The 141,420-nt window shown below is 47.7% G+C and overlaps 4 protein-coding genes and 1 long non-coding RNA gene across 10 annotated transcripts; 1 reads left to right on the top strand and 4 right to left on the bottom strand.

Annotated features, from left to right (window-relative positions):
- Positions 1 to 5,579: 5,579 nt before the first annotated feature.
- LOC123927755 (SLAM family member 9-like) lies at positions 5,580 to 21,843 on the bottom strand. Of its 5 annotated transcripts, XM_045982573.1 has the most exons (9): positions 21,714 to 21,843; positions 20,815 to 21,029; positions 20,051 to 20,150; positions 13,054 to 13,179; positions 11,988 to 12,338; positions 9,380 to 9,652; positions 8,766 to 9,107; positions 8,395 to 8,661; positions 5,580 to 6,022 (listed from the first exon to the last, which is right to left on the bottom strand). In XM_045982573.1, exons 5-9 carry the CDS (start codon positions 12,220 to 12,222, stop codon positions 5,949 to 5,951), a joined length of 1,191 nt encoding a protein of 396 aa, XP_045838529.1. In that variant the 5' UTR covers positions 12,223 to 12,338; positions 13,054 to 13,179; positions 20,051 to 20,150; positions 20,815 to 21,029; positions 21,714 to 21,843; the 3' UTR covers positions 5,580 to 5,948. The 5 variants fall into 5 exon arrangements, with proteins under 5 accessions (XP_045838529.1, XP_045838530.1, XP_045838528.1 ...); XM_045982574.1 differs by having other exon boundaries at positions 11,988 to 12,284; positions 20,815 to 21,722; XM_045982572.1 differs by lacking the exons at positions 13,054 to 13,179; positions 20,051 to 20,150; positions 20,815 to 21,029; positions 21,714 to 21,843 and adding an exon at positions 16,128 to 16,277 and having other exon boundaries at positions 8,395 to 8,572.
- Positions 21,844 to 22,730: 887 nt separating this feature from the next.
- LOC123927754 (T-lymphocyte surface antigen Ly-9-like) lies at positions 22,731 to 44,936 on the top strand. The gene is made up of 10 exons (XM_045982570.1): positions 22,731 to 22,902; positions 26,771 to 27,100; positions 32,356 to 32,631; positions 33,135 to 33,464; positions 34,674 to 34,943; positions 36,376 to 36,477; positions 37,410 to 37,463; positions 40,693 to 40,973; positions 41,344 to 41,415; positions 44,308 to 44,936. Exons 1-10 carry the CDS (start codon positions 22,782 to 22,784, stop codon positions 44,374 to 44,376), a joined length of 1,905 nt encoding a protein of 634 aa, XP_045838526.1. The 5' UTR covers positions 22,731 to 22,781; the 3' UTR covers positions 44,377 to 44,936.
- Positions 44,937 to 46,416: 1,480 nt separating this feature from the next.
- Positions 46,417 to 75,082, bottom strand: CD244 (CD244 molecule). 2 transcript variants are annotated; one of them, XM_045982577.1, is made up of 9 exons: positions 74,823 to 75,082; positions 56,752 to 57,066; positions 56,394 to 56,657; positions 54,903 to 55,010; positions 54,403 to 54,470; positions 52,166 to 52,225; positions 50,281 to 50,343; positions 48,940 to 48,996; positions 46,417 to 47,737 (listed from the first exon to the last, which is right to left on the bottom strand). In XM_045982577.1, exons 1-9 carry the CDS (start codon positions 74,881 to 74,883, stop codon positions 47,657 to 47,659), a joined length of 1,077 nt encoding a protein of 358 aa, XP_045838533.1. In that variant the 5' UTR covers positions 74,884 to 75,082; the 3' UTR covers positions 46,417 to 47,656. The 2 variants fall into 2 exon arrangements, with proteins under 2 accessions (XP_045838533.1, XP_045838532.1); XM_045982576.1 differs by lacking the exon at positions 74,823 to 75,082 and adding an exon at positions 74,094 to 74,771.
- Positions 75,083 to 80,278: 5,196 nt separating this feature from the next.
- Positions 80,279 to 91,370, bottom strand: LOC123928359. Its single transcript, XR_006815675.1, has 3 exons — positions 91,313 to 91,370; positions 88,754 to 88,855; positions 80,279 to 80,664 (listed from the first exon to the last, which is right to left on the bottom strand). It is a non-coding gene; the product is annotated as an uncharacterized LOC123928359 (long non-coding RNA).
- A 28,689-nt stretch (positions 91,371 to 120,059) lies between these two features.
- Positions 120,060 to 140,818, bottom strand: F11R (F11 receptor). Its single transcript, XM_045982742.1, has 10 exons — positions 140,662 to 140,818; positions 124,765 to 124,833; positions 124,490 to 124,597; positions 124,160 to 124,306; positions 123,684 to 123,886; positions 123,167 to 123,269; positions 122,919 to 123,026; positions 122,688 to 122,700; positions 122,336 to 122,384; positions 120,060 to 122,227 (listed from the first exon to the last, which is right to left on the bottom strand). Exons 1-10 carry the CDS (start codon positions 140,720 to 140,722, stop codon positions 122,192 to 122,194), a joined length of 897 nt encoding a protein of 298 aa, XP_045838698.1. The 5' UTR covers positions 140,723 to 140,818; the 3' UTR covers positions 120,060 to 122,191.
- Positions 140,819 to 141,420: the final 602 nt, after the last annotated feature.

Raw genomic sequence — 141,420 nt, forward strand, 5'->3', positions numbered from 1 at the left:
CAGGCTTTTATACCATCTTGAACTAAGGAAAGGGGTAGGGGTCTGAGGTTTCAAAGGAGAGGAAGGCGATTCACAGGAGAATGAGAAGCGCAAGTGTATTATATATGGTGTTTGCCCTGCCATGCAGGTAAGTCTCTCAGATGAAAACATTACCCCTGGTAGTGGCTCTCTTTCTGGTACAGGCTCCCTTTCTAAATTTTATTAGATAATAATGGAGAGGCAAAAAGCTTTTCCTAAGTCTGCTGGGTTTTGATTGACTTCACTTCAAAATAATCCACATGCCGAAGCATGGGTGATATATTTTGGGCTGGTATATTCTGCTCCCCTTCAATGGTGTTAAAAAATGATTAACAAAATGCAGATAATACAAACAAGCTTTATTAAACGCTTTGTGAAGTGGGCAGTCTCCATTTGGAGATGTGCAAAATGGGGCAGAAGGCTGGAAGACTTTGTAAGATAAAAAATAAAGAATGAGAGGCGCCTGGGTGCCTTCAGCTCAGGTCATGATCCCAGGGTTCTGGGATGGAGACTCGCATCAGGCTGTCTGCTCCACGGGGAGCCTGCTTCCCCACCCACTCTCTGCCTCCCTCTCTGCCTACTTGTGATCGCTCTCTCTCTCTCTCTCTGTCAAATAAATAAATCTTTTAAAAAAAAAGACGTGGTTAAAAAAAATAAATAATGAGGAAGAGAAAAATAGAAAATATCTGAATGACTAGAGCCACAAAATCAGATGCATTTGGAATGAAAAGGTTCCAGGTTGGCTTGGCATTTGGAGATTAATGGGCTGGAAATACCACTGGATTTCTGATCAAACAGAGTATTTGCAGGAACATAAAAGTTATCCAACTTTTGGTTTGCTTATATGGCACCTTGGACAGAAGTGGTCCGTCCTGGACCTAGAAATTTGTCTCAGCACTGGCTTATAGCAAAGGGGGCAGGAGGAGAGAGAGAAATTGGGAATTTATTTTTCTCCGTGTTGAAAGAACTTAAAAACAATGCTTCCTGGGCAAGAATGGGATTGAAAATCATCTTGTCTCAAAAAGGCACCATGAGATTTACATACAAAAATATTTATTACTTTGCCATTTGCTATAGAGATGTTATAGTGATGTTCTATGAAACGACCTAAGACTCTAACCACAGGGAAAGGTGACGTGACACGGATGTTAGGAATTATGGGTTGTAAAGCTAGAAAGAGGAATGACTCTGAAGGGTAGTTGAGTGTGCCACCCCAAAATATGCCTCTTGATCATAAGGATTATGTTCAGTTGATTATTTTAAAGAAACAACAGATGCAGGAGAAGATCTTTTGTCTCCTTTGTGAGGGACAATTACATTTACAAAGGAAACCTCCAAATGTACAGGTGTCTCTCTCCTATACCAGAAAGAGAAGGATGACTCTGAATTACAAAAGAATCTTCCTACGTGACAACAACACCCTTTGCTGTCCTTTTCCTGATAACTTCCCATAAAAAGCTTCCCCCTCAAAACACCTTCCTTTTGCCTTTAGCTGAAGATGATATTTAAGATGGTAGCTTGGGGCATTTCAGGGAGTTTTACTCAGTTTCCTGGGTATCTATACGTGGTATACAGGAGGCATACATGTTATTAAACTTCTGGGTTTTTTTTTTCCCTCTCTTGTTAATCTTTTGTTACGGGAGGTGGAAGGTCTCAGCCTCAGAATCTAGGAAGGTACAGAGAAGATTACTTTCCCTGCCCTACAATATCACAAGTGAAGGAAAGCACAAAGTGAAATTTAATGTGCTGTATGAGTACAACTGTGTTTTTAAAACACCAATGCAAAGAAAAACTTAGGAGAAAAAAACATCAAAATATGAAAGCTGGGTTTTGTGAGGCAGGTGATATCTTCAGTGGCTTGGTTTTCTTCTGCTTGTCTTAATTTTCCAAAAGTTCCTTAATGAGAAAGGATGTATTACATAATGGAGCAGAGGAAATTTTAAGTAAGTGTTCAGTGAGTATAAAGAGGTGTGACCCACTGTGAGGAGTTGAGGGGAAATTCTGAGACCCCCCATCTTGGGGGTGGGAGGCGTGCAGTGGGAGAGGACGGAAAGTGACTCCTCCGGGTGAGAATGAGGTGCCAAGAAGAGTGAAGCCCCTAAAACGTGATGATCAGAGGAAAAGATTACTCTGCCTCAGAGTGGGTGGTTTGAGGTTGGGGGAGCTTCAGAGCAGGCAAAGATCGGGAGGGGAGACTAACGACTGCCTGCCTGCCGGGGTTTAGAATGCCTCTGTGCCCCACCTCCTCTCCTCTAAGCCAGTCCGAATGGTGAAATAGGTAGAACCAGCCCTCACTCCCTCTTTTTAAACCAGTGACAAAACCAAGCCCAGGGATACCCCCAAGAGATCTGAAGCCTGGACTCTCAGGAGGAGCCTTTCCAAATCCATGTGCGGAAAAAGCATTCACCTCATGAGCTCAGTCAGCAGGTAAAGGAAACCACCCGCGTGTTGGGGCAGGAAGCCACTTTTCACGCCAAGGTCCATCAAATGCAGCACCCAAAGCTGTGTGGTTTGGGGTGTAGGAGCTGCTAATACAGCTCATAAATACAGAAACTCTGGTGGGGGAGGAAAGAAGGTGTCTGTACCCTGTCAGGCAGACATTCACTCAACCACGCACGCATTCCTTACTGGGCACCACCAAGTACCAGATACTGTGCTGAACACAGAAAATAGAGCAGTGACCAAACAGAGGTCTCTATCCTTCGGGTGCTTAATTCTCAGGGAGGCTGTGAAGTTGAAAGATAATAGTACAGATTTGGTCTTCCTCCCAGTTTCCTCCCAAACAACTCCTAAAATCCCTGAAATCTTCAAAGAGATAAGTGTCTTTTTGTATGCTAATGTGGTGACTGGAGGCTGGAGGCCCCTGGATAGCCTCAGGGCTGGTTGCCTGGAGAATCAACAAAATGGTTAGAGGGTTGGAACTTCAGCCCTATTTTCCCCAAATTCCCTACCTCCTACCGTCAACATCCAGGGATGGGAGAGAGGCTGGAGATAAAATTCTGTCACCAATATTCGGTGATTAATCAATCATGCCTACATAATGATGCCTCCATAAAAAGACCCCAGACAGAGGGGTTCAGAGGACTTCCAGATTGGTGAGCACATGGGGGTGCTGGGGAGTGGGACGCCTAGAGGGAGCACAGACACTCCACACACACCCCTGCATACTTTGCCCTGTCCATTTCTTCCATTTCACTATTCCTGAGATGTTTCCTTTTGTAATAAACCAGTAATGTAGTAAGTAAACTGTTTTACCTTAGTTCTGTGAGCCATTCTAGCAAATTCTTGACCCCCAGAGGGAGTTGTGGAAGCCTTAGACTATACCTCATAAACCTCGGTCAGAAGTATGGCGGGCCCAGACTTGTAATTGGCCTCTGAAGTGGGAGCAGTCTTTTGGGACTGAGTCCTTCACTTGTGGAATCTGACACTAACTCTAAGTGAATAGTGTCAAATCTTCATTGAATTGTAGGACGCCCTAGCGGGTGTTGGAGAATTGGTTGGTGTAGGGGGGAAAGCCACACATTTAGTGTCAAATGTGTTCACTTTGAGTCGAAAAGAACAGAGAAGTTTTCCTGTAGTTGGTGCATTAGAGAAAAGAGTTTCCTTTTTAGATGCCAAGAATCAAATTATCTCCAAATACCACCACAGCAACAATGACTTGTATAAACAAAAAGATGCATGGTATAAAGATAAACTGTAATGGGGGCTGTTGCCAGGATCAGGGAAGGCCTCTCCCACACAATGATGATTGAGCTGAAGTCTACCGGTAAGTAGGGTAGGACCTCCTTACAGGAAAGGATAGCTTGATCTGAGGGCAGAGCCCATGCAAAGACTCTGGACACAGTGAGACCTGCAAGGAAGAAAGTCATGTGTCTGGGACAGAGGAGTTGTGCTTCTAAAATTTCAGTGACCGCAGTGGGAGAAACCCATTACAGAGGGTCAAGCAAACTACTCAGAAGCAAGCAAACTCCTTCGAATATGTTGGGAAGGAAGAATTTCCTCTGCTCTTCAAGATCCTTCTAGCTAAACAAAGAATCAAATTGTCACAGACGTATTGACAGAGGAAAATCAGACTGAGTTTTGTACAAATTAAATCCACATATACATGGAAATTCCAAAGACAGTCAAAATGGGGAATATATGTCGTCCTGATATAAGGAGAAAGGGATAGGGGTCTGGGACTTCAAAGGGAAGGAAGTCAATTCACAGGGAGATGAAAAAGAATAAATGATAAAAAAACAAATGTCTGCGGGGCCACACAGAAACAATGGGACTTAGAGAGGAATTTTAACAGAATTTGCTAAATTCCTCCCTGTCTGCCCTCCTTAGTTCCTCTTCTACTGTAGTTATCTATAGTGAAGTTTATCTTCTTGGAGCTGGTCCTCTGTCTAAATTCTTGGGACTGGGGGTTGTCAAAGCTTCTTCCCTCAGTCTTTTGGGCCTTGACTGTTTTCAGCTCAGCATAATCTGAATTTCAAAGTGGCTGCCTGAGATGGCCTGACAACAGAAATTTCAGGATAAGGATTCCATTGCCTTCCTCCTCTGTCAAAAGCAGAAAGAAAACACACACACTGGTACAGATACCAAATGATTATGAAATCTGATAGTCCTTGGATCTTAAGAAAAAGGGTTCTCAACTCTCATCCATTAGTTATTCATTCATTCAAAAAGTATTGAAATATCTGCCATAAGCTAAGCACTCTATTGCCATCTGCATTTATGTTGTGAACTAAACAGATACAGCTCTTGGAGCTAAACATCTTGTGGGGGAGACAGAAAGTGAGCAAAAAAAAAATCCAACAAATAAATATGTATTTACAAATTGTCATAATTTTGACAAAATTGAGCTAGGTACAATGATTATGAATAAGAGGAAAGATTGTTATGCCCGAGTTTTCGCATCCGAGAGACCACCAAGGAGCCAACACCGATGCAATCACACCAGGGTTTATTTGAGAAGCTTAAGCTTGGGCCCAAGTATACCCCACACAGCGGAGTAGGGACTTGGACCCCGAACAAGATTACAGTCAGAGCTTTTAAAGGCAGAGTAGGGGTGGACTCGGTGGTGGGTGAGGACAAAGGGGATTAGGGATGATGTAATTCTCTAAGGAAGCAAGGTCTCCAGGACCTTGAGGGGCTAGCTATTGTTGGGAGAAATGTTATTTATTACCAGTAGTAAAAATCTTCTCGGGAGGCCCTTTAGATGTATATCAGTGGGCCACATGCTTGGGAATGATTCTCGACACTATCTTGGAGGTTTAGAGATAAAGTTTCCTGAAGGAATTGTTAGAATAGACTTACAGGATCCTGGTCGGACCGGTCGGGGTAGGGAGTCGGTCAGGCTACGATTGTCCTTAGCAAACTCTCAAGGTGAGGGCAGTTGAGTTCCCAGGGGGGAGCCACTCTGTCTGTTTCAAGGGCTTGTCAGTAGGAAGGAATTTTTTTTTTAAAGATTTTATTTATTTATTTGACAGAAAGAGAGAGCACAAGAAGGGGAGCAGCAGGCAGAGGGAGAGGGAGAAGCAGGCTTCCTGCAGAGCAGGGAGCCCAACAGGGTTCATTCCCAGAACCCTGGGAACATGACCTCAGCTGAAGGCAGAGGCTTAACCAACTGAGCCACCCAGGCGCCCCACAAACATGCAACTTTTCTTAAATGAATAAATGAATAAGCCCTCTTTTCTGTCTGAACACTCTAAAAGCCGATTAAATAAAACATAAACAGGTTATTTTAAACAGAAGATATGTAGCAGTTTCTTGGCAATTTTGAACTGTATGAAAATGAAATAGGTTTTATGTATTAACAGGGACTGATGTCCTCTCACCAGGAGATGCTGGCAGGTGGCGCTTCAGGGACAGAATTCTTTATCTCTGTGTCTCACAGGGTGACACCTTCTCACAGTCCTTTGGCTTCTCCACTTGTCAGAGTCAATCTACTCAATCTGCAAAGCTCCCAGGATCAAAATGAGAAGAAATTCCTTCTTCCAGGAACAGGGTAGGAAGGAGGCTGAATGAAGCAATGACCACAGGTTAGCTACTGGGGTAAAAGGAAAGGAAGACAAGAGACAGAAGACAGGCAGGCAGGAGAAGAGATTCCAAGAAGAGGATTCAGGGGGTTGGAGGCCCTTAAGGAAGCTGAGTCTGGGGGACAGAGATGAACTGCCCTCTGGGTCCCACGGAGAGGCAGGGAGAACATTAGTGTCCACAGCCAGCTACCACGTTTCCTTGCGCCCCGTTACACCCAGCACTGACTGCTCCCCGAATCACTGTCGGATTCACATTTTCCAGGCCTGTTCCATGCTGCATATTGGAGATATAGAGAAGATGAAAATGGGCTTTGGTCTCATTCAAAGGAGAAGACAGACACAGGTGAAGGCCCTAATACATGCTCAGTACCCAATCAAATCATTTAGTAGGGTTAACGGCACCTTGTGGCAATTATGACCGTTCCCTGAGAAGTGGCCATTCGTCCAGACCTCGTCTTCCCTCTACCCTCAATGCCCAGAATGACACAAGGCACCTTAAAAATGCTCTGGGGGTGCCTGGCTGGCTCAATTGGTGGAACATGCAACTCTTGATCTCAAGGTTGGGGGTCCAGGCACCACATTGGGCACAGAGTTCACTTACAAATAAAATCTTTTTGAAAAATGTTCTGGGGGACCTTGGGTGGCTCAGTCAATTAAGTATCTGCCCTTGGATTGGGGCATGATCTCAGGGTCCTGGGATCGAGTCCTGCATTGGGTTCCCTGCTCAGTGAGGAGTCTGCTTCTCCCTCTCTTCCTCTCCCTCCCCCCTCGTTCTCATTCTCTCTCTCTTTGACAAACAAAATCTTTTTAAAAATGCTCTGTAAGGGGCACCTGGGTGGTTCAGTCAGTTAAACATCTGACTCTTTTTTTTAAGATTTTATTTATTTGACAGACAGAGATCACAAATAGGCAGAGAGGCAGGCAGAGAGAGGGGGAGAAGCAGGCTCCCTGCCAAGCAGAGAGCCCGATGCTGGGCTCGATCCCAGGACCCTGGGACCATGACCTGAGCCGAAAGCAGAGGCTTTAACCCACTGAACCACCCAGGCGCCCCAAGCATCTGAGTCTTGATTTTGGCTCAGGTCATGATCTCAGGGTCAGAGGATCGAACCCCATACTGGGGTCCACACTGATCGTGGAACCTGCTTTAGATTTTCTCTCCCTCTCTCTCTCTGCTCCTCCTCCCACCCCCCACTTGCACACAGACACGTGCTCTCTCTCTCTCTCAAAAAAATTTAAAAATGCTCTGTAAGGTTGTAAAATGCTCCTTCAAGGAATAATTCATGAGGGTGAAAAGTACAACGTAGGAAATACAGTCAATGATACTGTAATAACTTTGCGTGGGACACATCTTGGTGAGCATTTCATGATGATATAAATGTTGACTCATGGTGTTATACACCTGGAATTGATATTATACATTCACTATATCTCAATTAAAATAACAATAATAATAATAATAAATGCTCTGTAAACATGACTTGCTTAAATGAATGTAGAGGGGATATATTTTTATACCTTGATGGTGGGCAGACACAAGGTTTAAAGCAGAAAGGTAACCGGAGCGTCTCTGTTTCAGAATTCATCCCGGAGCAGCGTGACCAGCAGGGGATCCAGAGGGGAGAGGGTGGTGTAATTGGGAGCGTGAGCACAGGCAGGCAGCAGTGGGAAACGGGGGTTCTTAATGACAACCAGCTTTCTGCCCCGGGGCAACAGAGAGGCCTGGACAGGACCCTAAAGGACTGCGATGCAAGAGAAGACCCCCCCGGGAGCCAGCGGCCCAGGGCCCCTAGGAGAGCGGGCTGAGGAGTGGCCCTGGACTTAGCAACGAGGAGGCCGCTGGGGGCAGACCAGCCACAAAGGGTGAAGAGCAAGTGGTTGGTAAAAGGAGCCAGAGACGGGCGCGGAGAGATGCTCAGAAGGCGGCCGAGAACAGGCAAGGGACACCATGAGTTTGTGTCACCGGGGCAGTGTCCTGCCACGGACTATGGAAACCGGGAGAGGCCGCCCTTGATGCTGGAGGGGCACAGCCTGGAATTTCCATCTTACGGCAGCTCCTGGCTTCGGTGAGGACATGGCCAGGGACGTCTGAGATGCCTCCTCAGTGGGCTGGGCAGGACTGCGTGGACTGGGGGAAGCTCTTTCCTTCGGGGAGTCCCAAGAGTGAGGTGAGTGCCCAGGTACGGAGGCGGGACATCCTGGCAGGGTGGCCCCAGAGCCCGCATTTCCCGCCACCCCAGAGACACTCCCTGCTGCCGAAAATCCTGCCCTCCTTTCCTTCCACCAGGAGGACGGCAGGCGGAGGTGCTGAGCCCCGGCCCCACAGGGAGGAGGGCTCAGCCCTGGGAGGGGTTACCTGAGCAGAGCGGCCCAACTGGGATGGAGCTGTATCTCTGGCTGACCGGGTTGCTGGCTGTGCAGCGATAGCTGTCGCTGGCCCCCGGTCTCCAGGAGACGTGGAGAGTGGTTCCTCCATGGGACATCACTGCCCCCTGGCCGAGGGGCGCCCATCTGTACTGAACGTCGTCTGCAGCCTGTTGCAGGGAGCAGATCAGAGTGATGTAGCAGGCCCCATCCTTCATGATGTGGGAGCTCACAGTGATATTGGGCTCCTGCAGCGTCTCTGTGCGAGGAAGGAAAGTTCGAGCTCTGAGCAGACTCTGGTCTGGCCAAGCAGGGGAGAGAGGAAAGGTCAAAGTTCAAACGTGAGCCCTCCACGCCCCTCACCATAGACACGCAGGGTGAAATCCTTGGTGATGTTGATTGGGGAACTCTGCAGGGTGATCCAGGCTCTGTAGAGGCCGGAGTCCTGCAGCTTCAGGGGCCTGATCTGAAGAGAGTAGCTGTGGGGGAGGGCATGCCACCGTCTGCTGCTCAGTCCCTGAGTCACCGCAGCCAGGACGGGCTGGCCTCCTGGCCCTCGTTGCATCACGGCAGCAAGCCCTCCAGAGCTCCAGGTGACCCTTTCCACTTCCTGCCCAACCGGGAGCTCCAGGGGCAAAATGGCCAAGTCCCCGAGGAGACCGGTCACTGTCTCCCCCACGGTCTCCCCTCCCAGGATTCCTGGCCCTGCAGACAGACAGAAAATCACAGCTTCAATGCCAGGTTCTCCCCTATGTGCTCAGGACCACCCGGGCCCGGTGGGTCTCCTCCTGCCCAAACCCCTGCAGCGTCCACACGGGCTCTGGTGGGCCTTCCCTGCCCTCCCCTGACCACACTGCCCCAACCCACCCACCCCACTCCCTCGAGAGGGTTCTCCCCAGGGCCTGAAGAGGACTCTGCGCCCCACCTCTGTCCACTGCAGAGCCCCAGGGCACAGAGCGTGCTCAGGTCCCAGGTACCTGGACACGAGGACGGCACTGAGACGGGGAGCGAGCTGCTGTTACTGACTGGGTTCTTGACCACACAGGTGAAGGTCAGAGCCCTGTCCCCGGGCCCTGAGGAAACACTGAGGACAGACCCTCCATGGGACACAACCGTCCGGGGTCCCAGAGGTAGCCAGCTGTAGGTCACAGAGCCTCTTCTGCGGTCAGCCACACACGTCAGGATGAAGATACAGTGTCCATTCTCGCCGACCCTGGAGCTCAGTGTGACACGGGGCTGGGCCAGCTGCTCTGTGGGCACAAAATGAACCAACCGAGGACTGTGGGCCCTCCCTTCACAGGGCAGAAGGCACGACACATTGAGGCCAAGACTCTGCCTCCTCCTGAGTATGCACAAGGAGAAACGGAGGCAGAATCTGCCCACAGCTTTTGGAGAGATTCGGGCTTCATGAGGCCCGGCCACCGAGCATCACTGATTCCCAGAACTACTGTGTGAAATAGGGAGCAGAGGTTGGGCACCTACTCTGTGTAACGGGCTCAGAGAGCTTCAGGTAACTTGCCCAGAGTCCCGGCTATTAAATGAGGATTCCCAGACCCAAACCCATTGGATCTGACCCCCAAGCCTGGGTTCCCACCCCCGCACTAACTACACGAAGGTGGTGTGTACACACCTCACAGAACCGTGTTGTAATTACATCTCTTCCTAGGAGGGATCTCGGCAGGACACTTCCAGCCCCCCGACGCCCGGTCTCCTGGAGGCCCAAGGAGGCTCCCAGGAGACCTGGCCCTTGGCTTTCGAGGGCTCTCCCACTCCCGTGTACTCCCTTCAACCTGCACCCCACCCCTCTTCCCCCAGGACCAGGAGGTTTCCACGTTCTGGCTGTGTCCCCAGGCCAGAGCCAGTGAGTTTGACAGTGACAGGAAGAGTCGCTGAGAGAGTGAGTGGACGGGACAGGCTCAGCAGAGCCACCAGCTGCGGGAGAAGGCTGCACTGTTATCCTGTCACCGATGGCAGCCCCGGGGGCAGCTCAGCTGGGCAAAAATAGGGCCCACCACCCAGAATGTCCCCCAGGGAGAAGGCAGGCTGGGTGACTTTGGGCTGCCTCCCCTCCGCGTGGTCCTCTGGAACCCAGATCCTCCCTCCGTGACTCCCCTGCAGGCCCCTTTCCCCTCAGCATCCTCGCTGGCCCATGAACACGGGACAAACTGGACACTCAGGGTGCGGCATCAGAGGCCTGAGTTCTATTCCTGGCTCTGCCACTTTCTACCTCTGGGCCACTTTTCTCTGAGACTGGGTTCCGCAGCCCAGAAGAAAACCTGTCTCCTGCTGCTGGCTGCAGGGCTGTCGTGAGGTTGCAGTGACTTGGAGAGCTCCCTGAGAAGGACGAACGGCTGCCTGTTACCTTCGCTGTTTCCGCTTCGCTGGAGCCGGCGAGAGGGGCTCTCCCACCAGCCCTAGACCACCCTAGTCCCACCAAGGTCCCCGAAGCCCCGGTGTGCCCGTGAGCTGTCTGAGAACAAGGCCATGACCTACCCAGGCCTGATTTGTGGCAGAAACGCTTTCTCCCGAGGAAGCAAGTCCATTTTCTCACACTAAAAAAGTTGCCTCGTCAAATAGGAGTATTTCCTAGCGCATGACTCAAGGCTGAAAAGCTTCTCTGCCTTCCCTCCATCAGTGAGCTTCCCCATGTTCGTCCGCACTCACACCTGCGCCTTCTTGCTTCCCAGTGTGCGGGGGAGCGGGCAGCTCAGCCACTGCCCCTCGCGACCTCGGCCATGTCCCTCGGCAAAGACTGGAACCACAGCTGATCTGAGTCTTGGCAAAATGCCCCGGGATCCTCCCAGAACAGGAGAGGACAGTGGCCCTGACATGCCGAAACCCTCTCCGCCAACCCCCCGGTCTCCTTGGGATGCACTCCTGAGGAAGGGGCTTCCTGCTCCCCTGCTCCGAACAGAGCTGCAGACCAACCCCCAGAGCTGGTTCCTGGCAGTGGGGTGTTCTGGCCCCTGCATTGTGGTCAACCGGCACCTTTTGTCATTCTTTGTGGTGTAAGGGACCCAGGTGACTCTTTCACACTCTGTATGAGTAATAAGCGGTCTGAATCTAAAACTGGCTTGTTGTATCTTTACCAGCTGAATCAGCTCGCCCTCCTTGCTGCTGGGGCGCCTGCCCCCACCTCTGGTGTCTCTGCTGCAGCTTTCCCTCCCAAAACAACCCTTAAGTACCTTTAAGCAGTGTGACCCCCACACTCCCACACGTCTGCAGAGCTAGCTCCCGGGAGTTTGCCCCCACCCGATGGGACTGCTCCTACTTCAGCGTCGAGCAAGCTCCAGAAGGCTGTGGCATGACCGAGCTCACGGGGCTGAGGTCCCTTCTCTGCCCACTACAGACCCGGGGCTATGCGGCCACAGCCTGGGCCACATCCTGGGCCTTAACGTTGTTCGGGAGATGCTCCCGGGCAACTCTACTTCACGTGGTTTCTCATGTTTTTTACAGTGAGCGTGCATTGTTAGCTTTGCAATCAGGAAAACCGTAAATGTTACTGAAACAGATGTGGGAAAGGCCGTGAGAAAGCCTGAAAGACGGGCGCCGCCCCACATCCATGGCCACGGGCGGGACACTCACCGTGCACTTGCAGTCGGTACTCCTGGGTGCGGGTGATGCGGGAGCCCCTCAGGTTCACGTGGGCTCGGTAGGGCCCCGCGTCGTTCCAGCTCAGGTTGCCGATCTGAAGGGAGTAGCCTGGCCTCACCACACTCATACGACCCCGGTACCGGGTGTCTGCCTGGTGGAAGGTGTCTGGCCCTCCTGCTTCTGCCAAGGTTACGGTGGCTATGGCCATGGAGGAGGAACGGGACATCCAAGAGATGCTCTCCACCAGCTCTCCAGCCTGTAGCTGCAGAGGCAGAGTGACAGACCCCCCTAGGGTCCCAGTTACCGTCACAAGGTCTGGGTCCTGTCCGGAAACCCCTGTCCCTGCAGAGACACAGATCAGAAGCTTCAAGGGCAGCCCGACTAAGCCAGAGGCTCACAACAGGCCTGAAAGAGAGTTAGGGAAGTGTTGATTATTCCCATTTTATAGATGAGACCACAGAGACCCAAAGAAATGACGCGGCTTGCCCCAGGCGACATAGCTGGTTGCTGGTAGAACAGAAGCACAAGTCAGCCCCTTCCCTTCGTGGCGAAGTGGCCTTCTTTAGCATTTACAGTAACTAATTCACATGTAATAAAATAATTCATAGTGGCTGGGCTAGGGTTGCAGATGCTGAGCGGAACGGAGAGAAAAGAAAGTTCCTGGGAGATGCCTGGAGGGACGAGCTCTGCGGTTACCCTGAGCCACCCTCTTGCTGATCCGGGCAGTCAGACCAGATCTCAGCTAGCCCAGCCCCACGGGAGCAGACGCCACCCTGCAGCATCCCACATCATGCCATGTTCAGTCTGTGTTGAGCAAAAGCGAGCCCTGAGGCCCTGCCTGGGTTCTGCGAACATCTTCCTGGAAGGAAGGCTAGTGCTGGGCTGGCCAAGCAAGTTGGAGGGGAGTCAGGAGACAGTCACTCAAGACCAAGCTACCCGGGAGAAGAGCAGAAGCACCACAGCACTAGTCAGACTGCCCGAGTTCAAGCCCTTGCAAGGTACTAGCTGTATGGTCTTGGGAGGTGACTTGCGCCTCTCTGAGTCCTGGCTTTCTCACCTGTGAAGCAGGGAGTGCCATCTTCCAGGACCTTGTGGGCTTAAATGTTATTCAAGATTCCTGATGTCACTGGAAGAAGTTGGTGACTGCACCTTGTTCGCTCTCTGACCGAAACTCACCAGCGCCCTCATCGAGAAATGCAAAAAACCAGTACTCAGTCGTGACCGTTGGAATATTTTTGCAACACTGCCACGCTGTCCCCGGAAACAGAAAATCTGAAACTGACCCAGGTGTGCAGCTCAGTGGTTTGGAGTGGCTCAGGAAGGATCTGGGTCCTGATTCAGAGTGGGACACAGGACCGCCCGCCGCATCGCTGTTCCTGGGCCAGGTGGTGAGTCACTTTGCCAAGCTGACCCAAGAAGTCCTGGGAGCGTAGGTGTGGGTCCAAGGGGTGGGAGGGGGCTGCTGTCCTAGGGGACTGGCCACCCCAAGCTGGGAGCAGGTCTGCATTCTGTGCCCCCAACCAGAGTCCACTCAACAGCCTGGTGTCCTCGTCTTCTGTGGGGCTACCTTGGCTGCACTCAGAGAATCGTGCACGCCAACGGGAAGCATAGCAGGGCGGCAGGTGTGGGCATCAGCGGCACCCTCCTCGCCCCACGTGGGGCCCAGGGCCTGAAATCCGGCTGGGGAACCCCCACGGCGACTGAACAGTGTGGCTCCTCCTTGCACCCTCAGACGTAGTAACGCATCAGGCCTCATTCAAGGGCTGCTCCCATACTTCCGGTCCAGCCCTGCCCACCCCGGTTTCCTTTAGCCTGTGCGCTTTTGTTGGCTTCTTTGGTTTTAAGCATTTCCTTCACCCGGACTCGTACAGATGCTGTGTGCATGTCTTTCCGCATAGTTCACAAGCTCTCCAAGGAGAGAGATGGATGGGAATGAGTATCTGGGTGCGTTAGCCTCAGGTTTTGCTGCCGTGCGTGTGTGTGGAACCTCTTGGTCTGAATCCTGTTTCTGGATCCAAGTGAGGGGAGACACAGAGGGATCAGATCAGGACATGAATCCCAATGCCAGACACCGCGCCCGGTAGGGTAAACACGTTCTCTTATCTGACGTCCCAAGAAATTTGTAAGGTGGGGGTTCTTCTTCCCATTTGAAAGATTAACATCTTGACACACAAAGAGCTTAAGACACTTGCCCCAAGACCCCAGCTCGGAAGTAGCAGAGTCTGCATGATGATCCAAGTTCACCCGACCCCAAAGACGGTGCTCCATCAACCACGCTGTGTGGCCAGCAATGGGCTCCCATCGAACCTAATTCCTCCCAGGGACCTGCTGACTCCCATTCCCACCCCACAGCCAGCACAGGACCTGACACACAAGAGCCCCAACGGATGTTTCCAGAACTGAACTGAACTGTGAACATTTTTTAAGGCAAGACCTGTCTTACCCATTATTTGGCCATGTGCCCAGGGGATGCCCCTGTGGGCGGGGACCACAGAGCACCTGGCCTGGACGCCATGGAGAGACGCAAGCTCGCAGATGAGCTTGCTCTGTGTGGGGATAGGAAAGTGGGGATGAGAGGGACCTCGCAGGAATCTCCACGCCAGTTCTGCCGCCATGGCCGAGGACACTGCTCTCCGAGTTTCCACGGCACCGCTGTATTCCCACAGCCGGCCATGCTGCCTTCCAGACCGTGCGCCAGAAGACGTCACCTAATCTCCCTGAGCCTCCGTCTGTCATCATAAAATATGTGTAATCCTGTGTGCCTTATCACAAATCTGTTGTGATATAGATAATCAGGAATCAGAATATAGGAACCAGAGTTGTTCTTGTCGTTGTTGTTTCATTTAGGTAAAGGTTCTTTGCAAACTGTGATAGGTGACAAGGGCAGGCCACCCCAAGATGGGCCACTGGGGCCTATTGATTACTTAAATAAGTGACTTAAGAGCCAGTCCGCACAAGGACACTCAGACCCTCCGCTGTCCCCTGAAAGCAGGAAACAGATCTCCCGTGTGAAAGGCAGCCTGCCTGGACCAGGAGGTAAGGAGAAGCCTGATCACCAGAGGTGGGAAATTGAGCGCCAAGAACGCTCACAAACAACCCTTGTTACTTTTTTACTAATTCACTCCCCCAGCCCAAAGTCTGTTTAGAATTCCTTACCAATCGAAGTGCCCAGAATTAAGCTTTCTTTGTCCTGTCAATTCCTCACAGATTTATTGTCTCTTTATCTAAAAAGTACAAAAACTGCCTCTTCAATCATTTCTTTTCGGTCTCAATTTCATTATTGGGCCCCCATGCACGTGTCATAAAACCTTGGGTTTTTTTTTTCTCCTGTTAATCTGTCTCACATAAATTTAGTTCTTAGTTCAGGTAGGAGACCTCAAGGGTAAAGAAAAATTTTTCCTTCCCTTCACTGTCAAGTTTTAAATGTCTCAAGGGATTCGCCAGAGGCTTACAGGAGAACCCCCTAAAGACTAGGGTGGGGACAACCCCGAGGCGGGAAACTTTAGTAATGACACATACTGGTTTTCCCCTGAAGGAGGATGAAAGCAAAAGCAAGACCAGAGCCTAGCCCCTCACGCAGACTTCTCAAATGCTTCGTTCCCCAACTCTGGTTCCCAAGCCTATTTCTTGCCACCACTCAGGTCCTCGGGGAACAGGAGCAAGCAGTAAGAATCTAAAGGGACAGAAACAGCCGCTAAGTGCTAGGCTGAGATCCCCTACTGAAGTCATTTATGGGACGCAGTAAGCCCAATTCATGATGAAGGGTCACTCCCGGGGCTGGTGGGAGAAGGAGGAGAGGCAAAGAGACGTAAGAGGGTCATGACTGAAATGGGAAGATGAAGATGGGGGCAGGTCCTCGAGCTCACGCCCCCACCATCCGCCTGTGTGGGGATGCCCAGGGCTCCCTGTGACTCACTCGCAGAGGAAACGTGACCATGACAAGGACACAGTGTGGGCCTTCACGGTCTGAGGTGGTGCACGTGCAACACACACAGAGACACACACACACACGCACACACACACACAGAGGCTGGCTCCGAGGGAGGCAGCACCTTCAGTGAAACTCACCCTTGGCAAGAGAAATGTGCAGCAGGGAGAGTGCCTGGGAGGCAATGACAGGAACAGACTTACCCGTGAAAAGACCAAGCAGGAGCAGGAACCCTGATAGAGAAAGACCCATAGTCGTCTTGAATGGCATAGCAGGCAGAATGGCCTGCCTCAGGACAGCTGACCAGCTGTGAATGTCTAAATGTCAGCCCACAAATATTTCCTCTTTTTAGAGCTCACCGCAACAATCACATGTAGTTTTGAAGTCACAGGATGTAGACATGAGGTGACATATGAGAAAGGCCAGGGGAGCTATGACGTAAAAGTCAAAGCTACAATGTCTCAGCTGTGCTTCAAACCCTTCAGAAGCACCCCCATCCCCTACAAGGTAAAGTGAGACTCACAGCCCCGGGAGAAGAGGCTTTTTCTGTTCTCTTGCTTCTAGTCAAGCTTGACCTCATGCCACGTCGCCACATCTCCCATCTTGGGCTCCAGTCATCACAGACTCTTTCTAGAGTGTCCCCCAAAACCCCTTAGGATTTCTCAGCCCTATACATTGGTTCCCACAAATCTGCTTCCTGGGTCACCCTAGTCTCTGCCCCCTGCCTCACCCACCACGCCCTAGGCTTCCTTTCTCATCCTTCCATTCCCAGTTGTTAGCTCAGTGTCGGCGCATAGTAGGGATTTCTCGCCTACACGCTTGCTGAGCACATGGGCAGACAGAGTCACCGGGCAGAGAAGAGCAAGCCCGGAACGGCTCAGAGCTGGGTACAGTGGAGTGGATATGATGCTTTCTGATTTGAATCATGCCTCTGCTGCTTAGTTATGATCTTAGCAAACTACTTCCCAGACAATAAGACTTCCCCATTATCATTTATTTCCTTGAAGATGGTTCATGTGCATAAAAAAAATTACCCATAAACTATTTTAGTCTTTAAGACTTCATACTCAAGCTACCCTACGACCCAGCAATCTCACTACTCAGTATTTACCCCAAAGATAAAAATGTAGTGATCCAAAGGGGCACATGCACCCGAATGTTTATAGCAGCAATGTCCACAATAGCCAAACTATGGAAAGAACCTAGATGTCCATCAACAGATGAATGGATAAAGAAGATGTGGTATATATACACAATGGAATACTATGCAGCCATCAAAAGAAATGGCATTTGCGACGACGTGGATGGAACTAGAGGGTATTGTGCTTAGCGAAATAAGTCAGTCGGAGAAAGACAACTATCATATGATCTCCCTGATATGAGGAAATGGAGATGTAACGTGGGGGGTTAGCAGGGGAGGAGAAGAATAAATGAAACAAGATGGGATCAGGAGGGAGACAAACCATAAGAGACTCTTAATCTCACAAAACAAACTGAGGGTTGCCGGGGGAAGGAGGGTAGGGAGAGGGAGGTGGGGTTATGGACATTGGGGAGGGTGTGTGCTATGGTGAGTGCTGTGAAGTGTGTAAATCTGGCGATTCACAGACCTGTACCTCTAGGGATAAAAATACATTATATGTTAATTTAAAAATTTAAAAATTTAAAAAAAAAAGACTTCATACTCAACTTACCAAAAAAAAAAATACAAACAAACAAATTTACAACCTGGCCAGCCTTAAGGGCAGTTCAGCTTATGAATCACATTCCGTTTACAAATCTGGCTGCCTTTAACCTCCTTTGGGTGACTACTGATCATATTCGACTCACTTTACAAGTTTATGAATTGATTTCTTTAAGGACTTTAAATCTCACTATTGAATGTAATGTACTTAGTTTCCTTTTAAAGTACTTTCTTTTTTCAGAGTTGAAAACAGATTTTATGCTATATTTCTTTTGCTTGTTCTTCTTCTTTTAATATATAAGATATAAATATATATTTTTATTTTATTTATTTATTTGACAGACAGAGTTCACAAGTAGGCAGAGAGGCAGGCAGATAGAGAGGAGAAAGCAGGCTCCCCGCTAAGTGGAGAGCCCGATACGGGGCTCGATCCCAGGACCCCGGGATCATGACCCGAGCCAAAGGAAGAGGCTTTAACCCACTGAGCCACCCAGGCGCCCCTAAGATATAAATATATTTTTAATACTATTATTTTTACTCCCAGAGAGTTAACACACAGGAGAGTTATGTCGGTTTCAGGTACACAATATAGGCATTCAGCGCTTCCACGCATCTCCTGGCTCATCCCCAACACCTCTTTCCCCCATCCCCCAACCACCTTGGATAAAGTATTTGAATCAATAAATAAGATTCCCCCAAATATTTTAAAAAGGCTTATAAATCTAGTACACCAAACTTATAAGTAGGGTCATTTTTTTTTTTATTGTATTTTTCTATTTGACAGAGAGAGAGCGAGCAAACACATAAGCAGGGTGAGCAGCAGTGGAGAGGGAGAAACAGGCTCTCCACTGAGCAGGGAGCCCGACACAGGGCTCCATCCCAGAACTCCAGGTTCATGAGGCAGATGCTTAGCCAATTGAGCTACCCAGGCACCCCATAAACAGGGTAATTCTTAAGTAGTCTTCAAATATTCAATATTTGAAATAGACTTAGGTTCACCTGTAATAGCGTTGCGTGGTAACAGAAGGCCACTGCGCATGCAGTGAGCATGATGTATAGACGTGTCCATCATGATGTACCCTCAAAACTCATGTAATATTGCCTGATAACTCTACTTCAACAGAAATTTATTAATTAAAATAAAATAAAATCACAAATGCAAATCAATTACTCAAATACATAGTTCAAATTGGAACCATGAATGACAACTTTAATAAGCTGGATGTCTCAAATAATACATATATGTAAACAAAAAGTACTGATACCTTGAACATGCCTACTCTGAATTCCTTCTCTTTTCAGCACTGAAAGATTCATAAAGGACACAGTTACGTCATCTCCACTCTTGCTGTTTTCGCCTCATCCACAAAGGTTGCTTCAACACCAGAAACATTACTGAGATTTCAACTGTTAGTACCTACCCAGGTCCCTTTGTTTATGTCCTCTAAAAGGCTGGTCTCAGGTGCCTGGGTGGCTCACTTGGTTAAGCATCTGACCCTTGGTTTCGGCTCAGGTCATCATCTCATGGTTGTGGGATGGAGCCCTGTATCAGGCTGTGCACTCAGCAGGGAGTCTGCTTGAAGATTCTCTCCCTCTGCCCTCCCTGCTCCCAGAGAGAGAGTGTGTGTGTGTGTGTGTGTGTGTGTGTGTATGCACGCACACATATACCCACACTCTCTCTCTCTCCCTCTCTCAAATAAATAAATAAACAAATCTAAAAAAAGAAGAAGGCTGGTCTCAAAGCCTGTGTCCCTCAATTCAACTTGCCACACTGTGATTTCACCTAATTCTTTCTTCACTTTACTCTAACTGTAGCCCTTGATTTGATGTTACATTTCTTTCAGCCCTTAAGATATTTAACTATCCATTGAGGTGTAAGAAGTTTTAAACTTGTTGTAATTCTGTATTCTTTTCATATTGTTCCAATCTGCAGGAGTATAAACATGTAAAAGCCCCCCACATAATACTAAAAGTGAAGTCAAAAAAATACAGTTATGTAAAAGGCAGGGTCATCGTAATTGCAAAGTTAATGAAGGGCCTGTTAGGGGCTAGTGGTGACTGTAAGCAGCAGAACTTGGGACAGTGGCTGCAGAATCCAAATCACAGCCCAGGCTGAGATTTGATGACACCTGGGGGCAATGCCCAGTAGGTGGGTGATTCTGGTACCTGTGCCTGTGCCTGGCTGGGCTCCTGGGACAGCAGAAAGAATTCCAGAAATTTCCCGTTATTGGCGCACATTTCCTGACCTAGACCAAGGACACAGAGAAGCTGAAAATAACCAACACCACTTGCCTCCTCCCTGAATCCCAGCACAAGATGCCTTTTTGTCCACAGCTCACTGAGAATATTAGCCCTCGCTGTGTGAGGTCAGGGACTGGGTGAGCCCAGGACACATTTGCCAACTGCATTATATCGAAATTCATATTCTTTTAGGTTTTTACTTACTTCAATGCTTATACTTCAATTCTATGTATCACAGACTGCCCATCCGGGTTCACCACTACCATGGTTATTCGGGGGATGTATACCTTCAGTTTCTTCGTCTCTAAAATGAGGATAGCAAGAGTACCAACCAAATAAGGTTGGCTTGAGGATTAGAAGAAAACTTACATAAAGCACAAAGCATCACTCGTAGTCATTACTCAATAAATGTTAGCAATGATTTTTATTATAATTGGTGTCTTCGAACCACCTCCCACTCAGAGCTCTTACCTGGGCTCCTTCACAAGTCCCTACTTGTGCTCTTATCACAGTCCCATCCCTTCTATCCCCTCCCCACGGCTGCTGGAGCAAGCTTCCAAATGGGTCCTTGAACAACACTGCACCCCTGTTTAAAAACACCTGCTAGGGGCGCCTGAGTGGCTCAGTGGGTTAAAGTCCCTGCCTTCAGCTCAGGTCATGATCCCGGGGTCCTCAGATCAAGTCCCATGTCAGGCTCTCTGCTCAGCGGGGAGCCTGCTTCCTCCTCTCTCTCTGCCTGCCTCTCTGCCTACTTGTGATCTCTCTCTCTGTGTCAAATAAATAAATAAAATCTTTTTTTAAAAAACCCTGCTAGATGGGGGATGGGCACTAAGGAGGGTACATGAGACAATAAACACTCTGTGTCATACACAACTGATAAAATATGGAACACTACATCGGAAACTAATGATAGCTAATTGAATATGTTGGCTAGTTGAATTTTAATTAAAAAAAAAAAAACTGCCTACCAGATGCTCTTTGCCTCTAGTCTGATGTCTTGGTGAGTCTGTGCTGCCCTAACAGCACAGCTTGAATTCTGACAGTTCTGACGGAGGCGGGGAGGTCGAGGGATGGAGGCATCAGTAATTCAGCATCCGGAGAGGCCGCACCTCCTGCGTCATAGACGGTGTCTTCGCACTCTCACCTCACGTGGCAGGAGGGACGAGGGAGCACTCTGGGGTCGCTGGCACGCAGACAGTAATTCTGTACATGAGGGCTCTATGCTCACGACCTAATCACCTCTCAAGAGCCCCACCTCCTAGTGCCACCCCTTTGGAAATTAGACTTCAACGTATGAATCTGGGGGGAGGACAGGACACAAACTTTGAGTCCATGGTATCGGGTTATAAGACCCTTCATCTGGGCTCCAGAGACCACTCATGGCCATGTGTCCTGCAATTCTCTCTAGAGAGCCACACTCCAGCCCCAGGGCCAGGACTAGCGGGATGCAAGAGAGGCACCTGATACACCAAATTTAAGGCGGCCCTCGCTCTCAGGCTTGCACGTGCCCTCTGATGGGAGATGCCTGCCATCCTCACAGTCCCCTCTCTCCCTCCTTCCTTCCTCCCAGACTTCCTGGGCTCGAATTCTTATTTTTAAAAAAGTCAGAATAAGCCACTTAGCCTCTCTGTACCATGGCTTCCTCATCTATAAAACGGGGGTGATAAAAATACCAATCTCCTCAAGCTGTCATATGGACTAAATGAGTCCGTGCGTGTCCGCTGTCGGGGGTCCAGCACGTGACATGCACTCACTGAACGTCACCTGAAACCCCCCACTCTGCTCTCCTGCAGTTTTCCTTCCAAGTCCTCTCCTGCTACAACCTCAGCAAACATGCACTATGAATCTCAAGACCCCAACTAGTTACCGTTTAGCCAGACCCTGTACATCCACCATTTAAAAAGTCAGTTTCCCGGGGCACGTGGGTGGCTCAGTCAGTTCGCGTGTGACGCTTGATCTCAGCTCAGGGCTTGATCTCTGGGTTGTGAGTTCGAGCCCCGCCCTGAGCTCTACACTGGGTGTGGAGCCTATTAAAAAAAAAGAATAAGTCCGTTTCCCACACCCGGATGAAGGGAATGATGCCGTCCCCCAGCCTGCCGACCGCACACCCCAGCCTGCCAACTGCACAGTTGCCCCTGGAAGCTTCCATCCTCAAGGCAGCTTTGACGGCCCTTCCTTCCTACCAGCGAAAAGCCTCTCGGTTGTATGTGACGAGAAGGCAATGCAAACTAGCTTTGCGAAGCAAAACAGTGAATTCATTGGGCCATGCTCTTTGTTATCCATTGCTGCGTAACAAATTACAGAAACTTTGCAGCTTAAAATAAGCATTTATTACCTCACGGTCTCTCTGGACCAACAATCCAGGCACAGCCTAGCTGGTGCCTCTGGGTCCCGGTCTCTCACCAAGTAGCCGTCAAGGCATAGGCAGGATTGCTGACCTCCCCGGGCAGGCACGGCCTCCCGGTGGCTCTCAAGTCCTCCTGAATTGTTGGCAGAGACGTGCGCTCCTTGCTGGGTTTGGGCTGGCGCTCTCCCTGTCTCCTCGCCTTGAGGCCTCCAGCTCACAACACGATACCTGGCTCGGGCAAAGGGACCTGGGGGTAGGAAAGAGGGAGGGAGACACGGAGACGGAAGACAAAACCTTTTGTCACCTAATCTCAGAAGGGACAGCTTATCACCACGGCCACGTTCTCCTCAGTAGCAGCAAGCCTGGACACCAGCCCCACACGGAGAAGAGGCCGTTTGGGGGGCACCTGGCTGGCTCAGTCGGTAGAGCGCGCTACTCTTGGTCTTGGGTTGGCTGCCCAGCCCCAGCAAGTGGGAGGAGTCGGCCGTGCCAGTTACAAACAACGCACGCCCAGCCAGAGGCGCTGCGTGCACAGGAGTCTGTGGTAAGTGCTTCCTCTTTCCGCCGGAGATCCAAAAACAAATCATCATGGCAGGCCCAAAGCGACATCCGGATGACTCGGCTGTACAGTCCTTCTCCAGTAAACCACAGAAGACCACGACACACATGTTCTTCTTTCTCTGGACCCATCTCCTCCTCCTGCCAGTGGGTAAGTCCCCGTTATGGCCACTGTCCCTCACTGGTGGTGTCCTTCTGGACCTGGTCACATTGTTCGCTGGAGTTTTTATTGGTAAAATCTGGAAACCCCTCTCCTTGTGATAATTTGTCTGTGGGCTCCACGTTATTCCTGTGTGTGTGTGTATGCGTGCGTGTGAGCATGTGCGAACGTTTACATGTGTTAGCGTGTACATGTGTGAGCATGTGCGAACGTATACATGTGTTAGCGTGTACATGTGTGAGCGTGTACGTGTGTGCGCGTGTGCGTGTGCGAGCGTGTGTACGTGCTAGTGTGGGCGTGTGAGTGTGTGAGTGTGTCAGCCTGTGCATAGTCACTTACCGTGAGTAGGTGACGTTCTAGCCCCGTCTCAAATAACTCTCAAATAACTCTGTTCCTCTCACTCTGACATTTTCCCGTAAGGAATGCTGAGTGATGAGTTTGCTCCCTGTACAATGTGGATAGAATCCACAGAGAGATACATGAAAATTCTGGTGACAAGCCACCCCCTTTTCTAGGGACAACTGAACTGCTGGAACTTCTTTCTACATCTGCCATGTTTGTCATATATCCCAAACTGGGGGCTTCCCTTGCGGTCTGGAGATGGTCTGGTAGCCCTGAGCTGGGTGGTTTCTCTCCGAATGTCCTTTTCTCCCCACATCCTACCTCCCCGTCAAGGCCCAAGTCCTGCTATTTTCTGAAAACATCTCTGAGCAGCATGGCCAGCGGGCAGAGCTGACTCAGTACTCCAGGGAGGGCCTCAGCCACCTGGGACAGTGACCTTTACTGTCCCTCTGGGAATACTATTTTCCTCAGGACCTTGGAGGATAGCACAGATAGCCTAGGGATCTGAGCGCAGAAGGAGTGGAGGGGTGGGCAGTGAGGGGAGCTCTAGAAAAACTCCCAGATACATGCTCGGGGACACGGCCTAGACTCTGGGCCTGGGTTCCGATCTAATCTCTTTTCACTTTGCATCTCATCTTTGCTCACCATAAAAACATTACAAGTATCATGGTTCCTTACAGTCACACCCAACTCTTGGGGTGCCACCTGGCTGTGTTGGATAAACCGGAAGTTCACCATCTAATGTCACTCAAGCCTGATGACCCACAAGTAAATTTCAAGGTAAAGAGGCATCTCCATCTGTCTAGCTCCACTGATTGGGGGTGACCTCAAACTTCACTGTCTTGGTCTAGCAGGGAGTTTCTCTGACGCTTTTGTGTCTCCAGGGAATGGTTTCAGGAACTTGGAAGGCAGTAGGGTGAAAAGTTCTTCCACTTTGGTATGTCAAGGAATAAGAACGTCCTGTCCCCTTTTTCCTTTCTCTCCAACATTTTCTACTTACTTTCAAAGCAGATTCCTGGAGGGATCTGGGTCCTGAACCCATCTGATTTGACCTGGAATTTTCAGAGGGCTCTCCAGAGCCTCAGAAGCTCTTGAATCTGGGAATACTCACTGGGGTCCCCCAGCAGACACTCAGAGGGCCCCTGCCAGGAAATGAGCCACCTTGGACCGATGCTGGGCCTATGGAAGCCATGGTAACAATGTATAGCAGGGATCTGGGTCTTTCCCGAGATGAGGAAATCAGGAGCAGAATAGATACCACTTAACTATTCCCAACCCCAAACCTTGTTCCTAAGGACAGACCAGATTTCCCCGGCCAAGACAAAGCCAGTCTGAGATCCCCTGAACAATGAGGGAAAGGAAGAGTCAGATAGAGATGAGAAATGCTCCTTTGTGGCCGACGTTTTATTATGAACATTCTTGAACACAGAGAAAACTTGAAAGAATTTTGCACTAATGCTTCCCACCCTGGTTCTACCATCACTTTCATTTCGGTTCACTTGCCTTCTCCACACCTGTACACCTGTCCACCCGGCTAGCCATCCATCGACCCATCTCATTTTTTTTTAAAGATTTTATTTATTTATTTGACAGACAGAGATCACAAGTAGGCAGAGAGGCAGACAGAGAGAGAGGAGGAAGCAGGCTCCCCACTGAGCAGAGAGCCCGATGCGGGGCTCGATCCCAGGACCCTGAGATCATGACCTGAGCTGAAGGCAGAGGCTTAACCTTAACTCACTGAGCCACCCAGGTACCCCCATTATCTGCTTTAAAAAAATGATTTTATTTATTTATTTGACAGAGAGAATCACAAGTAGGCAGAGAGGCAGGCAGAAAGAGAGGAAGAAACAGGCTCCCCGCAGAGCAGAGAGCCCGATGCAGGGCTCGATCCCAGGACCCTGGGATCATGACCTGAGCCGAAGGCAGAGGCTTTAATCCACTGAGCCACCCAGGCGCCCCAACCCATCTCATTTTTTAAAATATGCTCCCTTTTTACTTGTTTTGTTCTTTACGATTTACAGCAACCTATTTTTATTCCATCTCTACCATATCCCTAAAGGAAGATAGTATAGGTGTGAACATTTCTGTCTTATAGATGAGTAAACTGATTCTCGGAGAAATTCAAAAACTCACCCAAAGTCACCAGGCTAATTTCCACATTGGGATAGAAAACTAGAAAGTCTGTTTTGCTGATTTTGTAGATGCATTAATAAGACACAGTGTTTTTTTTGTTGTTGTTTTTTTTTTGTTTTTTTCCATTTCTTTTTTTTTCCATTTTATTTATTTTTTCAGCGTAACAGTATTCATTCTTTTTGCACAACACCCAGTGCTCCATGCAAAACGTGCCCTCCCCATTACCCACCACCTGTTCCCCCAACCTCCCACCCCTGACCCTTCAAAACCCTCAGGTTGTTTTTCAGAGTCCATAGTCTCTTATGGTTCGCCTCCCCTTCCAAATTTTTTTTTTTAATAAACATATAATGTATTTTTATCCCCAGGGGTACAGGTCTGTGAATCGCCAGGTTTACACACTTCATAGCACTCACGATAGCACTTACCCTCCCCAATGTCCATAGCCCCCTCCCCCTCTCCCAATCCCACCTCCCCCCAGCAACCCCCAGTTTGTTTTGTGAGATTAAGAGTCATTTATGGTTTGTCTCCCTCCCAATCCCATCTTGTTTCATTTATTCTTCTCCTATCCCCCTAACCCCCCATGTTGCTTCTCCATGTCCTCATATCAGGGAGATCATATGATAGTTGTCTTTCTCTGATTGACTTATTTCACTAAGCATGATACGCTCTAGTTCCATCCACGTCGTCGCAAATGGCATGATTTCATTTCTTTTGATGGCTGCATAGTATTCCATTGTGTATATATACCACATCTTCTTTATCCATTCATCTGTTGATGGACATCTAGGTTCTTTCCATAGTTTGGCTATTGTAGACATTGCTGCTATAAACATTCGGGTACACGTGCCCCTTCGGATCACTATGTTTGTGTCTTTAGGGTAAATACCCAGTAGTGCAATTGCTGGGTCATAGGGTAGTTCTATTTTCAACATTTTGAGGAACCTCCATGCTGTTTTCCAGAGTGGTTGCACCAGCTTGCATTCCCACCAACAGTGGAGGAGGGTTCCCCTTTCTCCGCATCCTCGCCAGCATCTGTCATTTCCTGATTTGTTAATTTTAGCCATTCTGACTGGTGTGAGGTGATATCTCATTGTGGTTTTGATTTGTATTTCCCTGATGCCGAGTGACGTGGAGCACTTTTTCATGTGTCTGTTGGCCATCTGGATGTCTTCTTTGCAGAAATGTCTGACACAGTGTTTTTTAAGTGAGGGAATGAAGGAATGATTCTGCTGGGCAAGGAGCCTAGAGGAAGGAGGGCAGGAATTTCATTTCATTTCTCAACATCTGTCATTTATTCCCAGTATGTTTTTATAGAATGAATGAATGAAGGCTGACCTGAGGAGTCCAGCTGCTTCTTCTACAAGTCCCTCCTCTGTCTCTGCAGGGCTCGGAGCCTCTGAAAAGGACTCAACCCCAACAGTGGTACCCGGGATTCTAGGGGGTTTGGTGATTTTCCCCTTGAACATTTCAGTAGACACAGAGTTTGAGAATGTCGCGTGGAGTGGTCCCCAAGGCACTCTTGCTTTGGCAACTGCAGAAAAACGGGTTTTCATCACGGCCAAAAGCTACCAGGACCGACTAAACATCAGCTGGGACAGTTACTCCTTGCGTCTCAGCAGCCTGACTTTGGAAGATGCTGGACCCTACAAAGCCCAGATAAACCGGAAGACTTCTGCGGTCACCGCTGACAAGGCGTTTATACTGCACGTCTATGGTGAGTTCCAGAGAGTTTCCATGGGTTTTAGTATTTTTTGTTTGTTTGTTTATTTATTTATTTAAGATTTTATGCATATATTTTGAGAAGGAGGCGGGCAGAGGGAGAGAGAGACTCTGAGTGGACTCCATGCAGGGCTCACTTTTATGAACCCAGTCATGACCTGAGCTGGACTCAAGAGCCAGATGCTCAACTGGCTAAGCCACCCAGGCACCCCGATTTTTTTTAAAGATTTATTTGTTTGTTTGTTTGAGAAAGCGAGAGAGAGAAGGAGTGAGAGAGAGAGAGAGAGAGAGGCAGAGAGAAAGCAAACATGGGGGGAGGGGCAGAGGGAGAGGAACAAGCAGGCTCCCCGCTGAGCACAGAGCTGGACTTGGGCTCCATCCCAGGACCCTGAGATCATGACCTAAGGCAAAGGCAGTGGCTTAATCCACTGAGCCACCCAGGTGCCCCTAATCTTTTATTTTATTTATTTTTTTTAATCTTTTATTTTTAAAAGCAGATTTTTTTCTTCCTAGATGTTTATCTCTCTAGGACAAATAGGATCACCATGTTGGTCCTTTTCGTGCCATTCCATAAATACAGATGTCAGAGTGAAAACACAGCCAAAATATGTTTAAGACCACTTGTGTTCTCTTTTCTGCAACTTTGTTTAATACCCTTTACCCACCTGTACTAGCTAGCTTGCTGGGTTTGACATAATAATATACCACCGAATGGGTGCTCAAACCACGGAAGCTTATTTTCACAGTTTTGGAGAGTGGAAGCCTGAGATCAAGGTGTCAGCAGGCTGGGTTTCTTCTGAGACCTTGCTACTAGGCTTGCAGATAGCTTCCTGTTTTGATATGTCCTTGTATGGTCATCCCTCTGTTTGTGTCCTCTGTGTCCTAATCTCCTTTTCTTATAAGGACACCAGTCATTTTGGATTAGGGACCATTCTCATGACTTCATTTTAACTTAATGCCTCTATCTCCAAATACAGTCCTATATCCAGATAAAATCATGTTCTGAGTTACTGGGAATTAGGGCTTGAAGATATGAACTCTGGGAAGACACAGTTTAGCCTATGGTACCATTTTTCTATCAGGTGGTTTGACCTTTTTTATTGATTTGTTGAGTGCTCTGCATATGTTAAAGACATGGGATACTTTGCAGGGAATAGAAATAGAGTGAATGAGTGTATGTACACTCATTGGTACATAGGTGTATGTACCAACCTACAGCAATTTCTAAGTTATGTTGTTAACTTGTTTTAATTCCAGCACCGTGAACGCACAGTGCTATGTTGTCTCACAGGCGCGACATGGTGATTCTGCACTTCTGTACGTCACCCGCTGCTCGTCATGATAATTGTGCTCTTAATCCCCTTCCCTTAGTTCCCCCATCCCCCACCCACCCTCTGGCAACCGTCAGTGTGTTCTCTGTTGTTAAGAATCTTGTTTTTTGGTTTGTCTTTTTTTATTTTGTTCATTTTATTTCTTAAATCCCACATATGAGTGAAATCATATGGTTTTTGTCTTTCTCTGACTGATTTCACTTAGCAAAATACTCTCTAGAACCATTCATGTTGTTACAAGTGACAAGACTCCATTCCTTTCATGGGGAGCCTGGGTGGCTCCGTTGTTCAGCATCTGCCCAGGTCATGATCCCACGGTCCTGGGATTGAGCCCCACCCTGGGCTCCCTGCTCAGTGGGAAGCCTGCTTCTCCCTCTCCCACTCCCCCTGCTTGTGTTCCTTCTCTCGTTGTCTCTCTCTCTCTGTCAAATAAATAAACAAAATCTTTAAAAATATGATTTCATTCCTTTTTATGGCTGACTAATATTCATATATACATATATGGTATATGTATGTATGTGTGTGTGTGCATATATATGTATATATATCTTCTTTATCCTTTCATCTATCTATAGACACTTGGGCTGCTTCCGTAATTTGGCTATTGCAAATAATGCTGTTATAAACACTAGGGTGCATATATCTTTTCAAATTAGTGTTTTCATATTCTTTGCATAAATACCCAGTACTGGAATTTTCTGTTTCTTTATGATTCAGTTTAGGGAGGGTATATGTTTCTAAGAATTTATCCATTTCCTCTAGATCCTCCAATTTGTGGGCATATAATTTTTCATAATATTCTTTATAATCCTTTGTATTTCTGTGGTGTGAGTTATTGTTTCTCCTCTTTCATTTCTGGTTTTGTTTATGTGAGTCTTCTCTCTTTCTCTCCTCCTCTTTTCTCCCCCCATAGACTCGCTAAAGGCTTATCAATATTGTTGATATTTTCTTTCTTTAAAAAACATTTATTTATTTATTTATTTATTTATTTATTTATTTATCTATTGGAGAGAGCGAGAGAGACAGCACAAGCAGGGGGAACAGCAGAAGGAGAGGGAGAAGCAGACCCCCTGCTAAGCAGGGAGCCTGATGTGGGCCTCAATCCCAAGACCCTGGGCCCAAGGCAGACCCTTAACTGGCTGAGCATTGGACCAGATGAATCTAACAGATATATTCAGAACATTTCATCCTAAAACAGCAGAATACACATTCTTTTCAAGTGCATGTAGAACATTCTTCAGAGTAGGTCACATATTAGGCCACTAAACAAGTTCAAAAAGTTCAAAATGATCAAAGTCATACCATGCATCGTTTCTGACAACAACACTAGGAAACTAGAAATCAATCACAAGAAAACATTTGCGAAGAACACAGATACGTGGAGGTTACGTAACATGCTACTAAACAATGAACGGGTCAACCAAGAAGTCAAAGAGGATATAAAAAATACATGGAGACAAATGAAAACGGAACAGTCCAAAACCTTTGGGATGCGGCAAAAGCTGTTCTAAGAAGGAAGTTTATAGCAATATAGGCCTACCTCAAGAAGCCAGAAAACTCAAATAAAGAACCTAACTTCACACCTAAAGGAGCTAGAAAAAGAAGGACAAACAAAACACAAACCCAGTAGAAGGAAGGAATTGTCGCTATTAGAGCAGAAATCAATGAAACAGAAGCTTAAAAACCAACAGAACAGATCCATGGAACCAGGATCTGGTTCTTTGAAAAGATCAACGGGGTGCCTGGGTGGCTCCTTCAGTTAAGGGCTATTTGTGCTTGTGTTGTTAAGTGGGCCAGGCTAGGGCTGCCTGGGCTTGAGATGAATCAGAGCAGGCATTTGCCTGAGATGCAATAGCACTGAATTACAGGGCGATTTCCTTGTTTTGTTCCCTGAGACACTTTCATTGGTGGGCAGGGCCGACCCTCAGACCAGATGTCCGCCCTAAACCCATTGCTGGGGCCACTGTTGGAGTGTGTGTGTGTGTGTGTGTGTGTGTGTGTGTGTGTGGTCATCTTCCCGTCCCCCTGGGACAGGAGTCACTTTGGAGAGGTGCTGGCCCCTGCTGGTACTGCTTGCGCACTGTCGGGTTTGAGGCACGACTTTGGATGGGCTCTGGCCGGGAGCACACTGGACAGGTCAGGACCACAGGACAACTCAGGGGCAAGCTGGGCAGCGTTATCAAGCTTTGCTTCTCCCCCTCCAAGCGGGCTGCAGGAGGGGACCTGTAGCAAATGAGACCCAGGCAAGCTGGGTTGCTGGGGGCAAATCTGCAGAAGCGGAGGCTGGGTGGAGGGCAGGGTGTCTGGTGTTAGCAAGGTGTGTGCAAGTCTGCGGTGGGGCGGGCCAGCCGTGGAGGCATGACAGGGAGGGGCATGTCCACAGGAGAATGCAGGGGTCGGGTGAGCTGTTAGCAAGTTAGGTATTGCATGTTGGCACTGTACTGGTTCGACAGGTGGCCATGTGTCTAGGCGAGGCGGCGGGGTGGCGGGGGTGGGGGGGTGCAGGGGAAGGAAATGATGTCCTCTAGCTCCTTTGTTCCTGGAGAAGTCTGCCCGTGATCTCTGCCCCTCCAGAACATGCTCTGAGATTAGTAAACAAGTTTCCTTCCCACATATTCCTGGTGATTTTCAAACTGCTGCTACTGTGCTGGGGGCGTGGAGGGGGGCGCTGTTTGTTGCGCTGCCTCTTTACAGCCGGGGATGCAGTTTCCTCTCGCCCGCCCAGAGCCCAGCCGGCCCATTTTTAAAGTTCCAGGTGTTAAGCCACCGCTGGTTGTAAGAACTCACGAAATCAGGCCCCTCTGGTTTTCCAAACCACATGGTATGAGGATTCCTCTTCCTTGTGTGAGAGTGTTTCTGTCCCTCCTCAGCACCCACACTATCCCTCCGTCCTGTGGACAGTCCCGTGGGTCCATTAGTTCCCAACTGCGTCTCTGCCTTTCTTACCCTCTTAGCGGGACCTCGTCTCTACATTTAGCTGTGGAGCCTTAGTTCTGCCAGTCTTCTGGGCATTTTCTGGATTATTCACATTGATGCGGGTGTTATCTAGTTGTATCCATGGGACAAGTGAGCTTAGGGTCCTTCTACTCTGCCATCTTCCCCAGAAAGCCAACATATAATTAAATTTTTAAAGGCTTCAGGACAGTGTGTGTGTATATAACAGTAATATATAGCATATATAATAGTAATAGATAGTACACACATACTACATATAGTATACTATCATGTATGTGTCTATATCTAGAATATTTCTAGAAAAATCAACAGTAAGTTCATAACATAATTCCTGGGGAGAGGAAACAAGTAGCTGGGAACAAGAAAGCTTGCTTTTTAAATTACGTACACTTTTTTGTATCCTTTCAATTTTATGTATTATCAATTCCCCCAAGAAAGCACACTTACACACACTGTGGACAGAGGAAACGGAACCAAAGGGAAAGAAAGGACCAGGAAGAAGTTCTGAAAGCACAATGGTCATAAATTCCGACCAAAAGACAAACGCAACTCAAATTCTAGAGGCAGAGCTCCCTGCTGCACAGCGTTTGGGGCTGATTCATTTATGCATTTCTTCGCGAAACATTCAAGAGAGGCTTTCACAGAAGGGCCAGTCAGGTGTTAGATATTCAAGCGCAGGCATTGGCCCTGTCCTGAAGGAGTTCATACACTGATGGGGAGAGAGAGGAGTAATCAGACTGCTGTCACGCTGAGTCATGGAGGCAACACTCTTTGGGGACTCACGGAAGTGTAGAAGAGGGGCGCTCAGTCCAGGCTGCAGGGAAACCAAGAGAAACCTCCCCTGGAACAGGTACTCTGGCTTCTTCCTTCTGTCCTGGGTCTTCTATCATCACCACTCTGCTCTCAGCTGGGTCCTGCTGCTGAAGGGATCTGAGTACTCTCCTTGCTGCTGTTGTCCCTACAGAGCAGGTGCCGGAGCCTCAAGTCGTCGTGACGTCTGTGAACATGTCCGACAGCGGCTCCTGTAACATTACCTTGACGTGCTCTGTGGAGAGGGCATGGACAAGTGTTCTGTACAGCTGGGCCCTGCAGGACACCCAGGCTTCTGAGTCGCATGAGGGTTCCAATGTCATCATCCGCCGGACGCTGTGTGACCCAGACCTGCCATACACCTGCACAGCCAGGAACCCGGTCAGCCAGAGCACCTCCGGCCCCGTCCATACCCGGCAGTTCTGTATAGGTACAGGCTCCCCTTGGGCCCTCCAGGGGATTTCAGAAACGGTCTGAGCAGCCACGGAGTCTAAACCGCCAGGGTTCTGGCAGGATGCAGGTGGAGTTGGGACGAAGACGGGTTTGAAGAACTCTTGTTCTCCACCCTCCGGGCTCTGAGAGAGACTGGCAGGGTGCTTGGGAACTCCCAGGGAACTCTGAAACTCTAAAGATAGAGCAAGGGAAGGAATGGGAATATGGATGAAGAGATCTAATTTATTCTTTATGTGGTTGGAGGTATCCCCTGAGGCCTCCTCAGAAGGACAGGGAGGGCAAGGGAGGCCTGAGTATGCAAAAGGCAGAACCAGGTGCGTATCTGTCCATGACAAGTGTTCGGCAGGGTTGGCTTGTCAGAGGAAGGGAAAGGGGGTGTTGGGCAGGAGAGCTTAGGGGGCTTCAATCTCCTTCAGGCAGGCTGAGGGTTTAGGGAAGAGAGATATGACTGAAGCCATAATGTCTCATCTCTGACTGCAGCTCCAGGAGCCTCCGGAGGAGAGTCAATGGGGGAGACAGTGGTGGGGATCCTGGGGGAGTCAGTCACCCTGCCCCTAACACTCTCGGCCAGTAACTCCGGAGAGAACGTCATCTGGATGTTTAACACGTCTATTATCAGCAAAGAGCGGAAAGCAGCAGCAACAGCTGATCCATTCATGAAGTTCAAGGATGCCAGTATGAACTCTAGCCAAGACTACTCCCTGATGATTAGCCGGCTAAAGATGGAGAACGCTGGCCACTACCATGCCTATGTGTGCTCCCAGGCCTCCGGAGTCATCAGCACAAAACACATCACGCTGCTCATCTATGGTGAGTTTCTGGGCAGAGTACTCATCATTACAATCCTCCCCTGGGATGTTTCTCCGCTTTGCTCCTTTCCCTGCTTCCCCAAATACCTCAGATCACTAGGACAGCTTTTGAGTCCAAACCAGTCAACTCACAGGAGTGAAAATTTCCAGCCAACAGCTGGGCAAGAACTACCTGCCAAGTCCCCCTTCTGCTAAGCTTCCAGTTGGCCTCCGCCACTCAACCTGCAGTGCTTGTTGTCCTTGTCCTCCTGCATTGCTTGTCAGGTGACTCTCAGAGCTCTTCGACCCGCATTTTTATAGAAGAGTATCTTTTTGGATAAGGGCACAGCAGGCTGGAGTGCACTCAGAGAAGACTGAGGAGAAAAGCTTTAGTATCCAAAGACCCTCCGACCTCCAAGAGGGATGGCTGCTTGGCTCTCCCAAGTGTGAGGGACAGAACTTGCAGTCTTTCTCCTCAGGCTTGGGCCTTGCAGGAGCTTGGCTTGACGGCTGGGTTTACATTTGCCACCTGCTTCCGCTGTACCCCCCAGACGTGGTCATCGCATCCCCTGCCTGGGTTTGTTGGTGTTTAAATATCTGTGAAGACTCATGGGGCATGGTCCTGTTAGAATATGCTGGAAGTCAGCTAGTCCGCATCTATAGCATGCTATGACCCAACTAGTAAAAAAAGAGCAAGAAGATTAAGTGAAAATAATAATAAATTAGGAATAACTACTGCCAGCGTTCTAGTTCTTTCAAAATCGCTAACGTTTATTGAGCACTAACTCTATGTCAGAGCGGCGCTCAGCTCTTTACACTTTATCCCCGGAGTAAAGAACGTCGATGATGGAACCTCAACAGGTGAGCCTTCAAGTCTTCAAAGTGCATGAGACGTCGTACCTACCCGTGTTGACAGGTTTGCTGGTTCTTCACAGGGTGCTCTATGGAGTGATGTAATGTCTTTCTTTTTCCAGTTTTCATTTTAACTCCTTTGTTTAACCTCTGAGCATCAAAGGCCCATAGAGGTGGAGGGGTATGTCTGAGATTTCCTGGCTCCCGAGAGAAAGTCCAGCTGCATTCCAAAATGCCTGTGACTCCTGGAGGCACGTTCTCAGCCCTAACGTGGTCCCAACACCCAACTTCAGGAGCGTGTTCTGAATGAGTGCAGACGTGGTGACTGCCCAGCAGGCAGGCCTGACTCTACATTAGGTCTGTCTTTCTCCTCACACAGAGAGATTGAAGAAGCCAAAAATTACCTGGCATCCTGGGCTTGCTGAGGATGGTATCTGCAGGGTCAACCTGACATGCTCAGTAGAGGACAGTGGACACAACGTGACATACAGATGGGCCCCCCTACCGAAAGGAACCTTCGAGTCCCAAGAGGGACCTCACCTCAATGTCTCTTGGACACATGGTGAAAATCACCCCGACGTCACATGCATCGCCAGCAACCCTGTCAGCAGCAGCTCCCAGCAGTTTCTTTCCAGCAACATCTGTCCAGGTTACCCTTTATCTCTGCTCAGCCAGACTTCAGGGACTGGGACGCTGGTATCCAAGTGTTCGCAGTCTGAGTGGTTCTTTATGAAATGCAGTGAGAGAGTGTGGACGACAGTGATGAGAGTAGGACATTCCAGCAGAAACATAATGGGAGACCCTCATGTCATTCACACTTTCTAATAGGCACATTAGATAAGGTCAAAAGAAGCGAGTAAAATTAACCTTAATAACATGTTTTATTTAACCCACTAAATCCAAAATGTCACCGTTTTGGATTATATTCAATACAATTACCGTTGAGATAACTTACATTTCGTGTAGTACTAAGCTTCTGAAATCCAGTATGGATTTTGCACGAACAGCGCATCTCAGTTCAGATGCCAAATTTCCATGGGAAGTACTCGATCTGTATTCAGATTTCATAAAAGTGACAGTTGAAAAAAAAATAGCTTTACAGATCCAAGTTGTTCCAAACCTACTTATTATTTTTCAATAAGAAATTAAATCACCATGTTTCTATTTCAATTTCAATTTTTTTAAAATGAAATAAAATAAACAATTTAGTTCTTCAGTCATACTGGCCATATTCCAAGGGCTTATAGCCTGGGTTGTGGCTACCATACATGGACAGCACAGTGTCAGAAGTCAGTGGAAATGAGTTGATTGAAATTGATGGGTGAAGGAAGGCAGACCACGAAGGAACACGGACTGTGAGTGGAAGCTAGAAAGGAAGCCCTAGGGTCTCTCCCTAGATGCCAGTCACTATTCTAGGACCATGCTCATTTTAACACAATTAACTTCACAATAATCCTACACAGCAAATACTCTTACTATCCTCCATTACATGAAGACACTGAGACTCAGAAAGGATTAGGGACTTGCTCAATGTCACACAACAAAAGCATGATTGGAACCCTGAGTTCTGTGCTCTGTTCTGTTCTAGAAGGAAGTAGAAAAAGAAAGGTCTACCTGGGATGTGATAATGCTAGGTCAGGCTGGCAGATGGATTTAGAGCCCTATGAAGTAGAAATCTTGACTCTGTCTCAAGCCTAGAACTGCCCTTACACCATTTACAGAGAGGAGCAGTGTAGTGTGATGGATAAGGGCATCTTAGGTAGAACCAGGCAGCCTACATTCAAATCCTGTTTAAGTATTTAAAATTCTGTGACACTGGGCAAGGCATATCTCTCTCTACCTAGGACAGTGTCTACCTTAAGGACTGCTATAATTTCTAGCCCAGAACAATGCCTACTCAATAAATAGTTGAATGAATGAATGAAAAGGAATGTTTCCGGCAATAGCATGAGATTTTAAGAGGCCATTTTGCTTTTTTTTTTAATTTTTTTGATTTAAAGATGGCCATTATGCTTTGTCCATTGCTTGTTCCAATCTCCTTGTCATTCTTTGTATTAATGTCATTCATTTCCTCTTCAAAGGGCCTAAGAGGAACACAGAACTTTACACTGGACTCTCCTTGACAGCCAGCATCCTGTTCTTTGCGATCTTCATCTGGTACATTTGGAAGCGAAAAATACCATGTGGGTTTCTGAGACCATTGGCACGTGCCAGCACCAGACCACTTCCCTGGGACCTTCGGAGGCTCACCTGCCCTCTCCTGGTCCCCTCCTACCCCCACTCTCCCAAAACTCCATTTCTTCTCCTCCTGATGTGGGAAAGGGCTATTAGCTGGGACTCTACCTTTAGTTACAAATCGCTGAAGCCTGACTCAAACTACCTTTAAAGGGGGGGAAGGGTGCAGGAGGTGTGATTTATTATTTTGGGACTCACATAATCAGTCTTTGGGGAAGATAGGGAAGGAGTTAGCCTTAGGGACAAATGTTACCAGAGACTTAAAAATCAGGGCCCTCCATCTCTCACCCTTACTTTACTTTTTGAGCTGAGGGGCAGGGACGGGGGTCGACTGTGCCACAACACAGCAGTTGGTAGCTCCAGACTCGTATCTACTAAGAAATATGCCACCAGGAAGAGAAAGATGTTTCCCTCCAAGTCCGACTTGAAAGATCTCTGATTGGTGCAGCCTTGGCTCATGTGACCATTGATTGGACCAACCACTGTGGCCAGCGGGATTAGCTATTACGATTGGCAGCTCCCTTGGAATTTCATATTGCAGGGGAAATGGAATAGTTCCCCAAAAGAGCATATTGGGTAGAACACATAAGATCACTTCAGCAATTCCTGCAAGACGGCAAACCAACCTGAGAAGTGGCCACCACAGAGGGGACAGAGGGATGGCAGGAGGCTCCAGGGCCCTCTCTTCATTTGAAAATGAGCTTGGGACTCTGATCACCCTGTCCTGTGGGTTCCTACTCATGTCAGGGTTCACCCCCTCCCTAGAGCATTTTTTTTGTCTTTGTCCCTGGAAATCTCTCCCCATCTCCTTTGTCACTTAGAATCATATGCCTCTCTCCAAACAGACCTATTGATAATCTTCTCTACCTTGGTTTGTCAGGTTCAGACCCAGCCTCCAGCTCCAGCTCCAATGAAACCCCGGCAGAGGCACCAGGTAATATCACCAGTGACACGGGCTGTGGGGTCCCTGGGCCAGATGGAAGCTCCAAAGCCTGACAATTTATTCATTGTGATCTGCCGATCTGCAACACGGGGCATCACCCAGGAGCTTGTTAGAAATTCGAATTTGGGGCACCACCCCAGATACTGAACTCTAGTCTGCATCTCAAGGTGAATCATATGCTTGTTTTAAAGCTTGAGAAGTTACGTGGCTTGGAGAAGGAAGGTTTGGGGAACAGAAATCACAGCCAGGATGGACTCCGGAAAGATGATAACCAGAGATAGGGGAGGCAGCCTGGCCTCTGGGATCTGTAAGGTTCCTCCGGCATTATCCTCATTTAAATGTGGGCTCCGATGAGGATGGAGTTATTTTCCTCACTCCAAGAATGGAGGAACAAAGGCCAGATAGAATGGTAAGATTTGTGGTAGGCGCAGAACTAAAACCTATTTAAAATTAAAACCCATGAGATTGCATAGGACACCTATTGCCCAAGAACATCCCTGAGGCAGTGGTTTTCCAATTTTAAAAAAGCTAAGGAATGCTTTCTTCCAACAAAATACTGTGCAACACCCCAATGGCACAAAGTGTGCAAAAGTGGAATTGTCCTGATGGGTGTTGGAGCAGTGAGCTGAGATGCCTGCGTCTCACCACCCCTGCTTCCCACAGCTCAGTATCCCCCATTACCACCCTGAACTCTAAGCTCTGGAATTCTAAGGAATTCCCAAACTCCCCCCAGTGGGACAAACCCTGCTATGAAAAAAACCCCCCGTAACCTCTCATGGAGGAGATCCCTCGAAGAGATGGAATAGAAAGAGGGTTGGGTGGGATGCTGGCAGCTCAAGTAATCCGACAGTGTGGGCTTTTAGGATGGGAAAACGTTACCAAGAGAAAGGCACCAAGAAGTGGGAATGAGGGTGAGGGTGGAGGTTCTCACCAGCTCCTTCCTCACAACCAGGGGGAAGATCCTGGTCTCCCCCAGCCTGTGCCTTTGTACCTTGGTGCTCTGGGCACAGGAGAAGGAGTAAGGAAGTGTTTGGGACACCGCGGCCATCCCTGATCTTCCTCCCTCCTCAGCACCTTTCCTCAGCTCCCAAGGTCTGCTTTTCTAACCTCCCTAGCATCTCTTCAAAGTCTCCTCTTCTTGGGGCACCTGGGTGGCTCAGTTGTTAGGCATCTGCCTTCAGGCCCGGCCCTGATTCCGGGTCCTGGGATCAAGCCCCATGCTGGGCTCCCTGCTCCGTGAGGAGCCTGCTTCTCTCTCTCCCACTCTCCGTGCTTATGTTCCCTCTCTGGCTGTCTCACTGTCTGTCAAGTAAATAAAATCTATTTTAAAAAAGGGAGGGAGGGAGGAAGGAATCAAAGTCTCCTCTTCTCTAGATCTTTTGTCACTACCAAGGTTCATTGTGTCACAATTTTTCTGTTTACTGAATAGGGGTTTTTTTTTAACTGAAAAATCATATATTCGCATGGTATACAATTAAATCTCCTTCCCAGTGCCAATCTCCTGGTCTCTCCCCCCAGAGACTTCCATCGTTAAGATGCATTTCTAAATCCTTTTGGGGTCTTTAATGCATTTATGGGCATTAAATATATTTGTGCATATGTGTTTGTGTATATGTGTGAGTAGGTGCCTTTCTTTTAATTACACGTACGGGAGTAATCTATAGCATTTTCCTGAACCTGGCTTTTTTTAACTCAACAGAATATCCTAGTAATATTGACATATGTAAGACTGATTACTATTTATTCCATCCTACAGATGTACCTTAATTTATTTAACTAGTCCTCATTAACGGACATGGCCATTCCTTCCCCAGGGTTTCTCTTTTCTGTCCCTTCTGCTCACTACCTTGCAAAGCTCAACTCTGACTGCTCCAAAGCCATCAATGGCTCCTCATGGCCTTTGTTTGTTATTCAAAAGTCCATAAAACCTAGGGGCCTAGTGTGTGTGTTCTGAGGTCAGGCAGTCCTGTGTTTGTTTGAATCTTGATTCTGCTCATTAGTGATGTTGAGCAATTCAATCTCTACGCATCGGTTTCCTTACTTTGCAAAATAAGTGCACCCAGTTCTTAGAGTTGCTGTGAGTACTGAGTAGGTCAGTGCCAACACTGGGCACTCAAGAGGTGGTAACTACTCTTATATTCTCATTCACTCTTTAGCCAGACCACCCTTTACCTACTTTTTTCCTATGCAAATTTTGAGTATTAGTGTTGAGTATTAGTTAAGAACATCAGGGACAAGGTTTCCAGCATTCAGATCCTGACCCTACCACTTACTCAGCCAAATATTTAGCCCTTATGTGCTACAGTTTCCTCATCTGCAAAAAATAAATGTAGTTTTTGTTTTACGGGATTTCATGCAGACTAAATACATGTAGGATGGAGAAGTATTTAGGATGGCGTCTGATACACATGAGGGACTTGGTACGTGTGAACCATTATTATTCTACACTCAGACCAAATGGCCCACTTGATGTGTCCCCAAAGGCAGCTAAACCTGCACCTGGTATACCAACGAATTGTTCAATACGGGGGCCCACTCTGACTGTCTTAAACCTGGTCCATTGCTCCTGTTAAATATTTTGAATGTCATCTTCTCCCAAAAGAGAGAGTTTCATGCCCGCCCTTAATCATACGGCTTCTTCAACCGACAACAGCCGGTCACTCATCAAAATCCCAGCCCTCCGTCAAGGCCCACCTCAATCCCACCAACTTCCTGAGTCCTTCTCTGCTTCCTAACCCGAGATCAAGTCCTCACATTTTCCTGACACTTGTCACGTCACCCTTGCCAGAGCTGGGCTTGCGTTCATTGATCTCTGTATGGATCTGACCCCCCTGCTGGACAGTGTCCTCCTTCAAGAGCAGGTCTAATGGCCTCTTTGTGTTTTCCCAGACCACACATCGTGACACTCAGGGTGGCTTAGCCAGAAGAGCCAGTTCAGCTCACGGAGGGTTGCTAAGTCCATCCCGTGTCACCCTCCATGAATATTTACCCAATAGAAATGGGTGAATACCTGAAAGGAGGAAGGAAGGGAGAGTAGAACAGAGTCCCCTGTGGGGACACAGGACAATCTCTCTTCCAGTTCTTTTGGCCTCACCTGGAGTAGAAATCAGAGCAGGTCGGATCCTTGCACAAAACAAGAAAGAGATAGGGGCTGGCACACTTTCTAACCAAGCCACACAATGTGTTCAAAACTCACTACTGTGCGATATGCTCTCCCAAGGGTGCCAGAAGCTGGACACTTTCTCTGAGCCTGCCAAGCAACAGCACAGGTCCACCTCCAAGAGCAGCTCTGACAGCAGTGAAACAATGGAGAAGGACCAGGAGAGGACTGGCATACCCAAGGCTGGAAGGCACCATGAGTATGACTTGCTCACTCCGGAGGACACTGGATCCGACTCATCATCTGAGGGGCAAGCAGAGTATGATCTTGTCACCCCGGAAAGCACAGTGCCTGCATCTGGGGACAACACAGTGTATATGCAAGTAGTCCTCAACTTGCAGGTGAGCTCTTGGGATCAGTACACCTTCCCTCCTCCTCCACTTCTAGAACCATCCAATAACTGGGATGACTAGTCCCTCCAAACAGGGGCCAGAACCAGCAGCACATGGACAGATAGCTGTGGCTCTATCTATGTTTACCAAACCTTGGGGTCCCTTGGAGTGAAGGTGCTCATCCTCAGCTCCCAATCGTGGGCCATTGATAAGGGAGGAGTGAGCACCCAGAGCACTTCCCCACTGCACGAAGGCAGCCATCACCCTCTGTATGAAACCTAAACCTGGTGGGGTATCCCCTCTCCTTAAGGACTGAATGTGAAACTCTGGAAAGCTCTTATCTGGTGATTAGGGATACTCTGATGTTGGTCTATTACAGGGAAATACCCCAGTTCCTGAGGAGAAAGAGAGTTCAGCCACAGTCTACAGCTGCGTACAGATACCTCAGAAGGTGAGAACAATTTTCTCTGTACTCCAAGGTTCCTAAAGCAAGGAACTATTGCCAGACCATTTTAACTGAAAGTCCTAGATCCGCATGGCAAAGGAGCTTAAGTTCTCTCCACTACACATCCCCCTGACACACTCCATGCTCAACAGAAATGCTTAAACAAATGTTTCTGATTCACATCTGCTTGGCCAAAGGCTGAATGTTTCTTATTGATTTAATAATGTTTTGTATTGATTATTCTTAACACTGACCAGAATGAGAAGCTGTAAACACAAATACTGTATGATCTATGTATATTTCCAAATTTACTTCTAACCCTTTCTTAATCCACCAATATGGCAATTTCCCAAAACAACTGGAAATTAGCCAATAGTCCAGTGTCAAGATTTTTTGGAAAATGTGCTATTAACTCTAACACATTTTATTGTGATGTTGAAAGGTCCCTTAATGGTAGAATTTACCATTAAATAATAACTAACTTTCACATCAAGTTTATAAAACATGGACAAACATATTCTCATGTGATCCCTAGGACACCTCTACAAATGTGTTACCATCCACATTCTAGCAAAAGAAGCTGAAATTTGCAGAAGCTAAGTTTGCCTAAGGTCACACAGACAGTAGTTGGACTTTCAGTATTAAAAACCGGAAAGAAGGGTGCCTGGGTGCCTCAGTCAATTAAATGTCTGCCTCCAGCTCAGGTCATGATCCCAGGGTCCTGGGATTGAGCCCCACATCGGGATCCCTTCTCAGTGGGGAGTCTGCTCCTGCCTCTCCCTCTGCTGCTCCCTCTGCTGTGCGTGCGCGCGCTCTCTCTCTCTCTGTCAAATAAGTAAATAAAATCTTTTTTAAAAATATAAAAATACAGGATGCCTGGGTGGCTCAGTAAGTTGAGCATCTGCCTTCAGCTCAGGTCATGCTCTCAGGGTCCTGGGATTGAGCCACACATTGGGGTCCCTGCTCAGCTGGGGAGTCTGCTTCTCCCTCACTCTCTCTCTCTGCCCCCTGACCCAGCTCATGCTTTCTCTCTCTCTCAAATAAATAAAATATTTTTAAAACAATACATTTTATAAGTAAAAAATAAAACCACAAAGAGTTTTAAAATAATCCTGAATAACCTTAACCAATTAACCTTGACCTGAATCCAGCTCCCTGCTCCGCTTTCACTTCCCTGAAACGATTGGGTTCGTATATACTTTTTGTTTTCAAATCTCCCCCAGAATTCTCTCCCTGTTTTTCCTCCTTGTTTTAACATGCTCAAACAAAAATTTTTTAAAGATTTATTTGCTTATTTTGTGGGAGAAGGGTGCAGAGGGAGAGAGAGAATCTTGAGCAGACTCCCTGCTGAGCACAGAGCCAGACACAGAGCCCTTTCGCACCACCCTGAGATCATAACCTGAGCCGAAATCAAGTCAGACACTCAACGGACTGAGCCACCCAGGCACCCCCAAACAAGATTTTAAAAAAGAAAAACTCAAAGGTTTTCAGTTATGCTACTTCTCTGTGATTGATGCATCAATCAATAGATACTTATTGAACATCTTGAGTTTGTCTAGAACTAGGCTAGATGCTGTGGGATTTAGATACGGTGAAGGCGCTATCCTTAACCTTGAAGACCTGTTCTCTTATCTGGCTGTCAGTGGAGGAGGCATGGAGAACATTCAATCACATAGAAGGGGAATGAAAACGTTCTACACACTACTTGTGAGGTGTGCCATTCCCAAGGGTTTTTTCCAGATATTGGAAGTGGGAGATGTCACTGCACTGAGGTAGACAGGAAAGCCTTCATGGAAAATAATAACTTGTGTTGGACCTTAGAAGGTGGCTAGAGCTCACTCAGTGAGCATCTGTGCAGACACGCAGCTCCGCTCAGCCATCGTCTACCTCATGTCCTGCCTTGTGGAAGGTCGCCTGTGCTTAGCCAACAAGGTACTTCACCTGTGGCCTTGAGACCTCATCTGTACGTTACACTACACTCCCAAGGCTGCTTTCTACTCCAAACTGGCCCTTTGTGTTTGGGCCACTACTGGTCTATCTTAAAGTCGTGGACTTCAGTCTCCACTCTGAGTTTCAGAATGGCCTTGGGTCACCCCTGCTCTGGTGGGTCCTGCACGGTTCCCACACCACCCCAGGGACTCCAGGTCCCTGCAACCACCCTCACTCACAACCGAAGTGGACAGGAGCGCGTTTCCTCAGCTGGGGTCTTGACAGAATTTACCCCTTGCCTTCAGAATTTTCAGGACCACCAGTCCTGACTCTGGGTCCCCTGAGGCTGTCATTGCCCACTTGGTCAGGAACTGCTCAAACCTGCCTGAGCCGTGACTTTCTGACACATGTCTCTGCATGATATCTCAAAGGTTTATGCTGTTCCCGAGCTATTCCTGACGCCCTGACGCCCCTCCTCTCTGCATCAGCTCACACCTCACCTGCTCCTTGGGGCCTTTCCTGAACCAAGAGTCCTCAGAACCCTGGGAACATGAAGTCCGAGAGTCTGAACCATTACTTTACGGCATAACCTCTACCACCTGGAATGTCTTTCTCTAGATGTTTGTCTTTCTTTTCCAGCCAGGGCAGAGACTGAGCTCATTAGACAGTAGCTTCTTGAGAGCGAGGCCTTTTATTCCCATTTTTGTATCCCCTCAACGTGCTGCACTAAACTGCCCTCTATCTGCCTTACAGAAGGCCTTGCCAACTTCCCAGTAGGAGGTTCTCCAGAAATGCCTGTAGTCGGCTTGATGGACTCTTCCATCCCAAGGCCAGTCCGTATGACCTGACTCTTCCAGCATGGACCAGTCTTAGCCTGGCCTGACCTTCCTCTCTCAGCAGCCCAGGACCAAGGAAACCAGGGCTTCCCGGGCTTTGTTAACAATATGCTTTGTGTCTCTTGGCTCACAGGTGGTGCCACCACCACAACAGAATGATCCTGAGTCTTCTGAAATCCCTACCTATGAAAATTTCACCTGAAAAGAAAAGCAGCTGCTGCTTTTCTCCCCGTAGTTGGAAAATCTCCTGGAAAGTGTAAGGCCTGGAGCTCTTACAGACAGAAGCACTTCAGAACTGCCTTCAATGTCTCCAAGATACCTGAATTTGATGCACCTCCTTCCCTCCACCCCTGTGACTTCCCAAATCTATGAATAGATCAGACACAGGCTCCATCTTGGAGTCCCCAGCCTTCAAGAAGTCCCTGCTCTGTCCATCTCCTTGTGTGTTTCTACAGTTTGGAGGCACCAACTCAGGACTCTGCCATGACTGGTCCAGTGTTGTTGAAAGGACCCTGGACCTTCACACCATCTTCTAAACAGCTGCTAAAATGAATCCAATGGATATTCTCACTCATGGACATAAAGGTCCATGTAAAATCATGTCCACTGTACTATCTTTTTAAATAAAAGGACAGAAATAACTTAAATGTCCATTTAGTAGGAATGTGGTTAAATGCGTGATAGTGAACCCATGTGACACCAAGCCCTGCCACTTTTGTAAAGAAAAGAAAGACCAGGGGGGCCTGGGGGGCCCAGTGGTTAAGCGTCTGCCTTCAGCTCGGGTGTTGACCTGGGAGCCTGCTTCTCCCTCTTCCTCCGCCATTCCCCTTGCTTGTGCTCTCTCTCACTCTCTCTGTCGAATAAACGAATTAAATCTTAGAAAGAGAGAGAGAGGGAGGAAGGAAGGAAGGAAGGAGAAGGAAGGAAGAAAGGAAAAGAAAGAAGGAAGGAAGGAGGAAGGAAAGAAGGAAGGGAGGGAGGGAAGGGAAGGGAAGGGAGGGAGGGAGGGAGGAAGGACCAATATGTGCTAATATGGAATACAGTCTAAGGATGGAAAGAAGCAGCCCAAGACAGTGTGTATCATATGCTACCGGTTAGATAAAGAAGAAGCGTGTATCTACGTGCTTGAACAGTTGTACAAAAGTTCCGAAAGGAAATACGAAATACTTATCAGTGGCTGCCTCCAGAGAGTGAACTGGGTTGTTGTTTTTACTGCCTACTTTTTTGTACTGTGGATTTCTGTTTTTAACCACATATGTGTATCACTCTTTTGATACATTTTTAAGTGCTTAAAATGCCTCTTCCATATAAGCTTCCCATATTTACCTCAAAGAACTTCACTCCTCGTTGGCAGGTCTGGATGCAGAACAGCCACAGCATCCCTCCTTTCCCCCCAGCTATGGCTCAGCCCCATCCCCCTGCCTGTAAGTTGCACCTTTGACTTACATTCATGACACTGTAGTGTATGTGAGTGTCACGTGCACCTGGAAGCCCACATATGTCCTTTAACGTTGTGCTTCTGCTGTCGTGCTCTCCTGCATGTGTCCTGTGGGGTCCGTATGCCTCCTGTGTCTGCAGTGGGTACTCCCGGGGACCAAGCAGTGCTTCATACACAGCAGGAGCTTAATTACTGCTTCTTCACTGGCTGGTCATTGCATGGATAATTATCCTCGTAAGGCATTATTACAGAAGCTCAGTAAAGACATACAATATGATAACGTTGTGCATTATTACACTCTAGAAATACAGCATCCCCCAAAGCCCTGGGAGAGACCATGGGGTCTCTTCTGCTCCTTTAATAAGCTGACCAGCCCAAGATCTACACAACTCAGGTTGCCTGAAAGGCCGGGTCAATGGTCAGTGCCTCTGGTGTTCATCTGAACTGTTACAACCCCCATCGTTTCCAGCTCCCTCTGCTCAACAAACTCCTGCCTCTAGCGCTGCGTTGCCAGTACGTGCCTTGGAACCCCCAGGCTCCTTTTGCATATGTTTTCCTGGTTTTTACCCTTGACACCTTCTCCAAAATGTGGTCCGCCCACACTTGTCTCCAGGAGGAAGCGAGCTGGCCAGCCAAAGAGCCCCCAGGGGAGAGGGATCAGGAGGGTATGAGATGAACAAGGATAAGCTGTGGCTGTGCTCCCATGAGACTGAATGGCGTGGCATCTGGGGACTCTGGGATCATCTGCTCCAGTGTGAACAAGGCTGGAAGACACCGATAACTTGCAAGGAATCCAGACCCCTCTCCAGGAGGAATTAAACAGACACGGGTTTATTGATGGACTCAAGTGCCGTTTGCCTGCTATAGAGAGGAAAAGTACAGAATATGGAAGGGACACAAAAATTTAACACAGAAAAGAAATTTAGAATGCCTCTGAATGACTGCATGGTTTTATATTAAATTCCCATGTTAAATACAGAGTGGACAACTGAGGAACCAGGCTCCATGAGATAGCCACAGCTGGGGTCTCTGAGTAGGACCTCTTCCAGCTCACACGCATCCCCTAGCTGGGCTCAGCCAGAGTCTCGGCTCTTGTCCCCACAACCTCATGGAAGACAAGTGGCCTGAGACTCAGGGGAGCCCAGCAGAAGGTCTAGTTCCCAGCTGCTCAGCCAGCTGAACCCTTGCTCCAGCATACGCCATGGGGAGCCCTCATCAGGACTCAGAACTTAAAGAGAATATGGTTTCTACTTGTAAAGAATTTGTGAAGACGCTAAAAGAGATTTCTAATAATGTGTTTTTGTAAGCCATACATCATACCGTAGGCAAAGCTGGTCTCACTGTCCAGTTATCAGGACAGCATGGGCTCGGGGTGATCTTTCCACTCAGAGGTCAGCTTGCTCTGCACAGTCTACTCTCACTCCTGCCCTCTCTCCCTCATGATCAAGTGGCCAGAGGTAAGGGTTTAATATGTGGTGGGGGAGTTTTTTCCTCTGTATCGGAGTAAAGCCTAGGCCGGGCCCTCCTGGAGAAGCTGCCGGCAGCTCACCGCTAGTCCATCCTCACGGGGGGGCAGGGGGACTGTTTCTCTTTCTCGGAGTCACCCTATCTTTCCTCCCTCTTTGGAAGATGGGCCTGGGCAAGGGGAGAGTCTAGAAATATGGTCTTTCCCGATTAGAGAGGAGGAAAGATGAGTCACACATTAGTAACCCAGAGGAAGGGACCGTAATGCTAGTAATAATAGCAGCCTGCATCGGCATCGCACTTGATAAACTCGCTGTGTGGCTGACGACTTGCTTCGTGCAGTCTTCGATGAGCTACCCAACGGTCTATCCATTCTCATCCAGTCTGTAAGTTAGAGATATTATTTAACAGACTCGCTCTTACTAGAAATCATTTTCGAAACAAGACATAGGCTATAAACAAACTCCCATGTCCTCTCTAGACTGGGCACCATTCTGCAGACTCATGCGGTATCATCGTCCATTGCGCTTATTCCCAAAGCAACGCTGGGATGTTAAGGGAGGGAGAACAGCTACAGCAGCTAGGAATACACGCAGAAGTTCTCCAGCTCCCTGCGGCTCAGTCGGGCAGGGTTCTGGGCTTTGAGTTGTGTCTTTCCAACCTGCGGAAGAAAAGAAGAGCTTTAGACCCTCTCCCGCGAGGAGATCCTCATAGCAACCTTGAGAGGCATGAATGATTACCCCCATTTTACAGATTCAGAAAATGAAGCTTGGAGTCCTAGAACAAAGAACGTAAAGGAGGAGCTTGAAACCAGCTCTTCTGGCTCCAATTCTAGTGTTTTCTTAACAATGACCCAGCCCTACGTTGCATTGGCCCACACGGTGTCCTCTACAACCCTGGGCTGTCCAGCTGGCTTAGATGTGGGGCTAGAGCTGAAATGCTAGGTATTCCAGCAGGCACCCACCTACCTTCTCCCTTGTGACCACCGGCAGCATCTTTATTGGGCCACAGGTGGAAGCTCTGATGTACCATGAGGCTAGTGGGTGGGAATGCCCTCCATGCCTCAAATTCTTCTGGGTATAATGGGAAGTATAATTATATCTACCTCACGGCATTCTATGAGGATTAAGTGAGATAATTCACATGAAGCCACTAGCAGGCTACCAAACACAGAATACACCCTCAATAACCATTGAGTCCCTATTTTTCATTCCCTAGATGGCCCGATGGGATTCAATACAGCCACCAGGCTCAATGGCCACTTTACAGTGTCCATTCCAGAATCAGCTTAAGATTATCTATGTCCCAGAATGGTTCCCAATTACTTGCTAACTTTGGAAAATCATTTAGATTTATTTATCCTCCCTTCTCAGCACCCTTGTCCCAAACACCCGTGGAAAGGAGACATGTCCAATGTACAACCCCCAGCTGGGGAACTAGCTGGAGGACAGCCCTAATTTAAAATTCATGATCCCCAATAAGAGTCCAACCCTAACACATGCTCTGACCTTGAATTAGACCCTTGCTTTCCTTGGACCTCAGTTTCTTCATCTCTAAAATGAAAATGTGGGTAAGAAGATCCCTCGGGGGCACCTGGGTGACTCAGTCGGTAAGCATCTGTGGCTCAAGTCATGATCTCAGGGTCGGGCTCCCTGCTCAACAAGGAGTCTGCTTCTCCCTCTGCCTCTCTCCCCGATTGTGTGCCATCTCTCTCTCAAATAAATAAAATCTTTTTAAAAAGTAAAGAAGATCCCTGAAATCTCTACAACTCTGAGACTCTATGCATGGCTTTTTCACGAGTGTTCAATTTCAAGGCTTTTCTATGGGCCCTGAGCCCATTCAGAAGGAGCTCTAGAATCTTACCTCTTCATAGATGGTGTAACTGAAGGAAGAGCTCTGGTCCTTCTTCTTGGAGTCAGACTGGAAATTCAGAGGGTAAAGAGTGCTTAACTTCAAGTCAGGAAACGTCCCACTCCTCACTAATGTGAGAGGTCCCCAAAGAGACAAAGGGCCCCCCCTCAAAAAAAAATCCCTGAACCCACAGCCAGGGGTGAATAGAATTTTCTACCCCAAGAGTAAGTAATGGGGTTTATGGTTTCCAGAGAAGGCACAATACACACTTACGTATGACCTGACATTTCTGAACCCGAGTCAGAGGTGGGTATCCCGCACCCACATACCTCTCAGATCCACACTCACACACATTCCCAGCGCACACACATACACATACGCATATGTCCTCAGACCATGCATCTCATCAACACATCACACACACACACACACACACACTCACACACCCCTAGTGTAAGCACTCTGGCACACACACCCCTGACTGTGGTGAAACCCTAGAAACATTGGAATTCAGAAGCACTCGCAGTACTAGGGAGAGTCTCCTTAACAGCAGCAAGCACGTGACGGAGGTGCCTGTGACCATCCCCAGGGCCATGCCCTGCAGCATAGAACTGAAATGTAACTATCTCTCATGGTGGGATCTTGAGGGATTGAATGACATATTAGAAGGCGGGTGAATAGTCTGAAAATCTGTTTTAAACCTCTCCCCCATTTGACCCCGACCCGATCCCACAGTTCAGCATATTCCCAACTTCCAATACTACCATGTTAAGTTTATGTTGTCCTGCTGTGACTCCAGCCTTGGAAATACCATTCTTCCAACTCCCCTCCCACTCAAGGTGAAAAGATCACCATGCGCACCAGCTTCACCAAAGAGCTGTGAGCTTAGCTTGGAGCAGGATTTGAGGGGGCTGTGATGGGTTGCCTCAGCCCACCAACCAGCAGATGACTGGCTAGAACCTTATCAGGTTTCCTGAAAGTCAACATTGTGTCTCTCTAGGTCTGGGCTACTTCTCTGGCTCTGGGCTATATTCCCCGACCTCGGAAACCCTTCTAGTATCCCTCCATAGCCTCAGCTGGCCGACTAAAAATGGCGTGGTCTCTCTGGACAAAGTACCACCTTTCTGTCTGATTGTCCTTGTCCCATAGAAACTCCTAGAGACTCCTTTAATCCACTATTCTCTTAGTCTCATTTCTAGTTGGCTCATTAACATTTAAATCCAGCCATTTAACCCAATCTGCTCAGATACACACAAGGGAAGACAACTCACGGGCAGTGCACACATACTCGGCAAGCGCACCTGTGCGTGCAGATCCACACCTGCCCCCCAAGCACTGGAGGAGGAGACTCACCTTCCGGGAAGGCTGTACCAGCGCATACAACGTATTTGTTTCTTGTGATGTGGGAGCCGAGGACTAAGAAGAAGAGAAACAAAAGCATTTCAGAAGCATAGATCCAGCAGAATCCTAGGGAGGGAGGTCCTCTCTTCCACCCTTTCCCCCAACCCTGCCCAGACAGAATCTCTAAGCGCTAGTGAAAGGAACCCTGGACCCAGGAGGTCAGACAACCTGATGGCACTTCCTCTGTACAAGTGTTCTCCCCTAACCCTTACGATACACCTACACGAGAGGAATGATCATCATCGGCCCCATTCTACAGATGAGGCTCCAAAAAGGTAAATGGCCCAAGTCAGACAGTATATTCACAGTAGAAGCAGGATTTAAACCCCAGACTCACCGGAGGTCTTTCCTCAACACCTCAATGCCTCTCATTGGCAACATGCCTTCCTTCTCTGCACCTGAACCAGGTGTCCTCAGAGAAAGGTAGACATCCTCCTTCTAAGGAGACCCAGAGGAAGAGGCTCCTTCTCACTCAACATCTCAGTCTGAGATGAGCTCTCCCTTGCATTCACTGAGATTCCTCTTGTGGGAATCCAGTGTGGCTAAAGCCAGAAAACTAGCAGGTATCAGTCACTCTTACATCTCTCTTTAATGCCCTTGAACTTTGACCCACTGTCAGTGAATCACATGATCTTATGGGGAGCAAGAGGGGGCACCCCCCAACTTCGCCTTCCCTCTATCTCCACTTTCTCCTCTTCCTCCTTCTCTTGATCTTTCTCTGAAGCCTATCACCATCCCCCAAGGATTTTCTCTGCCTGGCAGCTTAGCCACCAAACCGAAGAGGTTACTGCTTCAGGACTTAATTATTTAAAAAATAAAAAATAAATGTCATATTTATTAGAAGTTTTTCATCACTGGCCACCAAGAGGCAGTGTTTCCCTTGAGAGAGATGCCCCAGCCTGGGTTATCGATAATGTCATTTTAGCTGTCAAAGTTAGAGGATGCTTCTCCAGTTTATGGTGAATTTCTATAACTCCAGAATGTTGGAGACAGGGAGAGGGCAGGTGGAATGGGAGTCTCAGAAGCCCTTTAGCTCAGCTCTGTGGCCTGGAACACACTAGTTAACCTGTGTCTGTCTCCTCATCTGCAAAATGGAGGTTATATTAGACCCAGTTCATGAGGCTGTTTTGTGAGATTCATTAAGAAAACAGACATAGTAAGTACATAATAAATGTTATTGTTGGGTGCCTGGGTGGCTTAGTCAGTTAAGCATCTGCCTTCAGTGCAGGTCATGATCCCAGGGTCCTGGGATAGAGCCCCATGGCAGGCTCCCTGCTCAGCAGGGAGAGCCTGCTTCTCTCTCTCCCTCTGCCTCTCTCCCCTGCTTGTGCTTTCTCTCTCTGTATCCCTATCAAATAAATGAGTTTTTAAAAATTGTTGTTGTTAAGGCATAATAAGATAAAAGAGGACAGACAACCCAGACACATTCTTCCCTGAAAACAAGAATAATAAGGAGCAGAAATTAAAACAAAACAATACAAAACAAAACAAACACACTATAAGATCCCCAAGTATTGGAAGTAGCGGAGAAGAGAAAACAGAAGCTGAGTCCCCTGACAAGCTTCCTCCCCCTACCGGCTTGTGGGCCACGCCTGCCACCAGGCATGGAAAGGAAATGAAGACCTACATCAGACTTTCAAGCTCTGTTCAGCTCTGCCAAGACACTCCAGAACCACAGAGATCTTTCCCAACATCTTAATGCAGCTGAGGCCACGCCGTCCTTTAGACCCTAGGAGCGCCAAGCTCTTACTCCGCCATTCAGGAGTGTGAGCTTCTGGAAGGCCTTAGGAAGCCCCATAGAGAGACCTGGAATGGATTCGAGAAACCGTAGTGGTACCTGGGACTGGATCATGGAGTAGATGGTGCTTCCTTCTCCAGGGGGATTCTGCCTCTGCGTCTGCACAAGAAAGAGTAAACGGGCACATGGTCGGATGGCCGTGTCTGTCCAGATTGGAATTGGGTGAGGAGAGACAGAGCAAACAAGAGGGGCGCCCGGAAGCTGGTGAAGGAGGTGGTCATCTGTCACCCCAGGATAGGGAGCAACAGTAGAGAGAGCGACTCACACTGGAGTAGTTACTGTCCCATGCAAGGAAGCTCCCAGGTGTGAAGGGATTGCACCGGGTGACCCTGTCCACGGGGGCTCCGATCACCGGCTTTACTTCGGAAACTTAGAAACTTGCCTTTGCTGACTTCTCAGCCAGATTTGCCGCGTAACCACGGATAATGGGCTGAGCCCTGAGCGGGGCTGTGATCTGAGCCTCACCTCAGGGCCTGAGGCTACCTCAGAGGCTTTCACTGTTTTAAAGCCCCTTCTCTAGATACAGCCTTGGTGCAGAGTTTGCCCTAGGCCTGAAGTCAGCCCCCCGGGCAGCTGCAGAGCTGAGTGAAGCCTTGGACCGAGGCCAAAGGCAAGGAGACGGTGCCTTTCCTCTTCCCCTCCTGCCCACAGGAGTCAGGGGTGGACGTGTTTTACCCCTGAGTGCCTATTGCCAGGTTGGGCTCGAACAGGGAGCAAGACGGGGCCAGCAAGAGGAAGGAGCTCAGAGGAGCAGGAAAAAACCTGCTGTCCTGGGAGCTCGGGACTCATGGGCATCTGGCAAGAAACGAGAGTGGAGTGTCTCCAGAAAGGTCAGAACAGGGCCCCAGAGTAAGAGCACATGAGCTTGAGTTTTAGGCCTTCAGACCGAACCCCGAAGCCCGTGGGGGGAAGCCAGCAGGGGATGAGGCCACAGAGGGAGGAGCTCCCGGGTCAGAGGCAGAGAGGCCTAAATCCCCAAAAGATTTCTTTTTTTTTTCTTCTTTTTTCTTCAATAATTTTTTTATTTTTTTATAAACAGATAATGTATTTTTATCCCCAGGGGTACAGGTCTGTGAATCGCCAGGTTTACACACTTCACAGCACTCACCAGAGCCCAAGAGATTTCTTATCCTCTGACTAGCTATTTTCCACTCTTCCCCTGAATTTACCTAAACGCTGATGACCTAGAAGATGACCTAAAGTCATCCTCATTTTGTGGGAGGAAAGGCAACTTGTCGCGAGCATCTGGGCTTCCAGCTGTAGGTAGACACATTTGCTCTCAGACATTCGTCCCAGTGGCCGGTAGTGAGGGGAGAGACAGAGTCTCCTTCGTGTCTCACCCCCAATATTCCATGAATGGGGAAAGGAAGCTGCCCCGATTCCTGATTCCCACGGGGCGCAGACCTGAGGGGAGAGGCTTGCCTGTTCCACAAGGCCTCACATAAGTGCTAAAGCCAGAGGTCCCACCACTCTGACACCAGGCACGGGGGTGGGAAGAGGGCCCATCCCATCCCTCCTACCCTCCCCGCTGGGCAGTTAGGCCCTGCCTTTCCCCTAGGCCTGTCACCACTTCCTGCCCTGCTTAAGGGCAGGGCAGAGGAGCTGCGCCCTACAGTGCCCTCCCCGACTCCACCCTGCAGGCCGGCAGAACTGGCCACTCCCTGCTGAGGCTGGCTTGGAGAAGTTCTTCATGGGTTCGCGGAGGAAACCACTTTGGCTCCTCAGTTTTGTGCTAACTTGGTTTCTCGCTCGCGCATCTCAGCCAGACTCAGGCCTCTCCCCAGAATGCGGTGGACGCAGACCACTGAGCTAGCTACAACACTGTTATGCACTGGCTGGTCAGGCTGGCTTCCATCACACCCAGGGCAACAATAGCGGGACCCACAAAAGTAAACGTGGAACAGGCATGGGCATGAGAATTTGTGGCCAGACACAAAACACAAGGAAGCTGGATTCTTCTTGGGCCTTAGTGCAGCCGGGGAGACTAAACAGAAACAAGGACACCCGGCGGCCATCCCCCTGGGAGGCAAGAGCAGCATTCTGCCCTCTTCTGTGGATTTGTTGGGTTCCATCTTCTCAGCAGGTTCTCCCTTGTTTTCTGTTTGTCCTCCACAGCCAGAGCCAGGAGGATGATGGGAAGACAGAAGGGAGGGCTGAGGACCCCTTTGAGGAGACACTTGTTGGTACCCTTTGTCTCCCTTCTCCTAATGACCATCCTCCCAGAAGCATCTTCCAGGCTAATGGAGAGAGACCCCCCAGCCCCTCGTGTACCGTACTTGATTACACCTGTTTTGCAAGTTGTTGACGTCTTCATAAACTGTCAGAGGTTCTCCTGGGCTGATGTCTGTGGGGGAAAAAGCAGCAAAGACAGAGCTTCAGAGACCTCCCGAGGGCATCCTGTCCAGGCTTCTGCTTCTCACAGTCCCACCTCCATCCCAGATGGCCAAGACCTTGAGAAAGATTCTAGAAAGGAGGCAGATGAGTGCTCTCCCCAGGATGCCCGCAGGAGCCGCCCTCAGGCAACGGAGCAGTCCATCGGGCTGGGCAGCTCCCAACAAACCAGCCCCCTGCAAGTAAATCTGCACATTGGCCTGCAAACATCCCCGAGGTCCCTCAGAAGGTATGGCCTGGGAGAAAGGGCCCAGCAGCTTTCCCTCCCCCAAAACTGCACACACAGGTCCCAACGCTCCAGAGGAAAAGCAGGTGCTGCGCTCCCAGGCGCGTGCCACTGGGGACGTCAGGTCAGGCAAAAGCACCTCCTGGGACCCTCACTTACGGCACTGCTTCCTCTTCCTCCTCCACACACAGAAGCAGGTGAGGGTGACCAGGAGCAGGATGATTAGAGAAATCACGATGAACACCAAGTAGTCCACAGAGGTGTGTTCTAGGACATGGAAAGCACGAGGCCTGAGCTTTCAGGCTCTCTCTCCCCCTTCCCACCTGTTGGCCAGAGGACTCGTTTCAGACCTGCACTCCCCCCTCACACCCCATTGATTGCACCATCGACCCTGTCTCCCCGCAGTTGGGTGACTTCCCCTGACTGATGCCAAGGGCATAGATACCCATGTCTGACAGGCCTGGCTCTGTGCCCTTGAGCAACTTCCTCAACCTCTCTGAGCCTCCATCTTCTCACTTAGAAAAGGAGATGATGTTATCTGCATAAGGGGATGGATTGTATGATCTAATATATGTAAAGCATCGGGCACAGCAAATGGGACATATATCCATTCTTTTGCTAACTCAACAAAACACATTGCAGCCCACTCTGGGCCCGGCAGCCCTCCCTTCCCCTTCCTGCCACTCCTCTTCCTCGTTTGAACTTCCACATTCCACATCTGTGTCAGAGGTGTAGCCTGACACGGGAGCCCATCGACAAGGGAAAAAGGGGACGGAGTTCCGCGTTCCAGGTGCAGCTGGAGAGGCTCTTTACAAGCATAACCTCACCTACTCTTACCAGCAGTCCTGGGAAATACGTCTTATCATCCCCACATCACCCAAGAGAAAAACTGAAGCTCAGAGAGGGTAAGGAATCTTCCTGAGATCACAGAGCTAGTGAGTAATGAAACCCTAGCTGACATGACCCAAAAGCCAGGGTCCTTGTCACTCCAAATCGCTTCAGCTTGTTGGTTGCTTTTTTGCCTAGGAATGCCTAGTTTTATTGCCCTTACTGGGCTGTAAGTTCCTTAAGGACAGGGACAGCAAGTAGCTTTTTCCCTGTAATGCCTTTGCTGATGACACATTAATTCTTTATTTATCTGATAAAAATTGGTGCAAACTTAACCCAAGATAAGTCTTAGGATGACCATAGGCAATAAACCAAGAACTCTCCCAGGAACCCTGTGATCAAACTGACTTTCCCATGACCCAGGGCACTGTCGTACCCCATAGTCACCTCCTGGGGAACTACATGGCTCAGGGAAGTTACCCTTCCCTGGGAGGAGGAAACAGGTCTCCATCAGTCTGTCAGAGGAAGGAAATGATGACCAGCAGCCGGGGCAGGGCCGTGACCCACCAAACAACTAAGCTTTCCTTACATAAAGGAAAACTCACATCTCCTAGGATTCTTGATGGAGATAACAATCTTCTCAGACTCAGCTACACCTGGCTTATGGGAACTCTGTGCCCAGAGACCAGGACCACCCCAGGGAGGGGCTGCAAGGCACTTGAAGAGGCAACCAAGGGGTCTTATACGCAAGCATCTCTGGCATGAGTCTGATTATGGGGTCCAACATTTTCAGCCCCTGTTAGTGCAAAGTGCTCCACTCACGCTTGTTGTCACAGCTCTGGGAGAAGGTGTGGTTTACCCAGCTGACCGGGTTGCTGACGTTGCAGGTGTAGTTTTCCAAGGTGTTGACATCAATCTGTTCCTCCAATTTGCTGAGATTGTTTGGGGTCTCGATCAGCTCCTTTCCTCTATACCAAACGTAGCTCACATTGCCACCTCCGGAGACTGAGCAGGACAGCGACACTTGGCATTTCCCTCCACCCAGGACCTTCATCTCCCTCACTGCTTCAAGGGTCCCTACGGGATCTGGAAGCAGAGATTCTGATCAGAAAGGCACTAGAAATAAAAAAAAAACCTGCAGGGGATCAGAGGGGCAGGCTGAGCAGTCCTAGGGACTCACCAAATACAGAAACCTGGAACCAGTGATGCTTAACTTCCCCACGGTCATCAGTCACCTCCAGGAGGTACAGGCCACTGTCCCTCGGCTGAGCTGCTTTGATGAGAAGAGTTAAATTCTTTTCCCTAAAATCGAAGATCTCTTTTGAACCATTAGTCCACTTTTCAATCTCCTTCTTCCAAGTCAGTATCACGGAAGGTTCTGAAGTTGGGTTCCTCTGTATCTTCCATTTAGCAGAGTATATGTGCTTTGTCTGTGTTGTGGGGGGTTGTAGGGAGAGTTGCATTCCCGAGAGTCCAACCACAGGTTCAGCAGAATCTAGGGATTCCAGAAAAGAGAACCCAGGCTGGAGGCGGCAGGAAGGGCGCCACCCCTGAGCATCGCAGGCAGTTGGATGCGACTTCCCTTGAGCCAAGAGGAAGGGGGCATGTGTGCGGAGACCAGAGACTGAGAGAACCTGGAAGTGTACTCCCTTTCCTGCCTCCCCGCGCCCCGGGCTCCATGCCCCTTCTCTGAAGGAGCCCACCAACCAGCAATAATAGCTAAAAGCCCCTGACTTCTTTCTGTGGGGCAGCAGGTTTTAAACACTTCACGTAAAATGTATAAAATGCTTTATATAAAGTTTTAAAACACCTTTATGTAAAGTTATATAAAAACATTTTAACCATGTTTAACTATGTGGTTTTCTTGGTTTTGTTCTTTTTTTTTTTAATTTTATTTATTTATTCGACAGACAGAGATCACAAGTAGGCAGAGAGGCAGGGAAGCAGGCTCCCCACTGAGCAGAGAGCTCGATGCGATGCGGGGCTTGATCCCAGGACCCTGGGATCGTGACCTGAGTGGAAAGCAGAGGCTTTAACCCACTGAGCCACCCAGGCGCCCCTTGTTCTTGTTTTTAAATTTTATTTATTTACTTCACAGAGAAAGACACAGTGAGAGAGCGAACACAAGCAGGAGGGGCGGGAGAGGGAGAAGCAGGCTTCCTGATGAGCAGGGGGGCTGATGCAGGACTCAATCCCAGGACGCTGGGATCATGACCTGAGCCGAAAGACAGACGCTTAACGACTGAGGCGCCCCTTAACTATCTGTTTTAACAATGACCTTGTAAGAATTTTATCCCTATTTTACAGGTGGGAAAAAAACCGAGTAGAAATTACTGAAAAGTAATTAGCCCAAGATACACAGGAAGAAAGATGAGCTTGAAATCCAGTCAATTTAGAGGTTGTAGGGGAGGCATTTTTAATGATAATGTTATAAACACTGTATCTGACATAACTCCCTCCCCACAGAGCTGAGGCAACCACCGGTGACTGCTGGAAATTCTGAACAGCCAAACCCAGTAAGATGAACCCTCCAAACTGAATTCATAGTTCCCTCCCCGTCCTCCTATAGAGCTAGATTCATAATCCTCTCTTGTAACACTTAACACACCAAACTGGGGTCATTTCTCATTAAGGTTTGCCAATTTTGTAGTCACTAGGAAGTCTTCACAGCAATTGCTCCCTTAAGAATAATTAGAGAAAAATAAAACTACACGGCCTTCATATATGCCCGCAGTTGTCCTCTCTAGAGATCAAGATGTGTACTAATTAAAATGAGGCTGTGACATAGAGCTGCTAGTTTTTGCTTCCCTGAGGAAAGACCAGTGCAGTCAGGAAGGAAAAATGGAAGTTCCAGTGGCCATTTTTGGCAGGGAAGCTGTGTGGTCACATAGTAAATGTGGGAAATAAAATGTCCGCCAGGGAGGGTCAGAAAGTATTTGGAGGAGAGAATAGGATACAGGGATTGTTATATGAACAGATCTGTTAAAATGGAGGACATTGGGAGGAGAGCAATGGAGAGGGGGGGTTTTAGATATCCATTTGCGTTATAAACATGTTCACTCCCAACCACATCTTCACCCTGGCAATTCCTCAGGAGTCAAAGTAAATAATTAAAGAAACTTGAAAAAAGAAAGAAAGAAAGAAGTTACTCGGTTGACAGATTGTATTTCTTTGCTCTTGACACTCCTAAGAATAAAATACATAGGGTTCCGGCTGGCTCAGTCAAGAGAGCACCAGACTCTCAATCTCGGGGTTGTAAATTTGAGCCCCATGTTGGGTGTAGATTACGTAGGGAAAAAAATCTTTTAAAAAACAAAACAAAGAGGGATGCCTGGGTGGCTCAGTGAATTAAGCCTCTGCCTTCCTCTCCGGTCATGATCTCAGGATCCTGGGATTGAGCTCCACATCGGGCTCTCTGCTCGGCAGGGAGCCTGCTTCCCTCTCTCTCTCTGCCTGCCTCTCTGCCTACTTGTGATGTCTGTCTGTCAAATAAATAAACAAAATCTTTAAACACACACACACACATAGGGTTCCCATTCATATTTCCATGATTGAACTGGCTCTGTCCATTGCCAAACCAGAAACCGACTGTGCATTTGTCTCCTATGGTCCTACAAATGCAAGAGGCACAATGACTCATTGCACAGAGAGCCTGAGATCAATCCCCACTGGTTACAATCCAGAGTGTGACCAGGGCCCTGAAGAGTTGGGGTCTCTTTGTGTATCAGACATGGTTCCTGACTCCAAAGAATTTGTGATCTGAAAGCAGAACATACTTTTATTCCACAGCATAACTGTTTTATTCTTACCAGTTGAGATAATCATCTAAAGAAATCTAATTCTGATCATGAAGACCACATAAAGACATGCTAACCAACCCTCCCACTGAGAATAACTAGGGGGAAAATGGGCAAAGTATACAAGCATATTGCTAATGGCATTGGGGAGCTAAGAAAGCAGTGAAATAGAACAGAGCCAAGATCTGGAAGGAGGAAACTCAGAGAGGTGAGACTAGCAGTTTTGACTCCCGTTCCCAGAAGGCTTGCAATAGACTCAAGGAACTAAAAGAACACAGAGTTCATGGATCTCATGTTAAGAAGAAGTGGGTATACTGGGTCACCTGGGTGGCTTAGTTGGTGAAGCTTCCAACTCTTGATTTTGGCTCAGGTCACGATCTGAGGGTTCTGAGATGGAGCCCTGCATCCGGCTCTGGGCTCAGCATGAAGTCTACTTGAGGATTCTCTCTCTCCCTCTCCCTCTGCCCCTTCCCCTCCAACCCTCTCTCTCTCCCTTTCTCTAAAGTAAATAAAATCTTTAGGGACAACTGGGTGGCTCAACTGATTAAACATCTGCCTTGTGCTCAGGTCATGATCCCAGGGTCCCCAAGGCAGGCTACCTGGAGAGTCTGCTTCTCCCTCTCCCTCTGTCCTTCCTTCTGCTTGTGCTCTCTCTCTGTCAAATAAATAAATAAAATCTTAAAAAAATAAAAATATAAATTATTCCTGGAGGAAAATAAGATCAACATGAGCATTAAATTATTTCTAAAATTTGCAAATTTGCATGCAAATGTCCAAAATGAAATAAAAACAAACAAGAATAAGGAGAGGAAACACGTCCAAAACCTAAAAGAAAAAATAACCAATAGAATTAGGCTCAAGGAGCATTTAGATAACTCTGTAATTATGTTTAATGTTTCAAGGAATTAAAATTTAAAGTTTGAGAATTCCAGCAGAAAATCAGTGTGATAGAATGCAAAAATGGCCATGCCCCTTGCAAAGTGACTTTGTAGCTCCAGCCATCATGAAAGGGATAAGGCTCACTTTCCTATCTCCAGTAACTGGGCTGGCCTTTTGAATACAATGCAGCAAAAATGACATTGTGCCAGGGTCACCTGGGTGGCTCAGTCAGTTAAACATCTGACTTCAGCTCAGGACATGATCTCAGGGTCCTGGAATTGAGCCTAGCATTGGGTTTCATGCTCAGCCCAGAGTCTGCTGCTCCCTCTCCCTCTCCCACTACCCCCCCCACCCGTGCTCGCTCTCTCTCTCTCTCTCTCTCTGTCTTCCTCTCTCTCAAATAAATAAATAAATAAAATCTTTTTAAAAAAGAAACAGAGAGAGAGACAGACCAACAGAAAGGACACAGAGAAAAAGGAGATAGAATATAATTATACAGGATGCCTGGATGCCTCATTTGGTTATGCATCTGCCTTCAGCTCAGGTCATGATCTTAGGGTCCTAGGACTAAGCCCCAAGTCAGGCTCCCTGCTCAGAAGCAGGCTCGGAAGAGCCTGCTTCTCCCTCTCCCTAGGCCTGCTGTTCCCCCTGCTTGTGTGCTCTCTCTCTCTGTCTGTATTAAATAAATAATAATAATAATAATAAATAATAAATAATATTAAATAAATATTAAATAAATAATAATAAATAATAATAATAAATAAAATCTTAAAAAAGAAAGAAAGGAAGGAAGGAAGGAAGGAAAGAAGGAAGGAAGAATTGTACAACAGAGGATCAAAAAGCCATTTTTTTTTTATTTCATAAAAAAATAAAAGTATGGGGGGCGCCTGGGTGGCTCAGTGGATTAAGCCGCTGCCTTCGGCTCAGGTCATGATCTCAGGGTCCTGGGATCAAGCCCCGCATCGGGCTCTCTGCTCTGCAGGGAGACTGCTTCCTCCTCTCTCTCTGCCTGCCTCTCTGCCTACTTGTGATCTCTCTCTCTGTCAAATAAATAAATAAAATCTTTAAAAAAAAAGATTTAAAAAATAAAAGTATGGTAAATGCATAGGTAGATTGATCAAAAGAAGTGTGAGAAGATACAAATAAGCCATATCAGGATTTTTTAAAGATATCACCACAGATCCTACAGATATTAAGATCTTAAGAGTTATAAACTGCTTTCCATTAGTATATTTTAAAATTGAGATTAAATAGAAAATTTCTATGAAGTAAATTGAATCTATACGGAAAAACCTTCTCACAAAGTAAACTCCAGACCTAGTTAGCATCACTGGTTAACTCTACAAAATATTTAAAAAGATTTAACTCCAATCTTACCCAAATGCTTTCAGAGATAGAAGTAGATAATACTTCCAAACTTGTTTTATGAGGTTAACATATTTATTAGTTTGACACCAAAATCTGCAAGGATATCACAAGAGAAGAAAATCAAAGACTCTTTCACTCAGAAACATGGGTGCAAAAATCCTAAGCAAAAGACTAGCAAACAAAATAGCAAAACACATAAACAAGAAAGTGTGGCCTATTTACAAGGGAGAAAAAGAAAGTAACCACGAAGAATCATAGACATTGGACTTAATAGAAAAAAGCAATTTTTTTAAAGTAGGCTCCATGCCCAGCATGGAGCCAATATGAGGCTTGAACTCATGATCCTGAGATCAAGACCTGAACTGATAACAAGGTCTGAGCCACCGTGGCACCCCTAGCCAAAAACTATATCAACTGTCTGAAATATGCTCAAAGAGCCAAAAGAAACTACAGACAAAGAATTAAAGGAATCCAGATGACTGATGTTTCAACAAAGAAAATATCAATAAATAGAAATTATAAGAGGGAATCAAATAGAAATTCTGGAGCTGAAAAGTATAATAACTGAAATGAAAGTTTCACTGGAGAGCTTCAACAGCACAACTAGGTCAACTGAAATTATTCAAGTTGAGGAACAGAAAGAGAAAAGAATGAAGAAAAATAAATAGAGCCTAAGAGACGTGAGGGATGCCCCAAATATACCAACATGTACATAATGGGAGTCCCAAAAAGAGAGTAAAGAGACAAAGGGGCAGAAAGAATACCTGAAGAAATAATGGCCCAAAACTTCCCAAATTCAATAAAAGACATGAATATACACATCCAAGAATGTGTATATGAACTCAATGAACTCCAGCTAAGTTAAACACAAGAGATTCATACCAAGATACATTCTAAAATGTCAAAAGCCAAAGACAGAGAATCTTGAAAACAACAAGAGAGAAGCTATTTGTCATGTACAAGGTACACCCAGTAAGATTAATGACCAGGTTCTCTTCGGAAACCATGAGGGTAGAAAGCAGTGAGATGACACCTGTAAAGTGCTGAAAGCTTGTTAAGACTATCAACTAAGAATTCGATCTCCAACAAAATTATCTTGCAAAAAAATGAAGGACCAATGACAGCATTCCCAGACAAAGAAACGCTGGGAGTTGTTCCTAACAGATCTTCAGGCATGCCTAAAGAGAAAAGACACCAGGCAGTTACTCAAAGCCACGTGAAGACATAGAGAACAGTGCTAAAGGGAATTACATAGGTAACTATCACAGCCAGTATTATTGCATTTTTGGTTTGTGACTATTTTTTACGATGCGAAAAAAAAAACTAGTGCTTAAAACAACAATTATAAATCTATGTTAATGAAGGGTCAGGGGTGGGAGGTTGGGGGAACAGGTGGTGGGTAATGGGGAGGGCACGTTTTGCATGGAGCACTGGGTGTTGTGCAAAAAGAATGAATACTGTTACGCTGAAAAAATAAATAAAATGGAAAAAAAAATAAAAATAAATCTATGTTAATAGGCACACAGTGCATAAAGATGTCATTTGTGACAACATAATGTGGGGAAGAGTTGGTAGTCATCCAAACTAGCCTGACTCCCTATTCTCCAGAGAGGAGACAGGAGCTGGGGACAGAGGTAATAATCAATCATGCCTATATGAGGAAGCCTCCATAAAATCCCAATACCACAGGTTTGGGGAATTTCTAAGTAGGTAAACACATCCCACTGGGAGGATGACACACCCCAACTCCATGGGGACAGAAGCTCCTACACTTGGGACCCCCCCCAACCTTGCCCTATGTATCTCTTCATCTGTACCCTTTATAGTATCCCTTAAAAAGTTGGTAAACATGGGTGTTTCCCCGAGTTCTGTGAGCTGCTCCAGCGTAATCATCAAACCATTCTATCTTGGTTGTAGGTCGTTCGATCTATAACCCGTTGGTCAGAAGCACAACCAGGGCTTGACAAGCAGACTGGCATCTGAAGCAGGAAGGCACAGTTTAGTGGGACTGAGCCCTGAGCTTGTGGGGTCTGATGCTATCTCTGGGCAAACAGTGTCAGAATTGAGTTGAATTATAGGTCACCTAGCTAGTGGTACAGAGAACTGCTTATGAAAACCCACACACAGTTGGTGGTGGAAGTGTTAGAAGTGAAGTAATGAAGTGTGAGTAGTAAAGGAGTCACAGAGGAAAGGAAGACAGAGAACAAAAGACAAGAAGACAAAACTGGGTGGCCTTGCAATATAGTTTTTAAAATGCAAAGGAAGGGACACCTGGGTGGCTCAGTCATTAAGCGTCTGCCTTTGCTTCAGGTCATGATCTCAGGGTCCTCAGATAGAGCCCCACATCAGGCTCCCTGCGCAGCAGGAAGCCTGCTTCTCCCTCTCCCACTCCCGCTGTTTATGTTCCCTCTCTCACTGTGTGTGTCTTTCTCAAATAAATAAATAAAATCTTTAAAAAATAAAATAAAATGCAGAGGAAATGAACTAGGAGTGGAAAGCCAGCAGAAAAAGAGAGGTTTAAAGAAAGGTCAGAGATGTCATCAGGGAGAAGCAGGTCCTGGCTGGCCTCATGGATGAAGTGGTGATGTCCAGAGCACACAGGAAAGGACAAGCCAAGCAAGAGGTGGATGGGTTTCCTTATGGGAGTAAACAAGGTGGTTGACATTGGGGAACTCCTCACTAGTGTCTCTGAATTGAGGAATGGTTGGCAGATGGTTGGAATCCCTCACTGACATGTGCTTTCTTGCAGAAGGAGAGTGTAGATTGATGGAGCCAGTGACTATAGAACTGGCCCTCAACAAGATGGCAAAGGTCTGGAATCCTCTCTCTGGGGAATGGGAGCAGCTGAGGGCCAGAAATAAGGATTCCCAGAACACCCAGGGCCTGGCTGAGACTGGAGGCTCTGAATCAGGAGTTGGTCTGTGGTGTGGAACTTTTCTTCTGCAGCCCTCACCAGCCTGATGTAGGGAGGAGGCGGACGGTCAGAGTGGGGCAGGGCTGGAAGGGGATAGGGGCAGGATGTTGTGGGGAAGGAATGATGGAAAAGCGATGGAATGATGGAAAAGTTGCTGGGGAGTGCAACTTGTTCACTGTCCTGGAGGGCTTAGATGCCAAAAGCGGAGTCAAAAAACACCAGTATGAAAACATAACTTCTGATACTCTATGTGGAAAGCCAAAAAGACTCTAATAAAAAACTGCTAGAACTCATACAGAAATTCAGCAAAGTGGTAGAATATAAAAATCAATGCACAGAAATCAGTTGCATTTCTATACACCAACAATGAGACAGAAGAGAAAGAAATTAAGGAGTTGATTACATTTACAAAAGCACCCAAAACCATAAGATACCTAGGAATAAACCTAACCAAAGAGGCAAAGGATCCATACTCAGAAAATTATAGAGCACTCATGAAAGAAATTGAGGAAGACACAAAGAAATGGAAAAATGTTCCATGCTCATGGACTGAAAGAACAAATGTTGTTAAAATGTCTACACTACCTAGAGCAATCTACACATTTGATGTAATCCCTATCAAAATACCATCAACTTTCTTCACAGAGCTGGAACAAATAATCCTAAAATTTGTATGGAACCAGGAAAGACCCTGAATAGCTAAAGGAATGTTGAAAAAGAAAACCAAAGCTGGTGGTATCCCAATTCTGGACTTCAAGCTCTATTACAAAGCTGTGATCATCAGGACAGTATGGTACTGACACAAAGACAGACACACAGATCAATGGAACAGAATAGAGAACCCAGAAATGGACCCTCAGCTCTATGGTCAACTAATCTTTGACAAAGCAGGAAAGAATATCCATTAGAAAAAAGACAGTCTCTTCAACAAATGGTGTTGGGAAAATTGGACAGCCACATGCAGAAGAATGAAACTGGACCATTTCCTTATACCACACACAAAAATAGATTCAAAAATGGATGAAAGACCTCAATGTGAGACAGAAGTCCATCAAAATCCTTGAGGAGAACACAGGTAGCAACCTCTGTGACCTCAGCCACAACAAATTCTTAGAAAAACCTCCAAAGGCAAGGGAAACAAAGACAAAAATGAACTATTGGGACTTCTTAAAATAAAAGGCTTTTGCTCACCAAGGGAAACAGTCAACAAAACCAAAAGACAACTGACAGAATGGGAGAAGATATTTGCAAATGACATCAGATGAAGAGCTAGTATCCAGGGGCGCCTGGGTGGCTCAGTGGGTTAAGCCTCTGCCTTCAGCTCAGGTCATGATCTCAGGGTCCTGGGATTGAGCCCTGCATCAGGCTCTCTGCTCAGCGGGGAGCCTGCTTCTCTCTCCGCCTCTGCCTGCCTCTCTGCCTACTTGTGATCTCTGTCTGTCAAATAAATAAACTCTTTAAAAAAAACAAAGAGCTAGTATCCAAAATCTATAAAGAACTTCTCAAACTCAACACCCAAAGAACAAATAATCCAATCAAGAAATGGGCAGAAAACATGAACATATACTTCTGCAAAGAAGACATCCAGATGGCCAACAGACACATAAAAAAGTGCTCAACATCAGGGGCGCCTGGATGGCTCAGTGGGTTAAAGCCTCTGCCTTCAGCTCAGGTCATGATCTCAGGGTTCTGGGATCGAGCCCCGCATCGGGCTCTCTGCTCCGCAGGGAACCTGCTTCCTCCTCTCTCTCTGCCTGCCTCTCTGCCTGCTTGTGATTTCTCTCTGTCAAATAAATAAAATAAAATAAAAATTAAAAAATTTTAAAAAGTGCTCAACATCATTTGGCATCAGGGAAATACAAATCAAAACCATAATGAGATACCACCTCACACGGGTCAGAATGGTTAAAATTAACAAGTCAGAAAACAACAGATGTTGGTAAGGATGTGGAGAAAGGGGAACCCTCCTACACTGTTGGTGGGAATGCAAGCTGGTGCAGCCACTCAAACAGTATGGAGGTTCCTCAAAAAGTTGAAAATAGAGCTACCCGGGCGCCTGGGTGGCTCAGTTGGTTGGGCAACTGCCTTCGGCTCAGGTCATGATCCCAGAGTCCCAGGATCGAGTCCCGCATTGGGCTCCCAGATCTACGGGGAGTCTGCTTCTCCCCTCTCATGCTCTCTTTCACTGTCTCTCTCTCACATAAATAAATAAAAATCCTTAAAAAAAGAAAGAAAGAAAGAAAATAGAGTTACCCTATGACCCAGCAATCACACTACTGGGTCTTTACCCCATATAGCAGCAACGTCCACAATAGTCAAACTATGGAAAGAGCCCCGATGTCCATAGACAGGTGAATGGATAAAAAAGATGTGAGATATGTGTGTGTGTGTGTATAGTGAAATGTTATGCAGCCACCAAAAAGAATGAAATCTTGTCATTTGCGATGATGTGGATGGAACAAGAGTGTATTACGCTACGTGAAAGAAGTCACTCAAAGACAATTATCACATGATCTCAGTGCTCTGTGGAATTTAAGAAACAAGGCAGAGGATCATAGGGGAGAGAGGAAAAAATGAAACAAGATGGAACCAGAGAGGGAGACAAACCATAAGAGACTCTAATCATAGGAAACAAACTGAGGGTTGGTGGAGGGTGGGGGTGGGGGGAGGATGGGGTAACTGGGGGATGGACATTGTGGGGGGAGGAGTATGGGTTGTAACAAGCATTGGGTATTATACAAGACTGATGGATCACAGACCTATACCCCTGAAACAAATAATTTTTAAAAAAGAAAACACAAGTTCCTCACAAGTTAGCCCATGCTGAGTCGGAGACTCTGACAAAGAGGACTGGCTTGTTCAGAGGGGAGAGGCCACAGCAGATTCCGGTGGTCAGGGGAGGCCCTGGGGCTGCCACCACGGCTGCTGTTACTGTTCAGCAGCTTTGGGGCCCCTCTTCCGGTGGTTGAGAACAAATGGAGTAAGACAGCAGCTCTGCAGAGGGAGAGCAGAGGTCAGGTGATTGGCTCCATGGCCTCCTCAGGAAGCAATGGCCAGCAGGGAGGGTGACCAAGGAGACAATCTGGCCAGCAGCCTCCAAGGCCATGCATTGTCCACTGTCAGCTCAGCCAACTCTGACCTGGACTGCTGGTGGAGGAGGGATGAGGGCCCAGTGCCGGGAGGGGGTGGTGGAAAGTCTCAGAGCAGCATACTTCACCGGCCAACAAAAGGATGTTGAGGTTTTTCTCAGCTCGGGTTGTGCCACCAGGCTTGGGGTGAAGGCAAAAGAGGGGCCACCTGCTGAGGACTAAGTGAATAGAGCCCAGTGAGATCCCAGAAGTGCCGGGGCAGGGACAGCCCTTTATGGCAAAAACATAAAGTAGAACCATAAAGTATCTACCATAAAGTAGATAAAGCACCTTCGAGGGCCCACATCCCACTTTATCTCTCCTCTTTCTTCACTTAACCCCACACTTGGGGGCTTCACTAGTCGTATTGACTCCTTTCCTCAGACAATGCAACCCCCTGACCTCTATCGACCTTACTCAACCCATGCCCCCTCAACTCCTTGTATCAGTTAACTAAATCAGCTCATTTATGCAATCTTTTTCCAAACTAACAGGTGCATTTGCTTTTCATTTCCTGTCCAAACCCTGTGTTTTCCCTACTTCCATTCAGCTGTTCCCTCTACTCACATTATCTTTCCTCCTTCTCCCTACTTCCTGAGCAATTCTGCATGCATCAAGGCCACGGGCCACACCACTCCCCGCCAGAAGGAATCTCCATTTTCTCAGGTCCCTTTGTGCCCTAACTGGGTCTCGTCTGTCGGTGACACTTCCCTTATAATCATTGCTGCACAGGCTCGTTTTCCTCTGTCTGAAAGATTCTTTTTTTTTTTTTAATTTATTTGGAGAGACAGAGCACAAGCAAGAAGAGCAGCAGGGATCCCATGTGGGGCTCAATCCCAGGATCCTGGGACCATGACCTGAGCCAATGGGCAGACACCTCACTGACTAAGCCACCCACGTGCCCCTGTCTGAAAGATTCTTAAGGATACAATCAACATGTTTCATCTTTGTTTCCTCAACAGAATCTTGTATAGTTCTTGGAACATAGTAAAGGGTCCTCAACAGAATCTTGTATAGTTCTTGGAACATAGTAAAGGGTTAATGAAGTTAATTAATTAATTAATTAAATTCAGTAATGCATCTCAGCTAAGGCCCAGAAACAAGTACACTGTAGGACTTTCGTGCAGAATACTGGGAAGGCTGCAGAGAGGTGGCTCCCTTGGTTTCCACCTTTGCCTTCCAGGCTCCACACACCTGCCCCCTCACTTCCCATTTGCAGGACCTCAAAAAAGAAGCCAGCAGCCCTGAAACATCATGGGATTCTCATATACTGCTTGGTTCAACCACCTTGGCAAACAGTTGGCCAACATCCGCTGCAAGTCTGTACACATACCCTATGATTCTACACCCTAGAGACATGCTCAACAGACATGCATATATACAAGCGTGTACAATAGGCTACTAGCACCATTATTATAATGGGGGGAGGAAACAACCGAAAGATTCATCAATAGCAGAATGGATGAATAAACTTCTGTATGGTCATACACTGAAAAGCCATGAAATGACCGGGTGCAAGTAATAACACAGATAAATTTCATCAGATGCTGAACAGAAGAAGACAAACATAGGGCACACACCATATAATACCCTTTATATACAGGCCAAACTAACCTAAGATGTCAAAAGTCAGAAAAGTGGTCATATTTGTAAAAGGGACAAGAGCTAATGAATGAAGAGAACGTGGGGTAGATACACAAGCATGTTCATTTAACAGTAATATATGGAGATGTACGTTTCTCTTTCTTATATATTTTGTTTATTTATTCATGAGAGGCAGAGACAGGGAGGCAGAGGCTGAGGAAGAAGCAGCCTCCCCACGGAGCAGGGACCCCAACACGGTACTCGATCCCCAGACCCCGGGACCACGCCCCAAGCCAAAGGCAGATGCTCAACCAACTGAGCCCCCGAGGTGCCCCCAGATGTATGTTTCTAATTTTGTATGCTTTTCTGTACATGTGTCACAACTTTAATAAAAATGTCTGTTGGGGTCCCTGGGTGGCTCAGCGGGTGGTGTCCAGCTCTTGATTTTGACTCAGGTCATGATCTCAGGGGGGTAAGGTCAAGCCCCATGTTGGGTGCTGTGCTGAGTATGCACCCTGCTAAGATTCTCCCTCTCTTTCTCCCTCTGCCCCACCCTGCTCATGCTCTCTCTCTTTCTATCTCTCTCTCTCAAAATAATAAAAAGTAAATAAAATTAAAATTTTAAATGTCCATTTATGAAGACAATGCCCCAGCAATCCTTGGAGCGATTTCTACGGAACCGGTTCCCTCCAGGACGATGATTCAGCCCTGAGTCCTCCGAGTCCCTGTCTGTCCCCCGAACCCAACGACTTCACCATTCACTTGGTTTCAGGGGAGGTGCAGTGAAGAAGAGATACACAGCCACAGTCTTCTTGGAACGTGCCCAGATCCCAGCCAGAGCAGAGGCTCCTTCCCCAGAAGTGTACATTTCAACACAGTCTATAAGAACAGCTGGCAAGCGTGCCTTACAGCTAATCCATGAGATGCTGCCCCGCCCTTCCGTTTTGTCTGCAGCCCCTGTGCGTTCACAGTCCCCAGTGTGGGTTCCCTCAGAATCCACAGCCAAACCTGAATTTAGGGCCCAGACCCACTCCTGTGGGCAGCATTTTGAAGGCCCTTGTTCCCCAACATAACTGACCCTAAAATCATCCAAATCTGCTTCTAAGTTGCCTAAAAACGATTAATTTATTTACTCGGTTAACATTTTGAGTATCTATTGTGTGGGCACTTGGTAGTGCACTCATGACAGCCGTAATTATACGCTGAGTCCTGTGCTAGATGTTAGTTCTGTGAACGAGGGGCCCAGGTACCGATTCACCATCGAATTCTCAACATCTAGCCCTGGACCTGGCCCAAAGGTGTTCAAACACGTCAGGGAAGGACTAGGAATTGAGAGGGAGATGTCCCTGTGAAAACCTTAGAATATTTCACATTGTACAATGTAATAATAGGATTAAGTGTCTTGAATACCTGTTCTTTCAAGTTAAAAAATGTTGTGTTCTCCCAAAGATCCCAGTTATGACAATGAGAAAACCCTCAGAAAAGAGTCACCCATTAAAACATCATCTCGGGTGCCCAGGTGGCTCAGTCAGTTAAGTGTCTGCTTTCAGCTCGGGTTGTAATCCCAGGGTCCTGGGATGGGGCTCCCTGCTCAGTGGGGAGCCTACTTCTCTCTCTCCCTGTCCCCTGCTTGTGCTCTCTCGCTCTCTCTCTCTCATAAAAAAATTAAATCTTTAAATCTTTAAAAATAAATAAAACATCATCTCATCCAAGATGTTCTTTTTGTTTTAAAGATATTTATTTATTTACTTATTTGAGAGAGAGTGAGCGAGAGAGTACACAAGCTGAGTGCGGGGAGAGAGGCAGAGGGAGAAGCAGACTCCCCGATGAGCAGAAAGCCTGATGCAGGGCTCAATCCCAAGAGCCGGAGATCATGACCTGGACTGAAGGCAGACACTTAACCAACTGAGTCACCCAGACGCCCCTCATCCAGGATTTTCTTTCTTTTTTTTTTTTTAAGATTTTATTAATTCATGAAAGAGAAAAAGCATGAGAACGAAGGGGCAGGAAGAGGAAGAAGCAGGCTCCCCACCGAGCAGGAAGCCCAATTCAGGGTTTGATCCCAGGACCCCGGGATCATGACTAGAGCCAAAGGCAGATGCCTAACCGACTGAGCCACCTGGGGCACCCCTCAGGATTTTCTAACTCACTCTGACTCAAATAATTAGCCAATAAATTAGTCTCTCTTCTTGACTCTGATCACAAAGCAAAGTGAAACATAGACTCTACCTCCAAAGAACTGAGTAACATGAGGGACATTTGGGAGGACTTGGTATAAGAACTTTCTAAGAGTGTTACAATACCATAGCTCACCTAATGCCCACACATCCCTGTGGCACACACACCACTCTTGACTTCACCTTATGAATGGAAAACTGAGAAACAAGAGGTTAATTAGCTTCTTCAAGACCACAGAGGAAGTATGTTTAAAATCTAGAACAGCTTCTCCCAATGAAACTCGCCAATAGACAGATAAACTCTCACTTTATTCTGTGGATTAAAGGATCCATCCATCCATTCATTCAGCAAGTATTTACTGAGACTCTAATTGTGCCGGATACTGTTCTAGAGGCTAAAGATACAGCCGTGAACAAGACAGAACAATGTCCTGGCCTCAAGAATCTTACATTCCGGTGAGGTAAAGAGAAGCCTGGGAGACAGAAAAGAAAAAAAAGGAGTTAACAGGAGAGCACGTCCAGTGGAGATGAGGACCACGGAGAGGAAGATAAGGCATTACAGGATGGTGCAAAGCCATGGAGTGCAGTGTGCTCCAGGAGCAGCGGGTCAGGGATGCTGAATGCGGGGCAGGCAAGAAAGGAGAGAGGAACACAAGGCATGCAAGAAAGGGGGGGTGGGGGTGGGTAGGGAAGATAGATCAGGCCATTGTGAAACGTGTGGCTTTTCCTCTGCGTTCAGAAGCCTTCTGAAAATGCTCTGCAGACCTCGAGAGTGATAGGAGCTTCTTACTTATATATTATGCTCATTAAATTCTTTAGTAAGCCAAATTAAAAAAAAAAAAAAGTTACACGGCCATCATGTGTCCTGATGGGAGGCTCTGAAACAGACACAACATCGCTTGTGTTGTAGCCCCGGCCAAAAAACATAGCCCAGCTCACATGAGCAAACCTCACACAAACCCACATTCAGGAGCCTTCCACAAAACAACTGACTTGTACTTGCAAAAATGTCAAAGTCATGAAAAACGAAGAAAGGCTGGGAAATTGTTATAGATCAAAAGATAGAGGGCACCTGGGTTAAAACCTCTGCCTTTGGCTCCGGTCATGATCCCAGGGTCCTGAAATCGAGCCCCGCATCGGGCTCTCTGCTCAGCAGAGAGCCTGCTTCTTCCTCTCTCTCTGCCTGCCTCTCTGCCTACTTGTGATCTCTGTCAAATAAATAAATAAAATCTTTAAAAAAAAAAAAAGAACAAAAAAACCAGGGTGCCTGGCTGGTTCAGTCAACAGAGCATGCAGCTCTTAATCTCAGAGTTGTGAGTTCAAGCCCCACGCTGGGTGCGGAAGCTTACTTAAAAAAATTTTTTTTAATAAAAAAATAAAAATCATAAGAGAAAAAGACCTAACAACTGAATGTAATACATGATCCTGGTTGGATTCTGCACTGGGGAGGGGAGAATGCCATAAAGCACATGACTGGAACAATTGGTAATATTTAAATATGGACTGTGTATTTGATTGTATCAATGTTAGATTTACTAAATTTGATAATTGTGCTGATATGATATAATATGACATGGGAACATCCATGTTCTTAGAAGAATCATGCTACAAAATTCACTCTCAAATGGGTGAGCAAAAATTATTATTATTATTCTTTTTTAAATATTTTTATTTAAATTTTGTTCATTAACATACTTACTATTCATTTATATGCACATACCTATAAGGGGACAGAGAGAAATAAAGCAAAGGTGATAAAATGTTAACAACTGTTGAGTCTGGGTGAAGGAAGTATAAGAATTCTTTGTACTACACTTGTAACTTCTCTGGAACTCTGAAATTATTATTTTAAACTTTTTATCTTAAACGTTTTAAAAAATATGGGACACCTGGGTGGCTCAGTTGGTGAAGTGTCTGCCTTCGGCTCCCGTCATGATCTCAGGGTCCTGGGAGCCCGTGGCCCTGCTCAGCGGTGAGTCTGCTCCTCCCTCTCCCTTTGCCCCTCCCCCTGCTCCTTCTCTCTCCTCTCTCAATCACTCTCTCTCTCTCAAATAAATAAATAAAATCTTTCTTAAAATAAATAAACAAATAAAAATAATAAAGCTTTAAAAACTTTAAAAATAAAAGTTTAAAAATGAAAACAAACGGAGCAGCAGTTTCGTCAGCTTCCAGCAGGCCGGCCCCACACACACAGGGAGTAGCAAGAAGACAGAGAAGTTCTGCAAGGCCAAAGCCCATCCTGTGCCCACACCCTCCGGTTCCGTCCTCTGCCCTCACCCCGACGTTCCCTGCAGTGGGTGTGCTCCGCCGCGCCCCAAAGCATGGACCTGGGGCAGCCCCGGTCTCCTATCCACCGGCTTATCATCTCAGACCCCCTCAACTTCTGGCATCCAGACCGTCCCGACTGCTCCCTGTCCCAGTACTCTCTGCCCTTCTCTGCCTGTATTTGTCCAGATTTGTAAATACAAATGCATGTCGTAACCATCTGTTTCCCCCAGTCCTCTGGAGCCTAGATTGTGCCTTGGGGGACACAAGAGTACTCGTAATGTGTCTACATCCGGCTTCTAACAGGCCTTGGACCAACACGACCCTGTGCCCCACTTCCTTCCCTGCTCACCCAGAATGTGTCCTCCGCTCTCTCCCTCCCCCTTGATTCCCCTGGAAGAATCACTGACCTATAATGCAGACTCCCATCTCAGAGCACCCTTGACTCCAGGGCTGGAGGAAGAGGGAGCAGCCTTCAGCCGAGATCTCCCCAAGCTGAGTTTTCCACATGCTCTTCCCCATACTGTCTCCTTCCTCCCCCTTCTCCACCTCCTGCTCCAAGCCAACATTTCCCTACTAATTCTCACATTCTTGGAGCCTCTGGGCTACTGGAGACTGCTGGGGGGTGAGGGGCCAGGCCATTCAGGTAGCAGTGGCTGTTGGTAGTTCAAGTCCCTCCTCCTTGCTCAGCTTCCCTGCCTCAGGGAGCAATCTGTCAGTCTCTGCTTTCCAGAACCACCCAACTTCCTTACAGAAACCCAAGCCCAGGGACCACTTCTCTCTGCTGGTAATCACGCCACTTTAGAGAATATTTCCTTTGTCCATCCTACAATCAGCAGAGAGGACACTTTCTCCCCACTACACAGAAAGGTAAACTGATGCCCAAGGAAAGGAGTCTCCTTGCCCCAGGCCACCTGGATTACTGAAGGCATGGCCAGACCCCCTTTTCGAGTACCTCCCAACCCGCTGCTAGCCTGTTTGGTGTGCCCTAGCCAGAGCTGTCAGGAGCGGCTCAACATCGCCCTTCCAGGTGACCTTGGAAATGGCATAATCCAGGGGCTGTGGGTTCTGATCTCCCTGGGGGCTATGGCCCCAAGTCCATGCTATCCCCCACCTCATGCCAGGCTGGACCTCCTTACCTTGGGCCTGGTGCCCATTGAGGAGCAGGAGGAATGTGAGAACGAGAGCTTGTCCCAACATCCCCGGAGGACGGAGCGGTCGGCTGGCTCCTCGCCCACCAGACGCTCTGCTCGCGCCCAGACTCAGCGGCAACCCCCCAGCTGGAGGCTGACACGGAGCAGAACTGCCTTGCTGTTTGTCCGGCCACAATTTCCTCAACTCAAGGCTGTTCTCAGCAGCTGAGAGCGAACAAGGCCACGGAGAAACCCCCAGTACCTGGACGCAGTCCTGCACTTCACAAGCTGAACTTTCAAATTTGGCCTCAAGTGGGCGGGTGCTGAGTTCTCAGTGACTCACAAAACCAGCTTCAAAATCCTGTCCATCGCTCTGCCCCAGTCAGGCTGCCTCGGTCAGGAACAGAGGTGAAGAAATGTTCCGGTTCTCTCCATCTTGCTGGCAATATGGAGAAACCGCCAGGAGGCAGGGGGACCAAAGAGCCATGATCTCAGACAGCCCCCATTCCAACAGGCATAGTGAATGTGGGAGGAGAGGGCTGGGGGCATGCGGCTGAGAAGTGGAGCCCTGGATAAGTGGGTGCACGTTGAAGGAAAGGAACAGGGACCCCGGGAAGATCTAAGACCCCGGGGAGGTGTGAGTGGATAGCCAGGTTAACACACGTGCAACCTGAAATGTCTTTCCGTAGATGTGCTTTCGCTCATCTCCTGTCTGTGCTTCTACTTTTCCTCCTTTCCTCTTCTTCGACTTTCCCACGGTAGTTCTCTCTTCCTTCTCTTGCTTCCCTCACCCAGACAGCAACCAAACCCATCGCCGCCGTCCTCCCCTGCGCGCGCTCCACGAAGGCCATGAAGCTTTGCTCCTTCTTAGGCCCCCACAGAGGGGGGAGAGGCAGGGGCTCCCCACCTTCCCAGAAAGCACTTGCTTTGAAGCCATAACCCAGGGCTCCTTGATTTTTTTTCTTTCTTCTGCTTTCCCCTCAGCAGCAAATACTTTCAGTTCCCTTCCGGTCAGCCCTCCTTTTTTTCCATCCTTTGATCCGTTTCCAATGACCCCATCCGAGATTGGGCTCAGGGGAGTCCGACTGCAGCCTCCGCTACCGGTGAAGAAAGCAGGGTGCTCGGACAGAGCACAGATTTGGAGACTTGAGGGAAAGTTCAGCGACTTAACGACCTGCGTGATCCTGGCCAAGTTGCTTTCTGAGCCTGTGGGGTCAGTCCTTGGCTTGTGCTCCTCACAAGGTCGTTTTAAGGGTCAAATTAATAACTGTAGCTAAGAGTACACACGAAAAAGAATTCTGGACCCAAGTAAGTGCCGTTTTCTTTTTTCTTTTTTTCTTTTTAAGATTGATTGAGAGAGAGAGAGCAGGTGGGGATGGGGCAGACGGAGGAGAGAGAAAAATCTCCAACAGACTCCCTGCTGAGCAAGGAGCCTCGCTCTCATGACCCTGAAAACGTGACTTGAGCCAAAATCAAGACTTTGGTGTTTGACCAACACAGCGACCCAGGCGCCCCTCTTTTCCTTCTTTTCATTTTATTTTTCTTAACATAGTCCTGCATAACTTATAACTTATTCCCACTGGTGCCATGGTTATCCACTCTGCCAAGGGGCAGTCCCTCACCCCTGCGGAGCTTCCTCAGAGCCTATCTGGCCATGCCCTTGACTTTGAGAAGTACTGCTCATGATATAATGCACCATGTAAGCGTACATTTCCTGCTACGAAAGATAGAGGATGAACTCCAACAGTTCGAAGCAACTAATGAACATTTGTTAATCTGCTTCACTGATCCTGACCCCAACACCAGCTCTATCCTTTCTCCACACATCGCATGGATACCTACCATCCCCTGGACACTGAACTGGGAGCAGACATATCATTATGTCTTGTGGTCTTGTTAGCTAGAATGCAACGGGAAGTTACTCAAATAAGAGAGCTGAAAGCTATCAGCAAAAGGGAGGAGGGGAAGAGACAAAAGCAAGGAAGGAATGTGTTTTGTTTTCCAGAACCAACAGTTCCAGCCAAAGAGATGTCCAATGAGATGTTTCATCTGATAGCCCCTTGCTAGATGTGTCTCCCCTGATAGCCCCTTATGGGAGTCATTGACTTGGATTGGAGCTGAGGACCTTTGCAGAAGCCCCCCCTGAGTTGTCCTGAAGTTAACTGTAGCTCATTAGAATACTAACATCTCCTCCTACAGGCGGTTTTCTGCCACTTTTTGAACATATGATGTGTGCACCAGAATGCTGACATGCTAGGCTTGTGCAATTGAACAGACTGCTTTTGTAAGCTCCCCATTCCCGTCTCCTAACACATTGAATGAGCTCCTGTCTCTTAATGCACTGAATGAAAGCTTCCCCTATTAACCCCATGGGAGAGAGCACGTTGAGAGCTATTTCCCTGTCTCCTTACTTATAATAAGTAATGGAAAGTTCTTCGCTTTCAACATTTCCTTGGGTTGTATTCTATTTCTTGCATCCCAAGCAGTGAACCTCTTGAGCTCAGTTACAGTCTACACATTGCTCTGCCGGCCCCTGACTGCTTCATCATGAAGTCTGTGCTCTCATTAGTGTTTCCAGAATCTGGCCTGGTGTCTGGTACTTAGTAGTTGGTTACAGAGTGTTGAGTGCTGAAAGGATGAATGACTTCCCTAAAGAAAGCATATCATGAGATACTCTGGTGAGCTAAGGCGTGATGATCCTGCCTCCGTGGTATTTATATCCTACCCTGCAGGGTCCTTGTACAGAGGGTCCTTCTGTGCAATTCAGCCACTTTAGCATGAACACCCAAGACCCTACAAAGGCCACATAAACGCAGAGACTCCCATAGCCACACATTCCATGCATATTCTCCAGGTCTCTGTAAGTCGGGGACATTGAAAAGTCAGTGGCCGCCCAGGAATTAAATGTTCACCAACCCCCACCCTCTTATCCTTCCTTTTCTCGAATCATACTTCCATTGTCTTTCACTGAGTCAAAATTATTCCAGTATAACCCAACTGCAAAGTTCACGAGTCCCCCAGGCCACCCACTTGTCGACCAGTTATAAGTTTGGAGTCCCTAGGACCACCTTTAGTTCTGTTAGCTCATTAGAAGGCACTTAAACAACAATTTTTTAAATGATTCCTTTTTTATTACTATTTAATTTATTTGTTTGAGAGAGAGAGGGAGGGAGAGAGCATGAGGAGGGTAATGGGATAGGCAGAGGGAGAAGCAGGCTCCCGCAGAGCTCAATCCTAGGACCATGGGATCATGACCCAAGCTGAAGGCAGACACTTAACCAACTGAGTCACCCAGCCACCCCAACAATCATTAACACATGAAGTACTCATGCCCTTTGAACTAGCCAGTCCCCCTCTTTGATTATCCAACAAAAATACTCTAATGCACCAAAAGCTCTAAGACAAGAGAACCTGGGTGGCTGTCGGTTAAGCCGCTGCCTAAGGTCCAGGTCATGATCCCAGGGTCCTGGGATCAAGTCCCACGTCGGGCTCTCTGCTCTGCCGGAAGCCTGCTTCTCCCTTTCTCTCTGCCCCTGCTTGTGTTCCCTCTCTCCCTGTGTCTCTCTCTGTCAAATAAATAAATTAAATCTTTAAAATTAAAAAAAACTCTAAGACATTCACAAAGCAATGTGCATAATATAATTCTGTTTAGGTGGACAGAACTAAGTGTGTGAATTTATGTTCTCTGAATGGTTGTAAATGCAGAGAAATATGCCCAAAGGAAAACAATCATGACAGTAACCTTTCGATAAAGAAACAGAATTTTAAGGAGGGTTGAGTGAGAGTGTGACTGACTTTTTATTCTTACATATTTTACTATGGCTATATTATGTGTATGATGACTGAAAATATCAGTTCTCCAAGTTTCCAGATTTTCGACTACAAAACATAAGACCAGTGCTTTAGAGTTTTCCAGAGACTCAGAATAACTAGGAGACATGTACACACAAATGCAGAGATAGAGAGAAAGACGGAGGTAGAGATTTATTATAAAGAATTGGTTCATGCAATTATGGAGGCTGACAAGTCCGAAATCTACAGAGCCAATGTCCCAGTTCAAAGGCCATCAAGCAGGAGAATTCTCTCTTACTTGTAGAAGGGGAAGACTTTTGTTCTATTCAGGCCTTCAACTGATCAGATAGGGCCCACCTACATTGGGGAGGGCAATCTGCTTTACTCAGCTGACCAATTTAAGTGTTAAATTCTCACGGTGTCCAGGTAGCTCAGTTGGTTAAGCATCTGACTTTTTTTTTAAGATTTTATTTATTTATTTGACAGAGAGAGAATGAGAGCACAAGCAGGTGGAGTGGCAGGCAGAGGGAGAGGGCTGCTGAGCAGAAAGCCTGATGCAGGGCTTAATCCCAGGACTCTGGGATCATGACCTGAGCCAAAAGCAGACCATTCAGGGACCCCAAGCATCTGATTCTTGATTTCAGCTCAGGTCGTGATATCAAGGATATGGAATCAAGCCCTACATCAGGCTCTATGCTCAGTGAGGAATCTGCTTCTCTCCCTCTCCCTATGCTCCTCTCCTCTCTAAAATAAATAAATAAATCTTTAAATGTTAATCTCGTCTAAAATTCTTTCATAGAAGCATCCAGAATAATGTTTAACTAAATATCTGTGTACCCTGTGGTCCAATCAGACTGACATAAAAAATTAGCCATCACAATCAATGACCAAACATTCATTGTGATTAATCTGTCTATTGGCTGGTTTTAAGAAAGCAAAACTTTATGATCTAAATATATTATCCAAGTGAATTACTGTAACTGTTTTTAGAAATAATAGTCCATTTTTATTTTTTTAATAATAATTTTTCATTTTAGAATTCCATTAAATTTTAAAATATTCTTACCCATTGACACAGTATTAACCAGTGTTCCTAGTCCAGAGCTCATCTCACTACACAGTCTGCTTTTTCTTGTTCTTTAGAAAAAGTGAAATATGCTAATCCAGCTCTGAACATTGATCTTTGCCTTCACCTGTCAGAGTCTTTGAGTCCCACATTCCCCTTACTCCTGACAAGGTTGTCCTCACAGCTGTTATCCTTAGAAGTCTGAAGGCTGTATGTAATGGTATGGCCTCAGTCACAAAAAGTATTACAGTCACTACTTGTGGGGTGCAGTGGTAGGTGATCATGAGGCCAAGGAAGAGTATAAAAGCTTAAGGGCTGCAGTGTAAGAGAAAAAAAATTTGAGCCTGGGGCACCTGGCTGGTTCAGTCAGTAGACCATGCGACTCTTGGTCTCAGGGTAATGAGTTCAAGCCCCACCTTGGGCATGGAGTCTACTTTAAAAAATAATTAGATAAGGGCACCTGGGTGGCTCAGTCAGTTAAGCATCTCCCTTCAGCTCAGGTCATGATCTCAGGTCATGATCTCGGGGTCCTGGGATTGAGCCCTGCATCAAGATCCCTGCTCAGCAAAGAGTCAGCTTCTCCCTCTTCTTCTGCCCCTCTGCCTGCCTGTGCTCTCCTGTGCTCTCTGTCAAATAAATAAATAAAATCTTTATTTAAAGGAAAAAGAAAACCAAGTTACAGGTAGAACTGGGATTTGAGCCCAGACTGAGCTGAAAGCCTGAGCACAACTGACCACATCAAGGGAACTGCTTGAAAATAAGAGCAACTTTTATATACTTTTGCTCAGGGAAGAAGGGGAAAGGAAGGAGAAAATGGGAGCAGGAGGCCTGAAGCGAGTCAGTCATTATCTTGCAGGTTTCTGGCAACTCTTCCTAAATGCAATGGGCCCGTGGTCTTCAAGATCAGAAGTAATGACTCTCCCTGCTAGAAGTCACGTCTTCCAGGCTTGCCGAGAATGTCCACCAGAACTAGAGAAAACTCCTTGGAACCTGTTGGGGAAATGTAAGAGTGAATCTCAGAGCCACTGATGGCAGCTGAGCTGAATGGACTCTAGGCTTGCTTTGTGAGGACCCAGATCCATGAATTAGAAGGGATGCCAAGCTGAGACACAAAATACAAAATGTTGTCCTAGGGACAACAAGGAGACAGCAGGTGGGCACCTCGGTGGCTCAGTTGACTCTTGGTTTTGGCTCATGGTTGTGAAATCAAGCCCATGTTGGGTGTGGAGTCTGCTTGAAATTCTCTCTCTCCCCCTTCCGCTACTCCTCCCTCACCTTCTAAAAAAAGGGGGGGGAGAGAGAGAGACAGAGCAGTAAACACTCCTTGTCGACACTTAGGTGCTCCAGGTCTAGGGGGTGACCAACAGACCACGAATCAACGCCTCAGGCTCCCTAACCTATGAGTAATGAAGAAACTTCTCTATCTTTGATCAGCAGGTGTCTGGGCCATCTGGGGACTTCCTTTCCAGGCTGCACAGCCATCAGGAGCATGTCGGGGAGACTGGCTATAAAGGAGGGATTAGAAAGGGTGTTCAGAGACCACCAGTGAGCAGCTAGTGAAAGGGGAAGTTCTACTCTAGGACCCCGGGAAAACAGGAAACATTCTTATCTGAAACTGCAGAAGAAGAAAGAAAGCAGTAGTCACTAAATGAGAACTAATGATCTTTATTTCCCAACCACCTGAGCACTGTCTGTGCTTCTGAAGCCATGGCTGAGTTTTGAACAAGTACAGCCATTTATTCTGGGCCTTTCTCTCTCCATCTTTCTCACAAAGGCTAGAGCACTGCCTCTCTTTCTACGTACGTTTATCTTCTTTGGGCCTCCACTTTGCCAGAAGAAAACCAGCCAGTTACTGTTTATTTGTTGGGTGTGATGACGTTCAGGTTCAGGCTAAATTGGAGGAAGGCGATATTCCCACCGAGAAGATCAAGACTTTTAAAAGCAATACACAGGACAGCAAATGACCTGCTGGAGCCCCATCTGAGTCAAGGACCCAGGAGCCAAAGAGAACAATCCGTATCAGGGCTCATCTCGGGAACAAGGGACCTGCGGCTCTGGCTTCAGCGTGGAGAAATAGCTCTGTCAGAGAACTGGAGGCCAGCTCCCTGACACTAGTCATGCGCTGTAGGAAACGGGGCTCCATCTCTGCTGCTCTGCGCTAGAACGAGGTTTTTCTACAGGGGCTGGCTGCCTCAGTCCGTGGAGCACGTGACTGTTGATCTTGTGATTTTGTGTCCTGCACTGGGTATAGAGATCACTTAAAAATAAAATCTTTCTTTTTTAAAAAGGTGTTTCTGGGACACCTGGGTGGCTCAGTCAGTTAAGTGTCTGCCCCGCTCAGGTCACAATCCTGGAGGCCCCAGGATCAAGCCCCACGTCAGGCTCCCTGCTCGGCAGGGAGTCTGCTTCCTCCTCTGCCCCTCATCCCACTCTTGCTCTCTCTCTCTCAAATAAAAAAATATATTTTTTAAAAAATTATAAAATTTAAAATTTGGGGTGCCTGGGTGGCTCAGTGTGTTAAGCCTCTGCCTTCGGCTCACGTCATGGTCTCAGGGTCCTGAGATCGAGTCCCACATCGGGCTCTCTGCTCAGCGGGGAGCCTGCTTCCCCCCTCTCTCTGCCTGTCCTTCTGCCTACTTGTGATCTCTCTCTCTCTCTGTCAAATGAATTAATAATATCTTTTAAAAATTTTTTTTAATTTCAAAAAGGTGTTTCTATGTTAAAAAAATGAGTGAAGTTTTCACAAATCACAGGAGAAATGCATCACTGAATTGCTTTATACGATGGAAAGATAATTAAATATAAACTTGTCTTATTATGTGGTGTATGTATGTAGTGTAAATCAGAAACAGATGATACCAAATAATATGCTGAGATTTTTTTTTGATGCATTACTATATCAGAGTGCTTTACAAAAAAGAAAACGAAAATAGAATGACTCCGAGGTGCCCTGCTACCTAGTCTGTGAACTATACCGATTTTGTGAATTATAATATAGAAGATAAAAATCAAGCCTTTTTTTTAAGATTTTATTTATTTGACAGAGAGAGAGACACAGCGAGAGAGGAAACACAAGCAGGGGGAGCGGGAGAGGGCAAAGCAGGCTTCCCGCCGAGCAGGGAGGCTGATGCGGGGCTCGATCCCAGGACCCCAGGATCATGACCTGAGCTAAAGGCAGACGCTTAACGACTGAGCCACCCAGGTGCCCCAAAATCAAGGCTTTAACAACAAGGTAATGTATTCAAGCCCGTGTTCCCTCTCACTCTTCAAGTCGTGTCACGTTGGTGCCTCTAAAAACAAGTGCGTGTGATCACAGGTCAGTCCTAACCTGAAACTTACAACTGACAACGTGGCAGACCTTCATCCTGGAGCATCGTCTTCTGTGTCAGGTCGTCGTCTGTCTTGTATAATCTGTACCAGTGTCGGCAACGTCCCTGCTTCTGTGCAGTTACTCCTCCCATGCGGGCTGCACATGCCCACAGGCCCACTCAATACACCAGGGGAGATGAGGAGCCCAGACTGGATTTCCGGTTCCCCTCAGAGTTTCCCTTTTCCTCCCCCAAGCCCACGCCTCTCCCACTTCCCTACAGAACTATTCTTGCAAAGTTCTCAGAGTCTTTCTGATAGACCTGCCCTTCTAGGTGTCTCTGATGCTGCTCCTTAGTGCGCCTGTGTGCTTTCTTCTCGCTAGGACAGAGCCTTGGGAATCACACGCTTTGCCCTGCCCTCACCCCACTCTCTCCCCTGATGATTCTCTCCTGTCCTCCATCCCCGCTGTACAACCCAGCACAGGTCCAGGCAGTTAGAAACACCACTAGTTGTTGAAAATAGATCAACTTTTAAAGCATCATTTCAGGTTTATAAGTCCCTAGCAGACACTTCTGTTGCCTTCTGGTTTGAATTTAGTAATTCTTTTCAAATGACATCAAAGGCCAACTTTTGGGTCTTGGACCCTAGAAATGGGACTCCCAATCTCTTTTTCAAGTCGCAAAAATAACAGTTTATCTCTCACTTCTAGATCCTTTCCTTTTCTAAATGCTGTGGTTCCTCCTGCCCTGTTCTTCTTTTTGCTCTTAATTTGTTGAGTCTTTAAAGTCTTGCTTGTTCTCCTGGCTGCAGCTCAGCTGCCAGTTCTGCACCACATTTTGTTGCACAGTCATGCTTCTCGCATATCTGAAGTGCGTTTTGTACATACATAGTGTGTGTGTGTGTGTGTGTGTGTGTGTGTGTGTCAGCATACCCAACAGTAACACTTGTTTTAGTTACTTACTTTCACTTTAATTACTTCATTACTTAAAACTGGGGCGCAGGTGGCTCAGTCGGTTAAGGGGCTGACACAGGATTTCGGCGGCTCAGGTCATGGGGTTGACCCCCTTCCTGCTTGTCCCTCTCCCTCTGTTCCCCCTCCTGCTCTCTCTCTCAAACAAATAAATTAATAAAATCTTTAAAAATAACAATAACAGGGTGCCTGGGTGGCTTTGGCTCAGGTCATGATCTCAGGATCCTGGGATCGAGCCCCACATCCGGCTCTTAGCTTAGCAGGGAGCCTGCTTCCCTTCCTCTCTCTCTGCCTGCTTCTCTGCCTACTTGTGATCTCTGTGTGTCAAATAAATAAATAAAATTTTAAAAAAAATTTTAATGAAAAATAAAAATAACAATAACAATAGCTAGTTAAAACCATATCCACCCCCCCCTTGGAATCCCAACAGCCAAAACTTTTAGATACTATTGATGAAATAACAGGATCAATACACGGTGCTTCATGAAGACTAACAGAATTCTTGTTTTTCTATCATTGCAACCATCACTGACTTCCCAGGTCTTAGTCGTATCTACAGTGAAAGCCACTGAGTTCTCCTCAGAAGTGATAGTGCAGAGAAACCGTGCGACAGATGGAAGCATAGTTCGCATAGTGGAGTTGTTCTTCCCATTCTTTAGGGAATTTGCTGTGGGATCCTACAGTTCTTCACTTCTTTGAAATTTCAAGATAACGGAACAAGAGAAATGGTAAACCTTTCGCTCTCCTTCTCCACTTCTCTGTGTTCCCAAGATTTCGAACTTCCTTTAAATGTATTTGGCGGAGCACCTGGGCGGCTCCCATGTTAAGTGTCTGCCTTTGGCTCAGGTCACCATCCCAGGGTCCCGGGATCAAGCCCTGCATCCGGCTCCCTGCTTAGCGGGAAGCCTGCTTCTCCCTGTCCCACTCCCCCTGCTTGTGTTCACTCTCTAGCTGTGTCTCTTTCTGTCAAATAAACACAAGTCTTTTTTTTTAAATATATTTGGCATATCCAAAAAGAATAATAATAGTAGTAACAGTAACAATAATGAATAAATAAATAAATAAATGTATTTGACAGCCATTACAACAGTTTTACCCAACCTCATTTCTCTGTTTGTTTGTTGTTGTTGTTGTTGTTGTTTTAAAGACTTTACTTATTTATGTATTTGACGGACAAAGATCACAAGTAGGCAGAGAAGCAGGCAGAGAGAGAGGGGGAAGTAGGCTCCCTGCCAAGCAGAGAGCCCAATGCGGGGCTCGATCTCAGGACCCTGAGATCATGACCTGAGCTGAAGGCAGAGGCTTTAACCACTGAGCCACCCAGATGCCCCTGTTTTTTTTTTTTTTAAGATTCCATTCATTTCTTTGACAGAGATCACAAGTAGGCAGAGAGGCAGGCAGAGAGAGAGGAGGAAGCAGACTCCCCGCTGAGCAGAGAGCCCGATGCGGGGCTCGATCCCAGAACCCTGAGATCACGACCCGAGCTGAAGGCAGAGGTCTTAACCCACTGAGCCACCCAGGCGCCCCACCAACCTCATTTCTCTGAATAATCAAAATCCCGAGTGAAGTGCTCTGACGATAACAATTTTTCATGGTAAAGCTCAGCTATTTTCAGCAAAAGGTCCTGAATATAGGAAACATCCACAACTAATACAGACCACATACTTTTCTTATTTTCTAATCCTAGGCTACTCAGAAAAGGAAAGACCAGAAAAATCTTTATCATTGAGAATTCTTGTTCCTCAACAAATACCATCAATAAGTAAAAGTAGGGACGCCTGAGTGGTTCAGTGGGTTAAGCCACTGCCTTCGGTTCAGGTCATGATCCTAGGTCCTGAGATCAAGTCCCGCATCAGGCTCCTTGCTTGGTGGGGAGCCTGCTTCTCTCTCTGCCTCTGCCTGCCACTCTGCCTGCTTGTGTGCTCTCTCTCTCTCTCTCTGACAAATAAATAAATAAAATCTTTAAAATAAAATAAGTAAAAGTAAAAGATAATACATTGAGAGAATATATCTGCAACACATATAACCAACAAAGGATTAGTGTCAATTAATACTAATATATAAAATATTTCTATTAATCAATAAGAAGAAAAGATAATCCAGTAGAAAATTCTGCAAAATACACGAACAAGCACTCCATATAGAAAGAGACACATATGGCCAATAAACATATGAAAAGATACTCAACCTCCCTAAGAATGGAGAAATGCAAATTCAGAGTTTAACTGACAAAAATAAAGAAGGCTGATGACACCAAGTATTCAAGAGCATATGGATCAACTGAACAGTTATATTGCTGATGAAAGTGTAAATTGGGGGCACCTGGGTGGCTCAGTGGGTTAAAGCCTCTGTCTTTGACTCAGGTCATGATCCCAGGGTCCTGGAATCAAGCCCCACATCGGGCTCTCTGCTCAGCGGGGAGCCTGCTTCCTCCTCTTGCTCTCTCTGCCTGCCTCTCTGCCTACTTGTGATCTCTGTCTTTCAAATAAATAAATAAAATCTTTAAAAAAAGAAAAGAAAGAAAGAAAGAAAGTGTAAATTGGTACAATTTTTTGGAAAAAAATTTGAGGGCCCCTGGGTGGCTCAGTGGGTTAAGCCTCTGCCTTTGGCTCAGGTCATGATCTCAGAGTCCTGGTATAGAGCCCCACATCAGGCTCTCTGCTCAGCAGGGAGCCTGCTTCCCCCTCTCTCTCTGCCTGCCTCTCTGCCTGCTTGTGATCTCCTTCTCTCTGTCAAATAAATAAATAAAATCTTTTTAAAAATTGATATTATCTTGTAAAGTTGAATATTCATAAATTCTAATGATCCAGGAATTTGACTCCTAGTCACATACTCAAAAGAAATGTGAGCACATATGTACCTGGAGACACCCCCAACAATGTTCCCAGCAGCATTGTTCTTCACTGGGGGAAAAAAATCTGGAAACACAACAAGTGCTCAAAAACAGGGTAGCAGAAAAAATGTGCTATATTCATACAATGATATATATACGTAGTATTGAAAATGAATGTATGGGGGTGCCCGGGTGGCTGAGTTGGTTGAGCGTCTGACTCTTGATTTTAGCTCAGGTGACGGACTCAGGGGTGGTGAGATAGAGCCCTGTGTGAGCTCCATGCTCAGCGGAGAGTCTGCTTCTCTCCCACTTCCTGTCCCTCTGCGCCTTCCCCCACTCACACACTCTCTCTCTGTCTCTCTCTCTCGTTCTAAAATAAAGAAAATGAATCTTTTAAAAAAGAAAGAAAGAGGGAGCCTGGGTGGCTCAGTGGGTTAAGCATCTGCCTTCAGCTTAGGTTGTGATCCCAGGGTCCTGGAATCGAGTCCCACCGCGGGCTCCTCCCTCACTGGGGAATGTGCTTCTCTCCCTCTCCCTCTGCCCCTCCTCCCTGCTCCTATAAGCTCTCACTCTCTCTCTCTCTCTGTCTCCAATAAATAAATAAATAAAATCTTTTTTAAAAAAGAAAGGAAATGAACATAGGAATGTGTAACAGCATAGAGTAATCATAGTTATATATCAGAGGAAAAAAGGATGTTGCAAAGACAAGATATAGTATTTTCATATAGTACTTTGAAAACAAAGAAATTAAACAATGTCTCACTTGGGCATATGTGTGATGTGGATGTCTGTGTGTGATCGTTAAAAAGTAATTTAAACAATAGAATAATCAACACAAAATCAGGCAACAGCTACTATTGAGGGGGAAGCAAGGAGGGGGTAGAGTGATCTAGAGAAACAGATGGGTAGGTGTAGGTTAATAATAGCATTCCAGTTCTTGGGTTGTGTAGTGGTTCACAGAAGACAGAGCGAGAGGGAGGGAAGGACACAAGGAAGGAGAAATGCCCCAGTTTCCATTTTTCAAAAAAAAAAGAAAGAAAGAAAGAATTGAAAACAGACTCAGATAGTCTATACCAGTATTCACTGCAGCATTTTTCACAGTGGCCAAAATGTGGAAACACCCCAAGTGTCCCACAGAGATGACCATATCCAATGACTGGATAAATATACTTTATAGCATACAATGGATAAGCAAGAACGAAGTTCTTTTTTTCCTTTAAGATTTTATTTACTTATTTGACAAAGAGAGTGAGAGAGCACAAGCAGGGGGAACAGCAGAGGGAGAAGCAGGCTGCCCACCGAGCAGAGAGCCCAACACGGGGCTCCATCCCAGGACCCCAGGATCATGACCTGAGCTGAAGGCAGACACTTAATGACGGAGCCATCCCAGTGCCCAGGAAGGAAATTCTGACAGACACCACAATGTGGATAAGCCTTGAAAACATCATGCTAAGTGAAATAAGTCAGATGCAAAAGGGTAAATACTGTATGATTCCATTTACGTGAAGGATGTAGCATAGGCAAATACCCAGAGACAAAGAGTAGAACAAAGAACACCACGGGCTGACGGATGGAAGCAACGTGGAATTATTGCTTAACAAGCACAGAGTTTCTGTTTGGGGTGATGAAAGTCTTGAGAAATAAAGAGCGGTCATTGTTGCACAATATTGTGAAGGTGATTAATACCACTGAACTATACACATAAAGATGATTAAAATGGCAAATTTTGTAGTACATATAGTTTACCACAATTTTAAACAATAGCCTCCCAGAGGACAAAAACCTGATTGCCTTGCCCTTTTTTTTTTTTTTTCCAGGCAGGCTCCACACCCAGCATGGAGCCCCACGCAGGGCTTGAACTAACAACCCTGAGATCAAGACCTGAGCTGAGATCAAGAGCCGGATGCTTCGTCAGCTGAGCCATCCAGGGGCCCCTGCCCTGCCTATTTAAATTCTTCGTCACTCACCGTGTGCACGACGGCTCCCCTCTTTAATTTCCTTGCAGCCTCTGGGCAGAGATGGAGACAGAGAAGAACAGCCCCATGTTTCCGGCGGAGTAGTGACCACAGCTAGAGAAGACGCAGAGGTTCAGTCTTACTGCATATTTGACACAACAACCAGCCTCTCCTGGCTCCTAGCCCCAAACCATCCCCCCTCTGTAGCAGAACCTGTGAGGTAAGGCCCTGAGACTCCCAGCATCGTCCCACTCAGCTTCTCTGATGCCATGTCAAGCACTGACTTACTACCTGCCCCGGACGTACACCATGAAGCTTCCGCGAGGCCCTGCCCTGGGTCCTGGGCATTCAAGGAAATAAGGAACTCACATCCAGACGAGTTCCTGAGAAGTTAACAGAAAATTACATTGAGAAGATTAAGTGATAAAAGATGAGCCCAGGAGAACAAGAAAGACTCTGAGGTGGGACAGGAGAACAGAGAGGCCACATGGGGGGCAAGCGGCTAACCACATCTGAGCCTCAGTTCCCTCACACCTAAAATGAAGCTAATAAACACGATGTTGTGAAGATCAAGGGAGATGACACTTAGAAAGATGCTTTAGTTCTCTAAAAAAAACAGTGAAGAGAAATACAAGTCGAAAATGCCATTACTAGGGGCATCTGGGTGGCTCAGTCGTTAAACATCTGCCTTCAGCTCAGGTCATGATCCCAGAGTCCTGGGATCGAGCCCCACGTCAGCGGGAAGCCTGCTTCTTCCTCTCCCACTCTCCCTGCTTGTGTTCCCTCTCTTGCTGTGTTTCTCTCTGTCAAATAAATAAATAAAATCTTTTTTTTTTTTAATGCCATTGTTATTCTCATTGTGGAGAGAACATTCCTGGGCACAAAACAGACCACACAGCTCCCTCTGAAAACCCCAAGGCTAAAGTCACTGAAGCGGGGAGTGGCTGGGAGGGGGCACAGTTCTTTCCAGAGCCCGCTCCGGGCCACACAGAGGCAGAGCCTAGACCCATTACAGGTTCAGCCAACCCCCTAACTGTTACAGGCCAGATAACACCAGAGGCCATGAATCAGCACTAAGCCTACAGCTCAAGCCTACAGCAGGACGAGGCTTCTGTGCGTCTCAAAGACATCCTCTCTGACCCCAAAGAGACCAGGACCATGGGGAGCCTCGACTAGGGGATTCCTGGACCTGAGGATTTCCCTCAAAGACAACAGATGAGAAGAAGACCAGTAAGAGTTGAGGGGGTTATTTGTGTGTTTTTTTTTTCTTAAAGATTTTATTTTGAGGTAATTGCTACACCCAATGTGGGGCTCGAACCTCAAGATCAAGAGTCCCACGCTCCACTGAATGAGCCAGCCAGGTGCCCCTTTTGTGTCTTACGAAATAAAAACATTCTGAGGTATCCAGGTGGATCAGTCAGTTAGGCATCCGACCCTTGATTTCAGCTCAGGTCGCGATCTCAAGGTCTGAGATTGAGCCCCACTTCAGGCTGCGTGCTCAGAGCAAAGTTGGCCTGGGAATCTCTCTCTCTCTCTCTCTCTCTCTCCCTCTGACTCTCCCCATGTTTGTGCACTCTCTCTCTCATTCTCTCTTTGTCTCTCTCTCTCTCAAATAAATAAATAAATATCTTCTTAAAAAACAACAAAGTAAAAACATCTTGTTAGATTAAATAGCAACCATCATTATCATTTTATTTATAAAAGGAAATTTGGGGGTACCTGGGTGGGTCAGTTGGTTAAGTGACTGCCTTCAGCTCAGCTCATGATCCTGGGGTCCTGGGATCAAGCCTCGAGTCAGGCTCCTTGCTCAGCAGGGAGTCTGCTTCTCCCTCTCCCTCTGACCCTGCCCCCTGCTCATGCTTGTTCTCTCTCTCTCTCAAATGAATAAACAAAAAAAAATATTTTTTAAAAAGGAAATTTTAACAACAAAATAAGAACATAATCATCTTAGAATAATTATAAACCTTTAGCTGAATTAAATTTAACTTCATAAAGACTGTACTTTGTCCTTAATGTCCTCATTTTGCCACAAGCTCATGAGATGAGCACCAGGGAAGAAAACTCATTTGAGAATAATTCAGCACAAACTTGCCCCCAATGCCTCTACCCACATTGGGCATAAAGCTTACTGTAAAAAAAAAAAAAAGTGCCCACTCTTGAACCAACCTCTGGCCAGGATGGTGGAACCACCCTGATTACTTCAAATTAATCATCTGGACATGGGACCGGTGTTGGCAAGTCCTATAACAAGGCCCTCTGGGGGCCTCCATTTCTGAAATCGTCTCCTGACCATTTCTACACCTCTTCTGTGTCCAGTACTGGCCCCCTCCACCCCTTATCCATACAGCGGTCAACAAAGATCCTTACAAGACAGGAACCACCTCCGCAATCCCACTAAACATCCACATGGTCTGCGAGAGCACCAAGCCCGAACTCCGCACCGTAGAGGGCAGAGCAGTCACCAACTGCCACATAACTAACCACTCCAAGACTTAGTGGCTTAAAATAGCAATCATTTCCTTCTTTTTTTTTTTTAAGATTTTTATCTATTTGAGAGAGAGCGACACGTACCCGTGTGGGAGGGGCGGAGGGAGAGGGACCAGCAGACCCTGCTGAGTGTGGAGCTCCATGACACAGGACTTGATCCCAGAACCCCGAGATCATGACTGAGCCACCCAGGCACCCCAAAACAGCAGTCTTTTTTTTTTTTTTTTTTTTTTTTGCTCATGATTCTGCAATGTGAACAGAGCTCAGTGGGATGGCTTGTTTCTGGGACACATGAATACCTTCCCTTTTCTTCAGTCACTTCTCCATCTTTCTCTCCTTCCTACATGTTCCTTCCCCTCAGCACAACTTTGCCCCTCTCTCCTTCCCTTCCCTTCCCTTCCTCTTCTGCTTTTCACTTTCTTTATCTGCTGACCCTTCCCTCTGTCACACCCCTTCCTCTCTCCGTCCATAGCTGTCCCTGTTCCTCATACTTCAACCGTTCTCGGCCACTGTCTCTCAGGCTGGAGAGGCACCACGGGACATGGGGCAGAGACTTCTCAGTTGCTGCCTCCACAGCTCTTAGAGAATTGGGGTAAAGAGTTAGGCAGAGTGACCACAAATGACCCAGACTCGAATCATTTCTCACCTCTCTTCCCTCCTTTCCTCATCCCCACCTCCCAGAATCTGCTCCTCTCCAGCCAGGTTTGCGTGTTCATCTTTGCCACAGGCTTTCCTGTGTGGAGGACCCGGGCTAAGGTACATAGCACCAGGGATGGCTCTGGAAACAGGCTGTCAGGTGGGATTTGGAGCTGAACTGCTCGCTTATCCCGAAGGAGTAGCGGCCCCATTGCTGCTGGTCGGTGGGATTCCTTTAACACCCCGTGCTGGTCCTCCCCACCTTTCTCTTCTTCACTTTGGCCTTTCTGCCCTTTTTTTAAAAGATTTTATCTATTTATTTGTCAGAGAGAGAGAGAGAGCACAAGCAAAGCAGGCAGAGGGAGAAGAGGCTTCCCGCCGAGCAGGAACCCTGATGCAGGGCTGGCTCCCAGGACCCCAGGATCATGACCCAAGCCTAAGACAGATGCTTAACAGTGCTCCGGAAGACGGGAACCTGCACAGGCAGTGTAGAGGGCCTGAGGGAGGGAGGGAGAGGTTACGAGGTTCCAGTCATAGCCAACGCCTCTTTCCACTACACATCAGCCTAAATGCCGTGGCAGGGCTGAGTCTAAGGCGGAGTTGTGGGTGTTGACAAGCCGGAAATTGTTGGGATGAGGGGGAGGGTTGGTAAGAGTGTAAAAGGAGGAATAAATAATTGCTTTTGATAGAGGATTGCTGTTTGTGGGCTCAGATTTATCGCCAGTGGCCAGTCCATGTCAGAATGGGGGCGTCTGGGTGGCTCAGTGGGTTAAGCCTCTGCCTTCGGCTCAGGTCATGATCCCAGGGTCCTGGGATCGAGCCACGCATCGGGCTCTCTGCTCCGCTGGGAGCCTGCTTCCTCCTCTCTCTCTCTGCCTGCCTCTCTGCCTACTTGTGATCTCTGTCTGTCAAATAAATAAATAAAATCTTAAAAAAACAAACTCCGAATGTACCTGAGGCAAAAGTCTCGGGATGCGCGTGCACTGAGAGAGAAAAGCGTGGAAGGAAGGTCTCCCCACAAACTCACATCCAGCCCAGCTTCTCCAAGTGATTGGTTTATGCTTTATTGTTAAAAAGAAAACCCTAGGGTCCCTGGGTGTCTCAGTTAAACGTCTGCCTTCAGCTCAGGTCATGATCCCAGGGTCTTGGAATCGAGCCCCGCATCTGGCTCCCTGCTCAACATGAAGTCTGCTTCTCCCTCTCCCTCTGCCCCTCACCTCTGCTCACTCTCTCTCCTGCCCTCCCTCTCAAATAAATCTTAAAAAAAAAAAAACTTTACTGTACAAAACTAACACACATATGAAAAAGAAGATAAAACATAAATACATAAAACAAGGGGTAACTGAACCTCTCAAGGCAATCCCTTCATAATAAAAATATTGAGTCACTACGTTGTATACCTGAAAGTAATATTATGTTGTATGTCAATTATCATTCAATAAATAAATAAATAAAAATAAAATGATTTTTAAAGATGTTATTTATCTATTTGTGTGAAAGAAAGAGAGCACTAGAGTGGGGTAGAGACAGAGGGAGAGGGAGAAGCAGGCTCCCCCCTGAGCAGGGAAGGCCAACAAGGTTCCATCCCACGACCCTGGGATCATGACCTGAGCTGAAGGCAGACGTTTAATCAAGTGAGCCACCCAGATGCCCTGAATTAAAATAATATTTAAAATAAATTTTTAAAAAATATCTCGGGGGGGGGGTGCCTGGGTGGCTCAGTGGGTTAAAGCCTCTGCCTTCGGCTCAGGTCATGATCCCAGGGTCCTGGGATCGAGCCCCACATTGGGCTCCGCAGGGAGCCTGCTTCCTCCTCTCTCTCTGCCTGCCTCTCTGCCTAGTTGTGATTTCTCTCTGTCAAATAAATAAAATATTTTAAAAAATATATATCTCAGGGGTTCCCAGCTGGCTCAGTCAGTGGAACATTTGACTCTTGATCTTGGGGTCGTGAGCTTGAATCCCATGTTGGGCATAGAAATTACTTTAAAATAAATAAATTAAAACAAATTAGTAAATAAATAAGATGTCTCAATATCCCTTGCATCCAGAATCGGAAATAAGTATATTCATGTTGTGGTATCATTGCTACAACTGTTGTAAGACATCAGAATTCCATGTAAAAGCTTTGACAGTTTCCAATTCTTTTAGTTAAATAGCAAAACAAATGTGCTTGCCAGTATGCTCCATATCTCCTAGCAGTCAGCGCAACGGTGCTGACTTTTTTCCTAGTTTTCCTCAATCTAGCCGCTGTGTAGTCGTCATTCCATGTTCTACCATTCGCCGGGGGTATGAGGAGTTTTTCCTCCTTCCTTTCTATCCTTATTCCCCCTAATGATCTGTGTCTCTTTGCCATTAAACATCAAGGTCTCTGATATCCTTGGATACTGATAGTCTATGTTTACCTTTGCAAATTCTTCAAAAAGACTTGGACGGTATTATGTTTCCTGGGTTCTCTATGCTGGTGTCCTGTGTAGATGACCTCAGCCTCTAACTCAACACATGCCTACCAGTGGGACTCAACAATTTTACTCTCCTCTCTCATTTAAAAGGGCCACAAGGTGGGGCACCCAGGTGGCTCAGTCGGTCAGGCATCTGCCTTTGCCCCAGTCATGATCCTGGGAGGTCCTGGGATCGAGCCCCACATCAGGCTCCCCGCTCAGCTCCCTCTCCCTCTGCCATTCCCCTGTTTGTGTTCTTTCCTTATCTCTCTGTCAAATAAATAAATAAAAATCTTTAAAAGGGCCATAAGGTTTCTTTTTTTTTTAAGATTTTATTTATTTATTTGACAGACAGATATCACAAGTAGGCAGAGAAGCAGGCAGAGAGAGAGAGGAGGAAGCAGGCTCCCCACTGAGCAGAGACCCCGATGCGTGGCTTGATCCCAGAACCCTGGGATCATGACCTGAGCCGAAGGCAGAGGCTTAACCCACTGAGCCACCCAGGGGCCCCATGGCTGCCTATTATTAACAAAAATACCGGGTATTCTTCAACTGCTGACGCTTTAATACAAGTGACTGGAGCGTGGCTGCTGGAAGTGGAAGAAAAATGTTCCCCCCTCCAACAGGGCTTATCCAGGTCTTCCTGATGAGGATAAGAACTCTCCTCCTTTTGACAGGAGAAGATAGAATGGCCTTGGGTGGGATAATTTTAGGTCATAGAGACAAGCAAAGACCTGTTGCCTAATCCAGACCTTCTCTGGACCCTGGAAAGCTGGACAGCTCCCTGTCGGCGAGCTATAGCCACAGCTGTGATTCTGGGAAAGAGACCTTTTAGCTCTGTAGTTCTATAAATAGTCTAGCTCCGCTGGAGCTGGTATTCATCAAAAGACACCTTGACTTCAACATTTTAAACGCTACCAGATAATTCAAAAGAGCTCCAAGTCTTTTCTTGCTTAAGATCAAAAACAGTAAGAAATACTAAAATTGAATTAAAGACAAAAATAAACGAGTTGAACCAGTGGAGTGTGATGTTTCGAATAACGACAAATTCCCAAGATGTCTTAGGGACACAGAAACTTCTGGATGTGAACTTAATTTCATAAGACAAATGGAGATATTTTTCTTGATTTACAAATAACAGTGTGTGCCTTGAATGAGGACAGGGAGACAGGTCAGAAAGTGACATGTTGTCCAGCGTGTCACTCAGCACCTTCTCTCAAAGGATCTTTGCTACTAACGTACGTCTCTTCCTGTACCAAAGAGCTCTTGTAGGTCAAAATGTTATGATAACAAAAAGCACAGCAGTGATTATCTCTGGGCAGGGGTTAGGGATCTGGGGTCAGTGTCTATAGGGAGGAGTCCTGGGAAGCTTGTGGGGGCTGCCGCCTCCCACCTTTCTGGATCATGGGATCAAGCCCCGCATGGGGCTCCCTGCTCAGTAGGGAGTCTGCTTCTCTCTGTGTCTCCCTCTGCCCTCCCCTCTGCTCTCACCCACTCTCTCTTAAATAAATAAATAAATAAATAAATAAATAGATTTATTTTAAAAAATAAAAAACAGATTTTCTATTTTACAAAAATAATTTTAAAAAATTAAATTAAAAGCTGTTGTTCCTTGACCTGCCCAGCGTGTCTACTGCGGGACAGACCCACCGTACACGCAGGTGTGTCCTGGTCCCTCTCCACGTCCCTCAGCTGGAACTGGGACTCAGAACAAGAACGAGGCCTTGTGATACTCTGGCTGCCGTGAAATGCAAAGCCTTTGTCCCAGTCTTGGCGTCTGTGTTCTGCCAGCGTCCAGGAAACCGCGGCAGGCTAACCCATTAACTCACAAGTGCGGGGAAATCTCAGACTCACCCGAGCTCCCGCCACTGCCGTTAAGTGTCCCCTGGAGCACAGCTTTCTCCCCGTGCTCAGGCGACATCTGCTTTGGCTGGGTGGGTCATAAAAGCCTCAAGAATCATGCTAGAAACCTCCTCGGGTAGAAGCTGGAGCAGGAACAGACCGTAGCAGCAGGTGGTTGTCCCCCCCGCCCCCCGATCCCCAGGACCGGGGCCCATGATGGCGGCTTCAGGGAGAGGACGCCGGCTTGTTTTAAGACTCACCACCTGCTCTTCGGCAACTTTCTTGGGCTTCTTTGCAGCTTCTACGGGAAGAAAGGGAAGAGGCATAGGCTTCGTTCCCCCGGGACATCTCATGAGAACGGGCCACTGCTAGAGGGTGTGAGAATATGTTTCTGTAACAGTCTGGTGCCACAGACATCTTCCCTCCTGGCCACCAGCTCCCAGCTGCTGTCCCCTCAGCAGGCCACCGCGAGGCCATGAGGCCCCCCAAGGTCAATGCTCTCTCTGCTGAGGCCATCTGACCCCCTCTCGAGCACAGACTCAAGCCCTGGATTCTTCTGCTCAGCTAATTAAAAGTGAAAACTATCAGTAGGCTGATTGTGAGAAATGGAATCGGGAAGATGAGGACCAGAGGATCCGAGAATGTTTCCTGGACACAGCACTGACCACGCTGCTCCCTCTGGAAATCCCAAGGCTAAAGCCTTAGGAGCAGGAACAGCTGGGAGGGTGCACAGCCCCACCATCTCACCCCTGAGCCCCTTCCCAGCCACACGCAGAGTGAGGGTCCAGGACACACCTTAGCTACCTAACACCCCTGATGGCTTCAGGCCAGACCCCAGGAGAGGCCAGTGGTCAATGTCTAGACCAATCTCAAGTGTAGCTTCTGGGCATCTCCGTGACTGCCCCCCTGGCCCAGGACTTCAGCACCCAGACCAGCTCTGCTCCTTTCACTCCCCTGCACCCTGAGCTGGAGCACGGTGCCGGCTGAGTTCCACGCCTGCACCGCTCTACCTCTAGAGGCCTCTACCCTCTAGTGGCCACAGGGAGGAACTGCGGGAAGCTGAATCGCCATTGTCCTCAAAGGGGAAAGGTGATCCCCAAGGTCACCGGCGGGACTGTCTTCTCTCTTACTCCCATCTTTTTGTGGATGGTTGTAGACTTTTCATAGTGATGCAAAAGCCAAGCCATGTTTCTACAACCATTTACATGTTTACTGCAGTCAAAATTATACTGGATCCTTATTTGTATGGCTCTTGCTGTACACTCCCTGAATTCAGTTATTATTGTCTTGGCAGAAGACTTCAGTCCTAACGCCCAGCACCGGAGAGTGCTGTCTATGGGCTACACCAAAGAGCCCCTCCCCCGTGAATGCCCCGCTAATAGCATCCTTTTCTGTGTGGGCGGGGTGCAAAGGTTTGGATGCACTGACCCAGCAAGATTCAAAAAAGGGGGTTGAATTAAATCAAATAAGATTCCATGAATGAATTAATGAATGAAATCAAAGTACCAGCTTTGCCTCTTTTTTTTTTAAGATTTTATTTATTTATTTGACAGACAGAGATCACAAGTAGGCAGAGAGGCAAGAGGAAGCAGGCTCGGAGCAGAGAGCCCCACATGGGGCTCGATCCCAGGACCCCAGGATCATGACCTGAGCTGAAGGCAGAGGCTTAACCCACTGAGCCATCCAGGTGTCCCACCAGCTTTGCCTCTTAATGACTGCAAACCACCAGCCTCTCCAAGCCTTGATTTTTCCAACTGCAAGAGAAAAAATTTGCAGGGTTATGAGGATTAACAAGGAAGGGTTGCCTGGCCAACAAGGAAGGGTTGCCTGGCCAAAGTAAAAGCTATAAAACATTATGCAAATTTAATTATTTCCTTTAACATTCATAGTTAGGCCACCGTTTCCCTAACTGACCACTCTCTTCACCCTCACTTCCCCACCACATACCCTGCTCTCATCCACAAATGATTCTTCAGACACCTTCCCCCCACCCCCAATCTCTCCACATTAAAAACGTCATGGGCAGCTCCCCTTTGCCTACTAGGTCAAGTCTAAACTCCTGCCACAAGGATCTTGGTCACCTGACTGTCACTCCCTCTGTTTTCTGTGAATCCAGTGTGAGGGGGCGGGGGTGTTAGGGAGGGGTCCAAGTCCAATCTGTCGGATACATGAGCCACTAGGAGCTATAAGGTCCTGGGGTCAGCCTGTATTAGGCAGAAGTTTACCCAGAGAAGTCAGAAGCAAGAGCACAGAGGGGCAAGTTCAGTAGATGAAGCAGGGAGGCTAAAGTCAGAGCAGCAGAAACAGCATCAGAATTGGATTTAGGTGGGGAACCTGGGTGGCTCAGTCAGTTACACGGCTGACTTCTCAGCCCAGGTCTTGGCCATGAGTTCAAGCCCCGCACTGAGCTCCACACCCAGCATGGAACCTACTTAAAAAAAAAAAAAAAAAAAAAGGATGCCTGGGTGGCTCAGTCAGTTAAGCTGCTGCCTTTGGCTCAGGTCATGCTCCCAGGGTCCTGAGATCAAGTTCCGTGTCAGGCTCCTTGCTGAGCGGGGGGAGCCTGCTTCCCTCTCCCTGCCTCTTCCTGCCACTTTGCCTGCTTGTACTCTCTCTCTCTGACAAGTAAATAAATAAAATCTTTAAAAAAAAAAAGAAAAGAAAAAGGAATGGGATTTAGGGGCCAGGGAAGGACATAAGCCATGTATTTTAATAAGGATGGGCTCAGTTACACTGTCTTAACAAACAACCTCCAAACCCCAGTGGCTTAACACAACAGAGACTTGTTATTTGTTAATGCAAAGTCAGTAGGGGGCCTAGTGTGGGGTGACTCATGGTGACTGTCTTCCATGAGGCAGACTTGATTGCAGAAGGGATGGTAACATTTGGGGGATGGTGCAGACTTTGCTTTTTTCAGCCCGGAAGAGAAACCTGTCACTTTTGCTCGTACCTCACTGTCTGCAATTAGTCAAACCACCCCACCTTATTTTGGGAAGACTGGTCCATGTGGCTAAGGTGATAGAATCCAAAAATGTCACCCTACTGGGGGAGGGGCTCTGTGGGGGATGGGTACTAAGAGCAGGCACTTGTTAGGATGAGCACTGGGTGTTCCATGTAAGTGATGAATCACTGAACTCTACTCCTGACCAATATTACACTATATGCTCACTAACTAGAATTTAAATAAAAATTTGAAGAAAAAAAAACAACAATGTCACCCACAATCCCTCCCCTCCCTCTACATGTATACATGTAGATGTATGTATGTACATACATGTAGATGTATGTACATATACATGTACATGTAGATGGATGTATACATCCATCAACAGTGTAGCCTGCTTCTCCTCTCCCTAAATCTGGGCTGGCGTGGTGACCTCCTTTGACCAAGAGAACGTAGTGGGAAGGACAAAGGTGCAGCCCTTCAGTCCTTCTGTTTTTGCTCTCTTGGAACCCAGCCTAACACCTGGAGAGAGGCCCGGGGAGGAGAATGAAGGAACCCCCTCAGTGTTCCCCGCTGAGTGCAGCGGCAGAAGCCACTGTCTGACAGGGAGTGAGATGCTTCACTCCGTCAACACACAGAATCCAGAGAAATAACCCAAATGTCCATCTGTCCCTGAACTGGCCCTTCAGCTCGCTAAGCAACAGAAATCGACAAGGGGCGGGGCTTCCGAAGGGCTGGGTTGGTGAACTCTTGATTTTGGCACAGGTCATGATCTCGCGCTGTGCACGAGATGGAGCCCCAGGTTGGCCTCTGCACTCAACGTGGAGCCGCTTGAGGTCCTACCCCCACCTCCGCCCCCCTCCGCGCCCCCTCCCTACCAATAAATAAATCAACTCTTTCAAAAAACAGAAAAAAGAAACTGAGAAAAGACCAAATGGGAGAGCCAGGCAAGGGTTTATTGGGGCTTTTGCTTGAGCACAAGGGAGGCAGCACAGAGAACCCTCAGGCAGACTCCCTGAGGTGGTCAGGAAGAGCTTTTTTTTTTTTTTAAAGATTTTATTTCTTTATTTGACAGAGATCACAAGTAGGCAGAGAGGCAGGCAGAGAGAGAGGAAGGGAAGCAGGCTCCCTGCCGAGCAGAGAGCCTGATGCGGGGCTCGATCCCAGGACCCTGAGATCATGACCCGAGCTGAAGGCAGAGGCTTAACCCACTGAGCCACCCAGGAGCCCCTCAGGGAGAGTTTTTAAAGAAACTTAGGTGCTGGGAATGCCGTCCATTTCTGTGTCAGGAAGGACGTTAAGGGGCTCCTGGGGGGTTCAGTCATTAGGCATCTGCCTTCGGCTCAGGTCATGACCCCAGGGTCCTGGGATCGAGCCCTGCGTCGGGCTCCCTGCTCTGCCGGAAGCCTGCTTCTCCCTCACCCTCTCCCCCTGCTTGTGTTCCTCTCTCACTGTGTCTCTCTCTCTGTCAAATAAATAAGTAAAATCTTAAAAAAAAAAAAAAAGGAAGGACGTTGGGTTTGAGCATCTCATCAGCATTGAAGAGAATAATGACCACAGCTTCCGGCGTTTTGATGAAACCTCAGATGAGAGGCCAACCGCCCCCGGGTCTGTGACTTCACATTTTTGGAGCATCCGTTGGACCCCTGGGGGTTGCAACCTTCTGTAAGTGTGAGGCGGCCACAAACCAGTAAAGGGCATACGCAGATTTCTACAGAAACGATGAGTCCGTGAGTCCATGAAAGATTTTGAGAGACGAAGAGGCTGGTATGTTTCAGAGTGCAAAGTGATTTCGGAATGTGAAGAACTTCTTTGGGTTGAGTTCCACTGAAGTTTGTCACTGGCCTGTGTTCCTGAACTATGAAACGTGAGTACTGGGTTCTGGAATAGTTTCTCTTGATAAATGAACAACCAACAAATACTGTGGGCAGAAAAGAAGGAAGGAAGGAAAGAAGGATGGAAGGAAGGAAGGAAGGAAGGGGAGGGGAAGGAGGAGAGGAGGAGAGAAGAGGTGGGGAAGGGTGACGAGGAGTACGTGGATGTAGGGATTCATCAGCACCGGTGTGCTGAAGGGTCATGCCTCTTCAGGCATTGTCATGTCTAACTAGCATGTTAAATCCCGACCCCTGACATGACTTTACTGTTATAATGAGGGGGAAAGTCAGTGAAAGGTCAGCAGGAGGGTCCGTCTGGGAGCAGACTGGTCTGGTCCCATCTTTGCCAGTCTCCATAGCCCATGTGCTCCTCCAGTAACCATCCTCCCTTTGCACTCCCCCAAGATGCTACTCCAGCGCCCTGAGTTTCAGCCTTTTCTCTTCCTTATGGAGGCAGCCAAAGAACCCTGCATTCTGCGGTCGGGGCTGCGGGGACCCAAGTCCAGTCTCTCCGTCTCACAGCAACGGACGACAGATAAATAAAATACGGCAAATCCACGAAGTGGAATATTATTTGGTGATTAAAAAGGGTTCATTTCTGACACATGCTACAAGAAGGATGAACCATTTATATGAAATGTCCACAAGAGACAGATCCATACAGACAGAAAGTAGATCAGGGGTTGCCTAGGCCTGGAGGGAGCTGGGAGGGGACACCCGGTGAGACTGCGGTGGGTGTGGGTGTTTTGGGGGGTGATGAGAATGTTCTAAAACTGAGTATGGCTATGGTTACAGGACGCTATGGGTACACTAAAAACCATTAAATTGGGGGCACCTGGGTGGCTCAGTCATTAAGTGTCTGCCTTCGGCTCAGGTCTTGATTCCCAAGTCCTAGGATGAGCCCCGCGTCAGGGTCCCTGTTAGGTGGGAAGCCTGCTTCTCCCTCTCCCACTCCCCCTGCTTGAGTCCTTCTCTCGCTGTGTCTCTCTCTGTCAAATAAACAAATAAAATCTTAAAAAAGAAAAGTCTAAAAGAAAAAGCAATTCACAGCTTTGCTACCCTAAGAAAATTTCGTATTCATTCTTACCATCTCTCAATTTTTGACTCTAACTTTTCTCACACAGATGTCATTATAAAATGGATGTTATTTTGCATCCTCCTTAGGTCCATGCATAAAGTCACAAACATTATTCATGTTTTTACACATTCTTCATAACTGTCATTTTTAATAGCTGCATATATTTCATTGGCTTTTGTGTTCTAACTTAACTTGCTGATTGTTGTGGATCTGTTGCTTTCCAACTTTTTCCTCTTGCTGCGACGAATATCTTCCACGTTTGTACGTATAGGATCTTTTGCTTCTGTTTAATTATATCAGGGCAGATTCCCGGGAGAGGGATTCCTGAACTTCAGAACGTGAACAGTGTTATGACCATTGAAAGGTGAGGCTGTAATGCATCCAGAAAAGGGTTGTGACCATGCACACGACCTCCACCAGTCCACTGATGTGCCTCTTTCCCAAAGTGTCCCTACCCTGATGAGAAAGTGTAATTTTGTTTGTGTTTGTGTGTTGTTATAAACCAAGCCTCGCAAAATAAGACTCTCAATTTTAAATGTTTCTTATAATTTCCTGTTTTCTATATGAAGAAAAATGGGCACTCTGGGGCACCTAACACAGGAAGGAGTCCTCACGTGGAGCTCCCACATCCGAACGGAGGGACACACCCAGTGGAAATGTAACCCGCAGAGGAGCCCCAGCAGGGTGTGCCTCCAAAACACAGGACTGGAGTGAGATACCCATGTGTGGGGAAAATCAGACTGCGTTATGAGTCAAGAATGAATGGAAACGTGGACTATAGCTAGCGAACTCCTCCTGCAGAAGCTAAGACTGTGCTCAGAGGCGCCATCCTTAAACAGAGCCGCCCCTGTTTGCTAGGGCTGCTATAACGCAACCGCACACACCGGAGCATGTGCAGAAACTTACTTTCTCACAATTCCGGAGGGAGCCGGCAAGTCCAAGATCACAAGGTGTGGGCACGTGTGATTTCTACTGGAGCTTCTCTCCTTGACCTGCAAAGGGCCCCATCTAGCCGTGTCCTCACAAGGTCATCCCTGGGTCTGCATTTGTGTCCTCGTTTCCTCTTAGAAGAACCAGAGTGACACCGGGTTAGGGTCTACCCTAATGACGTCATTTACCTTGATTACCTCTTCATAGGGCCTATCTCCAAACACAGTCATCTTCTAAGGCTCTGAGGGGTTACAACTTCAATTCATGAATTGGAGGGCGGGGGCGGGGGGCGCACACGCACAATTTAGCCCACGACAGTATTTTCACCAATGGTATTTGCTGCAACTTTGTAGACGTAAAAGCTTAAAAGTTGGTGAGGTTAAGGCCCCTAGAGGGGTCATATTTAGAAAATCACGATTAAAATAGGCACAAAATAATTAGCGGGGAAAACTCCTCTTTACATTGCCCTGCAAAGAACAGTACAGGGGATTAACCTCAGTAACTCTTTTTATAATTCCCTTTCTCCCACCACTGTCTGCCCACCTGCAGAGAGCACCTGTGCACCTCAGTTCCCAGGCTCCTTCCTCTGACACGCCCCGCCCCGCCCCGCCCCCGCGCTCTGTAACGTGGACTTGGGCAGCCCCTACGCTCCCAGAGCGGCCTCTCCCGGTGGGCCCTTCCGTAGGTCCGCACGGCCCAGCGCAGAGCCGCGGGCGAGGATGCACCGCCTGGGGCGCGGACCGTGACCGTGGGGTCACCGATGTCGCCAGCGCCGGAGGCCGACGGGCGCGAGGACGCTGACAAGAAACCGGATCGGCAGGGGCTGCCCCTGCCCCCAGGAGGCCGAGCATCCCGGGCGCTCCCGCCGCCTCCCCGGGGCGCCTCCTGCGGTAGCATCCCGGGCGGGGTCCTCCTCCCACGCAGCGCGGGGCCCGCACCTTCTCCGTGAGCAGATCCCCTCCGAGACTGTTGGCTCCGCGAGGAAAGGGAAGAAGACAAGCGGCCACTAGATGTCCCCTTTGTCTCATCGCAGCAGTGCAGGGCGCGGCCGCCCCCCACCTTGCGTTCGTCCTCAGCTGTGGTCGGGGACAGGCTTCCCGGTCACCGGTCACCGCGGTTCCCCGTTGCCCACCCCGCTCCAGTGGAGGCAAATTTGGGGGCGTGGGGTCCAGCGAGAGACCTCCAGGCGGTTAAATAAAAAACAAAACAAAACAAAACAAAAACTTGAAAAATCTTTATAAATAAATAAAGTTGTTTTTTCTAGCCTCATTTGAACCGGTTATGATGCCTGCTTGAGTCTCCCGATGAGTAAAATAAAATCATATAACCTGGGATCATTGTTATACCTGTATGAGATTCATGATTTTAACTTTTTTTCGAAAACGATCTTTCAACAATGTTAAGAGACAGATTCACTGTCATGTTTGAGAAGGTTAAGCTTCGGGACCTCTTCAAGGCCCTCTGCCTAATGCGCTACTTTTCTTACAGAGCTCCCCTCCCCCACTCGTATAAAGCTCCGCCCACCGAGTCTCTGTGCTCTCTCACCCCAAGTTAGGCGCTGAAAGATTCTTACCTTTTGTAGTTACTATTTTTTTAAGTAATCTCTACACCCAACATGGGGCTCAAACTCACAACCCCAGGATCAAGAGTCCCGTCCTGTACCAAAACCAGCCAGGAGCCCTGAAAGACTTTTATTTTTTTAAGATTTATTTATTTGAGAGAAAGGGGCTGGGGAGGGGGGCGCAGAGAGAGAATCTCAAGCAGACCATGCTGTAATTGGTGGTGGAGCTTATCCTAGGGCCCTGAGATCAGGACTTGAGCCAAATCAAGTCTGGTGGCTTAACCCACCAAGCCACCCAGGCATCCTGAAAAGTTTTCTGTTTTTGTTTTTGCTTTTAAGGTAAAATCATGGCTCCCATAGAAATATAAAAGGAAGGAAAGAAGGAAGGAAGGGAGGGAGGGAGGAAGGAAGGTGTTAACTTATTAATTAGTCATACAGGACAAGAATGTAATTTATGGAATCACCTCCTTTCTACAGAGGCAAACCCAATCAGATCAGTCCCAGATAAAAATCATTCGCATTTCTTGGACCATCGCATCAACATCAGACTTCCGAGTTAACTCCTTTCCCTACACAGTTGCAAAACAGTCAAAGATAATGAGGAATACACACTTCTCAAGAGTCTGGGAACCCAAAGAGGGTCCTCTGGTCTAGACAGTCCTGATACTCCACTGGGAGGGATGCTCAGTGTTCGCCATTTCAGAATCCTTACCTAGCTGTGAGAATTCGGGGAGCGAAAGTCCCAAGCTCTTTCTTACTTCCTGAGTGTATTGCTTCGCCCCGAGCCTCCCTCCAAGCCCTGTTCCTCTGTATCCTGGCGGCTGGCAACCAAGGCCTCCGGAGCAGTGCTTGCTTTTGGCTGGTTGCTGAGGCCGATGGGGCCATGAATCTCGTCACCGTCTACCCACCATGCGAGTGCTGCAGGGCTTTGCCACCACCCTGCCCACAAGAGCCAGGTGATGAAGACTCTCTCTTTGACCACACTACCGTGAGACACTCCCCAACCCATGGATTGCTTCCTAGTGAAATAAGGGACTTGAAGTTCATCACTAAATTGTGTTCATTTTTGCCATCCACGCGCCTTACTTTCTAGTTTCCCGCTCCCGGAGACTTCTCCCTTTAATCAGTCACTTAGTGGTTGTTAGATTTGACCCCTCACCCACCACATTCAACAGTCTCTAGAAGTACCTTCCCCCAAGATGTGCAGCCCGGACTTGAGACCTTGGCCATGCTGTGTTTGTCTCTTGAGTGTGGTTTCCAGACTCTCCTAGCCTAATCGTGACCAACGCTCAGCTCCTTCCCACAGCTACGGGAGTCTCTTGGCGAGCACTCCTATGTAATTCCAATTCTTTCACACTGATTTACTTTTTTTAAGATTTTACTTATTTATTTGAGCAAGAGAGAGGGAAAGACCATGAGTAGGGTGAAAGGCAGAGGGAGAAGCAGACACCCTGCTGAGCGGGGAGCCCGATGCAGGACTCGATCCCAGGACCCTGGCATCATGACCTGAGCTGAAGGCAGACTCTCAACTGATTAAGTCACCCAGGAGTCCTCACTGAGTTATTTTTTTTATCTGCAAAACATTAACATGGTTCTGTTAAAAAGAAAACCAAATGGTGTCATTTAGGTTAAGGCCCCAAGTCAGTAGACCAAAACTTACTGCCTAAGCTAACAGTCATTTCAACCACCCCCAGAAATCTAACCTCTCACCAGTCAACAAAGGACTTCTGGGTCAGCACAGTAAGAATTTTACTGATGGACCCCTACCACTTAATCTTAGGAGACTACCTTGCCTAAAATAATAGATTCTTTGTTAATAATTTCCTTTTTCCCATGCCCTCTCTATCTTTAAAAACCTTTCCGTTTCTGTAGCCCTTGTAAGTAGAGCGCCCCTCTACTTGCGAGAAGCGATGCTTCCTATTCATGAATTGATTAAGAAAGCCCATTAGGTCTTTAACATTTATCAGTTGAGAGGCACCTGGGCAGCTCAGTCAGTCAAGTGTCTGCCTCTGCTCAGGTCAGGATCTGAGAATCCAGTCCTGCAGTCCCACAGAGGGCTCCTTGCTAAGCAGGGGTCTGCTTCTCCCTCTGCCTGCTGCTTCCCCCTGCTTGTGTGCTCTCTCTCTAACAAATAAATAGATAAAGTCTTAAAAAAAATAAAATTTACTCAGTTGAGGGGCGCTTGGGTGACCCGGTTGAGCGTCCAACTCCTGATTTCAGGTCAGGTCTTGATTTCAGGGTCGGTGGTTCAAGCCCCGTGCTGGGCTCCCTGCTGAGCACGGAGCCTAATTTTTTTAAATTAATTTTTTTTAATTACTCAGTTGAATTTTTACTATTTAACAGTTCCAAAAGTCAAAACTAGACAAACCATCCACTCGGAGAAGTCAACTCGTCCTCTTTCACCCTAATCTTATCATCACCTCTCACAGATAATCGATCTCATGAATTTTATCGTCCTGTGTGTTTCCGCAAAAATTCTTACTTTATCTCCTTTTCTTACCACAAAGGGAATCTTGCTTTTTTTTTTTAATTTAGCAAATATATCTTGGAAAATACTTCAAATCAGTTAATACAAATTGTCGAGGAGGAATTTTTTTCCTTATTCTCTTCTAGGTTCTTTGTTCTAAAAATTCAACTGATATAAAACAGATTAACAAGGGAAAAATCAAGCAGAAGTTTAATGATATATACTTCCTATACACAAGGGAACACCCAGGAAAATCACCTTAAAGGATAAAGAAGCTGTTGGGGGTGAGGAGTCGGGTTATCAGAGAGACTCAGAGAAGCACAGTAAACAAGACTAAGCTTGTCATGCGGATTCACCAAGCAGGCCTTCTCCATTCAGAAATTTCTAGAGATTAGGTCACTCCCCCTTCCGGATACAAGCCCCGAGAGACACCCTTACAAATGGAGATTTCCCTTATAAATGCAAATATCTCTTACAAAAGGGTCACTTCTCGGTTTTCACGGCTTCTCCTCCACTTGCAATTCCTTAAAAATAACCACTTTAAAAAAAAACAGTATGCCGGAGGCATTCTTCATTATTTTTTTTTTACAGTTGCACAGGATCTCGTTGTGTGAATGTGTCATAGGTAATTGAACCAAATGCCTACATATTTGAACTTTGGGAGGTAGTTTCCAATATATTGCAATTACAAATAATGCTGCGATTAAATAACTTTGTGTACATGAATTTTTGTATTGTTCAGAGCGCAAGCTTCAGGATCAATTCCTAGACATAGTGTTGCCAGGTTAAACGTTCAATGTGTACGTTGTTTCTTTAAGATGCTGCCACATTGCTCCTCCTCACAGTTACACCTTTCTGTGTCCCCACCAACAATACCAGTACTTCTTTCCCCACAGCCTGTCAAATCGAGCATCAATCACGTGAAGGGAAGCAGAATGTCAACGCCAAAAATGCCTCTCTGGCATAAGGATGATCTTGAGCGGGATGTTTTAAGGAAACTTAGTCTGCAGGAAAAGCTCTGAAAAATAGGTACAGGTGACCTTTTTAAAGAGATATTTGCATTTATAAGGGAAATCTTCATGTGTAAGGGTGTCTCCCTCACTGCACCAGGAAGAGGGGAGTGACCTAATCGCTAGAAACTTTTATCTTTGGAGAAGGTCAAAACTTAAATCTGCGGAACCTCCTTACCCTGGTTTATCGTGCTTACCTGAAAAGCTTCCTTAACTGGCTTCCCCGCCCTCCCCCCAACATCTTTGTCTTTAGCCAGAGAGTATTTAAGATGATGACTCAGCTCACTTGGGGAAGTTACTCAGTTTTGCTGGGTATCTCGTGCACACACAGGTGTACGTTATTAAACTTGTTCTTCTCCTGTTAAACTGTCTTCTATTAAAAGGGGGTCTCTGCCAAGAACCTAGAAGGGTAAAGGAAAATTATTTTCCTCCCCTACACAAACATTTTAACTTTTGTCCGTCTGATGGGTGAGATGAACTATTTTTATTCCCTCATGCTTAATTTATCTCCGGAAAACCCTGCGTGTAACTTAGCATTGCAAAGGAAGGGCCTTGCCAGAAGGTCTAGCTCCCCCTGGTGGCGGCATCCAGTTGCAGGAAAAGTACGCTTTCTGCAAGGATACCTGCCCTTGTGCTTATCCTTACCTATTAAATTTCCTGTCCTTTCTTCCCTAATAAGACTGCATCCCAATCCGTTTCCTCTGGGCTGCAGCACGTGCCACACACCAAACTATTTGAGTTGAGTACTAAACCAGTCTGCACCTGTTGGAGCAGAAGGAAAGCTGAGGACAAAGCCCAAGCTGACACCCGGAGACTCCCATCCCCAAACTCCCAGGTGACATTCCTCAGTCACTCTCAGCTGCCCTAAAACTAAGGGAAGGAAAAACAAATGGCTCACTTACAGAGATCACAATCCAGCAAGACCGGGGTCTCCCTCGGTTTACAAAATGTCTTGGTGATTTGCAAGAAAAAAGCATTCTTATCAATAACTTAATTTCCAGAAGGAAACTCCCAACTGTCTTGGTGTTAATGCTCTCCTAGAGGCAAGAACAACTTTGACAATTCAAGGCCTCCAATATCTTGTAGATCCTCTTTAGCATACAAAAATTCTTTTGAAAACCTTCCTTTTTCCTCACCCCCAACTCCCAAGTATATAATCAGTCACCCCTCACAATCCTGGGGCAGCAGCTCTTTCTGCCCACAGTCCTGTCGCCCTGCTTTAATAAACCACCATTTTGCACCAAAGATGTCTCAAGAATCCTTTCTTCGCGGTGGGCTCCAGACCTCACCCCACCAAACCTTCGCTATATTCAAAACCATATCACACCCACACCATTTACTGTCTATGTTAGGTGACTTGACTACAAGGTCTGCATTATCAGACCTTAGTGTTCTACAAAACTCTGCCCAGAAGATGAAGTTGCAGGTCATTAGACATCCCAACTACGCCTCATTAGAGTAAAATGGCTCATCAAACAACAGTGGTTAGGAAACTCTCCCCTACCTGCTGCAGAGGCCCCACCACAATGACTTAGTTTAAACCAGACTCCAGGGGCGCCTGGGAGACTCAGTTGTTAAGCATCTGCCTTGGGCTTGGGTCATGATCAGGTCCTGGGATCAGTCCCACGTTGGGCTTTCTGCTCTGCGAGGAGTCTGCTTCTCCCTCTCCCACTTCTGCTGCTTGTGTTCTCTCTCTCATCTCTCTGTGTCAAATAAATAAAATCTTAAAAAAAAAAAAAGAACAGACTCCAAAACTCTCAACATCTTACCTTCACCTGTCCCCGCTGAGACTCTACTTTCTCAATGTTGTTCTCCCCCCAACTACGGGAGACAATCAACACAGCTTTGCTTTGTGGATGGTGATTTTCAGGGATTTTGCAGGGAGCCAGCGTTCAACTTAAGACATCAAGTAGTAAAAAATAAAATAAAATAATAAAACAAAATTTGTGGTGCCTGGGTGGCTCAGTTGGTTAAGCATCCCACCCTTGATCTCAGCTCAAGTCTTGATCTCAGGGTTCTGAGTTCTGCTCCGCTGGGCTCCATGCTGGGCTCCCTAGTTTAAGCAAGCAAGCAGGGCCTCTGTCACTAAGTTCCAGACTGGGAAAGGTACGGGAATTTTCCTTTGTCTTGCCAGAAATTGGGTTCACCTTCTTTATCAACCTTATTTCACAAATCAACCTGCAGTTTTGTCCTTTTGCCTATAGACTCTTTAAAATATTAGAGCATGTCTTCATCTATTGGGGCTGCCATAACCACAGAACGTAGACTCTATGGCTTGTAAACAACAGAAATTTACTGCTCACCGTTCTAGAGGCTGGAAGTCTGGGATGGGGATGCCGATAGAATTAGCAAAGACCCTCTTCCGGAACACGGACTTTTTTTTTTTTTTTTTAAGTAATCCTTATACCTAGTGTGGGGCTTGAACTCACAACTCAGAGATCAAGAGTCACAGGCTCTTTTGACTGAGCCAGCCAGGCACCCCCAGAGTGCAGGTTTCTTGCTGGGTCCTCGCATAGCAGAAGGGGTAGGGAGTTCTCTGGCACCTCTCTGTAAAGCACTAATCCTAGAGGCTCCACACTCAAGCCACAAGCTCCTCCCAAAGGCCGCACTTCTTCATACCATCCCCTTTAGAGGCTAGAACTTCCACAGAGGAATCTGGACAGAAACAACCAGCCAGACTATGTCAGAGACAGACCTGCAGACCACCTGGAACTTAGCGCTACGCGGATGCTGGGGGCAGAGGTTGTCAGCACCTGCTCCCCCCATGATCCACTCTTTTTCCTTTTTTTTTCCCCTGCTCAATTCCACATGCCCAAGGCCAAAGGTGACACCATCAGGCCATGTCTCAGACTAAAAAATTTTTCAGTGAACAGGGAAATTTCCCAACATCCATAAGGAATGCTTTCTTGAAATCTCCAATCCAGCCTGGGATTTGAACGCACTGGTGGGAGCCGCATGCTGGAGCCCAGACTGTACTCCCCCAGGCACGACACTCACACTGAATTCTGGTAAGTGGTGCCTCAGGTCCCTAGTGATTGTGAACCTGGGAGGTGGTGCCTCCCAACATGGGTTCTCTTGTTCACGAATGGACCAAAAAGCATTCTGGAGTTTTGTAGAGTGACAGCGCTGAGGAGGTTTAGGAAAGCCTTCCTATAGCTCTTTCCATATAGGTAACTAGCTTCTGTAACCCTGGTATAGGCAGCAAAGACTGTTCTTTCCGATTCGGGATCTGGAGCCTGTCTATCCAGCTGACATTCTGGAACCACTTACGTAGAACTGCAGAACCCTGGGCAGAACATTGAACATCCGCCTGCCTCAATTCCTCACCTAAAAATACAGATCATTACAGTATCTCCTCTTGAGTGAAGTATTAAATGAGTTCATCCTTTAAAGCATTTAGAACAGGGATGCCTGGGGGGCTCAGTCAGTGAAGTGTCTGCCTTAGGCTCAGATCATGATCCCAGGTTCCTGGGATGGAGTCCTGCATCAGGCTCCCTGCTCAGCGGGGAGCCTGCTTCTCCCTCTGCCTGCAGCGCCCCCTGCTGGTGCTCTCATTCTCTCTCTGACAACCAAATAAATAAAATCTGTCTAAGTAAATAAAAAAAGCATTTAGGACAGTGCCTGGCACTATTTGGACTCTAGGTTAACTATTATGCTGAAAAGCACTAGGCAAATACAGCTCCAAGCTCCTGCCCTCCAACCAGATTGTTGCTCCCTGTGGAACAACTTCAGCTACATCACTTCTTCTGTGACTCCTAAATTTGCAGCTCCATATAGGGAAAATAGAAGATGACCACTTTTCACCTAAATTGGCTCATCTCAGCTCTAAAGAGTATGCATCTTTCTCACATCTTTTGTTAATCTATGATGGTTTTTTCTTAAGATTTTTTTTTTTTTTAAGTAATCTCTACACCCATCGTGGGGATCAAAGTTCCAAATGCCCCAATCTACTGCTGATGCCAGGACATCCTTAAGGATTTCAACCTGTCTCAGCCTGGACATTCTTAAGGATTTCAACCTGTGCTTCATGGAGTACTCCCCTCCAAAAAAGAGAATGAAGCATGGCAGAGTATGCCACCCCAAAAGATGCCACCTAGGCTTATTGATAATTTTGAGTTGAAGGCAATTAAGAAAGATACAAGAAAAGCTCTCTGCCCTTCTGCTATCGACCTAAAAGCAGGACATCAATTTGTAAGGTTGTCTCTCCCACCAGGAGAAGGACAGAAGTTAATCACTGGTGACAGTTCTAGACCCTTAGCCCAGAGATAGCACCAGAAGAACCTACATAACAATCCTTACAAAGTAGCCATTATCAGGGCTCCTGGCTGCTTCATCAGTTAAGCATGCAACTCTATTTTGGGGTTGTGAGTTCAAGCCCCATGTTAGGTGTTGTTAGGTATAGAGAGTACTTAAAAAATAAATAAATAAGTAAAGTGATTACATAGGGAAGAAAAAAACTATAAAAAAAAGTAGCCCTTATCTTCCATTCATTTTCTGCATATATTTATTTTCCCATAATTTGCTCCCCTAGAAATTCCTTTTCCTTTGTCTCATCACATGTCTAAAAATGTGTTATTCTTTTGTTAAGATGCTACAGAAGCCCAAGTTCTTCTTCTTCTTCTTCTTCTTCTTCTTCTTCTTCTTCTTCTTCTTCTTCTTCTTCTTCTTCTTCTTCTTCTTCTTCTTCTTCCTCTTCTTCTTCTTCTTTTTTAGTAATCTTTTCACCCAACATGGGGCTCAAAATCACAACCCTGAGATCAGGAGTCACATGCTCTACCAACTGAACCAGCTGGGCACCCCACAGAAGCCTGAGTTCTAACCACTACTTTGAGTTACTCATCTCAGAGGGCTCCCATGTAATTTCATGATATGCCGGTTGATATATTTGTTAGTCTGGGGGCGCCTGGGTGCCTCATTCAGTTCAGGGTCAGGCTCTTGATTTCAGCTCAGGTCATGATCTCAGGGTCATGAAATCAAACCCCATATCAGGCTCTGCGCTCAGCAGGGAGTCTGCTTGAGATTCTCTCAGTCTTGCTCTGCTCCCCACCCCTAACCCCTGCTCATGCTCTCTCTAAAGTACATATATTTACTTGTTAGTCTGCCTTTTGCACTCTGAATCACAGGTCCTCAACCTGAGAACCTAGGAGGGTAGATGGAAAAATACTTTTTCTTCCCCTACCATAGACATTGACTGCAGGTGTTCTGTTTGCAAATAATTAAAGTTACAAGCCTCTTTGGAATGTTGCCCAAACATTGGTGGAAAGGGGTGAGGAAGGCCTGAATCTTGGCAGTTGTTGTTGCTCCTTATCTATCCCCCTGGCTACACACTCCCTGCCAAGGACCTTCCGAGGGCAGGTAAAGAGATCTCATTCTCAGCACTTAGCTTTTTTTGTGTAGGTTGTCTCCCAGGGAGTTTCAATGTGGTCCTTATTGGCCACCTCAGCAGAGGTAGGAATAGCACTTGACTCAGGAGCTCAGCCACTTAGAAAGGACTCAGCATGCCAGAGATAAGTAAATGAGTCCACTTCATTCTTTTTTTTTTAAAGATTTTGCTTATTTATTTGACAGACAGAGAACACAAGTAGGCAGAGAGGCAGGCAGAGAGAGAGGGGAAGCAGGCTCCCTGCTGAGCAGAGAGCCCGATGCGGGGCTCGATCCCAGGACCCTGAGATCATGACCTGAGCCAAAGGCAGAGGCTTAACTCACTGAGACACCCAGGTGCCCCGAGTCCACTTCATTCTTTTCTTGGCCCTGCACCCAGTTCTGCTGACTCCACTGCCCACAAACCAACAACAAAATGTTCATGTGCCAACATTTAAAAATTCAGGGTCTGAGATCCTCTGTCCACCATTCCCCTTCTGCTTAATTTCATTTGGCTTACATACAAATAACAAGAGGTAACAACATTGACAGCCAACAGAGCAGCTCCTTAGTTATCTCAACTTACCTCATTCAAATTTTGGAATGGGATACTTACTCATTCAACATTTAGTGATTGGCGCAATGTACCAGACACTGTACACATACAATAACACAGGCTCCCCACCTTTAAGGAAGTTGGTGACATCACCTAAGGAGCTATAAATAATAGATTTATTACTGAAAACTATTGCATTATTTCCATACAGTTTAAAAACTAACTAGGAATCAACTAGAAACAAAAACTGAATGTAAGTGTTGTTCTAAAATGACTTGTGTGGCTGGATTGCTTGGGTGGCTCAGTTGATTAAGCATCTGCCTTTGGCTCAGGTCATGAATTCAGGGTCCTGGGATCAAGCTCCATGTTGGGCTCCCTGCTAAGCGGGGAGTCTGCTTCTCCCTCTCCCTCTGCTCTTCCCCCCTGCTCATGCTCTCTCTCCCTCAAGTAAATAAATAAAATCTTTTTTTTAATGATAAAATAAAATAAAATGGCTCAGTCAGTTGAGCATCAGAATCTTGATTTCAGGGGCCCCTGGGTGGTTCAGTGGGTTTAAGCCTCTGCCTTCGGCTCAGGTTGTGATCTCAGGGTCCTAGAATGGAGCCCCACACTGGGCTCTTTGCTCAGCAGGGAGCCTGCTTCTCTCCCCACCCCGCCCCCACTCTCTCTCTGCTTGCCTCTCTGGCTACTTGTCATCTCTGTCTGTCAAATAAATAAATAAAATCTTAAAAAAAAATCTTGATTTCAGGGCGCCTGGGTGGCTCAGTGGTTTAAGCTGCTGCCTTCGGCTCAGGTCATGATCTCGGGGTCCTGGGATCGAGTCCCGCATCGGGCTCTCTGCTTGGCAGGGAGCCTGCTTCTCTCTCACTCTCTCTGCCTGCCTCTCTGCCTACTTGTGATCTCTGCCTGTCGAATGAATGAATAAAATCTTTAAAAAAAAAAAATCTTGATTTCAGTTTGGGTTGTGATCTCAGGGTCCCCACTGCCCCTCCCCCTGTTTGCACTCTCTTTAAGATGAGTGGATAAATCTTTTTAAAAATAAAATAAAATAAATAACTCAATGGGTATGGATCTCTCCATCAGTTAGACCTTCTGCCCCATCACTTCTCACTGGCATATTGATTTTTCCCTTCCCTCCTTTCTCTCCTGCACCCTCTGATGATTTCACTTTATACTTGTCCAGCTGCTACCACCCACTCTGTCTTAAGTTCCTTTCTCCCCATAGAGGTTACAGACCTGGACCAAAGGAATCTTAGTCTACATTCAAAACCAAGTGGAGGGGCACCTGGGAGGCTCAGTGGGTTAAAGCCTCTGCCTTCACCTCAGGTCATGATCCCAGGGTCCTGGGATTGAGCCCACATCAGGCTCTCTGCTCAACGGGGAGCCTGCTTCCTCCTCTCTCTCTGCCTGCCTCTCTGCCTAGTTGTGATTTCTCTCTGTCAAATAAATGAAATATAAAAAACAAAAACAACAACAACAACAAAAAACCCAAATGGAGTTACCACTTATGAGAACTGAGTGATGTATAGAATTGTTGAATCACTATATTGTACACCTACAATTAATACAACACTATATGTTAACTATACTGAAATTAAAATAACTTAATTAGAGGGGCACCTAGGTGGTTCAATTAAGTGTCCAACTCTTGTCTTCAGCTCAGGTCATGATCTTAGGGTCCTGAGACTGAGCTTGGGATTCTCCCCCTCTGCTCAGGAGTGCGTGCACATGTTCTCCCTCTCTCTCTCTCTCAAATAAATAAATAAATACCTAAGTAATCAAAAATCATTTTAAAAAAATAATAAAATAACTTAATTAGAAAAAGATGGGGTCAGGCACTTTCTTTTAACATCAAGTAAAATATTAACTGCTAGCCCATCACTTGTTCTCCTGCCCCCTAGGGTCTAAGATTGGTTTTTACATTTCTAAATGATGGGGAAAAAATCAAAAGGTCATGACATGGAAATTATGAAATTTAGTTTTTAGTGTCCATAAATGAAGTTTTAATGGAACACAGCCATGTTCATCACAGTCTCTGCATGTTTTCTTGCTGTGTAAAGTTGTATAGAGACTGTATGTCTAAAAGTCTAAAAAAATTTCTTTGAAGGTACCTTTGAGCTTGCCAGGTGGATGCCCACATGCTGAGCTGGGAAAAATTTATGGGCAAGAAGTTATCGTTGGAGTTAAATGGTAGCATCTATGTCTAAGGAATATTGTAATTGGACTCCCTCATGAATTTTGTGAGGGATGAGCATGAGACTTGGCAGCCAGTGGGAGACAGAGCAACATTGGAATGATGATAATAGGAGGAAAGACTATCATCATGGTGTAAGCCTTCCACAGAGTATGAACTAAACAAGAATATAAACCAGAGAAATCACATGCTTCCATGTCTTCTTTCTAGAGCACGTTTTAATGCAATATAAAAATTAGGTCAAGCACATTTCTTATTGAACTTTTTCATTAAATAAACTTTTGTAATAGTAATAAAAATTTTATTCTCTGGTCATTTGCTGTAAGTTTGCCAACCTCTGGCTTAAAATACCCAGTTTGAAAGCAATCATGTTCAGCTCTTGTGTGATGTAACATAAAGTGCTTTCCAGATCTTGCCTCATTTGCTTCTAAAAATGTCATAGGTTGGGTATTATCACCATTTGTTAGGCGACAAGAGACTGACAGAGAAAACTCTGCCAACATCACGGGGAGAGTCAAGCAAGGTCTGCAACTCCTAAGCTGGCACTCACCATGCTCCTGAGAGCTCCGAAGGGCACAGTCTGAATTATAACCAGTCTTCTTTGGACATCCAGCCATTGGTCCTAATTTTCTTCCTTGAGCCATCCAAACAGTAATCTTTAAATATCTATAGGCCACAATTTTGCCTTCCTGGCGTCTTTTGACTCTTACCTTGCCATCGACTCTTTTATACCATCCACATCACGTTTATGAACAGGTTCCAGTTGGTCTATAATCTAATCTTGAGGTGTGGCACCTCTAGAAGCTGATACGGGGAGGTAAATGCCACCAGCAAACTGACTGCCTAGTTCCGGATGTTCTACATCTTCCCATCTTTATTTGTGGCCAGTTGACTTTTTGGACCCAAAGGCAGACTCTTACACTTACTACTATTGAATTTTGGTCTGTAAGATCGAGTGTATCATTCCTGCCTATTGTGATTTCAATTTTAATTCCAGTGTAGCTAATACAGTGTCATTTAGTTTCAGGTGCACAGTGTAATGATTCGGCAACTTCATGTATTCCAGCACCTCGAGAGAGATGGACTCACTCCCTTCACCTGTCTCACCCACAGCCCCCCCCCCCATGTTTGTTCTAGAGATGTTTTTGAGTTCTCATTCTGCAAGCTGGTGTTGCTCTTCTCTTTGCCATCCACAAATACATGCATGCCTTGCCTCTGTGTCACTGGCAAACATGCAGTGGCTTTATCCTTCATTCCAGAAGGTGGCACTCATAGGCTACTCTGTCCTATAGGTGCTTTGGGGATGTCAGACTAAAGTGACAGTCACAGTTGGGGGGGGGAGGTAGGGAGCCCAGGTGGACATCATTACTTTCAATTTCCTCTCTCCTAACACCCACACATCCACTTCTAAAAAGTGAACTTCTTTCCAGCTCCTCCTCTTTTCGAATTCTTTCCCATTCAGGAACCTTCTCTCCCAGCTCTCTTGAATCCCAGACCTTTCACTTGCCGAATACTGGTTGTGAATTTGGGCAAGTTACTTACAGTTTGTGCCTCTTATCCCTATTTGTGCAGTAGGGAAATTGGTAATACCCAGTAAATAAATGAATGGGTGCTAATAATCATTCAACAAGTTACCCCTCAAGAAAGAAAAATTCCCAGTTCATTAAATTTTTACAGCTAATAACAAAGGGGTAATAATCAAAGGATCTACAGAACTAGAGCTTTTTTCCTTAAAGTTGCATTTTTCTTCACTTATTCCCCTTAAATTGTCCCCATAACTAGCACACAGTGCAGCCACAGCAAGTAGAAACATCAGTTCTGTCTTTGGAAAAGGCTCTGTTAGTGAAAGGACTATCCGTGGGTGGTTCAAAAAATTTCGTTCTGGGGATCTGAGTCTGAAAAATGAGCCTCGAGGGAGACCCAAATCTGTTTTAAATGAAGATCAATTGGGAGCCATGGTGGAAGCTAACCCCAAAACAGCAATTCGAGGCCTCACAGCAGACTTCAGAGTTTCTGCTACAAGGATTTCTCAACACCTGGCTGCAATAGGAAAGGTGAAAAAGTTGGGACAAATGGCTAGGTAACACCAACTGATGGATGATCACAAACTGAGATGATGAGAGATGTGCTCATACCTTAAGATCTGAAAGAGCAGAGACCTATTTTAGAGAATATCATAAACTTTGACAAAAAAATGAAAGTGGTCTGGATGATGGTTGGTTGTTGAAGAAGTTACCAAGTGTGTTAAAACCATCATTGCAACCAAAAAGAAGGTTCTGGTAACTGTATGGTGGTCTGCAAAAAGAGTATTTCATTACTTTTAACTCAGGCAAAACTGACAGTAGCATCTTATTGTAAAGAAGTTGAAATGAGGGGCGCCTGGGTGGCTCAGTGGGTTAAAGCCTCTGCCTTCAGCTCAGGTCATGGTCCCAGGGTCCTGGGATCGAGCCCCGCATCGGGCTCTCTGCTTGGCAGGGAGCCTGCTTCCTCCTCTCTCTGCCTGCCTCTCTGCCTAGTTGTGATTTCTCTCTGTCAAAGAAATAAAAAATTTAAAAAAAAAAAAAGAAGTTGAAATGATGTATCATTTGAGACTCCAAGAAACAGCATTCTCTAATAGAGAACAGTAATGGAAGGATTTGAATAAATTTTAACAATGCTGAATTTTAAATATATTTGGAGAAATTTATCATTGGGGAAAAGCAGTTAATGCTAATAGTGTGTATTTTGGTTGAATAAAACTTTTCTTTTTCTGAAAAACAAAACAAAACAAAACATACCTCTCCCTTCATTCTGAAATGGACCAAACCTATTTCCCTCCTGTCCTTCCCCTATAGATTCTGTTCTAAGGTTGTTTTTTAAGTAGGCTCCACGCCCAGTGGGCAGTTATGCAGGGCTTGAACTAGGACCCTGAGATCAAGACCAAAGCTGAGATCAAAAGTTGGTCACTTCATGGAGAAGCAACATGGGGGGGTAGGGGGATAGGAGAAGAGTAAATGAAACAAGATGGGATTGGGAGGGAGACAAACCATAAATGACTCTTAATCTCACAAAACAAACTGGGGGTTGCTGGGGGGAGGTGGGATTGGGAGAGGGGGAGTGGGCTATGGACATTGGGGAGGGGAGGCGAACCATAAGAGACTATGTACTCTGAAAAACAACCTGAGGGTTTTGAAGGGTCAGGGGTGGGAGGTTGGGGGAACAGGTGGTGGGTAATGGGGAGGGCACGTTTTGCATGGAGCACTGGGTGTTGTGCAAAAAGAATGAATACTGTTACCCTGAAAAAATAAATAAAATGGAAAAAAAAAAAAAGTTGGTCACTTAACCAGCTGAGCCACCCTGGAACCCTTTCTAAGATTTTAAGATCTTTACATCCAAACGTGGGGCTGAAACCTACAACCCCAAAATCAAGAGGCATATGCTCCAACTGAGCCAGTCAGGTGCCCCCGTCTGTAGGATCTGTTAAGACAACACATTCTGGGGCACCTGGGTGGCTCAGTGAAGTGCCTGCCATCACCTCAGGACATGATCCCAGGGTCCTGGGATGAGCCCTGGGTCAGGCTTTCTCAGTGGGAAGCCTGCTTCTCCCTCCCCCACTTAGTCCCCGCCACTTCTCCCCACCCCCCCGCTTGTGCTGTCAAATAAACAAAATCTTTAAAAAAAAAAAAAAAAGCAGACATCCTTGACAATCATTTTATCCCCAATCACACTGGGTTTGTGTCTCGAAACACCCGTCTCCATAGAACTGCTTCCCCCAGGTGCTACTTGAATTTAAGAAAATGTCCATTTGCATCAACCCCATTCAGGGACAGGCCAACTCTAAGCTTAAGACACATTACCAGGCTCTGTGGAGGATTCCTCAGATCTCTTAATAAAGCTGTCAGGGAGATTCTGAATATCCAAGTCACTCTGAAGTCCCTCTTCTTTTAACACAGACCCTCACTCAATGTGAAAAATAAACATTTATTACAAAAACAAGTTTGGACATTTGACAAGGTGTTTTCCAACTCATAGAGGCTGCGGTAAGCTGCAGAGATAAATTCCAAGGCTGGTAATAAATGACTCCAACTCACCACAAGCGACTGAGGGAGGGAGGAACCCTTTACCTCAGACTTAAAGGAACAATGAATCACCTACCTCTGCTTTCCTGTGGTGTTTTCTCTCCGCAACCTCCCCCACCCCCATCTCCCAAGCAGAACACAAAAAGCTGAAACATACTTTAAAAATCTCATTCTTACTGAACCGTTCCATAATCTCTACTTTTATTGTTTCATTAAATTTATTTCCATCTGGAATATTTACTTTTTATTGGTGCATGACCCTTAACTGATGGTCTAGTTGGTTTTGTTTTTCCTTTTGGATTCTTGATGGAACACTCGATTCTGTTAGGGATTTCCAGATAAGGGATTAAAACATGGCCAAGTGGGGCTCAGTGTCCTCCACAGTATCAGCCCTGGGAAACCCTGTACTTGCCCTCTTGCTGGTTAACAGACTGGGGGACTGCGGTAGATGGGGAAACAGAAATCTAAGGGGAAAAAGCGTCTGGATGGACAGAAGGAAGGAATGACAGGCAGGCCATCTTGCTTACTGCTGCTCACTCCCATCCATCCATCCAGTCTTCTGTCCTGGTCTCTAAACTGTCTTTTCCTCAAATAGCATCTCCCTCTCACCCTCAATCCAGCTTAAATAAAGTAGTAATTGCTACTTTAAGCTACTACTAAAGGAGGACTTCTTCAAAGGCTTTGAGGAATCCTCCTGCCTCCGGCTCTGGAGTTTTCCCACAGCGGTAGAGAAGTCTATTGATGCATCTGGCTGGCGGGGTGGGGGGGTGGGGGGGGTGGGCACTTTCTCCTCCCACCTGGTGGATGAGCCCCAGCAGAAGCCTGGAGCACAGGCTCGGCTTCCCCGGGGCACTCCTCCAGCAGAAAGCTCTCCTGCGGCCACAAGAGGGCTCTAGACAGAGGGTCGGACGCTCAGAGGCTCCACCTTGAGACAGGAACCAGGAAGGGGTGGGACAGGGAGCCAGGACCAAGCCAGGTTGCAGGGAAATGGGGCTTCAGGCAGCTTCCTGTTTGTACACTGCAGCCCAGGAACCTCATTTCCCCACTTCCCACAGCAAGAAGGTTTGATAAACCAAGGCTTTATTTCCAGCAACATCCAAACACACACCAACAAAATCTCACGGAAGAGCTAAGAAGCCCTCCGGCACACACTGGATTTCAGCAACTGAGACCACGCACGCGGGCAGACACGCACGCTCGGCAAAGAGCTAAGAGCTACTGCAACATTCCCATTGCCCTGCAGATGCAGCTCAACAGCGTCCGCCCAGGCTCCAGCCAGCGGTGAGAGTTTGAGCTTCCAGCTGCTCCCGCTTCCTTTTTCTCTCAGTGGTTTTAAAGGGCTTCTGCTCCATGCCCGCTGAAAGCTCGCTTCTCCACACAGAACCAAAGCTCCTGTGTTTTTCCCGAAGACACAGCTGGTGCCGGTCTGCTTGTGTCTCGGACCGTCTGCTTGTGTCCGGGACCGTGCAACAGGATCCCAGTGGCACTTCCCGTGGGAAGACAGAACAAAGGGGGCTGCAGAGGCAGGAGAGACTGGGTGCGGTCCCCAAACAACCTTGTCAGCTGTCAGCTGCTCCATCTCCAGTCCCCACCCTGGAACGGCGGATACCTCCTCAGCATAAGGAAAGGGCCGCGGGATAAGCTCAAGGTCACTACTCACGGGCCAGGACGCGGGGGTGAGGGGGTGGGTAGCGTGTCTGCCACTGTTGTCGCCTGCTTAGAGGGAGGTCAACCAGCGTCAGTCAGGACTCCTACCTGATCCCTCATAGGGATGGGGAACGAAAGCTTTAAACAAGTCCCAGGCCACTCAGCGGTGGTGGGAACAGAGGGACGGGGCAGGAGGAAGGGGGACACAGCCAACATTATTAAAAAAAAACAAATCCTAACTAAGATAAAAGTGGGGACCCTTGTGGGGCACGTAAGGCATTCTGTGGAAGTACAGACATCACGGGCCAGAGTCTGGTAGCACCAGCGTAAGGCAAGCACAGAGGACAGGAGATGAGCCGGACCAGGGTCACACCAGGAATGACGAAGTCTGCCTGAACTCCCCCTGGGGAAACAGAAACATCAAATCAACTCTATCCCTGCCTTTAGCTCTCCTCTCCCGCACGTGGGACACGGGCCAGAAGCCCCCCTCGTCCCGGGGTAGCACACTCACTTCGCTGCGGGCACTGGGCTGGCTGTAAATCGCCTTCTTACTCGAGGTCCTGCAGACAAGCCAGAGGATGGAGATGCTCAGTTCCTAGTGCTCCCCTTAGCCTCTGCTCGCCAGCGCGGGAGGCTGGACTCAGCTTCACAGAAGCACAGAGTTCTCAGCAGGGACGCGCGGGTGCAGGGAGACAGGACAAACGCAAGGCTACAGGAACAGGGACAGGTAGAGACCCGGATCTCTGCCCAAACGGGGCTACCCCCACCTCCGCCTCCACCCCTTCCCCTGGACCCATCTCAGCTTCAAACCATAGGCGTCCACGTTCTCAACCTCAGGGATCCCCACGACGGACCTCACTCACCCTTTCTTTGTTCCTGAAAGAGAAGAAATGAGACCATGAGCATGAGCAGGACAGAGCGAGCCGGACACCGAAGGGGCGGGGGGCACAGCACACAGGCGGTAAGTGGTGCTCACCCGGGAGAGAACCCCGCACGTGTGGGCTCACTATCTGCTCTGTGCTCAGGAGGCACCCAAGAACCATGCCCTGAAAGGGGGATGATAAAAAGGACAGCCTCTGAGGGCAGATACTCACTGTCAAAGTAGCCTCGTCTATAGGCGAACCAGATGCCCAAAATCAAGAATCCAAGGAGAATGAGCGTCACAAGGACAGCGGCCACGATGCCCCCCACATTCAACTCCGCTATGAGACACAAACGAGAGGTCAGGGCCCTGAAGGCACACTCCCACTGCTGACACCACTACCAAAGCCAGGAAGAAAAGCAGACCCCGACCCCCACCCCAGGTCAAGCTCATGCCGCTGCTCCGCACACCCGTGCTCACCGGCCTCCATGCGCACAGCGTCTGACCTCATGGGGGTCCCATAGCCATTCTGTGCCTGACACATGTACTCGCCAGTGTCATAGGCTGAAACGGGGTTGAAGACCTGGAGGGAAGAAAACAGTTGGCTTCCTGCCCGAAGAAGCCAAGGACCTACTTCTGCTTTTTCGCGTGTGTTTTTTTTTTCCTGTGTGTGTTTTAAGTTCTACGCCCAACATGGAGCTTGAACTCACGACCCCGAGACCAAGACTCGCAAGCCTCCAGCGACTGAGTCAGCCAGGCGCACCTCTGTTTTTGCTTCTTAACTGCACCAGAGGGGACAAATTACATCACGTCACTTTCAGGTGTACGACATAATGACTCAACTGTTCTACACGTTACGCAACGTTCATCCTACTATGTGTCCAAGTGCCCATCTTTTGTCTGTTGACCCCGAAGCCAAATTCACCTGCCGCTCTTCCTCCCCACCTTCAAGGGTTCTGCAACTGCCCCCGCCCCTCCCTCGCTACCCCATCCCTACCAGCTCCCCGGTCTTGTGATCCAGGCTATAGGAAGAGTTGCTGAAGGCTCGGTTGTTCCTGGGCTCTGTGGGCATCAGGACCCCGTCCTTGTACCAGTAGAACTCAGAAGGGGGAGAGCCATCTTTTTCCGAGCAGGTCAGCACTGCCCGACTGCCAATGGTGGCAGAGGAAGGGACGCTGACAGTAGGCTTGGACGGAGGCACTGTAAGGGGACAGAAGGGGCTGAGCCCAGGTCAGAGGGCACTGCCCAGAGGCTACACTGCTGATCCCCCATCCCTCAGCTCTAGCCTCCAACCACACCACGCCCTCAGCTTCCCCCACCAGGGGCTCAGCCCCTCTCTGCCGGCACCGGGACTCTGAATCCCCCCAGCCAGGGGCGTTCTCACCCTCAGTGAGCTCCAAAGCTCACCAGAGCCTGTGAGGGTTTAGGGAAGCAATGAGTGCCAAGACCACACGGGAAAGGTGTGGTACATACCCAGCACGACGAGCTTGACGGTGACCTCCCCATAGGTGTTGCCGCCTTCGTCGGAGACCATACACGTATACATGCCCGTGTCTTTCCGGGTCACAGAATGGAAAGTGATGCCACTATGTGAGAAGGTAACTCGGTCCTCATATGAAGCTGCGAGGAGAGAGGAAGGAGAGGCTGAATGAGCCGGAGAGCTGAGAGAAGCCGGCGATGGCGGCAGGAGAGGCCACGGGAGATCCGCGGGACCCGAGCCCCAGGCCGCAGCTCTCCCCTGGAACCCAGGCCCCTCAGTCCCTCCACAACCTGGGCCATCAGAAAGGAAGAACAACAACTCACCTGTGATCTTGTTGTTATAGCAAACGAGGCTGGTGATGTCACCTTGGGCAAACTTCCACTCCACGCGGGGAGAGGAGAAGCCGGAGTAGGAGCAGGGCAGCTTGGCAGCTGCAGACACAGACAGGACAGAAGTGAAGAGGAGGAAGGAGAGCAGCAAACGGGAAAGGGGAAATGGCCCCCAACAGTGGCCCCTGCTGGATGCTGTCCAAGTCCCCGGGGCCTGCACCTGCTCCCACCCGCCCCAGACCCCCACCCCCGAGCTGCCCTGCACTCACGTTTGTTCTCAGCAACGGAGACTTCAGGTTCCGACGTGTACACCGCACCCCTGCTCAGCGCCAGGGAGCCTGAGGAGGACAGGGGCAGCCCCATCAGGAGGGGACAGAAGAGTATCCCCTCTGATGGGGCGTCGGAGGCTGGGCACCTCCCATGGCTTCTCCAAGGCGAGGAGATTCTGCCATCCAAGCTCCTCCTGGGTCTCACACCCTTCTTACCAATATCCTAACCATTTTCTTTAAATGCTTTCTGCCATAACTGCAGGCCAATCCTTCCATTATCAATGGAAATGAAGTATTTCTTTTGAATGTAATTTCCTTTACTCCTTCTGTTTCCCTCTGCGACTCCCAATAATCTTTTTAATTTTTTTAAGATTTTATATATTTATTTGAGAGAGAGACAGAGCACAAGCAGGGGTAGCTGCAGGGGGAGAGGGAAAAGCAGGCTCCCCGTTAAGCAGGGACCCCAACGTGGGACTCGATCCCAGGCCCCGGGATCATGACCTGAGCCAAAGGCAGATGCTTCACCAACTGAGCCACCCAGAAGCCCTTGCAGCTCCCAATAATCTAATTGGATTCCTACTCGTCCAAGAACAGCTTCCGCAATGACATTGCATGGTTCAGAGAAAGCTTCTCAACAAATAATTAATTGCAACCACTTGTCAGACGCTCCTGGCAGGAAGCCAGCAAAGCTGGAGACTGGGAAGGCGGGGAGGGGAGGTGGAGTGGGGGGTGAGGGGAGGGAAGGAGACAGGAGGCAGGGAGTCAGGGAGGGAGGGGAGGAGCAATAATGAGGATAATAACAACACTTGACATTTGTAGGGCATTTTGTGCTTTTTAAAGCGTTTTCACATACATTACATCGTTTGATCCTTGAAAGCAGCATGACAGATCAGCAGGACAAGTGTTATTACCCAGTTTTACACGAGGAACCGAGCCAACGAGAAGGAAAGAATCGTGCCTAAGATGACACAGCCGGACCTGAGAGGGAGCCAGGACCAGCCCTGGGCAAGATCCTCTCCAAAAATCTCCTCCCACCCAGTGGAGAAGGAAAGGAAGACGCGGTGTGTAGTGGGGGGATGAAGGGCTGGGGGAGCGGGCGGGGGGGGGGGGGGGCTAACCAAGTGCGACCACCACCGGCCGGGCAGGGGGTCCAGCACTCGACAAGAAGCACCAGAGACGGACTCTGGGAGAGCCAGACTCGACTGCAGACCTGCACTTGCACAAACATCCCATTCGCGTTCTCACGCTCAACCACCAAGTGTGCGTTCGTTGTAATTCTAAGAGTCCGTCTTCCTTAGATTAATGCGAGCACATTCTTCCTCTGTGTGATTCCTCACATAACTGAGTACGGTCCTGTGACTTCTGAGGCTCCCTGTTCTCACCTGAAACACGAAAGGTTTGAACTAGATGTTCTCTAAAGTCCTTGAGGGATTTTGGTTTTTGGTTTTGTTTTCGAATTAATATATAAAGAGTACTTTTATACAGGGGCGCCTAGTAGCTCAGTCAGTTAAGCGTCTGCCTTCAGCTCAGGTCATGATCCTGGGGTTCTGGGACTGAGTCCTGCATCAGGCTCCCTGCTCAGCACAGAGCCTGCTTCTCCCTCTGCCTCTGCCTGCGGCTCCCTCTGCTTGTGCTCTCTCTCTCTCTCTGACAAATAAATAAGACAAAATCTTTAAAATAATCAATCTCTGTAAAATAAATAAAATAAAACTTTTTTTTTTTTAGATTTTATTTATTTATTTGACAGACAGAGATCACAAGGAGGCAGAGAGACAGGCAGAGAGAGAGGAGGAAGCAGGCTCCCTGCCAAGCAGAGAGCCCGATGCGGGGCTCGATCCCAGGACTCTGGGATCATGACCTGAGCCGAAGGCAGAGGCTTTAGCCCACTGAGCCACCCAGGCACCCCTATAAGTACTTTTATACATTTATCTCAACTTGACACAACACTGTGAATTAGTCCAGAACATTTAGTTCTCTCTCTCCCATTTTACATAAGAGAAAATTAAATGTCTAAAAAGTTACGGGGCTAGCCCATGTTTTCATAACTATAAAAGACCAGAGCTCAGATGAGCACACAGCTTCCTCCTACACCCTCTTTTCTCCCTTTTTATTTTATTTTTAAAAGATTTTTTATTTATCAGAGAGAGAGCGAGCTGGGGGAAGGAGAAGATGGGAAGGGACAAGCAGGGAGCCTGACACGGGGCTCGGTCTCACCACCCTGAGATCATGACCTGAGCCGAAACCAAGAGTCTGACACTTAACTGCCTGAGCCACCCGGATGCCCTCTTTCCCCTTTTTATACCATATTTTTATAAGCCACGCTGTTTCTCAGAAAAGCCATGGCTTAATGGGCGCAGACTATACAATAAATGTCATTATTTTAAAAGTCAGGTCCATTTTACCTGTGAATTATTTCTAATAGTATTACATTGAATCTGTAGACTATTGGGCATCTACATTTTAATGTCAAATTTACAACCACACATAATGAGAGACAAGAAATTAAATCACACGCCCTCACTTAACTGAAAACTGGGCACACTGACATTCTTACTCAGCTGTTACTGGGAATGCTGATAATGAAATGTTTTGATTTTCGCCCCAGTCAGCTTCCTCTGCTTTGATGATGGGAACTCTGTTTTTAAGATCCTCAAATTTTACAGCTTGCTACCTGTGATGTGCGGCGGGATGCTCGAGCAGGATCTCCCCTTCAGGAATGAAGGACTAGTTTTCCAGCTGCTGGGACTTCTGCCAGATGAAGGCCCTCAGCCATCAGCCCTTCTGGGGACAGACAGCACCCTGCCGGGCCCAGGGGCATGCCTGACACCAGGGCAAGGGCAGTGCCCCAGCAATGAATGAGAGCAGGAGGGCAGCTCCAGGGAGCCCCAGCTCTACTGCCCCAATGCCCCAACCCCCCAACTCGGGAAAACACAGAAAGGCTATTCCCACCCTAAAGCTCTCCTGGACAACAGGCTGAGGCTTCGATGCAACTGAAATTCTCCCTCTGCCCAATCCTGCTTCCTTTCCCTTCCCTGCCCTTCCCTAGGTGTGGATCCCAAGAGCACTCCCTAATAAACGTCTTGGTACAGTAATTGACATCTCAGGGTCAGTACCTGCCCCCACCCCTCCCTCAGAGGCAGGATTGTGGCTGACCTCCTGTGGCCTGACCTCCAATACCCAAGCTCTACTGTGCCTGCGAGTCCCTGCATGCCTTTGCCCAGCCTCACACGGCACGCCCTCCTCGCCCTCCTGGATAACTCACCATCGTGGACCACTCCCCAAACCCCCCCGCCCCCGCTGTCCCTCCTGAACAAGCCTCTGGAACCAGGCTGCCTGACTCAAATCCTAGCTCTGGGACCTCCTAGGCTGAGCGATCCGGGCAGGCTACCTTAGTCACTCTGAACCTCGGTTCACCCATCTGTAAAATGGGGATAATAACAGTTTCTACATCAAAGGCCTGTGGTTGAGAGTTAAACAAGCTAATATAAATAAAGTGCCTACAAGAGGAAGCACCAAGTAACCACTGTATCTTCTATTATCATCATCATCATTATTATCCCCATCTGCCCATAGATCCTCTGAACACACTTATTTTTCTGACCTCACAGTTTCTTCAGGAAGACATATAAATAGGGCACCTGGGTGGCTCAGCGGGTTAAGCCTCTGCCTCAGGCTTAGGTCATGATCTCAGGGTCCTGGAATTGCTCCGCGGGGAGCCTGCTTCCCCCTCCCCCTCAGTCTGCCTCTCTGCCTACTTGTGACTTCTCTCTCTCTCTGTCAAATAAATAAATAAAATCTTTTTTAAAAAGACATATAAATAAATATAAACTCTGCCTGCAAAATGCTTATGTCCCGCCGCCTCTGAGTTTGCTCACTCTCCTCTTTGAACCTTGCTTCTTCTGTCAATCCCTTAATATGAGTGATTCCCAGCACTGCATCTCGGGCCTTTTCCCCTCCCACATTCTCTCTAGGAAATCTCAAACACAGCCCGAAATTCATCTGCACCCACCTGGGGACAGCTCCGGTCCCCACCTCCCACCACAGCTGCAGGTGCCTCCCTGTCCGGGGCTGAGCCTCCTCCCGCCCTCTCCCCCGGACTTCACACACCCCCTTCCCGCATCGGCCTCCACCTCTCCTCCTGCTCCCCTCTCCAGGCTGGTGGTATCACCATCTACGACTTGCTCACTCAAACGGGAAGCCCTCCGGCAGTCACCATCTCCCCCTCACTCCTGTCAATCACGAAGCAAGCACTATATCGTCAATTCTGACCACCGCTGCTTAGTCCCACCAACATCTGAAGGATTGCGACTGGTCTCTCGGGTAAACTTGCTTTTTGTCTTCTTTAGTCTTGACCCATTCAAATCCGTCCTCCCTCCAGTGCCTGAGGAAGAGCTAGTATTTCCGGAGCGCTTACTGTGTGCAAGGCCCCGCTACAAGCTTATTACCTGGCTGCTCGTTTATCCCTACAACGACCTCCAGACTTGGGTGATACTATTATTATCATCTCTATTTTTCTTTAAAGATTTACTTCTGTATTTGAGAGAGAAAGAGAAAGAACTTCCAGCAGACTCCCTGCTGAGTGTGGAGCCCAAGGCAGAGCTCGATCCTAAAACCCTGAGATCATGACCTGAGCTGAAGCCCAGAGTCTGCCGATTAACCGACTGAGCCACCCGGGAGCCCCTATCATCTCTATTTGCTAACCCAGGGAAACTGAGGCCACGGGCAGCTAAGTGGTGGTGCATATTCAAATCGAGGCAGCTTGATACCACACACCCTTCCTAAAAATACACATCTAACACTTGCTTCAAGTTTTCAAGGATCGCATAGTGCCTCTCGGAGAAAATCCAGACTCTTCACCCAGGCAAGTGGTCCCGCACTACCTGCCCCTCTGGTCAGTCTCTACCCTTTCAGTTTCTCCTCCAGCGGCAGAGACTCCTTCAAACTCCCAGCAAAGGGCACATTCCCAACCTCTGCTTCGCTCCTACCGCTCCAGCTCAGCAGAGTACCTTTCCCCTCTTTCTTCATCTGGTCAGCAGCTGCGCGTCCACATTATTTCCCAAGGAATGACCCACCCACCCCCAATCCTACCAGAGCTGGCTTCGGACCTGGCTTCCGACCTCATTCCTCGTTCTGAGGCTTTAACTACCCCAGGCGAAACAGGAGCAAAGCACTTCCCATTCTAATGACATCATCTGTGCCCGGGGACGTCTCCCCTACCAGACAGCAAACCCCGAGGGAGCAGGGACCGTGTGTTATTTATTATTCTGGGTACTCAGCACTTCAGCATAATGCCTGGTACGAGTTGACATTGAACAACTCAGAGTCTTAACAAATTAGGTCATAGCAGAACATTCACTACCACATCTACTTGTTAAAGTTTATCTACAAAGATAAGCCCATTTTTCAAGCTGGCAGACAGGGTACGCCCAAATGAAAAACAAACCTGGCCCACAGTTCAATTTTTTTTTTAATTTTAATAAACTGTTCTACTTTGGGGGGGAATGATGCTTTTCCATTAATCTATTTCTTTTCTAATTTTTTCTTTTAAGATTTTATTTATTTGAGAGACAGACAGAGCATGAGTGAGGGGAGTGGGGCAGAAGGAGAGGAAGAAGCAAACTGCCCGCTGAGCAGGGAGCCCCACTCAGAGCTTAACTCCAGGATCACAACCAGAGCCGAAGGCAAAGGCAGACTCCACCCAGGCGCCCCTCCATTAAACTTTTTCTGAAACTTAGCTTCAGAACTTAAAAATTAAGTGGTCTTGTTTTTTGTTAAGATTTCTTTCATTTTTTTTTAAGATTTTATTCATTTATTTGATGGACTGAGATCACAAGCAGGCAAAGAGGCAGGCAGAGAGAGAGAGAAAGAGAGAAGCAGGCTCCCCGCTGAGCAGAGAGCCCGATGCGGGGCTCGATCCCAGGACCCTGGGATCATGACCCGAGATGAAGGCAGAGGCTTTAACCCACTGAGCCACCCAGGCGCCCCAAGATTTCTTTCATTTTTAAGTGATCTCTACACACAATGTGGGGCTCAAATTCACAACCCCGGGATCAAGAGTTACACACTCCACTGACTGAGCCCACCAGGTACCCCCCAAATTAAGTGCTTGCTTTTTTTTAAAGATTTTATTTGTTTATTTGACAAACAGAGATCACAAGTAGGCAGAGAGAGAGAAGGAGAAGCAGGCTCCCTGCTGAGCAGAGAGCCCGATGCGGGGCTTGATCCCAGGACCCTGAGATCATGACCTGAGCCGAAGGCAGAGGCTTTAACCCACTAAACCACCCAGGCGCCCCAAATGTTTTAAAATTTCAAACAGTCTCAAAACTTCTCTGCACATGCGCAATTCCCAACAGCCATTTTGCAACAAGGCCTGATTTCTGCCCCAGGTTGCAGTGTGTCTGTAGGTGCCCCCATGCACAAAGGTAGAGGCTGCTTTTCTGCATCCATGGAAGTGTGCAAGACAGAAGTGGACATGCCAGGAGGTTGCTGATGCAAGCAGAGGGGTACCTGAGGGGCTCAGTCGGGGAAGGGGTTGCCTTCCTATTGGGTCATGATCTCAGGATCCTGGGATAGAACACTGCATCAGGCTCCTTGCTGAGCCCACAGTCTGAGTCTCCCTCTCCCTCTGCCCCTACCCTCTGCTCTCTCACTCTCTCTTTTGAATAAATATACAAAACCTTCCAAAAAAAAAAAAAAAGCATCCAACTCCAGATCTCAACTCAGGTCCTGACCTCACAGCCCACAAGATCAACAAGCCAGAGGCAGGCTCTGCCCTCCGCAGGGAGTCGGGCTGGGACGCTCTCCCTCTGCCCCTCCCCCCACTCAAACCTGCTTCTGCTCCTCTCTCTCAAATAAACAAATCTTTTTAAAAATGATAAAAAATAAAGCAGCAGAAGAAAGTGGGCGAAAGAGTAAAACACCGCCACCCTCTTCAGACAGGTACAACCAGGAGGCTCCAAAGAACCCCAGGTCAGTAGAGGAGGAGATCCTTTTTCTTTTTTTTTTTTTAAGATTTTATTTACTTATTTGAGAGAGAGAGAGAGAGAGAGGACAAGTGGGGGTACAGAAGGCAGAGGGAGAAGCAGGTCCCAACTGAGCACAGAGCCCCATGTGGGGCTCGATCCCAGGAATCCGGGATCATGACCCGAGCTGAAGGCAGACGCTCCACCGACCGAGCCCCCCCAGGTGCCCCAGGCCTGATCCTCATCAGAGCACTGTCCCTTCTGCAGAGGGAATCTTCAAAATGGTTTATGCTTGTTGGGACTGAATTGTGTTCCCCCTAAACTCCGATACCTCAAAACAGGGCTGTATTTGGAGATGTGGCCTCTCACAAAACGATTAAGTTAAAATAAGGCCCTTGGGACATGTCCTAGTCCAACCTAAGCAGTGTCCTTTATATGGAGAGACAGCAAGGGTGCCTCCCCCAGGGAAGACCACCAGCGAAGAGTGTGGTTTCAGAGGAACTGAGGCTGTCAGCCCTGTAGTCTTGAACTTCCAGCCCATAGAACTGTGAGAAAACAAATCACTGTTGGGGCGCCTGGGTGGCTCAGCCCGTCAGGACCTGACTTCAGCTCAGGTCCTGATCCCTGAGTCCTGGGACTGAGTCCTGCATCCAGCTCTGAGCTCAGCCTGGAGTCTGCTTCTCCCTCTTCTTCTGTCCCTCTCCCACCTCATGCTCTCCCTTTCTCAAAATCAATAAATCTTCAAAAATTGTTTAATTAAAAAAATCTTTAAAAATTAAAAAGAAAATAAATAACTGTTGTTTAAGCCCCAGTCTGTGATATTTTCTGATGGCGGAGCAGGTGCATGAATACATAGGTCTACGCTGAATTTCAGCCGTGGGCATTCTGGCTGAATTTCCAGGGACGACAAACTGGACCTAGGTTTATGATGACATTTCCACACAGTGCAGGAATCAACATTCTGCAGAGCAAAGAAACCATCACCAAATGAGAAGGCAACCTACTGAATGGGAGAAGAATTTTGAAAGTCGCCTACCTAATAAAGGATTACTATCCAAAAAATTGAGAACATATAAAGAACTCACAACTCAATAGCAAAAAACCCCACAGAATCCAATTTAAAAATGGGCACAGATCTGAACTGATGTTTTTTCCAAAGACCTACAGACAGCCAGCAGGTACATGAAAAGATGCTCAACATCACCCATCATCAGGGAAAGGCAAATCAAAACCGCAATGAAATGTCATTTCACGTTACTATCAAAAGACAAGAAGTAACAAGTATTGGTAAAGACGCAGAGGAGAGGGAACCCTCATGCACCGCTGGCAGGGATACAAACTCGTGCAGCCGACACGGAATACAGCATGGGGGTGCCTCAAGAAAGCAAAAGTAGAACTACCCTAGGATCCAGCAATTGCACTACTAGGTGTCTCCCAAGGAAATAAAACCACTCCTTCGAAAAGACACAAGCTTCCCTACGTTGACTGCAGTACTATTTACAATAGCCAAGATACGGAAACCACCTAGGTGTCCATTCATGAATGAATGGATAAAGAATACGTGATCCATCTGAAAAACAACCTGAGGGTTTTGAAGGGTCAGGGGTGGGAGGTTGGGGCAACCTGAGGGTTTTGAAGGGTCAGGGGTGGGAGGTTGGGGGAACAGGTGGTGGGTAATGGGGAGGGCACGTTTTGCATGGAGCACTGGGTGTTGTGCAAAAAGAATGAATACTGTTATGCTGAAAAAATAAATAAAATGGAAAAAAAAAAGAATACGTGGTCCACGTATATACAATGTTTTATTACTCAGCCACAGAAAAGAATGAAACCTTGCCATTTGGGTTAACATGGATAGAACTTGAGGCCATTATGCTAAAGGAAATAAGTCAGACAGAGAAGGACAAATACCATATGATCTCATGTATATGTGGGATCTATATTTATTTATTTATTACTTACTATATATATATTTTTTTAGATTTTTATTTATTTGACGGAGAGAGACACAGCAAGAGAGGGAACACAAGCAGGGGGAGTGGGAGAGGGAGAAGCAGGCTCTCCGCCAAGCAAGGAGCCCAATGAGGGGCTGCTCCCAGGACCTCAGGATCATGACCTGAGCTGCAGGTAGACACCCAATGACCGAACCACCCAGGGACCCCTAAATCTTTTTTTTTAAGATTGTATTTATTTATTTATTTGACAGAGAGATCCTGGAGAGTACAGGCAAGTCTGGTAAGTTTCAAGGAGAGAAAAAGGACAGGAGGAAAGGACCACACAGGGGACCTGGAGATGATTGTAGCTGCCAACAGCAGGTAGGCAGAGTGGCACAAGGGGGTAGAAGTGGGAGCAGAAGAGGAGGGAGCTGAGGTGGTGATGTAGCCATTAATACTTAAATCGACCCCTGTATGCTTTCCTACAATTCAGAAGAGAGCTGGTGGTGGACAAATCTGTAAGACTGAGTACATCGTTCTTAAAAACCACTATGTATCTGAATAATAAAACTGTGACAAATTGTATTTTCCAAAACAGAATGGATCTATATGCTTATTTCATCCCACATGCTTTTTTTACACTGTGACTTGAGTCTAGGTTCCCTCCTCTTGAATCCTAGCAAGGTCTTGGGACTGCCTCGACCAATGGAGGGTCATGGCAGAAATGATACAGCGAGCCCTCCCATTAAGGTTGGTGCCCTATGCAATTTTTTTTTAAAGATTTTATTTATTTATTTGAGAAACAGAGAGAGAGGGAGCATGAATGGTGGGGAGGAGCAAGGGAAGGGAGATGCAAACTCCCTGAAAGGGGAGCCCAAAGTAGGGCTCAATCCCAGCACCCCGAGATCAAGCCCCAAGCCAAAGGCAGACACTCAACCAAGCTACCCAGGGGCCCGCACTGTCTCCTTAGATTCCAATCGCAAAAATGCTGCGAGACAAGTATTACTGTTATCATCCCATTTCACAGATGAGCACACTCAGCTTAGAATAGTTGTCCAGGGGCACCTGGGTGGCTCAGTGGGTTAAGCCTCTGCCTTCAGCTTGGGTCATGGTCTCAGGGTCCTGGGATGGAGCCCCGCATCGGGCTCTCTGCTCAGCAAGGGAGCCTGCTTCCCCCTCTCTCTCTCTGCCTGCCTCTCTGCCTCCTTGTGATCTCTCTCTGTCTGTCAAATAAATAAATAAAGTCTTAAAAAAAAAAAAAGAACAGTTGTCCAAAATCACACAGCTACAGACAGCAAAGAAAGAAGGGAATCCTTTTTCAATGTGGGGCTCAAACTCATCACCTGGAGATCAAGAGTCTTACACTCTACCAACTGAGCCAGCCAGGTGCCCCATGGTCGAAAGGGAATCTTAACCCAAGTCTGTCTAATTCTGAGGCTCCGAAACTATGACAGTACAGATCGTCTCCACCAGACCAAGGAAAGCCCACCCAACCTCCAAGACCCTGTTCAAATGCCCCTTGACCCATGATGACTTTCCCCAGTCAACATTAATCTCTCCCCCACTTCCAGGAATGTAGTCTAAGAAAATAGACTTAAAAGATGTATGTACAGGGACACTTTCATATTATTTTTCATTATTCATATTCATTATTCAATATTCATAGTATTTCATATTATTTAGTGCAGCAAAAGAAGGAAACCTCAAAGTCCAACAAAAGGTGAACAATTAGTTCTGACATAGCCATGCAGAAGAATACAGAATGGAGTTTGTCTCAAGCCCACTTTGCTTAAAAACACATATACATGGTATATATACATATATAGCATATAATTCATAGAGAAAGACTACAATTAAACACCAGTACTGTTTATCTCCTGATAATAGGATTACATGTAATTTTTAGTTTCTCTATAATCCCTGTTTCCCCATTTTTCTGCACTGAGCACGTATTATTTCTTAACAAAAATGTATCTCTTTCCTTGTATGCCCCCCAAACATTCTGTACGTTGATGACTGTGCCTGGCACATTCTGCTGTTTCTGGCTTCGTCAGTGCATGTCTGTAGTTCCTTGGGAAGAGAATCCAGGCTGTCCGTGCCTCTCCAGCTCCGAGCACTGTGCTTTGCCCCGAGAAGCGTCCCATGCCCCCCCTCCCGAAGCACGCCGCGATGAGAAGGTGGTCACAGAGGACAAAAGTGTCCACACTTAACAGAACCCACCACCAACCACCCCTGCACAGGCAATCAGACCCACCACAGGGAAGCTCCACCTTCTGCTGCTTTATTAAGAAAACGTATTTCCTCTATACATCCTGTTAATTACTAGAAAGTTCCTTAAGCTGCTTTTGTGTCATGAGATGGTCTGAATTCCATGTTTTTTTTTGTTTTTTTAAGGGGAAGGAAAAGGAGGGAAACCAGCCAGCTGGCCTCTCTGGTTTTCTCTAAGAATTCACCCAAACTTCCCCTCTAGGCATCCGAGCTTCAGAGGACCCTCCCGCTGTAAGGAAGCTAGAGCAGCGGAATGAGGAGGAAGAGCCAGGGCATCTGGCTCTGAAAGGATACTCAGTTTACCTGACGTGGGTTCCCAGGACCCCCAGCTTCCCTCCGGACTTCTTGATAGCAGATGTTATTCACTGCTTTATTCCTACTCCCTAGCACAGTGCTCAAAACCCTGTAGACACCCATGTTTCCTAGACTAACAAATGCATTTGGCAAAGCAGTCCCATCAGAACCTGGACCTGGCCACGGTGCCTGGGGGGCTCAGTGGATTAAAGCCTCTGCCTTCAGCTCACATCGTGATCCCAGGATCCTGGGATCGAGCCCCGCATCGGGCTCTCTGCTCAGCAGAAAGCCCGCTTCCCCCCTCTCTCTGCCTGCCTCTCTGCCTACTTGTGATCTCTGTCAAATAAATAAATAAAATCTTTAAAAAATAAAAATAAAAAAAGAACCTGGACCTGGGGCTTCCACCCCCCGGTTTCCCCTTTCCTCCCCACCAGTCACTCTGTAAAGACTGAACTTGCTCCTGGAGGTTAGGGTAGGACAGATAAGGAATGTGTGGGCAAGAGGAAGGCTCCGCGAGCCCAACTGAGCCTACACAGCCCTTCTTGGCTGCACTTTGAGTGACGTCAGGGGTGGAATGGCCCTCAGGATGGCAGACGGTCGATCAGCAGTGTGGGACAGGAAAGCTTTTACTCCATGGCTCCCTCCTGCCCTCTCTCTGCAGAATTTCCATTTCTAGTGTTACCTGCTCTGCTCCTCCCCTTCCCCACCCGTGTCCCCAGTATAGGGAAGGTTGTGCCCCACCCACACAGGGCTCTCTCCAGGGGCCTGGCGTCAAGCTTCCTTGTCAGCCAGCTGCTTCCTCCTGTCCTCACCCCAACATTGCGAAACTAATGCCACAGCCGGACTTTGGACAGAAACCCTGCTTATCAGGGAGTCCCAGACAGATGAACTCTGGGTTTTCAATGCCTGGAAAAGCCCAGAATGTGTCCACCCACATGGCTTCCCACCACCCGCCCCCCCACAGTGCTGTACCCTCTCTCCCAATTACATCTGACAAGTGGTCATCCAGATCTTTCCTGAACCTCGGAAAAGGAAACAAACGACTTTAGAGGCCCCCACAGTCTCTCGACACTAACAGATGTGAAAACTATGCTCCACTACTTCCTACTCCGTCGTGCAAAGTGGGTGTAGCTTTTCCATCTACAATCTTCAATCTTGAGCAAAGGTGTCAGCCCTTTCGGTGTCCACGAACAGGTGGCCCCTGACTGGGTGACTTGGAGGAGCGGTGGGCAGCGGTGGGATCTTAAAGACCAAGACCACAACGCCCCTAAGGCCAACCGGGAAAGACCTCCAGGGCATCCAAAGTGAAATAATGTAACACAATGTCTGTAGTGTGCACCAATGTATCAACCTGTTCTAAGTAAATAAAACTTTTTTATTTTTTTAATTACAGGAGTTCTACCCCAAACCAAAACTAGCCTGGAGACCCCAGACATGCCCAGGTCACAAAGACACTAGCGAGAAACACGGAGAAGGGAAAGCATCCTGGAGCCCGGAGGTACAGACTGAATCCCACCACCGCGCATTTGCACGTTTCCCAGTTCCTAGTTCTGGTGGAGCTCCGTCAGCCACTAGGTTTCAGGTTTCGAGGGACCGATTCTCTCCTGGGCTGGCAGAGGGAGGGAAGAGACGTGACTCACCAGTTGTAGTTGGAGGCAAAGCTGCACAGCAAAGGTGAAAGCGCCTGAGTCAGAAGCATCGGCGGAGGAGACAAGCACTCAGACTGACTCAGGCACCGAGCAGCAGCTCCTGCCTTCTGGTGGGGTCCCCCGCTGAAGTGGGATGGGGGGAGAGAACAAGGGTTCCAACCCAACCCAGGTTCTCCCTTCTTCCCCTTGGTTACATGAGAAGTCATGCTATTCACACATGACCCTGCTAAGCAGAAATGCCTCCCCCTGCCTGGGAGATTGCTGGAAACTTTTCCAAGTGCAGGCTCCCCAGGGAGTAGGAGACAGTGCTTCTGGTCACTGGTTGTGCTTTTCCCAAACCCCATTCCCTCAGTATGCGGGCTCCAATTCCTGTCCCAGCAGCTCAGGCTTTCCTCCCCACAAGGCTTCCCAGGCTGGGGTTGGGATCATATCCTGCTTGACGTGATCATATCCTGCCGTTTCTTCCTCCCTGATAGCAGAGCCCACGGTGAGCAATAACCAGGGTGGGAGAAAAAGGAACACAAGGGCGCCCACGTATGCTCCAGATGTTCCAGGGCCAGAGGACAGACCAGACACCCAAGAAAGAGCCCTTACCTTTTTAACCTTTGCCATCTGGGATCTAGCAGGGGGAAACCTTGCTTCCTTTGACCAACTCTTCTGGGGCAGTATTATTTCCTCCTCACAAAATCCAAAGGGGTGAACTGCTGCCCAGTAATAGTCATCCCTTTCTGTGCATGTGATGTAGCTATGATCCTGGTCGACCCAAAGGACAAGTATCATTACTCCTGCTCCACAGATGGGAAGACTGGGCACTAGCCTCAGATCACAAATAAGGCAGAGAGCCAAACTAGAACCCCGTGAGGTCACCTGATTCCTATTTCCATCCTGACTGTACTAATCAAATCACTCCCCGGGGTCCAGCCGAATTGAAATGTGACATGGTCAGTTCCCCCGTCCCCTAGGCATGTCACTTCCCAGGACCCACAGTCCTGTCAAGCGAATGCAACATTGCCTCAGGCTCCATCTGAATCCCTGAACAGACTAGAGGACACCCCCAAGGTCTGGATGGGGGCCATCCCAACTCTTTCTGTGCCAGTATGTGCTTATTGGGGTAAGTCACAATGCCGAAAATGAGAGAAAAAAGAAAGAGGAAAAGGAAGAAGGATGCTGGCTTCGGGAGGCTTGTAAGCCCAACACACAGGGTCACAGACAGTGCCAATGATGAGAAACTTCCGGCCGGGGTGGGGGGGGGGGGCGGGGGATGGGAGGTTGAGTATCACCAGGAGGACCACCCAGAACCAAAGAAGGGCCATGGGTGTCATGAGCAGTTCTGAAATACAGGCAGAAGTAAGAAAGGCGAAGAAACAGGAAAAGAAGGGAAACTCAATCAAAGAGGAAAGTGGAGGCTGAGAAAGGGGCAAGGGAGAGAAGGGAAGAGAGCGGACCCAGGGGCGTTATCCCAAGCTGATGTTTGAGATCATGGTTCCTGTGCCAGAGGGTGCTTGAGATGCTGGATCCAGCAGTGGAAAAAGGAGAAGGGGCTCAGGAAAACTTGGTTCCATTCCCAGGTCCTTTCGTCAATCTGGAAAAGTCATTTCCCCTCTGTGGGCCTATTTCCGTATCTGTACAATAGGGAGAGGAGCAGACTTGCTTCTGGTCCGGTTTACCCCAAGAGCTTCTGTTTTTGTGAAAAGGGACAAAGGAGCTGTCAATCCATCTGTCTAAGAGCAGGGAATCCATTTCCAACTTCAAAACTGAACAAATGAACTGCCCTATGACCACCGATGCTGATTGTGGCTGTTCATCTCTTTTACATTTCCTAAAGCACGACCTCGAGGGAAAAACAAAGATTCCTACAGATCACACACACAAGAATCCACGGAGGCACGGGCACTCAAGAATCTGACAGATCCAGCTGGGGACACAGGCTGCCTCACGAGGTGACCCTAACCACACACCCAGTCCCGCCCAAACCTATCTATAGTCCGCGGCGTGCCCCCGCAAGTGAGCCTCATTGTTCCACAGGAAAGGGAGTTTACAAAGGAAACAAAAACTCCCAGGAGCGGCTGGGGGAGGGCAGAGCACCGGCTCCGAGAAGGATCCAGCCAACCCAGAGGCAGGTCCTCCCCCTGGGAATAGTCACTCCGTCAACACCACTTCGGAAGGACTCTCGAGGTCGCTAGCCCAGGAAGGAACTTGAAGTGCCCTGCTCGGAGAAAGGCGCTATTTCCAATTTATTTCCTCTTCGGAGTTTGCACCCAGACACTTTTCCCAGAGCAACCACCGCCACCCCAAAGATCCAGGGGAGCTAAAGCCAGGCAAAGAGATGCCCACCGCACCCGACCTCCATTAGACCTGCCCTGAGGACCGTCCGCGGTGCCAGGCTCGGGCTTCTCTCGGGTTGTGCGCCGCTGGTCGGGCGCCTGCTGGGGGGCAGGATGGCCCTTCCCAGGCGCGTGTGGAGGGGCTCGCCTGGGCGGGTGTGCGCGGGGCTCCCCGCAGTGAGTGAGGCTGGGAAGCTGGGGCTGCCCCCTCCGTGGCTTCTGGCTCCGTGCGGAGGCCACGGCCCCCTCCCGGGGGGTCTCTGGGGACCGGTGTGGGGGAGGGGAGCCAGCCAGCGCCAGAGTGAGGGGGAGGGGAAGCAGGGGCGGGCAGGGATGGAAAGGGGGACCAGGAGGGTGAGGCTGGCGGGTTTCTCAACTCCTCCCCTCCCGCGGGCGAGAGGCGCGGGGAGCGCCTCCCCCCGACCTCTGCCCCGACCCACCGAGTCCTCCCGAAACTCCGGGAACTTACACAGGATGACCGACGTGAAGAGAAGCAGCTGCTTCCCCCCGGCTCTCGCCTCTGTCCCCATGACGATCAGGGTCCCGACACGACGCGGCCGCAGGAGCCCCGCGCTCAGACCCGGCTTCAGCCACCGCCGCTCGCGGACTAAACTCCGGCCGCCAGGTTGGGCCCCGCCCGGCCCCGCCCCCCGCGGCGATTGGCCGGCGCCCCGGCCCCGCGCGTTCCGATTGGTGCAGGGAGCCGCCACTCCGTTGAGTGACTCACCGCCGCCAGGTGCAACCTCTCGAGCTCCGAGCGCCGGGCGCCCTGCCAAGCCCCGGCCGCCTCTGATTGGCCCAGGGGACTGTCGCGTCAGGAGGCCGGGGCTCACCTTCCGCAGGTGAGGACACCCTGATTGGGCGGCGATCCTGAAGTAGGGACTTTCCGACTGGCTGGGTCCTGAGGGAGAGCGGGGGGTGGAGGGGTACCTCGAAGGCGGGGGGGGGCGCCGTCGACCTGCGGGCCGGGAGCCCCGCCCCGCTGTTCTCCGCGGTTTGTGTGTGTGTCTGGGTGTAAACTGCCGGGGGCTCTACAGAACCGTGGGCCGGTGAAAAACACGCATTCATAGGCAGGGGTGTGGGGAGAGGGGGCGCCTGGGAGGCTCAGTCGTTAAGCGTCTGCCTTCGGGTTGGGTCCTGATCCGGGGTCCTGGGATCCAGCCCCGCCTGGGGCTCCGTGCCCGGCGGGAAGCCTGCTTCTCCCTCTCCACTCCCCCCTGCTTGAGTT

The sequence above is a fragment of the Meles meles genome, chromosome 17, assembly GCF_922984935.1.
Source record: "Meles meles chromosome 17, mMelMel3.1 paternal haplotype, whole genome shotgun sequence".
Lineage (NCBI taxonomy): Eukaryota > Metazoa > Chordata > Mammalia > Carnivora > Mustelidae > Meles > Meles meles.

What these genes read in the sequence shown, in the direction of transcription:
- LOC123927755 (XM_045982571.1), bottom strand. Translation starts at nt 16,194, where the DNA reads ATGCCATTCAAGACGACTATGGGTCTTTCTCTATCAGGGTTCCTGCTC. An exon ending in CCTGCTTGGTCTTTTCACGG is followed by an intron (nt 12,339 to 16,127) that starts GTAAGTCTGTTC and finishes GTGTCTCTGCAG; the next exon opens with GGACAGGGGTTTCCGGACAG. An exon ending in AGTGCCGTCCTCGTGTCCAG is followed by an intron (nt 9,108 to 9,379) that starts GTACCTGGGACC and finishes GTCTGTCTGCAG; the next exon opens with GGCCAGGAATCCTGGGAGGG.
- LOC123927754 (XM_045982570.1), top strand. Translation starts at nt 22,782, where the DNA reads ATGGCAGGCCCAAAGCGACATCCGGATGACTCGGCTGTACAGTCCTTC. An exon ending in TTCCAGCAACATCTGTCCAG is followed by an intron (nt 34,944 to 36,375) that starts GTTACCCTTTAT and finishes TCCTCTTCAAAG; the next exon opens with GGCCTAAGAGGAACACAGAA. An exon ending in AAGTAGTCCTCAACTTGCAG is followed by an intron (nt 40,974 to 41,343) that starts GTGAGCTCTTGG and finishes GGTCTATTACAG; the next exon opens with GGAAATACCCCAGTTCCTGA.
- CD244 (XM_045982576.1), bottom strand. Translation starts at nt 74,205, where the DNA reads ATGGGGAAGAGCATGTGGAAAACTCAGCTTGGGGAGATCTCGGCTGAA. An exon ending in GAGGAAGAGGAAGCAGTGCC is followed by an intron (nt 54,471 to 54,902) that starts GTAAGTGAGGGT and finishes TTTCCCCCACAG; the next exon opens with ACATCAGCCCAGGAGAACCT. An exon ending in GTTACACCATCTATGAAGAG is followed by an intron (nt 47,738 to 48,939) that starts GTAAGATTCTAG and finishes TTTCTTCCGCAG; the next exon opens with GTTGGAAAGACACAACTCAA.
- F11R (XM_045982742.1), bottom strand. Translation starts at nt 140,722, where the DNA reads ATGGGGACAGAGGCGAGAGCCGGGGGGAAGCAGCTGCTTCTCTTCACG. An exon ending in CTATAACAACAAGATCACAG is followed by an intron (nt 124,307 to 124,489) that starts GTGAGTTGTTGT and finishes CTCTCCTCGCAG; the next exon opens with CTTCATATGAGGACCGAGTT. An exon ending in CGCTGTGCGCATGGAGGCCG is followed by an intron (nt 123,027 to 123,166) that starts GTGAGCACGGGT and finishes TGTGTCTCATAG; the next exon opens with CGGAGTTGAATGTGGGGGGC.